This window comes from Periplaneta americana, chromosome 7 (genome assembly GCF_040183065.1).
Source record: "Periplaneta americana isolate PAMFEO1 chromosome 7, P.americana_PAMFEO1_priV1, whole genome shotgun sequence".
Lineage (NCBI taxonomy): Eukaryota > Metazoa > Arthropoda > Insecta > Blattodea > Blattidae > Periplaneta > Periplaneta americana.
Window position 1 is genome coordinate 66,571,997 of NC_091123.1, and position 144,179 is coordinate 66,716,175.

General features: G+C 35.0%; 1 protein-coding gene across 3 annotated transcripts; it reads left to right on the forward strand.

Moving 5' to 3' along the window:
* Window positions 1–1,910: 1,910 nt before the first annotated feature.
* jef (major facilitator superfamily domain-containing protein 6 jef) lies at window positions 1,911–115,775 on the forward strand. Of its 3 annotated transcripts, none has more exons than XM_069830849.1 (12): window positions 1,911–2,419; window positions 78,572–78,959; window positions 86,918–87,409; window positions 92,271–92,426; window positions 94,177–94,290; window positions 97,178–97,274; window positions 97,497–97,658; window positions 100,758–100,888; window positions 101,486–101,657; window positions 106,146–106,255; window positions 110,657–110,794; window positions 115,637–115,769. In XM_069830849.1, exons 1-11 carry the CDS (start codon window positions 2,010–2,012, stop codon window positions 110,768–110,770), a joined length of 2,346 nt encoding a protein of 781 aa, XP_069686950.1. In that variant the 5' UTR covers window positions 1,911–2,009; the 3' UTR covers window positions 110,771–110,794; window positions 115,637–115,769. The 3 variants fall into 3 exon arrangements, with proteins under 3 accessions (XP_069686950.1, XP_069686951.1, XP_069686949.1); XM_069830850.1 differs by having other exon boundaries at window positions 1,912–2,419; window positions 110,657–110,766; window positions 115,637–115,775; XM_069830848.1 differs by having other exon boundaries at window positions 1,912–2,419; window positions 110,657–110,819; window positions 115,637–115,773.
* The last annotated feature ends 28,404 nt before the right edge of the window (window positions 115,776–144,179 follow it).

Sequence of the window (144,179 nt, forward strand, 5' to 3'; positions counted from 1 at the left end):
CACTGTCACTACTGATCGTTCACCTAAACTTCTGTTCATCCATCCAACCACTCACCCAATCTCCTGTCCGACCATTCCTCCGGTCATCCAACCATCGACCCATCAATCGCCTGTCTCTGAGTCTATCTACAGGCACTACACTTTCCATATATCCATCTGTCCACTTGCTTATCGAGTTACCATTAACATCCAATCACCCACTTAGGCTATCTAGTCATCTACCCACATACCCATTTACATATCCATCTTCGAACCATCTATACATCAACCCATCCATATATCGTCTCACCTATCTAATCATATCTATTCCCCTATTTTTGTTTATTTTACGACGCTTTATCGACTGCGATGGTTATCTAGCGTCTGACTGAGATGAAAGTGATAGTGCCAACACTGCCAACGAAATAAGTCCAGGGGCCAGCACCGAAAATTACCTAGATTTTGCTCTTAATAGGTTGTGGGAAAATCCCGGATAAAACCTCAACCAGGTAACTTGTTCCAACCAGGATTTGAACCCGGGCCCGTTCGTTTTACGGTCAGAAAGGCTAAACGTTACTCCACAACGGTGACTCTCCTATCTTTCTGATAAGCAGCCATATGTTTAATCATTTAGTTATTTATACTCACTAAAGTTTCAATTACAGCGCTTATTCAATATTATGAGGAGAATGCGTGGGGATAGGTAGCTGGATAGAAATTTAATTCATTAGGAACAGCTGTTTTCCTGTGAATTTTCAATGACAGGATTGAAAAATAACTCAAGTTGGGAGGGGCATGTTATAGATATAGTTACAGTTTCCTTCCTTGTCAGTTATATCATTCTTCACAACTCCGTACCAATTAAAACGTAACACCACCGCAGCCATCGGCACTTTGGAAACAAACGGGGCAGGTCTATATCTATTTCTTTATTTAATGAACCTAGCTATAAAGCTATTCAGAATCGAAAGAGAATGGAAGAGGATAGACATGGAAGGATAGATAACAATGCATTTAGAACGGAACGATATGAATTAAACGGGAAATACATAATAAATTAACATGTTATTACAAAAAAATGGGGTACAAACAGATGATAAGATTTAAACAAGATGATGGGGAAGAAATAATAATAATAATAATAATAATAATAATAATAATAATAATAATCAATGAACAGGGATGATATGTGGGTAGATATTAAAATGATGGTGGGTCGAAAAGCAAAGATGTAAAGGTCCACCATAATTATGAATTATAAAGTTGGTTGACGAATAAATATGTCATATCATATCATATTCAAAATCGGCGAGATATTTTAAACGAGACGAAGTTAATGAGACCGACTAAGGCGTAGTAATGGCTAAATCACTGTCAATCTGACATCTCATGTTGTTCGGTGTCGTGCAAACCTAGGGGAAAAAGACGTATCTCGAGAAAATCTGTTCCAACACCATTTTGATGCACCACAAACTCCACTTGGTCACGCCTAGTTTTGAACCTATGTTTCCGACGTGGAAAAGAGAAGTGCTAGCCGTCCGAGTAATTAAGGGTCAGCGATAAAACATTCCCAAACACAATATGTATAGCCTACCAACAATTTAATTTTGAACTTGCCAGAATTTTAACTCAGGCCTTCGGCGTTGGAAGTCTGTGCACTAGCCTGTAAGCTAACGGCCTGTCTTAACCGCATCTTAATTTCGTAGCAGTTTTTGTAGAAAATCCCAAGTGCCATATTGTCCGTGATGGAAAAAATATTTGACATAGCTAAGAGTCTTTGCAGGGAGACTCCCGCTCGGGTCATTAGGTCCGAGCACTGCGTAGAGTGTACTGAGCAGCGCGATCCTCGGCGTGGGCGTACAGAGGCATCGGAACCACGACATGGCCGCGGTATTGATCTACAGAAGACCGGTCCCATTCCGAACGGCGGGGAATATACGCTCGTGCCACCATTCTATTGATTCGCATCCTAGTGGACCAGAAGGCAGCGGACGGCCTACAGTTGCTGGTGGCTTCAGCTGCTGGTAACAATGGTTGGGATGGACAGGATGGTTAGTGAAGAAGACGGCTATGCTGGTGGGATGGGACACCAACAGCCACCGCAGATACCTATGACAGGTCCGGGAATCCGTCCCATGGTGGATCCAGAGGCGCTGGGTGAAGTAGATCCCGAGAAATATCCTCAGCCCAAGGAATCTACCCACAAAATACGCGGTCGTTCGGATATCATCGAGTTTCTATGTGGATCCGTAGATCAGGAATTGCTTACCGTCAAGACTTTCTATTTCTTCTTCTATTCGGCCTTCGGATCTTTGTTTCCGTTGATGGGAGTTTACTTCAAGCAGATGGGAATGAACCCAGGACAGTGTGGTTTGCTAATAGGATCCAGGCCGTTTGTTGAATTTCTGTCAGCACCATTCTGGGGAAGTCTTGCTGACAGGTGAGTACAAATGCATTTCCTATTTATAACATCTGTGCAGTGATGTATCTAAATATGATCGTAATAGGGGCATAGTTACTATCGTCTTTATCTTTGTTATGAATCAAATAACTGCTTTTTTTCCGATGTTATCATTACATTCGTCATTCGTTGACTGAAATCCATTGGAAATATATAAAAAGAACTGTAACGCCTTGTGTTTTTTTATTTCAGAATTTTTATACATCTTGATTACACAACTTTTAACACTATATCACTTTGGAAAACGTATTGTGATGATGGCCAATAGCAGGCCGAAACATGTTAACAAGGTAACATAAAATTTAACACGTGAAAGACATATAATACGTTTTTCAGAATTTTTGCTTAAGAGAGGCACATAGTTCCCTTGCTCCCATAAATACGACCCTGGATCTGTGTATTAGAATATGCCATAATTTTTATAAAGTAATGAATTTGCATTAAGATTGAGAAAACTGCCTTTTATTAAAACCAAATAAAAACTATTTCAATGACAGGAATGTGATTAGTAAGAGTAGTAGCACCACCACCATTATGAAAACCAAGGATGTCTTAACGCCTGTTTCTATTGCAAAAGGAATAATTTTTCCTCTTTATCTATGAAATTCCGGTTGTCTTTCTCCTTCTGGTTTCAAGTGTAGCATAATTTTTGGAAAGCCTGGATGGTTTCATGCTAACTATCTGCAAGTTGAAGTTTGCAATATTTAGTTGTTCTCGTGTAAAAGTGTAAAATAATGGATAAGATAGGAAATTAAGTTGTAAGAAAATAATAAACAATAGCAGAATATCTGAAAAATATTCATAATTATGTGAATAACAGCAAAGACCACTTTTCATAAATAAGAGACGCTTGACCGTCAAAAATAGCACGAGAAAAACAAAGAAGATCTGGTCTTATTCCAACAAACTTAGCAACTTCTTACTTCACAATTTATAATGAAAATTCTGTTCCAGCATTATTTTTAATATTTCGTTTTGAAAGAAAAACTTGTATAGGTAGTGAAAGTAGGAAAACTTTTCAAATAAAATATTTCTTTATTTCATCGCTATAATAATTTGCAGAGTGTGAAATCAGTCATTAAAAAGTAAGTATATCTTTTAAAGATGTATTATATATTCTTTTCAGGAGAAATGTGAATGTTTCACGTAGAAATTTGGTCATTAAATTAGTTTGGAAAGATAAGTATGTTACGAAGAAAACATATTTTTGTCACCGAATAAATCAAGTGATGAAAAAATGTATAAGAAAGCTGTATCACTTTCATAATGTCATAGTAGAACGTTATTGTATTATTTAAAATAAAACAATTGAAAAATTAAATAAAATTATGTCATACAAATTAATAATAAGTTACATAAGTAGTAATAATTACTGAATAATTATGATAGGTAAATAAATTCAATAATATTGCTCAGTATTTGTAAGCAATCATTGCAAAACTTTGCAAATTAGATATAAAGTTCAGTTTGCAATTTTCTTTGCACTTTATGGTGAGAAACAAATATTTTCACATTGGACAACTTTAAAAGAACGAAAAGTGAAAAGCTGCTAAGTTTTTAATCGAAGAAGGCCGAGGATGCCCAAAAATGTTGGCATGGTCAATTTCTTTTGGAGAAAAAGGAGAGAAATTTGATCCAATTCCTCATACTACCATTTATACATACAGTAGTTGTAATTACTGTTATTATTACAAATTCTATACAAACAAAACTTTCCACATACACACAATTTACAGTACCTATACTGTTTCTACAAATAAATTAAGACATTTCAATATACTGGATAAAAACCTAAAGCTAACAAGAGACCGAATTTTGTTTAAATCATTCAAGATTAAATTAGACTTAATTTAATATAACTTTAAGTAAAATATCAGATTTAAATTACTAAGTAAACTAAACCATGAGGAAATGTGTACCACTCGCATGACACCGTTTATTATTAACAAGAATTTAGTTATTCAATTTAATTATTACCAAGAAATTTACTACTTGTACGTGTCCACGTTGAACCAAAACTCTTACATGCTTAGGTATTAAATGGGCTAAAATACAAATTATTTTTGTAGGAAGGACAAATCTGTACTTTAGCTGTTGATTTGTCACAATTACGTATGTCTTACACCCTAATGGCCATGTTATGCTCGTATAAAATGAAATCCTACTGTAGTACCACATACTTGTATATCTAACACTAGTCAATAAGAAAACTGTCACTTTAGGCGTACCACTACAAATTATCTTTTATACATGAGAGGAAAACTAAAATGGAGAAACAATAGGCAAAATTCGATTTATTATTATTATCATTATCATTATCATTATCATCATCATCATCATCATCATCATCATCATCATTATTATTATTATTATTATTATTATTATTATTATTATTATTTCTGCCAGAGAATCAGTCCTATTCCGAGACTCACTGTAGGAACATAGGTTAAGGGTGTTTGAGAAAAAGGTGCTTAGGAAAATATTTGGGGCTAAGCGGGATGAAGTTACAGGAGAATGGAGAAAGTTACACAACACAGAACTGCACGCATTGTATTCTTCACCAGACATAATTAGGAACATTAAATACAGACGTTTGAGATGGGCAGGGCATGTAGCACGTATGGGCGAATCCAGAAATGCATATAGAGTGTTAGTTGGGAGACCTGATGGAAAAAGACCTTTAGGGAGGCCGAGACGTAGATGGGAGGATAATATTAAAATGGATTTGAGGGAGGTGGGGTATGATGATAGAGACTGGATTAGTCTTGCACAGGATAGGGACCGCTGGCGGGCTTATGTGAGGGCGGCAATGAACCTTCGGGTTCCTTAAAAGCCATTTGTAAGTAAGTATTATTTCTGCATTTAATTAAATAGGTATATCGTCTTTTTCTACTTCACACAAAATCTTCACGTACCGGTAACACTTCTCCATTTATTTTTTGGCCTTCATACATATTTTGTTCCTATTGATCTATATAGATTTGCTACTTTTAGTAATCTTTTATCCTTTATTTTGCACATGTTCCAAACATTTGCTGCGATATTCTTATACAGTATTTTATTGTTAATGTAATAATATGTAATTCTCTTCTTATACCTCCATTTACAATACGATTCAGTCGTGTTTATTATTTATTTATCCTATTTAAATTTAAATATACAGAATATAATTACAACAATAGAAATAGAAATAAAATAATAAAATCAATAGAAAAAAGAAGATACAGTAATATTAACAAAATTTGAAGACCAAATGAGCAGCGCTTGTATTCGGTCGCAGTTCAGATATATTATCAATAGGCCTATAAGAGAATATACAAAATAAAATAAAATAGGAACTAAAATTAAAATTACAGCTGCAATGAAATTATATACTAACATAATATTAACATAGAGAAGAATAATATCGTACGTGAATAAAGTAGGACAATTTATAGGAAAATATATATTCCAAAATTATAGAATACAAATATAATATAGGTTAATTAATTCATACACATAGGCTATAAATGTATTTAATCAAATTGAAGACATTAACACGTTTCTAATTTTCTTGTTATATGTTAGTGGATTACATGTTAGAAGTTCTGGGTGTAATTTAGCTAAAGAATTATACAACCGAGGGCCAAAATTAATGTTATGTTTTAGACCAGCAGATGTGAAAGAGATGTGTGTGGAGCCTAAATTAATTTTTCCTCTCAAACTTATTTCTGCACTTTGTATTTTAATGTTTTCCTTGTTCATACCTATGTTTTGCAACCATACAGAAGGATGGGTGCAATTATTGACTAGGATAACTTTTAAAAATATTCTACATGTCTAATTCCCTATGCAGGGCGTTTCAGTTACAAACTTTTAAGGATGATAGAGTAATCAACACGAGACATTTTAATATGGTACCCATAACCCGAAACATTCCCTTTGGCAATTATAAGCCTTTTTTTTATTTGATCGAAAGTACAAACCCGTATTTTACCCCGTAGGTACATCGCGAGATTTTTTTAAGTAGGCATTAACATTTAGGCATTTGTCTGACAAAGTTTTAATGCTGATCACTTAGTGTCCCATACATGTGATAATGAATCTGAGTGTCCTTGGATTTGAGATTACTAATTACAAGCCTTGATATGTGTAGTAGGGCTAAGTGTAGTCAGCTAGCATCGAACTCAAGATCATCTTTCTGAAGTTTGGTTGCAGACTCTTTGTTCCTGCAAACTCTTGTGAATTATCGAACATTATATGAGGTAGTTTTCGTTATAAATTATACACCATGTCCTGCTTAGAGGGCTCAAGAAATAGGCCTAAGTGCTAATTTAAAGTATAAATAATGGTTTTATAACATAACTTTTTGTATACCTTGATGTAAAAACTCTCCGAGTTTCGGAGAATGGTCAGTGCAACTCGATGTGTGCGCCTCGAGCTACCCTGAAGACATCTAATAAGTACTCAACCTTCTGCCAAGTGTTCCATAACATTTGTGAAGTTATTAGCGCAGCTGCATTTATAAGGCGTTGTCTCAATTTTTTCAAAGTGTCAACTGTATCACGTTGGTACACAACACTTGTCACAAAGCCCCAGAGGAAGGTCAATGGGCGTCAAGTCGGTTGACCTAGATGGCCAGGCAAAGGTTCTCCTCTTCCCATCAACCTATTGGGAAAGTTTGCATTCAAGAAGCCACGCACTGCTCCATAGTAAAGGGGTGGAGCCCCATGTTGCTGAAAAACCGATCCTGGGGGGAGTTTATCAACAACAAAAGTTCTGCACATGTCCAGATACACATTCCCTTTGATTGTCGCCTCGATGAAGAAGAATGGTCCAATGACGGAATGTTCTACTGAGTGACGCCAGGCTTGTTTCCACGATGAACGTTAGTGCACATGCGCATTAACATGTAACATTTTTTTAAACCATTGGTGCATTGGACAGTTTCTGCATCTTGTCAGATGTAAATCACAACGATATCTTCATCAGATTTTAAATGGTGAGCATTTATTTCTCAATCCCTCTAAGCGGGACACAGTGTATTTTGACTGATAAAGTCTTGCAGCTCTGCTTATAGGCCTATTTCCATTAAATTTACTCTTTCTTAAATGAGAGACATGCCAACAAGATGCTAAAGGAACCAAAATTATTGTACAGATAAGAAATTAAAATTTGGAGAGAGTCTTGATGGGAGTCCACCTGTATGTTGTGCTCGTTGATTAGAAGAGACATTATAGAGTGGCCAAGTTGGCTTGTACAGCGCTCGTAACGGTGCTGGGCGAAATTCGGTAGTAATAAAATAAGCGTACTCGTTTGTATAATTTCGTCTGCTTACAACGTTGTGTATATGGAAATAGGAGCTACGGAAAAAAAAAAAAAAAGAATATGCTTCCTGTGTGTGTTGCATATAACTGCAAATAGCAGAAGAAAAAAAAGGACAAAATATATATATTTCAGATAAATTTTATGAAGTTAAGTCTATAGTTTTGTTAATTAGCAGCATTTTTTTTTTCATGCGTAAATGTGTAACAAAGCCCTGCATACCCTACAGAGTGTACAGTATTTTTCTTTTCTTACAGGTTCCCTTTGAAAAATAAGGAACTGTATTTACGTACTTGGCTTCTAGTCGAGTCATACGTATCGTAAACAAAAGAAAAATTGAGTGTCAACAACAATTTGACACAGAAATAGAGATGTAAATTTCCTGTGAATGTGGGCTCCGGCAGAGAGGTGCGGGAACGCGGGATTGCTCCGTTGAGGTGGAATGAGTAGGCGGCGAGGAAGGGCTGCATATCTCATTTCCATGCGTTTCCATACTGATCACAGAAAAGGCGAGTTTTCATAAGGTCGAATCAATGATAGGTTAGTTTAGACTTTTGGTATGCCTTGCATATAATTACTCACAATTGTATAGGAGTGTCACTAACCCACCCAAACCCCCTCTCTGCCATGCTCTCCCGTTGTGTCTTTGGTGGGAATCCTTGCTATTCGCCTTGCTTTAGTAGCGCTGTTATAAAGATTTACCGAGTATTAGAATATGCAGATAAAGCGATTTTTATATTCAAAGTACCGTAATTTCCCATAACTATGGTCCAGGCACCCAACTATGGTCCAAAACGCATTATGTACTATTTAGTCCCCCAAGAGTTAGGTGTTTGCCATTTAAGGCGCCACTGTGATGGAATTATGTTCCCCATGGATGCTTCTATCTACCATTACACGTGGCAATGATATGGATGCTTAACAAGGTCAGTGTGCATCGTTCTATTGAATGTGTGAAGACACGAAATCATTCAGTTTGTGATTATGTGTTTTATTAAGCTCTCCTCTGTAGAACTGGTACGTTATAGATATATGATTCTTTGTACAATTAAACCTGGCTATATAGTGCTTACTTTCACGTAATAATTAGACTGGCAGAGGTTAAGGACTCTGCGTGAAAAATGTTTAACCTCAAGGCTAGAAGTCAGTCCTCAACTATGTACTACAATTTTTCGTGGACCATAGTTGTATTTCATTTTGAAATATTTGTTTCAATAAAATGTGATCAATGTGATTATTTACTTCTGCAAATACGGTATCTCAGTATATTCTAAAACACCATTTAACATTATAGTTAAGTAAATAAAGAAACAGGCTGTTCCAGCATCAATAGTACGAGCACGAATGATGGTCCGGTAAAACAAAAACTTCGGGGTAGAAGGAAAACAACCGTCCCTGTGAGTGACTATGAGAGCGATGAAATCGAATTGGATACAGATTATGATTCAATTTCAGAATTACAAGAGAAGTGGAGATTCAAAGGATCGAAATAAGCCTAATTAATGTAGTTCTCATTACGATAAATAAACATTATCAGTGAATTTATTTGCATAATATTTTGCTAAGAATGTGTTAGTTTATTCTGATACCGTACTTTTGTTCTTTGATATACACTCACCTGCAAAAAAACCGGGCTAACTACATTTTCCTGAAAATTTTTTAAAATTGTAGGATTTTTTAAATAATTGTAGGTGTGCTGAGGTTCATTTACTTATTAATTTATTTTGTGATACGTAACACTGTAATACTGAATACGTAATAGCCAACAATGATCTGAAAAGAAGATTCGTTCTTCTTGTAATATTGTGTGTAAACTTCTCGGACTCATTTCGAGCTAAGCTGAAGATGTCTACAGACTGGTAAGCTTTGAGGCAGTATTGGAGTACTTCATTGTATACAAATGTCACTAAGTCCTACCGATTCAGTAAAAGTGGTTGCATTCATAGAAGGTGGGAATAGTCAGCGTTATGTGGCTGCAGTTCCTCGATCGACCGTACAACGAGTGTACCATCGCTTTAGAGAGACAGGAGGTTATTCCAAGACCCGGTTCAGGGAGAAAACGAGTAACTTCGGCTCGTGACGACCATTTTATTGTCCTAAACACATTAAGAAATCGCCATTCCACAGCTATTGAGACCAGAAGAGCCTTCCAGAAAATAAGACAAGTTAACGTGAGTGAGAGAACTGTAAGAGGGCGTCTGGATGAATGTGGGCTGATTCCAGAAGATCAGTTAAAGGCCCAGAATTGCTCCAGCAACATCATGTTGAACGATTATGTTTTGCTTACAATCATGCTAATTGGAACCTGGGGGAGTGGCGACGAGTGCTCTTCAAAGATGAATTGAGATTTAGCTTACAGATGGACATGAAAGAGTGTGGAGAAGAGAAGGAGAACGTTTTTCTTCATGTTCCTTCAGTTCACGTGTCAGTTTCCAAGGTGGATCAGTAATGGTATGGGGTGGCATTTCGTATGAAGCTCACAAAGAACTTGTTTTCATTAATGGAGGTGCTTTGACTGCTCCATCGAAGGTCTAATTTAACATATGGTACCATATGCCCCACTTATTGGTGAAACGTTCCTGTTAATGCATCACAATGCACGCCCTCATGCTACAAGAATCGTGGATGAGTTCCTTCACGACGTTGTATTGAATAGGATGGCATGGCCAGCAAGAAGTCCTGATATAAACCCTATCGAACATGTATGGGGAATGCTAGGGAAGCAAGTTAGAAGTCGCCTAACTCCTCACAGCATCTTACAGCAGCTCCGAAATGTTCTAAGTAAAGAATGGAATAGAATCGACCAGACTGACATCCAGAATCTGATCGAAGGGTTGAATCGGCGAATGGTAACAGTCATACAGTCACGGGGAGGCAATACGCGCTAATACCAACATCTGGGTGGCCACAAAATCAGTTGAACATTTGGAAGAGAATTGATATAATTTGTAAGTTTTTACACCTTTTAATTACATCCATTGTTTGGCGTTGAAAATAATAGCGCAAATGATAATGAATAAGTTTTTTTTCTGGGAAGCAATGTTTTCTTCATTTTTCATAAAGGATTTTCTGATTCTCACCTCATAAAAAATTGAGAAACTTTAGGTGGCCCTGTTTTTTTTTTTTTTTTTTTTTTTTGCCGGTGAGTGTAGTTGTTCATTATTGCAGAAAAATGACTTTCAGATTTCACTTGTTTATTGAGTGTTTATGTAATGTGTACTAATAAAAAGAATGCATGTACTTTTAATTTATTTTTAATATTTCTGTGCTGGATTATGTTTCTACCCTTAAATTAGAAACTCAATGTATTGATTTACGAATAATTACAGCTCCAGCTATAGTCCATTCATGCTTTCAAGCATGAATATATGAGTGGACTATAGTTGGGCAACTCAGAATACAACTATGTACCAATGCTTATTATTTTTATTAACACTTGTAATTAAATAATTTCAAACACATATGTAAATATTTATTTAATATAAACTCACAAGAGTCCGAAGCCAAAATTTCACTTAATCTGGATGAATAGTACTGAATATACAAAGAAAAATGTGACAAATGTGGACCATAGTTAGGGGAAACTACGGTATTTGTTGTGCAAACTAAACCACGCGTTAACCACTATATACATACCAAGTCTTTATCACTATATACATCTCACAGAAATCAGTTAAAAAAAAATTGTGCTTTTCTTAGTGTAGCTTTTCTGGAGAAATAGCTAAGATATTTAACAGAATTAATAGTAATCAAAATTATTGGATATAAAGTATACTGGTTTTCACTTAAGGAAAATAAAAGCGTGTTGTGTCATGTTTCACTCAAGTTACAAGCTTAGAGGTAAAGATTGTTTACTACAGTTAGGGCCTACTTTCATTCTACATCTTATGGTATAATAAATCGTTTTGCAACGTGTAGAGACTGGGAAAACAATTTCACAAAATCATCTGAATCATACTCGTTAATTTTATAGGCAGTCTTGTAGGACGCATTAAAAACACTTAAGAAAATTAACATTTCCTTCAGTATAGGCTATTTGCTGGAACTCTTGTACATACAGTAGGCCTACATGACAATTCTGCTCAGTTAGGTTATTCTTTTAAGCTTTCCTTCTAGGAATAGCTCAAGTGTTTTAAATTTAGCGTACATAAGTTCTGTATTTTAGGTTAAGTTACTAGCACGTATTTGACGAAACACTAGGTTTTTCCACTTCAGTTTAACTGATTTATGGAAATCAAGTTTTGACAACTGCTCGACTCCAGCCTTACTTATCGTCACGCCCACTTCCCTCATCGTCCTTGTACTCCCCCTTATTGCACTTGTATTCTCTCTGTTCTCCTTGTACTCCCCGTTCTCTTTGTACTCTCCTGCTCTCCTTGTACTCTCTCGTTCTCCTTGTACTCCCTCATCGTCCTTGTACACACTCCTTTATTGTCTTTGTACTCCCCTCATTGTCCTTGTATTCCCACTCATTGTCTTTGTACTCCCCCCGCTCTTCTTGTACTTCCTCTCTTTGTCCTTGTATTTGCCCTCTTCTCTTTGTACTTGTACTCCTCCATTCTTCTTGTATGCTCCTCGTACTCCTTGTACTCTCCCGTTCTCCTTGTACTCCCTCATTGTCCTTGTACTTCTCCTCATCGTCCTTGTACTCCCTTTTATTGTCTTTGTACTCCCCTCACTGTCCTTGTATTCCCACTCATTGTCTTCATACTCCCGTCATTGTCCTTGTACACCCCTCAATGTCATTGTACTCCCCTCATTGTCCTTGCACTTCTCCCGCTCTTCTTGTACTCCCTCTCTTTATCCTCGTATTTGCCCTCTTCTCTTTGTATTTTTACTCCATTCTCCTTGTATGCTCCCCGTTCTCCCTGTACTCTCCTTCTCCTTGTAATCCTCGTTCTCGTAGTCCCCGTTCTCTCTGAATTTCCTTGTTCTCCTTGTATTCCCTTGTCCTCCTTGTATTCCTCTCCCTTTCCCTGCAGTCCTCTTGTTCTTGTTCCGCGTGCCACTCGTCAACAACTCCTTCTACGTAAATATACAGAGTGAATGGTAACCTCTGAACCAAAATTTAAGAGGTGATCCTACATGTTAAATATCACAAAACTTTTATTACAATGAAGCACCGTTAAGTAGGAAAAAAATAGTCTTTGTCCAATGTTTGCAGCGCTCTACTGAGGTAATGGCCCAAGAGAAATGATTGACTTCTATACAAGCAGATAGGTAAACATAATCTGAAGAGTCAATTTCTTGAACTTTTTTTTTTTTTTTGCAAATAAACCGTTTAGCCTTGAATTTAAACTGAGTGACAATGAAAATCATTTAAATAAATCTTGCAACGCAGCGGACGTCGAGTGTTACCGACTGAGTACAGCACAGGGGGAGGGAAAGGTAAGGAATGCAGACCGCGCTTGCTTAGAGTTATTGCAGCAGCCGTGATGTTGCCAAATGTTTCATAGAAACATAGCGATTTCCTATAAAATGGTGAATGTTAGAGAACAAACATATTTAGATTTTTAAAATCTCTCCTCATGATCTATTACTAGTTTCATCCACACTATAGGCAGCATAGTAAAGCTATGCATTTGATGACAGATAACCGTACCCATACGTTGTTCTGTGTAAAGATATGAAGCGTACTCAAGTTACTGATGAAAAACAAATCCTTTATGTTAAACTTCTCCTGTGGGTACTCATTTATTGGCTGAGTAGTACCTTTATCTCCTGTCTATCTACCGGTCCTTCAGAGTTATTAATATTAAATACTCTATATTCCTGACGTCAGTATAACTTAATATTGGAAACGGATGTACTAATAGAGATATGAAACCGGAGCTTTATCTCTTTCAACTGACGCGTAAGTTACAGTACTAACCAGGAATTGAGCGTGGAGGCGCGGGGGGGGGGGGGGTTGATACCGTGTCGTGACCCATATCGACGAGCGAGAAGCAATCGTTATTCTCTACTGCAGCACCATGGCAACACCCTCAACTGTTATGAACTTACGAACGTCAGGTTTTTCACAGGATTTATTAAAAGACTCTGAGCACTTCATTTAGAATCCCGTGGCATTATATGGGCAGAAACATGGACATTACGACGAAGTGAAGAGAAGCGGCTAGAAGCACTTGAATTGTGGATATGGAGAAGAATGGAACGTGTGAAGTGGACAGACAGAATAAGAAATGAAGCTGTGTTGGAAAGAATAGGTGAAGAAAGAATGATGCTGAAACTGATTAGGAAGAGGAAAAGCAATTGGCTGAGAAGAAACTGCCTACTGAAAGATGCACTGGAAGGAATGGTGAACGGAAGAAGAGTTCGGGGCAGAAGAAGATATGAGACGGTAGATGACAGTAAGCAGTACTGTAGTTGGGCCGGGGGAAAAAAAAAAAAAATGTATGGCATAAAAGTAGCGGCTGGCATCTCATAACCTTGTCCATTCGTTGTTTTATCGAAAAGCATGGTCTGGCTCTTCAGGAGTCGTTGTGATTTGTTAATTTGGCGGCTCAAGAAATCTGCTGCATTGAATCGCTATATTCAAAACTTGCGTAGATGCCTTCGCATAACACTACGTTTATGATGTGCTGCCTCAAGAATTCTGCTGCACTGATTCACTAATTTTAAAACTCGCTCAAACGTAATGCTAGAGATAGAAATATTGTTACTTTTCGTGCGTTCATGAATCGTGAGTTCAGATACATACGAGCCGTTCAGAGTAGAAGTGGTGCAAGTCAAAAATGGGTAATGAGGGTTAAAGTAGACATTCTGTAAAATACAGCGCAAAGTAGCAATTAATATTCAATTTACGAGTATTTACACTATTAATAGTCAGTGGATAGCAAGAAGGCCATATTAATTTCTACCTTGCTCTGTATTTTACAGAATTTTTACTTTAAACTTATTACCCAATTTTGACTTACACCACTTTTGCTCTGAACGGCTGATATTATAGATTATATTCCAATTTCAACTAAAGAATATGAACGAGCATTACTGTAATGAACGATATCTGTAATAAGAAAAGGAGTATTCTTCTATTAAAATAATTCCTAGGTTTTTGTTCCTAAAATGTGTTGGGCCACAGTGTCAGCGTTTAATTTCTTGCCCTATTGTGGCTGAGATCTGGAGTCTGCAGAGGAGACTGCATGACGAAGAAGTGTCCTTGGAAAAGAAGTGCAGTACGAGTCCATACAGAGTCTAGTCTCCAGTGGCGTAGCATGAAATTTTGAGCAGGGTAAGCTAATTCAAGTTGACTTTCATGCAATATGAGAAAACGTATTACAAAAATATAGTCATAAAATAAATAGCAGTCAATGTCAAGTCAGCAGTCGAAGATTGGTTGGAACCTCGTAAGTAACACCAATAAGGCATGACCTCAAATGGTAGGCCTACGTAGTAAAATATGATTTCACGGTTTACACATCAAATAGACACGTATAGTATAACACTAGCTAACTCCCTGTCACAGAGGAATCACAATATTAACGGTCAATAGATACAGTATGTAAGTTGTTGTTTGTTGTTGTTTTCTAATGTCAGGCGTTTGACAATAAAGTCATTTAACCTCTTGCACTCCAATATTTTTTAAAGATATTATCATGGTCAGCCACTGAAGCACAGATTTTGAGGTGTTCCGAATCCATTTCTTGGTTTGAGTTGCACAATGGGCAGTTAGGGGACTGATATATTCCAATTCTATGCAGGTGTTTGGCCAAACAATCATGGCCTGTTGCCAATCTAAATGCAGCTACAGACGATTTTCGTGGTAAATCGGGAATTAACTGTGGATTTTGATGCAGAGAGTTCCATTTTTTCCCTTGGGATTGTATTATCAAATTTTGTTTGATGAAGTCTAAGTATGTAGAATTAATAAATCTTTTCACAGAGTAATATGTAGATTTAGTAACAGGTCTGTAAGTAGCAGTGCTGCCCTTCTTTGCTAAAGCATCCGCATTCTCGTTTCCCAGGATTCCACAATGGGATGGTATCCATTGGAATACAATTCTTTTATTGAGTGATATTAATTGAGAGAGCATTTTAGTTATTTATTATTAGACATCGGATTTTTAGGCACTAAAAATTTTAGTTTTAGGCGCCTAAAATAAGCTCAAAATTTGTAAAATTAGGCTCTATTTTAATGAAAATAGGCATTTTAGGCACATCAAGGTATCATACTTATTTCTTTCACTGAAATTTTTAGTTATACACTAAAATACGCACAAAAAAGTATGTTTAAACATTAAAAAAGAATACTATATTATATTTATAAACAGACCTGCACAAATTTAATATATTGAAACTAATGAAATAATGATTATTGATATCAAGATTACTCATTTTAAGTTATTGAAATTCAGTTCCATGCTCAGACTTTATTATAATTATCTGCACAGTACACCACCAGAATTTTTTCTAAATTCTCCACAGTTAACCTTTGCCTTTTGTCACTGAGAATCATTTTGAAAGCAGAAAAACTTCTTTCAACCGAAACTGATGTGAGAGGCGCAAATTTTAAATTAGGTACAATAGAAACATCAATACTTACTGGAACATTTACACTTTCCCCCGATATCACTCTTGATACTTTTTCCAACAATGAAAATCCTACATTCTTATTTAATACCTTGTCCCACTTATTTTTAATTTTTTCCCAGTTTCGCCCAAAGCAGAATGTATGTTCACTTGAGCTTCCTTTACTATTGCTATTTGGCTACAAAGAGATTGTTTTTCACGATCTAATTGTTCAATGCTTGCAGGTATGAAAGAAAAGTTTGATGTTATGTAGGCAATATCGTTTTTCACTCGTGAGTCATTCAGACAATCTTTCACTGCTTTCACACACGCTGCACTATCAGTTTCAGGTAATTTATCAATAACTGTGACCACTTCTTTAAAATACTTAGAATAATACACCACTGACTGAATCCAGGTTCCCCATCGTGTAACAACCGGCTGAGGTGGGAATGGGATATCTGGAAAGTTCTCTCTGAATATTGAAATCCTGGATGGGGCTTTACAAAAACATTTTTTTTTTTGTGTTAGAAATAAACGAATTGACAAGAGGAAATTCATTCCGGATTGTTTCAGAAACCCTGTGAAGGCCATGTGCTAGACAGGTTACATGCGTGAGGTTAGGATAAAATGTTTTAAGAAGTGGAGCTGCAGCAACCATGTATGAGGCAGCATCAGTACAAAACAACAGAACTTTAGAATCGTCTATATTACCTGAGTATAAAGACTGTAGGCCTTTATTTACAAAATAAGCAATGGCTTGGCTATTCACTTTCGAAAGTTCCTTAACACATACGAGGTGTGGAATCGAAGGTCCATCAGGACTAAGTTTTCCTACTACCATATTTGCTATATACCTATTCATAGGATCTGAGGTTTCATCCACAGAGACCCATATGTATGAATCATCTATATCCTCCCGAATGGAAGCTAAAGTTTCATTGTATATTCTGTCTAAGTAATTTTTTCTTAGGGTCGACTCAGATGGGATATTTTGTTTGCAGTATTTTTGTAAAAACTGTCTTAAAACCGGATTTTCAATTGCATTCCAGGGAATGTTAGCAGCAACAAACGCTCTGGTTAAATCAGCATAGAAATTGCTGCTGAGATTGGATGAAATAGGCTGTGTTAGTAAAGTTTGTTGCAGTTGATTTTTCTGCTGAGCTTTAGCCTTATGAGCTGCTCCTTGCACATGCTGCTTTAGGTGGCACTTCTTTTCTTGCGAAATATAAAAATGTAAAGTAAACTGAATTAAAATAAAATCCTAATTGTTGTATTGCCGTGTTTCTATCACAAAGTTAGTGGGTTCGAACAATCAAAATTTTAATGACCTGCAAATACTTTTAACTATCGGAATTTAAAAGGTTAAAGTGTAGTGGTCTTAAAAAGAATTATACCTCAGGATAGCTCAGTCAATGTATAAATATTATAGGCCTACTCATTAAAATTAATAGAATTTATATATTTCAACTATTGTTACATACCTGTTTGCTACAAATCTTGCAGAATATTATTTTTCCATCATCAGTGAATTCTGAATATTCTGTTAGCCATTGCCGGATCAATGTAGATTTTGCACTTATATTTTTCGGCATTATCGCGTTAAACTTCACAGGAAAACGTCCTACCGCTCAAAACTTCTCAACACAAATAAGGTGAGGGAAAGAGCAACTGTTAACGAGCATTCAAATGAACCGTTGTTATTGAGATTCAATTGGACAAAAATACAAAGTTCCACTTATTGTTGCATTTCCTGGTAGTGTTAACACTAGGAGGGCCATTCTTTTAAATATTTTGTAACGGTTTACCCTACTAATTCGCAGTTTTACGAGTTTTCATAAATATTTCAAAAACACTCTTTCTCCAAAAATTGTGATTTTATGACACTCTGAAGGGCAGTACAGCTAATCGGTTTCAGATCGAAAACAGTCATTTTTATAGTATAGTATATCTCTGAATCGGTAGCAGCACATGTTGTGATTGTTGCCTGCTTCAAAACTAAGGTTGGTTCTTTGTCGGCATTTATGCCTACAAACATGTTAAATTCGGTGAAATCTATTGCGAGTGTCGTGAGATTCAAAACATTTTGTTTCCTTTATCAATGGTTTCATGGCCGGTGTGAAGCAAACTTTCCACTTTTTAAATGCCTTAAATTTCGCAGTGAATGCATGTATAAATTATAAAAAGTAAGAGTAAAATGCGAAACTTTACAGTGAGTTAGGCATTTTTAGGCGAATATTAACAAATTAGGCTCTAATAACCGTTTTAGGGCATTTGAGGGCACTATAAAACTCTTTGAATACCTTTCAATTTCCATGAAACACAAATATCAATAATTATTTTTACTTTTCTCCTAAAGAAACAAAATAGGCATTTGCCCTAGAATCCGATGTCTGTTTATTACAGTACGTCAGTATGCGTCTGTCTTTTGGTTGTGTCCTTCATTGACAGCAAGGGAGTCGGTCATTTCTTTTTTAGATCACACTTTTGTTCGTAAGTCAATCTTGATAATAGAATTGTCTTAAAAAATTCAAGTAAATTGGTATCAGGAACTGTTATTTCACTTATTTATTATATCAGCCACAGTGCACACTAACACTTCAACTGAACACAACTGACGAAAAGGGATAACTCGGAAACTACTTATTTTAAATGTCAAAGCTAGCTTCCTGCGAGCCTTGCTACCAGGGTAGTGTAGTTAGAAAGGGATGGAAAATCTGCGGGGTGGGTTACACAGAAGAAACCAGTCTGCTTGGAAGCTGGTGTGTGCAGGCTTCTTGTTTACTGCTGCATTACAAATCATCCTGAGCTGCCGCATCACAATATTTAACGCGTAAATATAAATTCTATTAAAATTAATAAATAATGTTGTCCATAGATTGCAGGTTTATTATGAAATTATTATTAACTGGGGAAGCTGAGCTTTTTAGCTTACATTGACGCTACGCCACTACTAGTCTCACCAAGGAGATTTCAACAGTACCCCCTAAAATTTGTTTCGAACTACAGCACTGATATTAAGATACATTAATCATATGCGGAGACAAAAATGAAGGCTGAAAATAGGAAAGATTGGAGAATATTGAGTTTGCAGTCAAAGACCTACCTTTGGGTAGAACACATGGAATAATTGATTGATTTGAAAACATGTCTTCCTCACTGTTTGCTTCTAAGAATTTTATGTTTTCCCTATATTGATATAGGCCCTATGTACATTGGATTGGTCCACACCTGTGAAGTAACGGTCAGCGCATCTGGCCGCGAAACCAGGTGGCCCGGGTTCGAATCCTGGTCGGGGCAAGTTACCTGGTTGAGTTTTTTTCCGGGGTTTTCCCTCAACTCAATACGAGCAAATGCTGGGTAACTTTCGATGCTGGACCCCGGACTCATTTCACCGGCATTATCACCTTCATTTCATTCAGACACTAAATAGCCTAGATGTTGATACAGCGTCGTAAAATAACCCAATAAAATAAAAAATAAACATATATTGTCATCTCCTTTCTCGGTTTTACTGACAAGGAAAACTGCGTATTTCAACTTCAGTCCTACTCTGCACGTGAGGGTTAACTCGCCTGTATTTTGTATTCCGGTTTTCAGTGGTGTTCATGCTAGAGTAGTATTTACACAATTAGGACTGATTTGCGATGTGTGCCAACATTTCAGAGGTGTTTCAGCGGCACGGCACTGCTCTTAGGAATGTCTGTGTGTCTGTTGTATTTAACTTACTAGCATAACAGTGCGAGAGGGATGAAACAGTAGCTGTAAACAAAGTTCAAAACGTGATGACATTAATTGAATAAGTTGTACCGTATAATATCTAGTATTACTCTTAATCTATGCATTAAATATCTTACATATAATTGCTTCTCTACTAGAAGAAAAGTTACCATTACTGAATTCTTACATAAAGGTATGTTAATTTTGGTCGTAGATATTTCTCTAACTACGGCATATTATGCCCAAGATAATCACCGGCTTGCATGTTGACTTTTCTTATGTAAGACACGTCTACAAGGCTTCGTGTATGACTGTACTTTAACCAATATATTCACCACTCGCGATAGCTACACTCTTGTAGTCCTACTTAAAAACTGTTGCTTTTTTCAGTCTCAAATTTCACTGTATATATGGCAATTAGAGTTTACTTAACGTACATTTTGAATTAGAGAGACTACTCTAACGGTGAACTGATAAGTTATGTCAATATTGTAATTAAGACGGAATCACAAGTACTAGCAAAGCTTTCTCTAGTAGGTTACACTGTAAATCTTATGTAATCTGTTCGAGATTGAACCACAATCCCCGGCACTGAAAAGCTGTCATTTGTCTGAACTACGGCTAGGTCTGCTAATTTTGAACCTCATATTTTCCTGCTCAGCGAAAACTTTTCGTTTGGAATTAATTAAGCCATGTAAACACGCTTAAGCAAGAAGCTCATGTTTCAGAGCTGTGTTAATTTTAGCTGAACGTCATCTCCATTTCACGGCTGTATGCACAAAGTGATGTGCATGGTATTCACAGGCGTTATTCTCATCGATTACAATGGCTTGTAGTTTGCGAGTCGATAACGTGCGATGTTCAGTAGAAGAACGAGGCAAATTATCCTAGCCAGCATTCGATAATTGCCATTGCCTGTATCCATTATCACCACACTAAATGATGCAATAACTAAAATTATTGACGATATGGACTCAATCTGGACATGGACACGGAAATTCCGACTTAAACTAAATCTAGAAAAATCACAGTCAATCATTGTGGGCCATTCACGTTTGCTAAGCACTATTACCATACCAAATTTGGCCCCGATTAAAATACACGGCACCGAAATTCCGTTCAGTGAATCAGTAAAGAATCTAGGTATTTATATGGATAAAAGTTTAAATTGGAACATTCAAGTTGCAGAAACCTGCAAAAAAGTATTCTCATTAATCCACTCGTTTAGACGATTGAAGAATTTTCTACCCTTTTCCATGAAAAAAATGTTAGTGCAAACACTCGTGATGCCCCACTTCGATTACTGTGATATTCTGTTTACTGACCTAAGCGTTACTTCGGCGCAGAGACTACAACGTGTTCATAATATGTGCGTCCGTTTCGTCTGCAATATTCGCCGGGCTGATCACGTAACACCATCCCTCGAAATGTTGTCCTGGCTCCGTCTAGAAGATCGTAGGAAAATCCACTGTCTTTCCCTTCTCTTTCACATATTGCATTTCTCCTCTCCTGTCTATCTAGCGTCTCGTTTTCAAAATTTATCCACTCATCATAACCTAGACACACGATCACAACACTCCTCAATATTATCCATTCCCTCTCACCGAACATCCTCATATTCATCTTCTTTCACTGTGGCTGTTCCTCGACTTTGGAATTCCCTACCGAGTAATGTCAGGGACTGTCAGACATCAAACCAATTTAAGAATAGGCTAACGAGATATTTTTCTAACAATTCTTGTTAACAATAATAGCTGTTTCAAGTTTCTCAATGTTTAATTGTTATATATATCACAGATAAATATCTAAATTATCTTATTATTATTATTATTATTATTATTATTATTATTATTATTATTATTATTATTATTATTATTATTATAACTATTTCTTACCAATGTTTATTATTGTCACACTAACATTATTTATCCAATTTTCATTATTTCCTTTCATGTTGGTTTATGATCTAGATATTAATGTAATAACTATGTAAGCAAATGTATTTAATTAGAATTAGAGTCTGGCTGGGCGGAAGAGAAGGCCTACTGGCCTTAGCTCTGCCAGATTAAATAAATAAATTATTATTATTAATTTCTATAACTCAATATTGGACGTATCACTTTTACCATCACCCATAATTTTTGTCACCCATTTCGTTTCACGTTCTTAAATTAATTGATACCCATAATATTCCATCCTCTACAATTCACTTCACTAATATGACTTCATAATATTATATACCTTACATACATAGAGTATGTGTATATTTAATTTACAGTTTCATTGTCTCCTGTAATTAATTATCGCCTAAATCTCTTCAAGTTTCCAATAACAGATTATCATTCATACTACTTTACATTCTCAATAGGTTTTTAATGCCTTATCTCTTTATTGACCCCTACAATTTTTGTCATGCATTTTATTTCACGTCCTCCAATTCATTATTATTCATAAAATCTAATGTCTTCTATAATAGCATTCATGAACCACAAAACTTCACGTCTTTTGTTCTTTCATCATCCACAAAAATTCGCGTCTTCTGTAATTCATTACCATCCACAAAACCTCACGTCTTTTACATACGCTCGAATGTTTAATTTAACATCGTTCACGAAACTGCACATCTTTTATACATAGCTCATCATCCACAAAACTTTACTTCTATAATTCATGATCATCCACAAAACTGCATGTCGTTTCTAAATTTATCATAACGCACATGACTTCACGTCTTCTGCAAATTTGTCATCACGTACATTACTTCACATCTTCTATAAATTCTTCATCACCCAGATGACTTCCAACTTCACCTCTTCTATAAATAAAATTCATCATTACGCACATCACTCCACGCCTTCTATAATTCAAAAACTTCACTTCTTCCATAATTAAAGGTCGTCCACAAAACTTCACATCTTCCAATTAAGTATAATCCACAAAACTTCACTTCTTCTTGTATGATTAATCATCATTCACAAAACGTTACGTCTTCTATAATTATTAACCATCACGCATATGACTTTACGTCTTCCATAATTCATCATCAGGCACATGTCTTCATATCTTCCATAATTCATCCCGCACATGACTTCACGGCTTCTGTAATTCATCACGTACATAACGTCAGTGTAATTTATCATCACGTGTACATTACAGTACTTTAAGTTCCTAGAATTCATGATCACCCAAATTACTTCGCTTTCCTGTAACTCATTATTAACCCCGTTAGTTCACGTTATCTACTATCATCGGTTATAATAATTGGTTACAGAAATACACTGAAAACTAATAAATAATAATTATTCTTATCATATCCTCGGTACACTAGTAAAAGTCCTTTGGAGCAAGTAGCGAACAAGAATATCTAAATTATTACCAGCTATTGAAACGTAGTAAAGTACAGGAAGAAAAATAGCAAAATAAAGAGTAAAATGAAAATAAATGTGAGGGAAGTGTTTCCAATATTCTATTTCACTACTCTGAAGAGTAACCGTTCATAATAAAGTTATATGAGTTTATTTATAAATAGTACACTTTCGAAATTACTGAAACTACGTTAAGTGCAATATTTAAATAAAGATAAATATTATTTTATTCAGGAAAAGTACCGCAGTCTTTACATTTATAAATATTAAATGTAAAGCTGAGTGCCATTTTACAGCTACCAGAAAGAAGACAGATTATAGGCCCGCATTTGAAATCTTCATAACTCAACATTTTCTCAGAACATGTAAATGTGATATGATACTGCATTAATAACAATGTGCAATAGGGCATATTCGCAAATGCAGAAACAAAACCAATACTTCGAGGAAATAATTTGTAAAGAAATTATTATAATAACTCAAACATGCATAACTTAAATGTAATTTTTATTTGGTACATTTCAAAATACACATTGACACAGTAATCAAAATAAAACCACTAGAAACATTCATCGTTACGTTAAACGCCGTTCTTTTGTGAATAATTGTCATTTTTACTTCAGCTATTTTAAACAGCTATTTTAAACAGCTATTTTAAACAATGTCCTGGGTTTTGAATAACGATATTTACACTACTGGATATAGAGCTGCGGAATAGGATTAGAACCTGTTTATATTCGGCCGATCACATAACATCCGATAAGGTCAAGGTTCGGACCGAATGTTCCAACTTCCAGCGGTTACCCCTAATGTTTTGCAAGCGCACTTCATCATACACGAACACCGACATTTTCTGAGTTTAACAACTGAAGGAAATTTACTTTGTCTATTTAAAAATAATATGTTTGCTTGAAACAGGTCTACAGTAGATTTGACATATTAATCATTCATTCATTTAGTGTTCTGCTGAAGGGCAGGTCTTTCACTGCAAACCCAGCTTTCTCCAGTCTTTCCTATTTTCCGCCTTCCTCTATGTTTCCTCATATGATTCATATATCTTAATTTCGCCTGTCACCTGATATCTTCTACCCCGAACTCTTCTCCCGTTCACCATTCCTTCCAGTGCATCCTTCAATAGGCAGTTTCTTCTCAGCCAGTGACCCAAACAATCCCTTTTTCTCTTTCTGATCAGTTTCAGCATCATTCTTTCTTCACACACTCTAGCCTATCCAACACAGCTTCATTTCTTATAGCTGTCTGTCCACTTCACACGTTCCAGTCTTCTCCATATCCACATTTCAAATGCTTCTATTCGCTTCTCTTCACGTCGTCTTAATGTCCATCTGTCTCCTTTTATTACTTTTAATTTCAGTAATTTCATAACTATTACATAAATGAACAAATGGATATCGTTAATAGGAAGGAAAATAAGCATAATGTATAAAATGAAATATGAAAACAAATGCAAAACTAGAATTACAATCAATTATAAAACAAAAGAGCAAATAAGAACATATATATTCCATAATAATATTTATACTTTAAACTTAGAACATTACTTTAAAAAATTAGTTGTTCATTATAATGTTTTTAATAGTACTCATAAGCAGATGCATTATTATTCCATTAAGGGGACACTCAACTTAAAAATTGGAGAAAAAGTGTCATAGAAATGAAAAATTAAATTTCTACACTAATTTACGTGACAGAACTAAATCAATACACAGAATTCTTCTCCTATTCATTGAGAAGTCACAGTCAAATGCACAAAGCCAAAAAATAAAAAATGATAATTAAAAGTGATATTTCAATTAATTATTGATTAAAAATTGATTTTTTTTTATTTTGAAAAGTATTGGATCTAATGAGCTGAGATTTTGCATGTTACTTTCCATGTGTATATTAAACTTTTTCTCCAAATTTGAAAAAGATTGGTCAAATAGGAAAAAAGTTCCAAAATATAGTTGAGTGTCCCCTTAAGACATTTTAAGACGATAGAATGTTATTTAAAAAATACTTTCAATGGATTAGTTTTACGCTGCATGCTGTTGCTCTTGGCGGCACCCAACTGTAATACCTGGACGGCTCAATGTAATATGCCCGCCCACCCACAAGAGAGCGAAACAAATCGAAAATTCGTTAAATCAAACACTGAGACAGCCCTCAAGAAAGAAGAACTTTGCTTTCTGTCTACAGCGCTTGGCTCTCAGTAGCAATGTATCATTTCCTTTTTTTTCTAACCGGTTGTGCACGACTCTACTACCGACACATTGCTTTATGTAATACTATTACTTATGCAAACACATTTGGATTTTTATCTCTTTCTGATGCATATGAAACATCGGCAATACAGTACATCCTTAATAAAAATGGAATAAATTAAGATAAAATTCTTAATGGCCATTATATTTGCTGGGCTTCTGTTGCTTTGTTGTCTTTGCTTCATGATGCTGTGATAAATGACGATGTCAAATTTAAAGTGCGTGTTGAGAATGCTTACACAAATATTCAAAGAATGCTTGAAAATTTTCAACGAACAAGAGAATCAATGCAGTACCGTGCTATGTAATTATGTAGCGTGAGCTTGAACGGCTTCTCTGCAGCAATTTGAGTCACGTCAGCTATGTTGAACACGCTATTTCAAGTCACCAAGTTTCATTGAGACATGATTCTGAAACGCCTGTTCACTGTAGAGATAAAATGTGTGTGTGTATGTATATATATATATATATATATATATATATATATATATATATATATATATATATAATATATATATATATGCTACTACGCTGAAAGAGATGGTGTCCGCCACATTTAGGATAACCATTTATATTTAATTTTCATAGTGAAAAAAAAATTAATATTGCTAATCAATCGCCTACTGAAACTTAAAATTTACCCAATTTAGTTCTATATTTTTATAACACGGTGGCTTTAAGGTCTGAAACATATAAAAGCGATGGTAAAATAAATTGAAGAATGTTTACAGCTGCTTCCAGGTTAAAATGTCCAATTCAAAACGTCCACAGGAAAAAGATGTCCACATGCAAAAATGTCCAGTGTAAAATATCCAAGGAAAAATGTCCATGGACAAACATGTTAGTCAGGAAAACGTCCACTGCTGAATGTCCATGAACAAAAATGTTCAACATTTTCCAGTGCACTGTACTGCCGTTGCTGGGTCCACCGCTGTGGTCTCGTGGTAGCGTCTTCGCTTCCGAACCCAAAAGGCCGGGGTTTTTTCGGGGGGTTTCCCTCACTCCTATGGATGAATATTAGGTAACTTTATCAGGCGTATGGAACCCCAGTCATTCTCGCCACTTTCTTTCCAACCATCATCATTCTAGTTCTCTTACTTGGTTTTCAGATCGCGCCTGCGGCGGCCCTACGAAGCCGCTGACTCTCTCGGCCGGCCTCCGTGGATATGTCAAGCTATGGTAGCTAGTGGCCAGCAGCGGAACCCACTCCCCTCCCGACGAGATAGGGGGCTTACACCTCAGTCCGTTTGAGAGGGGGAATGTGGGAGGGCTATTGGCGTGAAATGGTACACAGATTTGGAAGAATGGCGGGACTGGTCTTCAGAGTGTTAAAGGTTAGGTCGGTTCGGAGCAAGCCCCTACAGTCTCGGCTGCGCGAAACGAGGAAACCGGGGCAAATTGAACGCTGCGCTTGCCGCCATATTGTTGGAGAGCAGACAAATAATAGCAGTGCGTAAATCACGCAATTTAACGCTGTGATGATCTAAAATTGACATATTATGGCCATTTTCGACGTTTAACGTAAAATTAGGATGAAATAAACATATTCAAAGTTGCATTGATATGTGTTAGAACATTAAAGAAAAGAAAATACGTATGCAGCAATTTATAGAAAACATACTGATACATCCATAAATAGGCCTACACAATACACATTATAGATTGTATAATTTTACGATAATCAGCAAATTGTTAGGTTTCAGAGAATCTAAAATTATATTAACATATTAACTCTTAGATCACAAGACATAAATATATGCACCTTGATTACACAAGTTCTTGTTATAATCAAATTCCTAAGTGAAATAAATATGCGATAATCAGTATAGACTTGTTAAGTTTTAGAGAATAAAAAATAAATTATATTACCGGTAAAATATAATATGCGAAGGCAGCCAAATTACATTGAATTCATTCTTCAATTAATAAAGGGAATGCTATCAATTATAAAAAGTATCGGTTCCTAATACATTGCAAACAGTAGGTAACGTGAAGACCTAAAAAGTAAACAATCACTTTATGCAAGATAAAAAAAAACCACATACTTTTTATGTGTGGATTTTTTACATATTGTATTTTTATTTTAAATAAATAAAACAGATATATTATCATTGCTTGCGGAGTGATGGTACATAATTTTTATGCACATATGCAATATCAATAAGATGTCATTCCTTGCTTTTGTTAATCAAATATATCCGGCAAAATGTAAAAGAGTTATTTATAGGTGAACTCTGAATCATAAATTCACAAAGCGAGACTTAGCTATTATAGCTATTTATTTATTTATTATCTGTATATTTATTTATCCATATATGGATCTTGAATGAAAGTTTATTATCTTGCAGATAAATTCATTTACATAATAAAAACAAAAAGTTATCTTTCCATTAATGTTTTAACATCTGATGTGTAAGTCTAAATAATTCACTCAGTAGGATTTCTCTACAGTCTGATATACCTGTACTAACAATTAAGTATTCTTTATTGTCGTAAACTACTGATTGATTTTAATGATATTGATATTGTAACAACAGAGATAATATTATATCGTACCTTTTGCAAATAGCTTGGAAAATTAAACAGGGATGGTATTATCGCCGCGCTCTCATGGTTAACATTCGGCAGGTCTTTGAGCGGCCTCATGCGTTCGGCAGGTCTTTGAAATTTAATTGTATTATTGTTTTCAATTTCTTGTGTCGCCGCTCCAATCACTCGCCTCAATTTCAATAATGTAACCAATAAGCTGCTTCAATTATTATTAAATTACACTTACTTGTCTAATCCACGTAGACTAAACCCGAGGTTGCAATGTCTTGTGCTGAGGACGAACATTAAGGTATGTGATTAAAAATTATTATTAAGAGTTAAGAAAGCCAACGTACTCGTATATGAAATAATAATAATAATAATAATAATAATAATAATAATAATAATAATAATAATAATAGCCATTTAACAATATAACAAACTAGTGCTTATTCTTATCGAGAAAGTAGACGTGACAACGTGACGCTTAGAGTGAAACCTACAGAGCAACAATCGGTCGGCAAAATTATTTTTTTAAACCACACCGCACGTTATTGTATGATGCCGACATGTTAAGCATGAGTCCGCGGCGATAATATATCATCTTTCAAAATTATATTGCCATTACTTTCACACTATTCACTAAAAACACCCGAGACAAAACAAAGGACAAGTATGACAATCGTGTTTACCGCTCTATTTCTACCAGTAGCATGGCGGCGTAAACATGCGCAGACTGGTTTCAATTTTGGACAGCACACCAGCGCTCTGTGTGAGTCTAGTATACTATTATAACGTCTTTGGTTCGGAGTAGGTGTGGTCGGTGGGCTTGCCAATCATCCCAGGGGCGCACAATAAACCTCAGGTCGCGGTGCACAGGGATGTTCCCCTCCCGCCCTCATAGAGAAAAAAAATTGCCCTTGCTAAGCAAATTCGTAATACTCAGTTTTCTGTTACAAATTTAAATTAACATAATGGTCCAAATCAATAATTCGCAAAAAAACAAAGCATTTTAATAAAAGATAGATACATATACCACTATCACTCAAGAAGTAGAGACGGTAATAAATTGTATTGGTGGCGTATGGAAAAAAAACTTGTAATGCAAGATGTATAAGCAATTCAGATCTGGATAACATAACGATGTTAAAAGATGGATGAAGACAACATTTATTTTGTATAAGGCAGTTCAAGTTCTGCGGGTCAATGCAACACTTAAGAGAAAGGGCTACAGGAAGGTTACACAAAGGACCATCCAGAATTTTAAGAGTGGTCATCGGACAAATTGATGATGATGATGATGATGATTATGATGAAATTTTAGCATGGCTTCCTGAAAGAAACAGTCTTAAGAGAAATGCAAATGATGAACAAAATAGAACTGGACCACAGAATATCCAGAACGAAATTATGATAACCCAATTGCAAGCAGGCCACATATATATTAGTCCTCCTCTCTGGTCGACGGCATTTAAGTGTGCTTAAGTGCGACAGGCCCAAGTAAATAGATTTACTGGCATTTAAATAACTCCTGCGGGACAAAATTCCGACACACCGGCGACGCTGATATAAACCTCGGCAGTTGCAAGCTTCGTTAAACAAACCATAATTTTTATATTAGCCCTCCTATAGAAAGGATATATTGTATTACAAACCAAACGAAAACAGAAAACATAATCATTAAATTTATTGGGTGAAATTAGATTATTAAATGGACTAATGGTTGGGCATGATTAACTATGTATACTTCATTTTTTTTATCTTTTTTTAGAGCTGCTTATACTTTATATTTATATTCTTATAGTCAGCATGGAATATTTTATTCTGGTCTTTATTCTTGTTCTTTGGGTTATTTACATGAGTATTTGTAGGAGGTACAATGAGTATAATAACGACGACTTTAATACTATATTATATAACGACGTAAAGCAGTGGAGCTTTATTACCGAATGAGTCAAGTTAGATCACGACACAGGGAGTGATCTAATACCCACGAGTTAATGAAGCTACTTTTATATGAGTTGTATACAATACTTCATCTACGTTGTTCGGATTTTGCCAAGAATTAGAAGAAAATAAATCTATAAATTCAGTTATCCCAAGTAATAAGTAACAAACATGGAAATCCTTACAGTAGTTAATAACAGTGATCTGCATTAAAATGGCCCATCCAATGACATCACAGGCTAGAAAAACCTAGAAGAAAAACCCAATATTAAGATAATACACACTGCAGAAAATGGAACTAAAGTAGACAAACATAAATCAGACATACATTTTTAAGAATCATAAAAAGCCAATAGCATAAATGCAACAAGGACAGAAGGAGCGGTCTTCTCCGGAAGAACCTGAGACAGTCGAAATCCAAAAGCTGAGCTGGGATAACCAGCGTAATAGCCGGCGAAACCCGTAAGTCAACTTCACTCGGGAATATAACTCACGCCATCCATGATGTAATGGCGCGGCCCCATCAATTGATGTTTCGTAAGTAAACGAAACCCGCCGGTTGATTCCCAATGTTCCACGCCACAAAAACCAAATGAGATTGGACATATGCTGGAAGACGTGAGGTTACACTACGCTACCAATGCATAGAAACAATTAAATTTAAAATGACTCCACACATTAGTCTGTAATAACATGTTTCATTGCAAATTCCATTATTAATAGCTGTTTTATTATCTTATTTAATATGCTCTATATTAAAATTATTTGCTGTTATTAGCGGAGAGAACCGGTTGTTGAAAAATTAGAACACGACTAGTAAACAAGCAGCGTATTCCGAATCTCACCGGTCCGGTGGCATCAATGACGTCACGTTGCAGCGAAATATGGAACAAAACTGCTGGAAGGATCGATGGCTGTCATGGCGACTGTACAAGTTGTTGTCTGTGCTACGCTAGCAAAATTTTGGGAAATTTTCGTACTGCCATCTCGTTCAAAGAAAAGATAGCATAAACAATTTATTTCTTGAACCGATAGTAATAACGGGTCCGTTGACATGTTCGCTCATAAGCCATTAACATATTGTTTTTACGTTGTGCTCATTACAAACAATACAGCAGAACTGAAGCAGAACACACCGCCATGACACAACAGTGCACGATGTTATTCGTCTGCTAATTCCCGCCCTATACAAGAACCAATCAGATTCACTGATGGCGGCTGATGGAGACTGCCACCACCTCTGCAAGTTGATGGCACCGGTGTGACACCGGTGGAGCATCAATGATGTCATCGGCGGAATTCGGAACACCGTGATGCCATCGGATTGCTCACCGGTGAGATTCGGAATACGCTCAAGGTAAACAAGGTAAATTATTGACACAAAGGAAGACAGGAACAAGGAAGTTCTTTCAAAATAGTTTTGGATATCTACGCTGAAAACTCTGTCGTTTCGGGTCTGTTTCGTGAACAGACATCTGTTTCACACTCTAATGCTCAAGATAAAATGGCGTTGTTTACATTCGTTTTCACATCTGCATATCACTGAAAGAATGGAGCAGTCACTTTACTGCAATTTTGTACATTCCCACCGTTTCCATCAAAGTGGCATATACAATGGCAGTTATAATGTTGACTTCAAAGATCAGTTCTTTGAATGTTCGTCGATTATCACGCTCTAACAACTTCAAAATGGCTTTACATGTTCTTCTGAGCCAGTAATAGGATATTCACCTCCGTGACCTCTCTTGATGTTTTCCCTTTCGCGTTGAAAAGCGTAGACATATCTGGCGACGTACAATAGAACAGCACAGCATCATCACATGCCTCTCGCAGCCCACCGTGGCACTAACAGGCGTTTAATCTCCGTGATAACACATTATTTACTAAAGCTTCTTTTTTCTTACATACTGGTTGGCACATATAATAAAATAAACGAAATGAATAACAATTTAGTTAAGCAAATAAAAAAATTTAAAGGCCCAAAAAGTTTAACACATTTCAGGAAGGTAAATAAACACTTGGATAGCGTATGTACTCCAATTCAAGCAATCCGTAGTTCGATTCCCGGTCTGCATAGTAGTTCCGTCCATTGCACTGCGTGTTTTTCCTTGTCATGTGATCTCCGTTGTTGCCTCAGCGATGGCCCTGTGACGTGCTGACCACTCGATCAGGAAGGATAGCAATGTGTCTGTCAAGTGTTGATCAGTAGATATATACATAGAATTCCAATTATCCGGATTAATAGGGGGCAGTATAATCCGGACATGCAGGAATCCGGATAATTGGGTCGGAAATAGAAAAAGTCTAGAAACAACAGTATTAAGCTACTGCATGTATTAAAAGTGCAAAATGACTATAGGCCTACAGTTTATAATGGATAAAGTTACACATACTCAAACAAAATAGAATTTTAAATGGATTAAAATTGTAAGAATTCTTCATATTTCATACAAAACAGAACTTTACTTATGTATGGTAGTACAGTACACGAAATAAAAACACTTAAACATATGCAACTTTCTTTGAATAAACAATTTAAAAATGTCCTGAAACGTGATACGGATAATTGGCGATCCGTATATTTGGAGTTCGGATAATTGGAGTTCTATTATATATATATATATATATATACACACACACACACACACACACACACACACACATTAAGAATTAAGAATTAGCCACGAAATCCCGTGAAGGACAAGGGCCTTCTGACTGTACAGGGTGTCTTGTCAAGCAGTTCCCCGTTAGCCACTTTTGGAATGATGGTCACTTTTGTAATGTAATAGTTTGGGATGCTGTCTGGGTTAACACTGAAGCATCCACTGTTGTCACTGTTTGGGTTGCAAGTCACTTTGGGTGCTATTCATAGACATTTCGCTAGCGTGCTAAACAGGATTCATATCATATCATATTGCTAACACTGGTTTATGAATACGAAAAACGTTAGTTCGCTGATCATCCACCGAAATTCCGCGCTAAGAATGTCTATGAATACGGCCCTTTGCGATTAGTTTCCATTGTCGTCGGTCTTTCGCTGTTCTTGACCATAGATGGCCGAATCTTGATCTAAGTTCGTCTGTCCACCTTGTCTTCTGTCTTCCAGAGCTGCGTTTGCCAAATCCTTGTGTCCCATGTCGTAAGGATGTATGTCCACCAGTTCTCGTTGAGTCACATCATGTGTCCTGCCTCTTTCTTCTTCAGCTTGTCGGCTGTTTCTGCTGCGTCTTCGAGATGTGTTTGTCTCCTTATGTCTTTGTTACGTAGTCTGTGTCTGAGTGTTATGTTCAGCATCTTCCTCTCCATTTTTCGTTGGCACTTTCTGAGCACACACATACATACTCTCCTTTATATTGCATCTTAATGTTATTTGGTTATGAAAGAAGGTTAAATATGACGGAAAATAATGAAGAAAATAAACATTGGAATGTGTGACCATCCAAAACTCAAATTCTTAGAGTCAGAACCAAAAAAAAAATCACCAGAGAAAAGAAATTGTTGAGAAAACAGACTGATGCCCATTTGACATGCATCCTAATCCTTAAATAGGCCTAAAGTTGGTAAGAATCATCGTGATCACTACAAAAATAAAAAAGACGGCCCTTGTATTTTGTATTTTATATTCCCCAATTTCTTAAACACTGTGTATATTTAATCTCTACGTTCCTAATTCCGTATGCTTTTTCTATACATTTCGATTTCCCTTAAAAACACTCATGTATCAAACATTTTATTATCTCCCTTCATTTTTTATTGAAATATCGAACCTCTTAATGGACGAAAGTGCAATGCCCAGAAGAATCATGAAATGCAAGCTGGAAGGAAGCAAAAAGTTTGGACGGCCCAGACTACATTTCGTTGGCTGGATGGTGGGGAGGAAAATTTAAAGAAGCTGGGAGTTAGGAGATTGTGGGTGGTTGCCAGGGTGAGACAGTCATGGAGGAGAATTCTGAAGAAAATAGAGGCTTCCATCGGGCTGTGGCGCTCGCTAATGATGGTGGTGATTATGATCATTATGATAATGATCGAATCTATTATCCAAAACTTCACTGTGTTGAGTCATTAATATTAGATTTTTGGTTTTCAAAACTGAGAATTCTCGAATTTATTATCAAATTCGAATACTAGATTGACATGAACTATTGCCATAGAAGAATTCTGATCCGATTCTTCATTGCTGTAAGACTTATCTAGAAGCAGTTATATGACATGTAGCCTGATAATTAGTTGTACAAATCAATACTGAAATCACGTTCATTCAAACCACATTGAAGATAATTTGATATGCACAAAGTGAAAACAATTGCCACAACAGTTTGTAATTTATTTACATCTGTAAGTTAGTTGAAATTGGCTTTGAAGTTTGGTTTTGTTGGTTTGGTTGGGTTTAGGTGGGTTTGGGTGGTTCTTGGCTAATTGAGTTAGGTTTTCAGAATTTGGAATTAGATCTGTGCTGTATGATTTTGGTTCTGGGTCGGTTGGGGGAGGGATGAGATGAGTTGGATTGGGTTGAGTTAGGTTTTCGGTTGTTGGAGCAAAATAACATTTACCGTATCTTTAAATTTTAGCTTTTAAATTGAAACAAACTACAGTCCTCCAGCTTTAAAGTAAATTGCTGCCTTATTAAGACAACGTTCCACCAAGTATAGTTCTATCAGAGAGTCCTCAGCACCGTGCTGCTGGGAATTAATGAGGAGAAGCAGACGACATCATGCGAGGCACAAAACCTCGTGGATGTAGACTGACGCATAGCTACAGTCAGTTTGAATATTGCCGTCCATGCTACTGCACATTCTGTCTACGGTGCTCTCTACCAAATGCATGAACTATAAACTTAGGTTTATTTCGACCGTGCTTAGATAAAGCGCCTGCTGACGCGGCATTCAGCGATACGAACTTGTCAGTGAGGTAGCCGGCATAATAAGGCGTAATGCATTTTGGAGAAAAGCGTATCTTTCATTCATACTACGTAACAGTGCACATACAGTAAAACCTGGGTTATACCACAGTCTAGCATATACAGTCACGAAGCTTGAGTTTATGAGGGTGCTAGGAATAATAGACTGTGCAGGTCTGTAACGAGGCGATAGTAGGGATCCTAGTGGTTAGCAACTATCTAAGGACGCAAATTTACTACGTATTGACCTTCGTGACTGTATATATTAGATTGTGGTTATATGTAGTTGAAGGAAAATGATTTAAATTAGGAACTATTCGGAACTACGTATAAATACGATTTGAGTATAAGATCATTTTGGAATGACTAGGAATTAGTTTAACAGAACATAGAGATCTTAGCATGCAGGCTTTCACGGCCGGTGTCTAGTTGAAACAGAGCTTCCGGGCTAAGATGCCGTGGTCTACTGGTGCTGACGTTACCAGACGTTTCGTCTACTTCTACGGCAGACATCTTCAGTGGTTAGGCATCCTCGGTCGAAGTCTTCTGCTCGGGATACCTGTAGCAACAGTTGCTACAGGTATCCCGAGCAGAAGACTTCGACCGAGGATGCCTAACCACTGAAGATGTCTGCCGTAGAAGTAGACGAAACGTCTGGTAACGTCAGCACCAGTAGACCACGGCATCTTAGCCCGGAAGCTCTGTTTCAACCAGAACATAGAGAGCTGGAAGCACTTACGAATTCTATCAAATATGCTCTGTATAATAGTTTTTGTGCATTGACCTTGAGATAATTGGCTTACAGTTCATGGTATCCCCCAGCTGACCTTGAGCGTTGTGGGAAACGATTAAAATGAATTCATAATCATAAGACAAATCATGTGAAGTAAGAATGAAACTTTATTACGTATCAAAGCGAACAAAAATGCGTAGAATTCAGAATTAATGTATAGGTAATTGAATGTAATTTTTCCAGGATCTGTGCATAATAACTGTAGTTACGTACAAACCAGAACTACGTATAACTGGGTTACTTATAACCCAGGTTCTTCTCTACATAGGACTGTGAACTTGTTACTCCAATGTAACGACAGACTAAGGCCCAATTGTATAAAACTCCCTGACTAAAGATCAACTTTGATCGAAGATCGAAAAGCGAACCGAGTTCAGACACTTCTATTGTATAAAACTTTTCTGCGATCAAATTACCTTGGTTCAAATACAATCTAAGTTCACGTGAAAAGGATTTGGCAACATCGCATAAACAGGTGAAATATGTGATGCGCGGACCATGTTGTACAAGTTTGTTCAGTGTTGCCAATCCAGCGACTTTTTCAAAAACAATTTCTTTTAACTTTTATATTGCTTAAATAGAGATTTAGCGACCTTTTTAGCACCCCATAGTGACGAAATTTAATCTTTCTTTGTTGATAATGAGAAATCTAGCGACTTTACAACCACTTCTTGGCGACTTTCCGTACACTCTGTTGGAGACACTGGTTTGTTTTGTGCAATGTAAATAATGGCGGACAATAAGAAGAACGTTGACTGTTCTCCAAATTGTTATCATGTTATGGTGTTTGATATTGCTAAACATAATAAAGCTTTATAAAACGACAATTTTCGTTTAGTAATACAGTTAATTGAAAATTTATGAATGTACCTATCATATCCATTAACATTTAATGGTTGTTATAAACATAATATAATTATAGGTTATGTTATTTGATACTGCTGAACACGATAGAGCCTTATAAAATATAAGATTGTTTGTGTATTAAAGCAAGTAATTGAATATATATATATATATACCTACCATACCTAATAATAATAATAATAATAATAATAATAATAATAATAATAATAATAATGAATAGTTGATTTGCACAATCTGTCACTCGTATATTTCAAACAGAAAAGAAATAACTGAACTTGTGTCATCTAACTCAATCGGAGAAATTTCTTCAGTCAAAGTTGACTTTAGTTTGAGACAAATTAATCTCAGATTAGACTTTATACAACACAAAATTCCAAGTTCAGCTAGAACGAGGATCAATTTAACCTCTGATCTAAGATTAAATGGTTTATACAATCGGGCCTAAGAAGTCTATTTTCAATGACTGAAACCAGAGTCTCGATCCTGGTGAGTCGAAAGTGGACAAAGTCGAAATGGGCTGGCTTCCTCTGGTTATTATACTTAGGGTTACCATCCGTCCGGCAAAAGGAGGACATGTCCTCTTTTTAATCATTTTATCCTGCCCGGCAAACATTTAGAAAAAACTGAAATGTCCGGTATTTCGCATTTCAACTAGCATTAATATGAATATTGAATAATGTACGATATTATGCATAGAATATATAAACAAATGGTGAAAACCTATGAAAGAATTAACTGCTTTCAATGGTTGAAGCTGGATCACATAAAAAACAAACTATGATGACCTACTGACATACATTGAATTCTTACACTCTAAAAACGTCACTATTCATGATTATAAGCTATTTTATCAATTTTATTTTGCAATGTATAAAGATATCCCAATAAAGTTAATTTGGATAAACAATGTGCAAATTCTTCAATTACAATAGTTCTGCAAGCACTGAAACTTTCTCAGAACCCTTAAAAATATGTCAGTTTTATTTATTTATCCCAAGTCACAATGGAAGTGCTGAGAGAGTATTTTCCTAATATCTGTTCAATAGACAAAAGAACGAAATCGCATGTTAACGGAGACAGTCAGAGGTATCATCATGGTGAAATATAATTTCCAGGACATGTCCTGTGAACAGTTCCATAGCTATTTGTTACAAGATATAAGTTTGTCTGTTCAGGCTCTTGTGCACCGATCTAATAAGTTTATAAATGGTCACTTTTTTAGATATTGCGTATGCACTTGTTTTTAGAAGGGGATATAGTTTTACCATTCTTGCTATTATTTTTGCTCGTATATTTACAATGTTGGTATGCCATAACAGACGACTATCCAAATGAATTGCAAGATATTAACAGAATCCTGAAATTCAAGATCAGTACGATACAGTGTCAGTTGTCTTTTAAAAGCCATTCTGAAAAGCAATTAGTTCTCAAAAGTGATAACAGATGGTTTTTTGACAATTAGGAAAATTATGTAGAAAAATTAACGTTTTATTGAAAATTATTATTTTTCCACGAATTCTGGTATTAAATTCTTTTTAATGATATGTATAACACATACCTAATGATTTTACGGTTTCGTCATAATTTCCATCACCAGTTCAAATTATACAGGATGGATGATAACCTCTGCACCAAAATTTAAGAGGTGATTCTACATGTTAAATATAACAAAACATTTATTACACTTTTCCTTCGATGAAGCACCGTTAAGCAGAAAAAAATAGTCTTTGCCCAATGTTTGCAGCGCTCTATTGCGGTAATGGTTCGAGAGAAATGACTGATTTCTATACAAGCAGATAGGTAAAAATAATCTGAACGGTTAATGTCTTGAATTCTTTTTTTTAAATTAAGCCGTTTAGCCATGAATTTAAATTGAATAATAGCGAAAATCCACGCATGTCGCGTGTTTCCGACCGAGTACAGCAGGGGAAGAGGGGAAGGTAAGGAGTGCAGGGCGCGATTGTAGAGTTATTGCAGCAGCCGTGATGTTGCCAAATGCTTCATATAAACATAACAATTTCCTCGAAAACGTGAATGTTAGAGAAAAAACGTATTTAGGTTTTTCAAATCTCTCCTCATGATCTATTACCAGTTTCATTTTGGTGCAGAGGTTACCATCCTCCCTGTATATGTAATCAGATGGACTGGTTCTCAATTTTGAGGAGATTTTCAAATACCGGTACTGGAAATCTTCAGGAACTAAAAATAATCAAAACAATAGCATACATCGCAGGTGATAGCGTATAAAGAATGGTAATAGGAATAGGAATAATAATAATAATAATAATAATAATAATAATAATAATAATAATAATAATAATAATAATAATAATAATAATCGAATGAAACAACAGGTCACATCGCAGGTGATTATATATATATATATATATATATATATATATATATATATATATGAAATGATATGTTTTATTTAACGATGCTCGCAACTGCAGAGGTTATATCAGCGTCGCCGGGTGTGCCGGAATTTTGTCCCGCAGGAGTTCTTTTACATGCCAGTAAATCTACTGACATGATCCTGTCGCATTTAAGCACACTTAAATGCCATCCACCTGGCCCGGGATCGAACCCGCAACCTTGGCCATAGAAGGCCAGCGCTATACCAACTCGCCAACCAGGTCGACTATATATATATATATATATATATATATATATATATATATGATAGTACAGTAATAATAAGAAGAAGAAAAGAGAAAACTATCAGCGAAGATACACTGGTACAGGAATGCAGATTAAATAGATGGCAATGACATTTGTTTTAAAAATAGTTAACAAATGTTATCTCTTACTGATGTAATTAATCATAAATGCAGAAAATGTATGGTCTGCGCTTTCGATCTTTATTGACCGTTTTAGCTGTCAAGACGTGAAAAAGTCTTTAGTGTCTCTACAAGTTTCCCGGAAAAAAGGACGACCGAACGCTTACACTTACACGGAACAACCGTCATGTGATCGACAGCCTTGCGCTATACATAGCACATTAATATTGATGCCCATCACGCGACGGGGCCCCAGTCATTCCCCTTAAACACCCTGCTCAATTGCTAGTAACACTTCCACGTAACGCAATTGGCTACTAAGAAATGAATGTACATATTATATTGAACATTTCTTCTTCTTCTTCTTCTTTGAAGACTACGGCATTTGTATGTACTACTGTACAACCAGCTCTCAAGAAACATCATCTATTAATATTGGTTTATGCCTTCCATTATCTTTGGATCCTTTGAACTGATAGTTTGACAGCATTTTGGGAAAATTTCTTTTCACAGGTTCGTAAAATGTGTTAGTTGTCTCTCTCTCCCTCTCTCTCTCTCTTTTTGTCTTATAACAATTTCTTTAACACAGTATATACAAAGTATTTCACTGCCAGTGATCACACTTACAGGTCTATTACGGAGATTCAAAAAAGAAAACAGTTTTAGAATAGGAACCTAGCTCCAAAATAATTTCCCTGCGAGTTATAACTCAAAATAAAGTGATCTAAAAATAACAGAAAGCCGGGAAATCCCTCCCATGTGCATGCAAATTCGATGCCTTATTTACAGGTTACTTTTAGTAGGAGAAGGTGGAAATATGAGCTACCATTTTGTTTTCTTCATAATAATGGAAAATGGTGTGGAATATTGCTTGGAAATCTTTATTGATATACAGAGTAATTATTCATATACAATTTTTCCAGTCTTAAAGGTCAATAGTTGCAATAGATATTTTCATATAATTACTTTTTGAAAGAAAGACGAACTGGTCCTTTACAGGTAGTAGGATCTAAATATGGGCTACCACAAAAATTTGAAAATAAAATAGGAAAAAACAAAGAAACATAAGTAGGAAACTTGTGTCACATGAATGGCAGTATTCTGTAACAAATAACGCAAATCACGATAGTGAAAATACGGGACGTGTTAACGTGCTGGTAATATGGGCTATCTATCCCATATGACACATAGCGGTAACCCATATTAGCAACATCGACTCATGGAGGTTTCTAAGATTATGTATGGCAAATATTGTCCTAAATAAATATTACTCTTATGCCATGTGATTGAGCTATTCTTGATTAGTGCAACATATCAAGCGTGATTTCTAAACACGAATTATATTTCTTTCAATGAAATTGAAACTACATACCTGCAAAAACTTTGAAATTGATGAGAAACACAAAGGACACACCACATCCACACCACAAAGACAGCTGGTTTGACTCTTTGTGCACGCAGACTGATGGACACGACATGTACTTTTAGAGCTTTTCCGCTAGGTAACAACACCATATATAGTAAAAAACGAGGTAGCCCATATTACCCCTGCTAGCCCATATTTCCACCTTCTCCTCTAGTAGACAAGCAACAACTCTTAAAATATTGGTGACACAGTCATATGCCTAGGTGTTATATTAGAGCCTTTACATTCTGTAGTCAGCAGTCAAGATTGTATAGGCTACTAATCCAGGGAATAACAAGGATAGAGAAATTCTACAACAGAAATTAGCCAATTTAATTCAGGGTTCACTGCCATATTACTATTAGCAGAATCATAGCATGTGAAATGGGATTCATGAAGAGGACTGAGGGATAAACTAAAGCCAAACACAGGCGGAATAGGATATCATGGAGAAACTCAAGGCTGAACCAATGATGGAATACATTTGGCGACATCAAGAAAACTGGAAAAACCACACCAATAGAATGAGAAACAACAGATTTCGAAAAGAAATTTTAAATTAACGACCGGAAGGAAAAAGATCCACTGGCAGATCTCAAAAGAGCTGGACAGAAAACAAGGCCGTAACAGACCAGTCAGCCAATCATCAGGATGATGTTGATGTTGATGATGATGATGATGATGATGACGATGACGACGACGACTACGACTACTATATTACTAATACTGTGTCCTAGAAAACAACTAGCACAAAATGTACTGGGACTGAACTGTAATGACAGGACAATAAATATACCGAATATCGTTACTGAAGAGAGAAAGATGAAATTGGTTTAATTAACCCTTTCTGATCTGAATTTTTTCATATAAAGCCACCATGGAGAAACAAAAAAAAAAAACAATCCTCTTCCTAATAACAGCTGGCCAAGGAACTGGAGGGTGCTGCACTCTATCGGTAAAGAAAGAAACAACTACTGAGGATACTAAATAGAATCATCAGGCAAATTATATGAGTAAGAGATTACAGAAATGTTAGTGATTCCAAATGGATCATTCGAGTAGAAAGGGTTAATCCTGGAATTTTAGAAGAGTCGTTGCCGATCCTCCGAGCGATCTCAATTTCCATGCACGAAGATTATTCCTGGTTTTCTGGTGCTTTAGTAACAAGTACTTTGGATCACAACCAAGACATTTCCAGGAACGAATTTCTATTTTGAAATTCCTTATACCCTCCTCCAAGAAGCGTAAGTTCGTAATATGATCGATCGAAAGACACTATATTACAATAAAAAAATCCGAAAAAGACCATTTCAGGAATTAGCTGAGTTTTTTACAAACTGACCAATAGCATTAGCAATAACGCGAAGTATAGTGAGGATCACATAAGAGTAGTTCCTAAAAGACTAATATGGCCGTCTCGTCATTGTTGCCAACTAATACTAGATATCACCAAAAGAGGATAAAATCACACAATTCCATGTACTATAATAATAATAATAATAATAATAATAATAATAATAATAATAATAACAACAACAACGTTGTCTTGCTTATTTACCACATCTTATCTTTATGTTGGGGAGGTGTTTTCTAAAAGGTTCAATAATTTGTGACAGTATATTTTTCTTCTGGGCCTCTCGCACATTATGTCAGTAGTTAGTAGATTAGTGTATGATCTAATATTAAAATGTATATTGTCTGACAACATGAAATTGATTGCTTTGATTAAACAGTTTACGAATCACGAGACCTAACCTAAAAATGTATTTTGTTTGATCACGTGAAATGATTAGTGTGAATTCCGAAAACGAATGCCACTTTGAAATGTATGCTTTAGAATATTTACTCCATTATTGTAATAAAACTCTAAACACGAAAGAAATTAATTAAAATGTGAAATGGTATTCCTATCGATTTTCAAGGGCATGTATCACACGAAATGTTATATTTATTTACACTTAGCCTACCTGACTCTAATATTCAAATTGTAACCACAACACAAAGCAACACATACAATAACTATTATGCATCAATATTAATACTGCTATTAATTAATTATTAGTATATTAAAATTTCACTAGCTTCTAGTAATGGGCTTAGAAATCTAGAACAATTTGGATTTTCAGAATTTAAACTACTGACTTGTGTCACTGCTACCAACGTAACAGTTATAAAATCACTACCAATTGTAGTATTTCTCAGTACCGAAATTCGAAACGAAGTTGGCAGAAGAAAATTCAACCTGAAAATTAGAAAATCACCATAATCCACTAGCTTATGCAGTAAATGGGGGAAAATGGTTAGGTTTCACCCTTAGGGTATGAAGTAAGCTGACCAGGACTATACATGGTGCTGACAATGAGTGCTACTGAATTGAAGATTCAAATTCTATCAGTGAAAGAGACTGATTGCTGATTGTTCAGTTTCATTTCGCTAACGAGGGTGCATTGAGGCGAAAATCAATTTGTAAGGTCGCGTCTAACCTAAACAACCTACCATACTTTTTATGCTAGATGGTATTTTCCAAACGAACTATTTAAAGGACAAAACTGAATTTATTTCAATAATTAATTATAATACACTGCTCTCTTAACTTGGCTGAACATATTGGGAATTCAATCAATGGCTTTCCCAAAACACGCAATGAAATGTTTCATATAAAACAATTTTTATCGGTTCCAGGAAATTGGGTAAAATCTTCTCCCCTCCCCTTCTAAGACCAATACGGAACGAACTTGCCAGACCGGTGTTTGTAAGACAATTTTGTTATATACAGTAGAGCAGCGGTCGTCAGCGCAGAGCACCCTGGGGCTAGCGTCTCTTACCCGCAGAAAACACAGTGCACCATGGTACACTCGTAGCTGCTAGCGGGTATGCTCTCTATCTCTTCCTGCTGCACGAGGTGCACACGGGACGGCACCGCTTACCCTTTGCACATTTCAGTGAGTGCTGACGACTACTGCAGTAGAGCATCGATTATTCGAAACAATTGGGGATAACTGTTCGGATAAATGATTTTTCGAATAACCGATCATTTACGAAAACAAATCGTACCAGTGTCATAGGAGCAGTATGAAACAAATAAAAATGATATTAAACACATTTTGTATCACACGTCTTACAAATAACACAGAGAACTGACTAGCCTAATTTGACAAGTTCAAAATGGTCATTAAAGTAGCAAACAGTTAAGTAAAAGAAGTCTTTTTTTTTTTTTTGCTTCAGAGTTGAGACTTTTTTTTTTTTGCCGCTGAATCTCGCAAATAGCGCTAGCAAAACTTCTACATGGCGCGCGCAAATTTGAATTTGCCGACTGGAACGCTTTCGGTTAACCGATGTTTCGGTTGATCGGTATTCGGATAATCGATGCTCTACTGTATTGTAAATACCATATTTGTAACTTTTGGCATTATGCATTTTTATTACGGGTTTATTTTAATATACGAAAAGAACTGAAAAGGCTCTTTTCAGACACGAACATAGTTTTTAAGCATTTATATGAGTTTATGGCTCATCTAGGCATTTTAAGTCATATAGAATCTTAATAGGGGGATCCTGTGTACCGTAGTGGCAAAAAAAAAAAAAAACCGGACCGACCCTTGTAGCTGATTTCAGAGCCTTGTTCACTCCAGAGCACGACAGACTGGTAACTAAGACTTTCGTGGTTCGATGCTGACTGGGAAGGAAACTTTTTTGTTCCTTATTCGAATTTATTCCCAATACTTTTCGATTGCCGCGATATTTTATTACTTAATTAACTTATTATTCCCAGAACATTAATTTTACCAGCACTCGAAAAGTACTGGGAATAAATCTGAATAAGGTACAAAAAAAAAGTTTCCTTCCCAGGCAGGATTCGAACCACGAGAGTCTTAGTTACCAGTCTATCGTGCTCTGGAGTGAACAAGGCTCTGAAATCAGCTACAAGGGTCGGTCCGGTTTTTTTTTGCGACTACTGTACATGAAACCTAGACGTACCTGAAAACATAGGCCTAGGACGTAGCAAACAAAATAGATACAAAACTAGAAATCCGTTCTCTAGTCGTGACACTCATGACATGTTCGCTAGTTTGTCATATTGTGCTCGGAATTGCGTACACTATGATCTCTTTTCACAATTTAAAAATATTTCATTTAACGTATATACAGTAATTCTATGTTTCCTTAATATCATTTCAGCTTGTCTATTTCTTTCCATCGACTTTGTACTATGATCCAATTCTCTGAACAATAACTTGCGATGGAATCATCATTTTATAGAATTTTACACAATTTTTAATCGAGATTTTATAGTTGGGAAAGTGAGTATACGACTCCAGAACTGGGACGTATAGTATCAGGAACTGTGTGCTGTGAAACGTTGAGGCGATAGAAGCGGATATTGCCGAAGTATCGATTTTAGATTTGTAGCGCTTCGAAGGATAAAAGGGTTACGAGACCAGTTGCTTTAAATGAATGTCAGTGTAGTTCCCTCCCCAAACATCAGTCTGGTCAGAGTATTCAAAATAAAGAGAGATGGCACAACTTCGCCACGTAAACAAAGGACTTCTTTACAGACTGTATTTGGTATTCTATTATCACAAATCTGCTCGAATGTCAAGCGATGTGGTCCATTTCGGCAACAAATGAATTTCTTCTTATAAATTTTCCAGATTCTTCTTTCTTTCGTCATCTCTTTCTTGCTGGTAGTTAAAAATTTCTGAGGGTAAACTGCATTCATTCAATGTCGTAGGTAATATTATTTTGTAAGATGTAACAAATGTTTTGCACGATCGTGTTTTTTGTTGTATTTATAGCTATTGTTGTTAGGCCTTGAAAGTCAGAATTCCCACATAGAAACTTGTTGCTAGGGAAACCATTCTTCTTATCGCACTGCTCGTTTTTCAAACTTTCCTTTGATTTTATAAAAAGCACTTCCCAAACCTTGTATCGTAATACTGTCTTCGCGCTACGAGTTGGCGCGGGGAGTAGATAGGCGGGACGGGGGAACTTTACGCTACACTCTGACCTGAAAACTTCAGTCCACTTACTTGGCTACAAGCGAACTGAGTCAGACATAAAAGATTCCGCATCTTCGGTGCTGTCGCTATCATTATCACATTTTTCAAAATTTCTGGAGTATGATCTGTCCATGATAATCGTCTGTTTATGTTCCAGCCGTATATATTAATTCGAATCTCTCAACAAAGCCATTAGCCCCACCGCCCCCATCCTGATGAACAACAATGAGTGTTCTGGACACATTTACGGCAGTCAAAACTCCCGTAACATTTTTATCGTGCCAGAACTTGGAAAACGTTAAATTGGTAGGCCTATCTATCCGCATTTCGTCCTGATACAAAATCGGTTTTTCCACTTTCCTAAGCTTTCTTATTTGCTGTGGATATTTTCACGTATTCTAATTTACAGTGTTTTCCTCAATTTTTTTTTTTTTTTTTTTTTTTTTTGCTGCACACTTCTTCCACCTGAAATCCTTTTTCTTCAGTATTCGTCTTAATGTTGTCTTTCATTTCAAATCAATTTTCTCTTGTAAAAGGGTGGAAGTTTGTTGCAGCTTGGTACAATTTTTTTACTTGTTATTTAACGACACTGTAATAAATACTAGCTTCTTCAGTGTTGATTGAATTGATGATGGCGAGATGGTATTTGGCGAAATGAAACCAAGGATACGCCATAGATTACCTGACATTCGCCTTCCGCTTGGGAAAACCTCGGAAAAAACCCAACCAGGTAGTCAGCTCAAACGGAAATCAAACTCACTCCCGAGCACAACTGCAGATCAGCAGGCAAACGCGCTACCTCCTGAGCTACGCCGGTGGCCCTCTTTCTTTTTCAAATAAAAATTCTCAATTATATCTTTTTTCTCAATCTCCCGCCGAAGTCATCTACATTTGCATTTCGGTAGTCCGGACGTTTACATTTTTTTTTCTCCCTCGGGTGTTGACAACGCACTTTCTTCTGTGCAGTCTTTCATTTCATTCCTTATACGCTGTATTGTTCTTGTGGATATATTAGAGTACTTTTCTACCTTTGCTGTAAGTTTCGTAAGAGGAATGCAAAGGCACTGTTGTTCTTTTTCTTCATCACAGAAATTATTTTGCACTTCTAATAATATTCCTTTCTTCGCTATAGATTGTCAATCCTTGTTTCCTCTTTGTCGACATACTTACTTACTTACTTACAAATGGCTTTTAAGGAACCCGAACGTTCATTGCCGCCCTCACATAAGCCCGCCAGCGGTCCCTATCCTGTGCAAGATTAATCCAGTCTCTATCATCATACCCCACCTCCCTCAGATCCATTTTAATATTATCCTCCCATCTACGTCTCGGCCTCCCTAAAGGTCTTTTTCCCTCCGGTCTCCCAACTAACACTCTATATGCATTTCTGGATTCGCCCATACGTGCTACATGTCCTGCCCATCTCAAACGTCTGGATTTAATGTTCCTAATTATGTCAGGTGAAGAATACAATGCGTGCAGTTCTGTGTTGTGTAACTTTCTCCATTCTCCTGTAACTTCATCCCGCTTAGCCCCAAATATTTTCCTTAGCACCTTATTCTCAAACACCCTGAACCTATGTTCCTCTCTCAGAGTGAGAGTCCAAGTTTCACAACCATACAGAAGAACCGGTAATATAACTGTTTTATAAATTCTAACTTTCAGATTTTTCGACAGCAGACTGGATGATAAGAGCTTCTCAACCGAATAATAACACGCATTTCCCATATTTATTCTGCGTTTAATTTCCTCCCGAGTGTCATTTATATTTGTTACTGTTGCTCCAAGATATTTGAATTTTTCCACCTCTTCGAAGGATAAATCTCCAATTTTTATATTTCCATTTCGTACAATATTCTGGTCACGAGACATAATCATATACTTTGTCTTTTCGGGATTTACTTCCAAACCGATCGCTCTACTTGCTTCAAGTAAAATTTCCGTGTTTTCCCTAATCGTTTGTGTATTTTCTCCTAACATATTCACGTCATCCGCATAGACAAGAAGCTGATGTAACCCGTTCAATTCCAAACCCTGCCTGTTATCCTGAACTTTCCTAATGGCATATTCTAGAGCGAAGTTAAAAAGTAAAGGTGATAGTGCATCTCCTTGCTTTAGCCCGCAGTGAATTGGAAAAGCATCAGATAGAAACTGACCTATACGGACTCTGCTGTACGTTTCACTGAGACACATTTTAATTAATCGAACTAGTTTCTTGGGAATACCAAATTCAATAAGAATATCATATAATACTTCCCTCTTAACCGAGTCATAAGCCTTTTTGAAATCTATGAATAACTGATGTACTGTACCCTTATACTCCCATTTTTTCTCCATTATCTGTCGAATACAAAAAATCTGATCAATAGTCGATCTATTACGCCGAAACCCGCACTGATGATCCCCAATAATTTCATCTACGTACGGAGTTAATCTTCTCAAAAGAATATTGGACAAAATTTTGTACGACTTCAACAAAAGTGACATTCCTCGAAAGTTACCACAGTTGGTTTTGTCCCCCTTTTTAAAAATAGGTACAATTATGGACTCCTTCCATTGTTCTGGTACAATTTCCTTTTCCCAAATAGCAAGTACAAGTTTATAAATTTCGCTATATAATGCACTCCCACCCTCTTGTATTAATTCTGCTGGAATTTGATCGATACCTGGAGACTTGTACTTTTTCAGATTTTCTATCGCAATTTCGACTTCTGTAAGCGTGGGTTCGGGTATAAATGGCTCAGCAGTTTGTATTTCAATTTCGTCCCGATCATTTCTATTTGGCCTATGTACATTTAGTAGTTGCGCAAAATAGTTTTTCCATCTGTTTAGGATTGATGGAGAGTCTGCAAGCAAGTCACCATTCTCATCCTTGATAACGTTTACCCTTGGCTGATATCCGTTCTTAAATTCCTTTATACCCTTATATAAATCTCGAATGTTTTTATTCTTACTATTTGTTTCTACCTCATTCAGTTTTTCCTTCAAGTAACCTCTCTTTTTATTCCTAAGTGTACGACTTGCTTCCCGTCTTTCATTGAAATAATTATCTCTCTTCTCCTCAACTGGATCCTGTAAGAATTTCAATTTTGCCTGTTTCCTTCTTTCTACTACCATGCAACAATCTTCATCAAACCACGGTTTCTTTTTCTTAGTTTCATAATAACCTATGCTCTGCTCAGCTGCAATTTTGATACTATCTCTGATATTTTCCCACACGCTATTAACATCTAATTCTTTCTCAACTTCGTCGGAACTTTCTAAAGTGGCAAACCTATTCGAAATTTCGACCTGATAATTTTGCTTAGCTTCCTCGTCCTTTAATTTCAAAATATTGAATTTAGTAATATTAACTTGTTGCTCTACTCGCTTGGCTACTGATAATCTTTCTCTTAATTCTCCAATCACCAAATAATGGTCAGAATTACAGTCTGCACCCCTGAAAGTTCGAATATCTACTATACTAGTATGTCTCCGTTTATCTATCAAGATGTGATCTATTTGGTTGTGTGTCAATCCATCTGGAGAAGTCCAAGTATATTTATGTATATCCTTATGGGGGAATGTTGTACTTTTGACAATTAAATTTTTCGATGTGGCAAAGTTGACTAATCTAACTCCATTGTCACTACTAATTGCGTGTAGGCTCTCTTTTCCAATAGTTGGTCTAAAAATATCCTCCCGTCCTACTTTAGCATTGAAATCCCCCAATAAAATTTTCATGTGATATCTAGGGAACTGATCAAAAGTATGTTCCAATTCCTCATAGAAGCTATTCTTTATATGGTCGTCTTTCTCTTCTGTAGGGGCGTGAGCATTCTGAAAGTTCGAATATCTACTATACTAGTATGTCTCCGTTTATCTATCAAGATGTGATCTATTTGGTTGTGTGTTAATCCATCTGGAGAAGTCCAAGTATATTTATGTATATCCTTATGGGGGAATGTTGTACTTTTGACAATTAAATTTTTCGATGTGGCAAAGTTGACTAATCTAACTCCATTGTCACTACTAATTGCGTGTAGGCTCTCTTTTCCAATAGTTGGTCTAAAAATATCCTCCCGTCCTACTTTAGCATTGAAATCCCCCAATAAAATATTTACAATAAACAAAAAAACTGCTATAAATCTAAATAACAGTATATAATAACATAAATTCTATTAACTATATTATTATCGACACTATTAACACGAAAAGCAAAGGCTAACTAAAGCAATACAAGATTTGTGGTATACTGAAAACAATTGTCTTGTTGAAACTAATAAAGCACTACAGTAAAAACCTACTAATATTTTCACAAAGTCGCAAAGATTCATAGACACATGCAGTAGATGTTTGTGAAACAGGAATATTGCAGTGAACAGCGCGGTGCGCATGCGCGACTGTTTCCCCTCCGCCCCGTCTAAGTACTTCAGCCGCCTTCTCCTGGCGTGACAACAATATATTATTTAGTACTTACGCATATTGTTGACATTCCCACATATAGGCCTAATCCAATTGCTATGGAAACAAAGGTAATCTCAATACTGAAAATACCGTTGAAAATACTGACCAAAAGCACTAATGCCGATGTAAGTAAATTCATCACAATACAAACATTTATTTTGAAATATTTATCGTGACACTATAATCATAGTTTTAAGCATCGAGAATGCAGACTACAAACTTCCTGGAGACTGAATTATTTACTGCTTCTTAGAACGAAATGCGTCAGTACATTTTTCTCATTAATATTCATATATTTTCCTTAAGCATTTACAGAATACAGTATATACTAACTCATATTTCTGTTTAGATTTCTTCGGTAATAACTCAGCACGTCCTGTCATCCAAACCTCTTCGATATGTACATCATTGCACACGTCATCCATAATTGTTTCCATAATTTAAAAATAAATAAATAACGAATCGAGATATGGCGACACGGACAACAGTTCTTATTTACAAACATATTGCCATAACAACAATAAACGCAATTTATCTTTTAATCTCTATCATTACAATTTTATTTGATTTTAGTTGGTTGGTTATTTAACGACGCGGTATCAACTACTAGGTTATTTAGCGTCCATGAGAGTGGTGATAGCGAGATGGTATTTGGCGAGATGACGCCGAGGATTCGCCATAGATTACCTGGCATTCACCTTACGGTTGGGGAAAACCTCGGAAAAAACCCAACCAGGTAATCAGCCCAAGTGGGGATCGAACCCGCGCCCGAGCGCAACTTGAGACCGGTAGGCAAGTGCCTTAACCGACTGAGCCACGCCGGTGGCTATCATTATAATATAATCCAATTCATATAAATACCCATAAAAACATACGCCTATAATACAAGGTGATTCCAAAAGGACAACTTTGTAAGCTTATAGAAATTTATTTAGAAAACATACGAAGCTGGTTGCAATGCCATCTGATCGCAAAACTCATCAAGTTATCACTGACATAGCTTTGTATACTCTATTTTTTTTCATGGAGTGCAGTTTCATAGGAAGGACTTTGCCGACAGACCTTCTACTGCCCCCTACTAATTGATTGTCATAAATAAATGTCTTCCTTACTATGACGGAAATATTGTCTTCTCCTGTCGGTAACCAATCACAACCCTTGTTCAGAAGAATTGACAGGCTCCCGTCAAATCCACGTGGAGGCAGAGTTGCTGCATCTTTTCCGAATTCCAAGAATCCCGTCAGTCTCATTTCAAGGGTCACCAGGATTGTGGCAACTGTGCAATGTTGGGACGAGGGGACAGGATGGAATTGTCAGAGGTGTTTGTGTAGGAATTCATAAATATGTAAGTGGGTGTTCAAAGGAGCCACCGAACTGCACTCCTTGAAATAAAATAGAGTATAGTACCTAGTTCTGTCACCTCGTGCGCTAACGTATTTCATTTCAAAATGGCTGTTTTCACAAGTGCAGAGCGAGCTCGCTGAGTGTTTTTGTTAGAAGAAACGAAATCTGCGACTGTGGTTCAGCGTAGATTTCGTACCCAGTATGGCAGGGATCCTCCTACCAGGGCAACAATTTATTCTTTTATTCGTTGTTGAGACAGGCTATTCTATTACCAATGCCAAATCTACCGGACGTCCACGTGTGGCTGATGCTGTGGTCGAACAAGTGAGGGAAAGCTTTGTTCGAAATCCTAGAAAACTCTGCTTCTCGTGAGACTGGGATTCCACAACCAACCGTTTGGCGCATTTTAAGGAGACGTTTGCACTTAAAACCATACCGATTTACGATGGTGCAACACATTACTGATAAAGATAAGATGGGTCGACGGGATTTCTGTGTAGAAATGCTTGGTAGGATTGAAGAAGATGAGACGTTATTGAACCACGTGATCTTTAGCGACGAGTCGACATTCCACGTCACTGGTAAAGTAAATACCCATAACTGCAGGGGCTCTGAACCTCCACATCTCCATCTGTAACATGTTCGTAACAGCCCAAAAGTGAATGTGTTTTGTGCCTTAAGTAAAACTAAAGTGTTCGGCCCCTTCTTCTTCCAGGAAAAAACTATCAATCGTTTTGTCTATCTAGATATGCTACAAAAATTTCTCATCCCGCAGAAAGATGAAGATGATCAAGAAGGGGAAATCCAATTTCAGCAGGATGATGCACCTCCACACTACCTCCAAAACGTCCGTGATTTTCTCGACTTGAGGTTTCCTGGTCGGTGGATTGGTCGTGGGGGACCGACATCATGGCCACCTCGGTCCCCTGACTTAACACCGCTTGATTTCTTCTTATGGAGGTTCCTTAAAGATCAAGTGTACGTTCCACTCTTACCTGCCAATCTCGCTGAGCTCAGAAACCGAATCACCGCCGCAGTTGAGTTAGTGATGCCGGATATGCTGCAGCGAGTTTGGCAAGAAATTGAGTTCAGTTAGGATGTCTGCCGCATGACAACGGAAGTCACACTGATCCACATTGAGTGAAAACTTGGTCAGTTTTGCTATTACATGGCATTAAAACCAAATCTGTATGTTTTCTAAATAAATTTCTACACGCTTACAAAGTTGTAGTCCTTTTGGAATAATCATGTATTTTAGTTAAAATAAAATATAACCCAATTCATACAAATATCTATCGTGCAAAAAAAATTATATGCAATACATGTTAAGTATATTACAGAAACTCGGAAATTGACTCGACTTAGTCTCGTCTTTTCAAACTTTTCCTCGTTCTCGTAAATCTCACTTACCACACTTGTATCGCAATATACTATACTGTCCAATTCTGTATATACTATACAGTATTTGTTAGTTTTTATATAACGGATTGGTTTTCTGTTCCGTTAAATTTCATCATTATCCATAATTGGATAACAGAATTGCACAGGCTCGGTCAGCTATCAGATAGGTAAATGGAATATTATGGAGCCAAGATATCCGACTGGAAATAATTATCCAACTAAATTAATTTATTTTGAATTTAATGTATTTAAAATTTAACAAATTTATAAATATAGGTTGTTAAAATTTTATCATAAAAATCCAAATAAGTAAATATTTTAGGCATATGATCATGGTAGAAGACGAAACAATAATTTAACATTTGTAAACCCTAAATATTTCACAGCGCCTGATTTAAAGCATGACTCTAATGTTGATCCTTGGTTGTATAATGTATAACTAAATTACACCCAGAACTTTTAACATGTAAACCACTGAAGTATAATAGACTACAATTAAAAATGTGTTAATATATTCAATTTGATTAAGTAAATTTATCTATGTATAAATGAATTATATTTGTATTTTCTAATTTCGCAATAATTTTTATAAACCTTATATATACCTTATTTATCTAGTTTTCTTTTCATAACGTACAAAATTATGTAAATTTTTCTTATAATATTATTTTATTTGTGGTATTTAATAATTGTAGGGTTTATGTTATATTAGTTTCTAGTTTATTTTTATATTCGTCTTATAATTAATGATAGTTTTGGTTATGCGACCCAAAACGAGCACTGTTCATTGTCTTCAAGTTTACTATACAAAAATTATTATATCTGTTTTTTTATATATATTTTTTATTCTATTTATATTTCATATTGTATTCATTTGTAATTCATTTTATTTCCTTTATAAATTCAAGCGCTGGGTGCTAACTTTACTCAAGTGGTTATTCCGGCGACGGCATTTTCATAATCTTCCATCTCCTCTATCGACCGTGAAAGTTGTATTATATTTTGTTGAACCTAAATGGCAGGAGAGTTCATTATGTGAAGTGCTGTGCTATGTCGAAAGGTTCAATATTCGCAATAAAAAAAATAATATGTTATACTCGTGTTTTATACAGAGCTTTCCAGCCATTCAGTTTTTCAGTAGGACATAATATACCACCAAAGAAAGAACTTAATCGAAAAAAATCCCCCTCGTCCTGGCTTAAAATTATCAAAGAAAAATGATGTTATTTCATCGCTTTAATTCTTAAAACCAGAAAATGCATATTCTCTTCAAAATATTTTGGTTTCTGAACTAGTGCTGGATGAAAATTATCGTGAAAGTGAAATTAGAGATCATGAATAAAAATATTCGACACTATGATAGAGGAATGTTCATCTGTAGCATTGTTTCAGAATTGATTTTCTTAATACATCTTCTGTTTTTCTTATTATAAATTTAAAAGGAACGTTATTTTGTTTCTACAGTATATTTCCATATAAATGTAAGGGCTTATCGGCTAAAAATTCCTATTATGTATTATTTTGATAAGCTGAAGCTTTAATGTACTATTATTTCTTATTATTTATTATAAGGTTTGTGTAAATTAGTTAAATAACACTTTTTTATGGTTTTATTGCCTAGGTACGACTTTCTATGCAATAACGATTCCAGTTTTCCATAATTTATTCACAAATATTTTAAAATGGGTTGTGTTTTAATTATAACTGATATTGGATGTGAATAATTTATACAGTCTAAAATATTAAATAAAATAAATGATGCGAGTATATGTACTATTAAAATGTCTACGTTGTTCCAAACCTTTGACATTGTTTTTCTCAAAACATGGGTTTTTAACTTAAGTTGTTATTGCACCCAACGCCTCAATTGTTATTTATCTACATGATGTTTACATAAGTGAATAAATAATAATAATAATAACTATCATTATTACTATAATAATAATAATAATAACAACAACTATTATTATTACTATAATAATAATAATAATAATAATAATAATAATAATAATAATAATAATAATAATAATAACTATTAACTATTATTATTACTATAATAATAATAATAATAATAATAATAATAACTATTATTATTATTATTCCCGTTAATATAGGGAAAATACATTTGTTCCTAAAACAACAAATGAAGTATCATCCGAAATGGAATATAGTTTCCCACTGAACACTTCATTCAGCAATTAAAAAAGTGTATAATGTATTTTAGTACGGTACACTTATTATTAGAGCCCGGAATTTTAGGTGCTAAAAGTTAATATTGTTACTCTGTATAGTTTATAAAATAGAAGCCATGCCCCCACTTCTTTGACACGTCATTCTTGTTATTCAGTATTTTCCTTTTGGTACCTTTAAAGGTCTCTAATGCTCTTAACTACCACTTACAAATTAAAATTAGCGCATGGTTTACAAGATTCATTATCCAGTCCTTGTGGGTCTATTATGACATATCGGACTCCTGTGAACAAGGCTTAAAACCCTCCTCACGGGCACCACATCTATTCATCTACATTCAGTGTCATTCTTAACTTTTAGCACCTAAAATTCCGAGATCTACTGATTATTGAAGTAAATAAGACAAAGCCGTTTAATATTGTCAAATCGAAAAGTTCCAAATTTCTACTATAAGATGAAATCAAAATGTCAGAAGGAGGAATGCCCTACATATTACAAAACACGTTCTTCAGAAAACCATTGACTTTCAGTTATAAACTTCAATTTCAATATATTTAATCAAGTCTCGAATATAAACCCTTCTCTTAAAAAAAGACAATTTGGATATGAAAATGGCCGCAGGTAATTCATTTTATTTCAGAAACTTCCAATTTATTAGACAAAGAAACAAGATGATAATCGACAGGAAATACACACAATACGTAATCTAAGAGAGCATATTTTTATTCATAAATCACAAAAGTGACAGGGGATTTAAGAAATCTCTTGGATTGCGTGAAACGTCTTTATTCCCGGTATGTAACTTTTAAATTAAATACGGATGGATTTAAAGTTTACATAAATACTACTACATGCAGGATAGGTACACCCTAATTACATAATAGAGCGACACGGACTGTGCCCAATAACGCAATGACAGAAAGGGAACTGGGAGGAAAAATAATTAAAAGGCAATGCAAACGCGCAAAGGGATTTTGGGCTGTGAGGAATACATATACGAGCTCTTAGCCTGTTGGCTACTTGCCCTCACTTCGTTTTTCACCATTCTGTTGAAGGAAAATAAGAGAATTTCGAAAGGGAAAAGTCGAAAATGGACGTCACCTAATAGCTACCACATCAGGAAGAGGATCGTGTAGAATAAATGAATGGAAGGGGTATGAGAAAACGCGACCTTGCAAGAGAAATTAGAGCCGAGAGAAAGAGAATAGAGAGAGAAGGAACGCGTGAAAAATCACGAGGCAAGAAGTTCGTCTTACACATCTGTTTCCATTGTACAAGTGACGTCAGAGTGAACCTTTCATGGCAAAACTTAAAATTTATCTCTCCTCGTTGGTCGAATATAGACGTTTTACGTCAGTATGCCGTTATTTCGTAAATAATAGGCGGAGATGCTCTTTACGGTCATGAGGAATAAGCAGTTTAGTGCCAAAGTTTTAACAGCTAAGAGGCGACGATAAATAGAACTTTATTACACCAGGGCAAAATTAATGTTAGTGTGTAGCACTAACTGTAAACATGTATGGAAGAAGATTGTTTAATACGAAGATGAAATGAAGTTTCATAAGTTACATTCAGCCCAGTCAGGTGCAATCCCTATCTTCACAAAAGAAATATATTAGAAAAATATTGCATGAAAGTTAAAGCTAATAATAATAATAATAATAATAATAATAATAATAATAATAATAATAATAATAATAATAATATAGGCTACAAAATAATGTGTGTAGTTGTTTAAGAGCAGACAATGAAGTTCGCAGATTTATGTAAAGAAACCAAAATTCGACTATAAAAATCCTGCGAGATGACTAATAGTCACTACTCAACAAATTTTAACTTTTTTCATAACATTAATGAAATAGGCTGATCTTAACTAATTTGCATGCGCTGAACACGAACTTGACAATGGAAAGTTCGTAACACGTCACGTTTTTGTGTTGTAGATACTTACTTGATACATTGAAAAATCAGGAATTTTGACATATTAAAAATTACTTTGTTCTCAATTTTTTTGTGTGAGGATTTCCAAGAGCAGCTTAGATATGATAAAACTGATACTTTAATAACTGACCAACTATTAAGACTTACAAAAACCACTCTTCGTTCAATAAAAGAGAAAGATAAAAAAAATGCATTCATTTTTTCTCTTATGAGAACTGGAACCTTCCCTTTTTTAAAACTACCAATAATCGCTCATCATCGCTGGATCCCATTTTCCTTGATATCGTTGCTCCAGTGTACCAATATCTTGGTGAAATCGCTCTCCCTGCTCATCACTTACCGTCCCCAAGTTCTCAGGAAAGAAGTCCAAATGAGAATGTAAGAAGTGGATCTTCAGTGACATACTGCAGGCCATTTTTTTTTTTTTTGTAGTTTCTTAGTAACGTCGCTATTAATTGGCGATAATTTTCTACCTTGTGATTCTGTAAAAACCCTTTGATGCAAAAGAGTTCCATGCTGGTAATTCCTTGGGGTTAAGTCTTTTCTCAAAAAAGCTGTTCTTCAGAAATTTTCTAATTTGTGGACCGACAAATATGCCTTCTTTTAATTTAGCATCACTCATTTTAGGGAACAGAGTCTTTAAGTATTGAAAGGCTTCTCCACTCTTATCTTTCACAGAATTTTTCATTAGTAGTTTTATATTCAGTGGAGGAAGAAGTACTTTTTCACGTTGCACTAGCGCAGCATATTTAATATTATGCTCACCAGGAATATAACCTTGTCTGCTAGGCCAGTTCTTCATCACATAATGCTGTGCTGTTGCTCGACTGTCCCAGAAACATAAAATACAACATAACTTAGTAAACTCTCCTTGTAATCCAAGCAACGAAGCTATTATTTTCAAATGCCCACAAATTACCCAGCGATGTTCATTACAATTTACTGCGTTCAATATTAGTGACATGTTTTCATAAGTTTCTTTCATAGTGAAGATTTTGTATTGCCATTGTGCAATAAAACTGCTTTTAAGCTTAGTTTTGATGAATCGATGAACAGTCTCTTCCTCTGGATTATATTAAATATCTAATTTATCCATCATTTTTGCAGGCGCAAACAGAATTTTCCATTACAAAATAACTAGTCAGTTTATCGTTTCGTTTTCTGAACACGGAAATCTTGGTATCTTTTGCTAATAAGTCCCATTCTTGTAATAATAGTTCAGCGTGTTGCTTGGACAGGTCTGAATCCCTAACTAGGTCATTAAGTTCTGCCTGTCGTATCAGGTGTGGTGTTCTATGATGTTCGGGTATGTGGGTGGGATCAGCGGAAGTTGAAGGGTATTCTGAGGATTCTGATAGTTCGTGTTCCTCTGGAATGACATAATCTTCCACACTGGGCGGAGGGATACGACAGGAAGTTCAGGAGAATGTGGAACGGATCTTATGGCTGGTGGGAGATTAAGATACACAATTTTATCTTTAGTTTTCCTTGAAAATCCTTCTGTTTTGATAATGCAGAAGTAACAATCATCCATATGACTGGTAGGCTGTCGCCAAATCACTGGAATAGCAAAAGACATTTTGTTATTTTTTCTCCGCAACCACTCTGTTAACTTCACATAATATGTTACACAACACACATGTGGTGCCCAATTTTTGTCTTGTTCACCCACTTTACAGCCAAAATACAAGTAATATGCCTTTTTGCATTGTCTGTAATTGATCGAAGTTGTGATTTCACAGTTAATTTCCCGAAAAACATAGCAGAAACTATTTGGAAAATTTTTACATGAACGAAGATTGCGATCCATTTAGCACTACTACAGAACAACTAGTACCGCTCACAACACTTCCACAATCAGAATTAATCGCTAAAATCGTTCATTTCTTGTCTAACGACACAGCAGCGACAGTATTTCCTCCTTTCCCTTAGTCAGTTACAGCCAGATGTGACCTACCCTCCGTGCAGCTGCATAATAAGGATAATAAAAAATAAGCCATGGCTAAGGGTAACACTCATTTAACCCACAAACGTGAAAGTATAATTCAAATGGTGCCTTAAAAGAACGGAAATGATATAAAATTGTGTAAAAGATCTACGTTAAAGATAAGAACCTCTTTCAAAGTGGCTAGGTTTTAACACATTTTTATACGATTCACTAACTAAAAATATAGGCCTAAGTTTCTGAAAGAATGTGACGTATAGGCACTTTTTCAATGCCATATTCGTAATCAGGACATACAAATTACATAAAAATAGTTATTCTTGCCAATGTTATGAAAACCTTGTTGAGTAATAATTAATGAGGACGTATGAAATAGAATTTCTCCAAACATTTTTTATTATCTCATCGTTTTCATTTCACCATAAAGTGACCAAAAATTTAATTTGTAAAGATTTGATTTCCTTTGTAAAATTCAACATTACAAACAAAGATTGTGAAACAGAAGTTTACAATTTACAAGCAAAGTTTACAATTTACAAAGATTGTAAACATTGTGAAACAGGCCCCAGAGCGTTGAAGTTGCAGTAAGTGTGGACGTGCATGGAAGCCGGACGTGTAACACCCATTCGTGCCACATGTGTGGCTACAGTGCTAGTGCACTGGCCTTCCATGAAGACGGTCCGGGTTCGGTCTGCGTGGAATGTATGATGGTAAAATAGACGTTGCATAAGGGTTTTCTCGGGGTACTCTGTTTCCCTCTTTCATTCCAACACTTCACTTCTCCTTAATTTCATCTCTCGGAACAACTGGATAAGGCGGACCGCACAGCAGCGCCGACTATGCTCGCCACTAGTGACCTGGCCGCACCGAAATAAGACAATCGAAATTTCGTTAGTAAATTCGCGACTATATTCTTTAAGCATTATTTCAAATGCAAGGTTTACGGAGTATAACGGCGGTCTTTTGAATGAACTAGAAGAAAATACAAATTTAGTAAGATATTATATCAGATTATTACAGCGAAATGAAGGGAAAATATGATGTGATTTAGGAAATATCACTGAAATCGACGAAATCAAATTTCGTGGCAATCGTCGTCAAGAGCTAGCTAGGGTACGTAATTATAACCGCATTGGCGTTGTATTTTTGGTTCAGAGAAAAGAGCTCGTCTTTACGAAAGAAACGTTCAGCTGCCATGAAATTAATTATTGCTTTCATAACATTGCTTATCAATTTTACGAAAAAATTATCATCAGAACAATGGGCGACTAGAAACATCACTAGTGTCCACCGCTGTGGAGTAACGGTTAGCTTGCCTGACCGTGAAACGAGTGGGCACGGATTCAAATCCTGGTTGAGGTTTTTTTTCCGGGAGTTTACGTCAACCCATTAAGAGCAATTGCTTGGTAACTTTCGGAACCGGACCCTGGATTCATTTCGCTGTCGTTATCACCTTCATAGCATTCAGACGCTAGATAACCATAGATGTTGATCGTCTGACCGCGAAACCAGATGGCCCGGGTTCGAATCCCGGTCGGGGCAAGTTACCTGGTTGAGGTTTTTTCCGGGGTTTTCCCTCAACCCAATACAAGGAAATTCTGGGCAACTTTCGGTGCTGGACCCGGACTCATTTCACCGGCATTATCACCTTCATTTCATTCAGACGCTAAATAACCTAGATGTTGATACAGCGCCGCAAAAAAAAAAAAAAAAAAAAAATAATAATAATAATAATAATAATAATAATAATAATAATGGCTTTATTTAACCTAGCAGAGTTAAAGCCGTTAGGCCTTCTCTTACACTCAACCAGGATTAAAACTTGCTTACATAGTTGAACATACAACTGGATCGGAATTAAGTAATTACATACTAATACAATTTAGGTACATAATGAGATCAAAAGAGGTAGTTACATAAAATAAAAATAAACGTAGTGGAATACATATTAATATTGTTAGAATCAAATGCGAATCACATAAAAACAGAAGCCGATAATTCAATAACAAATGTACACAGTAAAAATAAAAATAAACACATTAGTATACATATTAGTATTAGATTACAAGTAAGTAGGATTCACATAATTAAACCAGAAACCGACAATTGAATAAAATGTACACAAAAAATAGATTAAGTTAATAATAAAAAACAACACAGTGGGATACATATTGGCGTTAAGTGATAAATAAACACGATTTACGTGATTACACAATAAAAATAAGAAAAAATAAATAAAAATAAATACAGTGGAACACATTCCATTAAATATTTGCAACGAGTTAGATCTGGCAACTCATCATAAGATATTTTTCTCATTTTCATTTAAGGAAATTAAAGTTCGGCAGCCCTTGACTTCAGAAAATAACCCACTACAAAAATACTCGTACATCACTAGCGAAGCGAAAAGCACATTCGACCATATTGAAACAAAAGAAAATGCGAGCGGGGTTTTAGTACCTACGTAGTATGTCTCCTCTCACATTATTTATCCCTCATCTAATCCACTCCAAACTTGTCTCATTCCTCGGCCTTATGTCGCTTAGCTATCCCCTTATTTAACCCATGAAACCTTTTAACTCGCAATATGTATAATCAAAATTTGTTTGAAAATGCGCCTGGATTATCCAACAAATTTGATCCATTCCGAATTGAATGTTTTTAGAATTGACCAAATTTATAAATACTCTTTAATGAAATTCTATCATAAAAATAGAATGAATATTGTAGCTCAGCCACATGCTCATAATACAAGACGAAATGAAATTCTTAAATTAGTTGAACCTAAATATTTCACATCTGCTGCTTTACTACTCCGTACAAATTATGGTCCACGTCTATATAATTCGATAATAAAATTTCATCCAGAATTGACTACTTTAGCAATGAAATTTTCAGATCCAGAATTAAAAAAATTATATGACAGACTTCCCTGTATATATATATTATGTACCATGTATTGTAAAACAAGTTTATTTCTATCCTAAGTGTATTTTTCTATTTTATCTTGGTTACTATATCAACATGACCTGCACTAATTATACTAATAATAATAATAATAATAATAATTTAATATTAATTCAACAATCTCAACATCGTCTCTTTTTTCACTCAGTTATTACTAGTATTATTATTTACTAATTTTATTATCATCTTTATGTGAGTTTTTTCTTAAGTATTTTGTCTACAAAGTATGTATATCTATGTAACGGAACTGTCCCCGAACACGAGCTTTGCTCTTTCGGGGTATTTTAATGTAACGTTTTTATGTATATGTTATTATTAAATAAAATCTAAAATCTAAATCTAAATGTACGCAAATAAGTTGCGTTGCAAAATGATTCAACCCCTATACTTATGGCAAGTACGGGTTTCCGACGTTAATCTAGGTTCTAAGGGCTTGAGGCTCCAGGTTGTATTCGGGCTCTTTAGTAGATGATGAAACCTTACCTGCAGGGTCAAGGAAAGACAGCCCACTTGTTAGCGTATGATTAATGTCAATCAATTAGTCAATCAATCAACCATCAATCAACCAATCAATCATCACCCATTCGTCTATCTGTGTGGGCAGTGAAAATGGAATGGACCGAGCAAAACACGTTGCACTTTATGAAATTATACTGAGGTAAAGAAATTTTGTGAAATACCAAACACCACAAGGAATTTTAACAAAAGTTTAAGGAACGATGCTTGGGAGCAGTTGGCGACCTCGATGTTACGACCCAGCGTTGCGGACCGATGATGCGGAGCGATCCAGCAGTTGTCGGTATCCCTGCGTAACAGTCAAAGGATTCAGCTCTCCAGTTGCAGTATGTGTGGACCTGACACAAATACGTTGGACTGCACATGCTGACGTCACACTGGGATGTTAATGATTGCAATTTGAATTTTATTGTTTCCGAATTATTATTAAATTCAGCAAACCATGCTGCACCAGTACCATGTTCATGTTTTATACTTATTTATGTTTATTTTATGTCCAACGTCATTATTATTATTATTATTATTATTATTATTATTATTAGCATCATCATTATCATCATTTATATTCATACGACCATTTTATTGACTCTGATTATTTCCTGATTTATTGTAGTATTCAATGAGATCCAAAATTGTAACATCTATGTTAATTCACATTCGGAAACCAAAATCACTGTCCATATACAAATTATTACTGTCAATAATACGATAATTAGCATGTATGAAGTTATTGGCATGTAAAAATATCTTAATAATATATTATTATACTAGCAAGTATAAATAATAAATAATTATTTGTATACATACTGCTGATGTCTACACTTCGCTCAAACACACGCCATAATGAATTACTTATTAAAACTTAAATACACGCAAACACTAAAAAGTAATTAACACTTCTTAGGAACACAAAATTGAAGTTACTCTCAATTTCTCAATTGTTAATTGAACATAATTCAATACACCGATACGAAATAAGTTTAAATCACCGCCAATTACGGTGGTCAACTCCCTAGATTTTAACTTATTAAACAATAAAGTACTACAATAATTAGGCATATCATATTTCTTCTGTCTGTGACTTTCTATTCTTACAGTTCTGCATTACGTGTATTAAAATCATAATAATTTACTCGTAATATTTTATTATATTCAGTTTCGTCATGCGTAAACAGCATTAAACATTTATAAATAGAAGTATAAGCTCTACAAAGAAATACCAAGGTGCTGTATTCCTAAAAAAGAAAAAAAATACAAGGTTTTGTACTTTAAATAACAAAATCGTTCTAATAACTCGTTTCTGAGCAATAAAGACTCTGCTAATATTTACAGCATTTCTCCTTAAAAGGTACCATGGTTAAAATGAGAATAAGATATAGATAAGAAAGAATGTACATTCAACGTAGACCTATGCTGTAAAAATAGCAAAATTTACGGTATTTAGCTTTTTTTAAAATAAAATCAATATAGGCCTACCATTGTAAAGTGTTATCGACAAAAAATTCAAGAAACCTAATATTATCCACAGATGTACTATAACAATTATTAAAATTGATAGATGGATGGACGGACGGACAGGCAGACAGACAGACATATTTATTCATTTCATAATATCTTACAGTTACTTTAGAGTATAGAATAAAGAACATGTCAAATTCTTTCGTTTAAAATATAAAAATGCAAATATGAAATATATACAGAATTAATACCTTAATGACAATAACATATTATACAATAGAATATATTTACTATTTCATAGTATTAAAATATTTACACTACCAATATTTGAACTGTCAAGAATTCATCTACAGAATAGAAAGTGTGAGATATTAAGTAGGTAATTTTTAGTTCTACTTTAAATAATGCAGTATTTTGATTATGACTCAATGTCTTGAAGACTACTGAAAAAATGTTTATTTTCATGCAAGGTATTCCCTTTGATAGCATGATAAGTTTGATGATGGCGTTTGAAAATCATTCTTTCTGCAGGTATTTTTACATGTATGGCTAAATTATTTGGAAAATTTCTTTATTACATTAGAGTAAATTTATTGAAGAGTTTAATGTACTGATTTGTTAAAGTCAGAATCTCTAATTAAAAAAAAAATTGGTCTACACGATTCTATAGCCTTTGCTGCAACTATTATTCTAATTTCTCTTTTTGTAATAATATATTTTTACTATCCCCAAAATATTATTTCGTAGAACATAATGAAATAAATATAGGCAAATATATTGTCTTTAAGATACTCCTATTTACGAATTGTTGTAACGACCTAATTGCGAAGCATGCTGAGCTACGTTTGGGGGTTATTTAATTAATATGATGGTTGCAGTTTAATGTAGACCTATTATTAGGTAATATGCAAACCAATAAATTTGGTTATTGATGTTTCTAGTAGAGGTATATTGTTGATAGTTGTGTCTCATGTTTCAGAGATTAAATTTGAAGGGGTTTTAAATTGAATTATGTTAGTTTTATTAATGTTTAAAGCTAGTTTATCGATTGTAAACCAGTCATAAATTTTAAGGAAAAGTGTTTCTGTTTTATATTTGAATGTGGCAAAGTTGCTGTCTGTAATTATGATACTTGTGTCACCTGTAAATAGTATAGGATAATCTGTTCTTTTTTACTAAGGAGCCAAGATCATTTATAAAAATTAGGAAAAGAAGAGGTCCTAATAGAGATCTTTGCGTGACCCCTGTATGAACATTTCCCCATGTTGAAGTAGGTTTAAAGGTGTCACTGAATGCGTTGATTTCAACTTTTGTTTTCTGAAATGGAGACATGATTCAAACCACTGTTATGCTATGCCTTTAATAACATAGTAGTCTAACTTTTTAAAGTAGAATTTTATGATCAATACAATCGAAAGCTTTGGAGAGATCAAAAAATATCCCTCCTACTTGTAATTTTCTATTAATTGCTTCCAGAATTTTATCAGTTAAATTAAACGAAGCTTGCTCACTTGATGTATTCTTTCTGAATCCACATTATTGTTTTGAAATGAGAATGTTGCAGCAATTAAGATGTTGATACTCTTTTATAAACAGAGTGAACAATAAGTATGGAATATTGCTAATAACTTCTTGAATTTTACAAAAAAAAGTTTTATACAAAAAGCTGTTGGAGATAAACCATACAATATGATACCAGTGTTCGAAAAAAGTTAGATATTCAGACATAAAGGGTGTGACAGTAAAGTTAATTTTTTTAATGATACTCTAGATTAAAATTTACATATTCCGATTCTTCATTAAATGTTATGTTTGAATGCATACAAATTTTACCCACCGAGTTAGTTCTGTGGTAGCAAGTTCTACATCCAGACTAGCCGGTCCGGGTTCGATCAGAAATTTTTATGTAAATAGTGATAGTGAATCGTCCGTCGGGTGGGAACGTTAAGCCTGGCGGCCCTCTTGGTGCTACTCGGCAGAGTAGGCTACGTGCCGGCACCGGGTTTCCCCTTCTTCCTTCCTCACCATCATCATCCTCACCCATTCCCTACACTACACTTACACATACACTCACTCTAGTAGCCTAGACGACATAATTCTTCATAGATACAAATCATGCATAACGTGGTCCGCCGAAGTGGTGTGCAATTTAAAACTGGGCCATAGTCCTACCATCTATGTGCAGTATGCGGAACCCGAATCACGCAAGTGAAGTGAGTAAGCAATAGATACACATATAATATTAAAATGGATTTGAGGGAGGTGGGATATGATGGTAGAGTCTGGATTAATCTTGCTCAGGATAGGGACCAATGGTGGGCTTATGTGAGAGCGGCAATGAACCTCCGGGTTCCTTAAAAGCCAGTAAGTAAGTAATGTTCCTAGTTGTTTTGATTTTATTAGTCAAGTTTAGAATAAATTGTTAAAGTAAAGTTATTTGGCTTTTAAGATTACTTTGTGTTTCATTTAACTGATAAAATTCTGGAAGCAATTACTAAAAAATTACAAGTAGGAGGGGTATTCTGTGATCTCTCCAAAGCCTTCGTTTGTATTAATCATAAAATTGTACTACAGAAATTATACCTATTAATTTGCGGTCATTACTATTTCTACTTTAAATATATTGAGTTCTCTTTGTTTTGTATGAGATTCTTATGTCTTGTGTAATCCAATTATTTTTAGATGTTTGAGAATTTTTGTGCTTTACAAGAAACGTATTGAATTTACTATTCATATCTTCATTGACATATAATGATTTCCAGATCTCATTTTTTTTTAATTTAGCTTCAAAGTCCTTTAAAGATTCTTAAACTAATTTTAGTCTTGTGTGTTGATTCAGCAACGTTATTGCATGTTATTGTACGGTTGCCAGAAATCGCATCGTCACTGCCAATCTTTCTTGAACTGAATGTGGTATCCTTCTTTGCAACATTAGGCGCCAGCGATTATTTAAAGTCTGTAGGTGACATTCTGGTAAAATTTTCATAACGTCCACCAACTGTTTTGAACTTCAAGTCAGCCAGAAAACTTGAATCAGCACATTTATTTCTACTTGTATATGATATGTAACTATGTTTGCCACCATTGCCTCTGTTTCCGTTTCTTTTTGCATGCAAAATGCAAATAAATATAGGCTGCTGCAACTACGTCCATGATTAAAAGTAGGAGTACCTGAACTGGCGGACGCTGGTAGTTTAGGGCCCAGTTTTACCAAACTTCGTTACAATAACGCTAACAGCATGTTAACTAACGTGTTGTTAAAAATTAAACATCCTGTTAGTGTAATAGTGTTTCACCAACCATTTGAGGTACTTTGGTTAGGTAACATGATGTTAAGAGTAATGTAACAGGAATCAAAGTAGCAGTGATTGTATGAAAGTTTACTGAATGTGCCTTTAGTTGGTGTAGTCATTTGTTTTAGCGGGGAATTGTATTTTTTACATTATGGAAGTATTGGAGACTAACATAATTACAAGGGAAATCGAGAAAAGGAAAGTGTAAGGAGCGGTAATTTTACCTCATATGAGAAATATAATTATTTTAGTATATCTAGCAATTATATGAATGTAATTGAACTTAAACGTAGTGATGGAGCTTTTATTAAGAAAAAGGAACAAACATGGGTCTCTTTAACCCAATATTTTCAATCGCCATTTGGATGTGAAAACGCAAACTACGAAACAAATCAATGTTATGAAAATATTAAAAGAAATGCTAAGACGGGTCATGCACAAGATACAGTGGAACATTTGAAAACTGACGGTGGTACTTTCACTCTCAAACTTTGTATTTGTACGAAATTCTTTCAATTATCCAGGATCAAATAGAACCAATAAAAAATGAAAATAATTGAGATGCTGAATAAGCGTTAACATTATTTTCATATCTTATATATCTAACATATCTTCACACGTTATCAGTCATTACATGTGTACTCTTAAATCAGTGAAATAGAGAAATACCGTTTTGAAAATCTGCAATTATATCTGAGTATTAATACGAAATAATAATCACAGAAATCCTTACGTTAATAAACGCATATTTTCTCTTTACTGTGGATGCAGTGCTAATATTAATATGAATAATTTTAGTATTTATGAACATATCTATTCTGAATAATTAAAAATGCTGAAGTAGTGATTGCAGCTAACTGTTTTCACTGCAAATACATCTCGATATAATAATGCGGCGTGTAACATACGTTCTCTGGCAGCCATTATTCACGCTGTAACAGGACGTTAAGGATTTAACTGAGGGAGTATTAGTATTAGTATTTATTTATTTAACCTGGTAGAGATAAGGCCGTCAGGCCTTCTCTGCCCCTCTACCTACGCTATGTTAATTTAACAGTGGGTTTAACATGATGATAGCAGTAACAACAGTTGATGAAACATCACTTCCGTTAAGTTTGCTGTTAAACTGCCTTAATGTAATGTTAAATATTTAACAAGGGTTGGTGCAACCGGGCCGTCGTGTTGCAGACTTCGGCGCGGGTTTAAAAAGTTCATCCCGCAACGTAATAGCGTAACCACCGTGCGTAGCATTGCCCTGGCGCGGGTCGTGGTTGAGCTACGGATTTCGGCGCGCATATCTGTACGAGGCTTAAGGAATAGAAAGATTTATATGAAGGAAAACCATATCATTCACATTACTAGGGTGCAAACTTTAACATCTCTCATTGGGTACAAACCCTGCTATACTGAAAACGCAGGCACACACAGAATTTTCTTAGCCACACGTGCTAGGTTGGGAAATGCCGTTTCGTGACTCTTCAACGACGTATCCAAATTTGCGGCTACCGAACGGTAAACATTCATGTCTCTGTCGATTACGGAGGAAGTTTGTTTACTCTTTTTAGAAGAATCTAGATGTCAGTAAACATGAACAGCAATTGAGAGCCATGCAATGCAGGTAGAGCTGCGAGCCTGCGAGTTACAGAGAAGCTCGTGATCGTAGTTCCACCTGGTGGAGAAATGAAGAACTGACTTTTGTATTGCCGGTTGTCTAGTAAACGAGAAAAGACCAAGCAAAGCTCGAGCCGTTCTCATCTCTACCATCATCATTATTACTAGTCCACGTAATTTGGTAGACCTAATGGTTGACTTCAGGTAGAGGCCTATTTATTTTTAAAACGTCAATGTTTTTTTAATAAACTAGTTCATCTTTTAATGCAAAACAAAGCAAGGAAGATGAACCATTATTTTTGTTTAATGTTTTCATTTTATCGTGTAGTGTGTTATAGAAATAGACTTATTAAATTAAATCTATAGCTTGATTACTAATAGCCTACACCGCAACTCACATAACATAAATACATTGTGTTTACATTTCCTAATTGTGGAATAAAATGTGTACATATCATTAATCATTTTCATGTTGAAATCGTTTATAAAAGTTTTCAGTTACTACGAAACCATTAAAAACGAAATTTTAAACATATTTCGTAAATGTGTCATCTGCCATGTTTTCTGCAATCGAACCACTATATGCTGGAGTAGCAACGTTGCCAAGTGTATGAACATGGCTTGTTAATTTAAGATGGCTATGATAAATTATACATCTATCGGCAATGGACGAGGTTCTCGTTCAAGAAAACGTACAATCATTACTAGACACAAATATAATGCATATATTATGTGAGAGAGGACGAAGGAATACAGAATTACAGGATCTATTGGAGTGAAGTAGCCTACATATCGCACTCTTAGTAACTGTATCGTAACTGGAAAATTGTGATTTGTAAAGATACGCTATTTCCTAGTAAAATACATATTTGACAGCAGATTAATCAATAAGAAACATATTCTTCGACAAAGTCCATTATTTTAAATAACTCATCTTTCTGCTAGTAGTTCAATTTAGCGGCGATAGCATTCTCTGGATTTAAAGGCACAAGTCTTTGTAATGCCGTATAGACCTCACAGGCCTTATCAGAATTATTGAAGTCCTGTCAGTATATAAAATGAGCCTTCGACAGGAATAAACTCCAATCGGAAAACTGGAATGTCTTGGCTTTAAGCTGAAGACTGTAGAATGATATCCTTTCAGTTATCGAATATTGGTTTGTGTCAAACATGATGAATGGGCTGCAACGTTGTCGTTTTCGGTTGACTGAAGATATATCGATTATGTAAAACGTCATGTAGGCCTATACGATCCAGCTCTTGAAAATACAGTCCGACATCGATAATTCAACCCTCCGGAATGAGTTGGAAATGAAATATTCCTTAAAAATTCCATCACACATAATGCAGTCGTTTATCAAGAGCGGTTTTATTGACCCACGGGTTATGCTATTTGGTTATGAAATATCCACTTTCGCTTTTTATCTAGATTTCGTAAAAATCCACTCTTCAACGCATGAGATAATCACCTTCAAAAATCAGTCTCCGAAAGGATTTCTAATTAGTTTACTGCAGATTTCAGAACATTGTTCGGTTTGTGTGTCAATTCGCATGAATCATATTGAGGTCGATTACTCTTAAACTAAAATTAAGATTCCCCAAAGGCCAATTTTATTGTTGACAGTTCTCGGGTGCTTAATGGTGATTTTTCTCCAAAACTGTTAGTGGAGTCCCATCAACGCCAGATAGCCACCTCAACCGAACCTTTACTGTCAGACATAATTATGTTACTTTAGATGAAGCGCTTTAACCAATTCGGTGCAGTATTTCAAACGTTAACAAATTGTAAGTTTACGTCTAATAATTATTTCCGTGGTGTTCTTCAGCCTCTCTACTTATGGCGTGACAGTTCGAAGCCGAGCATTAGCCTCTAAAATCGTCTACCTCCACTTTTCTGTGTCTTTGGCCAACTGACATCCTGCGTCTGATTTGAAATAGAGTAGTAGCATCTCTCTTCAATCTCCCCACCAAGATATTATTATTATTATTATTATTATTATTATTATTATTATTATTATTGAAGTGTGAAGTGTGTTGTGTAAGTGAAGTGTGTTTGTGTCAGTGAAGTTTTATAGTTTTTAGTGGTAATGCAAAGTATTTGAACAGCGAAATGTTTTTGAAGTGTTAGTGAAATCAGGATAGTATCAGTGAAATATGTCGCAGTTCCACTGCAGTGAGTGACTTGACAGCGGAATAAGTGTAGTGCTGAAAGGTACTTGTGCATAGTCGTGGGTTTTTATTTCGAACTTACAGTTAAGATACAAATTAGATTTACTTTAAATGTTATTTTAAGTGATCGTGCTTCATTTAATTTGGGATGCTCATTATTATTATTATTATTATTATTATTATTATTATTATTATTATTATTATTATTGCTATTAATTATTATTAGTATTATTAATTGTATTTTTTATTAATTGTGTTTATTATTAATTGTCATTATTGAGTGTAATTAGTTACCACTGCCACCGGATATTTACCCATTTGCAGTGTGAATAAATACATACATACATCATCATCGTCATTTCATTTTATGGAACTGGAAAAATAAGTTACTCTTGTGCTCCTAAGATAAATCGCTACAGTTATATCTACATTTTTGTTACGTATTCAAAACACAAGCTAGTTGACACATAAGGATTCTCATACTCCAGACCGTCATTTTATCCTATACAGTATAAGGATTATTAAAGAAAGTTAAAATCTCCGAGACAAAACAAACTAAGCATAAAACAAAAAAGCTGCTTTCCATATTCATCACTATAGCCTATGGATCCTTAAACCACAGTACAAATTAAAAAAAAATAAAAATTACAGTAGAAGTGCAGTGGCGTATACTGGTTAAAGCGTTTGGGCTACCACTGACCCTATTATTACACAAAATATATTTTAAAATCCCTATAATAAAATTCCTTACATATTTATGTGAATTCCAGACGTCTTGATTGAGACGAAAATACGTTGATGACTTCGTCCTTGAAATTACAGTTGGGCCACTTGCAAAGTTTCTGTAGAAATGACTTTTCAATGGATATTAGTGCCAAGCCGGATAAACGTTCTTGTGTATGAGTTGATCTACAGTAGGATTTTATTCTCTTCAACAAAGAAAATGTTCTTTCTACTGATGCTGACGTAGCTGGTATTGTCACAATTAATGTTGCCAATTTAAGGACTTCAGGAATAACTTGGTTCAGCTGGTTTTCATATATGGCAGATAATATTTCATGGATAGGTTTGTTCGAAAAATCAAAGACTTCTGCTGAATATATTACACTTAATTCATTTTTCAAACGTACTTGATCAAAGTGACTGTTATAGGACTGAAATAATTTGTTTAGTGCCTCATTCGGGAAGTTTTCTCTATAAGCAGAAAATTTTTGAGAATCTAGATGTGTGAACTGAAGCTTTCCATAATCAGAAAATCTGTCAGTAATTTCCATGTGCATACGATCTAGTATGCTGTAGTACAGCTGCCTGTATTTCAATTCATCATCTCCTTTTCTTCGCTTTAATGGTGGTTCCATTGTATGGGCTGAAGAATTTTCATTTTCCATATTACTCCATATGGACGGAAACCCACTACGTCTGAACTCGGATATAGTATTTTTATTTAACTTTGATACCTCTTGCAAGTAGTATACTATGTCTAGACTTTTTGTCTGAAGAATATTGTAGAGCACATCTGTATGTGCGAACACTCTAGCATAGACTTCAAGAAGAAATATATTCTGAAACTGTGTGAAAAAATTCAAATATCCTTGAGCCTGCACATTTACAGCATCATCCCAGTTTTCTTCAGAGTCATTACAAATGATATTTTTAAAGAAAGCAGCCCGTTTTTCTCTGTATTCCTTTACTGTATTTATAAGCCGAGATGTAAAATTCAATCTAGTTGGTGCTACTTTTGGGAGTTTCTTTTTCATAAATTCCTTGAGTTTTCTGATCTTTTAGGAGATGATGAGAAAAATGCAGCTAAACCCGACAGTGTTTTGAAAAAAAATGCGGAATTCTGGAATGGATGAAGTAGCTTGTTGCAAAATTAAATTGAGAACATGGCTGTAACAATGGACAAATAGTGCTTGAGTATATTTTTCTTGAACTTTTGTTTTCAAGCCATTAATATTTCCCGCCATAACTGAAGCACCATCGTATGTCTGTGCAATTAACTTATTGCCGACATTGTATTCTGCTGTAACACCTTCCACATGCTGAAACAAAGCAGCAGCAGTTTTGTCCGAACTGACATTTGTGAATCCTATAAACCGTTCTTGAACATTGGCAGTACTGTCGACGTATCTTAAAACAGTGGACAATTGACTCTGATTAGAGCAGTAACTTGTTTCATCAACAACAATGGCCACAAAAGGTTTTATTTTCTTTATCATAATCCCACTTATAGCAAATATTAAGTCATTCTGAATTGCGGGAGAAGTACCACGAAATACTGTTGAACTCTCAAGATGATTGGCCAGTAAATGGTCAAATTCACTTAAGGAACTTAAATATTCAATATAATTTCCTATATTGTCTGATTTCACACTCTCGTTATGACCCCGAAAAGCCAATTCTTGTTTTCCTAGAAAGCAGACTGCGTTAATAAGACGCAGTAAAATCTCCCGATTTTTTTTTCACAAGAGCAATATGTTGGTTGATGTGAGAGCTTTTTGCTTATCTAGCTGTAAATCAATTCTTGTCTTTCCAAAGTTTGCAAAGTTCATGCTACTACAAATATGACCTTTTGATTTGTCGTATTCTAGGACTGCCGTTCGAAGGGAGCTCATATTAGAAAACCCCTCTTTTGACCACACATTAGTTTCGCGGCTAAATAACAAACATGGCCAGCAAAATAGTTTAGACAGTTTAGAAGTACCACACAACCAATTCCACTTACCATATGATGTTGAAGTGAAATGGCGTGTGTACTCACTCTGTTTTTCTTTTACGTCCATGGACAAATTTAACTCAGGAGTTGGTCTTTCCATTTTCACAATTTCAACTTTCTCGTTGTTATGTACGACGGTTAAAAGGCACTTTTAATAAACCTTTTATTACACAGTCATTTTCAACACAAACCTCTCCAGAAACTTGTTCTGCCATATTTTTCACAATATCACTTAATTGGGAAATTAAAAACTTAATAATTCACAATTAATATAACTCTTAGACACTCGAACAAATCACAGATTTAAAATAATGCACTGCAAGAACACAATCACATTCAGAGCTAGCGTACTAAGCGTATTGTTGCTTCGCGCCTGCGAAGAAACCGATCACGAGAGCGGCAACTCACGGCCTACACTGCACAATAGAAACAGAAGGGAGCGGGGGGGGGACGAGCAGTTGTGCGAAGGACAGCGTGCGCGAAACGGTCACAGGCTACCTCACGTAGCAAGCGGTTTCTCCAGCGATGCCGCCTTGACAACTTGTTTCTTTTCGAGAGCAGAGAGCACATATAAATCTAACAATTACTTTAATTTTAATTACTATGGTAAAACTAATAATACAAAATTATTACATTATGTTATATTATAAACTTTTTCTTTTGTAGCCCCGGTAGTCCGCAAAATACGCCCCTGCAGAAGTAGCCTAATGTAACATTTATAAAATAATTGTCCTCTAGTTGTCTAGTACACAAAGAAATTATTATGTTAATCTCTGGCGGTAAAAATTATATTTATAAATATGAGCTGAAGTCTAGATAATTCCTTTACTCTGGCGTAAACGACAGTACTGTATATGATTTCTAATTCAGTGGACACGAATTCCATTCCCGACAGTTTCTTCCCGTAAAGCTAGGGTTGCCTCGGGTTGCAGCCGTATAATGACGATGAATGATGTCACTAAAACGTTGTCATGGAAGTAAAGGAACGTGGTTTAGTAGAAAACGTTGACTGCACTTGTCAGGTAAGAAAGCGGTGCCGCTCTTTGTACGACGGCCGCCAATTCAGATAGCGTTTTTGTACGGTTCGTTGGCAGGAGCGGTGAACTTTTTGTTTATAGTGATTCGAAAAATGACGTACTGAAGTAGAGAGGACGAACTAACAGTACCGTATTTACGTATGGGCCAACATGGGCTATAGCCGAGGGCAGCAAGTCTTGGGGCTGCAAATTTTGTGGACCAGCATTTTTTTTTATATTGTGCTCGAGCTGTGGAAATTTGAGAAATTTAATACACGCACACATATGGCACAAGCGTTTTACATTAATTTGTACATATCCAAACAATAGGTAATTAAGTAATACGTAACAGAAAGTACGGTTGTCTGATTATACGCGTAATATACCTGTGAAGAAAATTGAAGGGTTCCCTGCAAAAAGGAGGTACCTCCACTTTTACGTAATTGCAGAAAACAACAAAAACATTCTAAAAAAATTCAAATTTTAACTGAGCTTCTTTCCTTTTTCAGAGAATGTCTTGGTACCTAGGAGTTTCATTTTATCACTCACTCTTATTACAATCAGCAATCAGGGTGGTAAAATATAAACAAATAATGGAACTATTGTACTCCCTTTTTGCAATAAAAGTGAGTATAATTGGCCACAATTGCACTGAACACTTAGGCCTATATTGTGCGAATATCATAAACTACAACACAAGATATAGCAGATATATATATATATATATATATATATATATATATATATATATATGTATATATATATATATATATACAGGGTGAACCGTAAGTAATGTCATTAATTGAGTAAAGATAAAGAGCGACAAAAAAAAAGTAAAAATACCATTTTTCTATATTTTGAATAGTTTTCCAGAAAAACCTGCATTTTAAAATACATGAATCATGGCATCTTGCAACGCTGCGCGCTGTAACCAACTGAGAGAATACATTCAGTTGTTTTGCTAGAGCATTCCCTTCACCTGGCTTGTTGAAGGTCAAAGCCATTAAAGGTAATAGTTTTTAAACTCGTAAGGAAAAATAAAGACGATCTACCATTTTAATGTTTGTGTTTCAACTGTGTTAGAGAATGGAAAATGAACAATGCTCATTTCATGTTATACAAAATCTTGGAAAATTTAAAATAAAGTCTAAAACTTAAATTTAATTAAAGGGTCAGAGAACACAAACAATAAGGCACGCTTATTTCAAACTCAAGTGAAAAGATTAAGAAATATTTCTATACTCTCATTTCAATGGAATATTCTAAAGATCGTATACAATAATGATACACATTTCACGTTGTACGAGTAAAAACAAAATTGTAGAACATTTGAAACTCTAAAGGAAGGAAATAAATATACGATATGCTTATTTTACGTTAACTAACAAAATTAAAATAGTAATATTATGAAGCAAGTTTATAATGTTATAGTTTATTACGTGAGCAAATGTTATGAAACGTAGTGAGTTTTATTCTTTTACGAATGTAATAATTTTATAACATTATAAATGAATTGCATACGCTATTTTTTACGATAGAATTATAAAACATTATTAATAAAGAAACAACCTCTGATTTATAGGTCTAATTATGTATAGTTTGATATCATGTTCTATGAAGATAGAGCTTGCTATGACAAATTTGATATACTGTATTATAAAACTTCTCTTCTAACCGAGTCGTACTTGAAATCACAGCAGCAACACTAACAATAATTTATAGAAACAACTGTCATTATCAGTATAAATGTAACAACAGTTTCATTTTACGGATATCAGTGGAGTGGTGATTTGACAATGCTACATTGCCACATTTTTGCATGGCTGCAGATAATGATCACAAACTGTATTTACAGTATAATATTCTTCTTGAATTTGGTATTCCCAAGAAACTAGTTCGATTAATTAAAATGCGTCTCAGTAAAACGTACAACAGAGTCCGTATAGGCCAGTTTTTGTCTGATGTCTTTCCAATTCACTGTGGGCTAAAACAAGGAGATGCACTATCATCTTTACTTTTTAACTTTGCTCTAGATTATGCCCCTAGAAAAATCCAGGATAACAGAGAGGGTTTTTAATTGAACGGGTTACATCAGCTGCTTGTTTATGCGGATAATTTGTTTATTTTAGGAGAAAATTCACAAACGATAAGGGAGAACATGGGAATTTTACCTGAAGCAAGTAAAGATATAAGTTTGGAAGTAAATCCCGAAAAGACAAAGTATATGACTATTCTCGTGACCAGAACATAGTACGAAATTAAATTATAAAAATTGGAAATTTATAGTTTGAATGGGTGGAAAAAAATTCAAATATCTTGGAGCAACAGTAACATAAATGCCACTCAGTAGGAAATTAATCGCAGAATAAATATGGGAAATGTCTGTTATTATTCGGTTCAGAAGCTTTTGTCATCCAGTCTGCTCTCAAAAAATTTTAAAATTGAAATTTATAAAACAGTTATATTACCGGTTGTTCTGTATACTCGTAGTTGTGAAACTTGGACTCTGACTTTGAGAGAGGGACAGAGGCTAACGGTATTTGAGAATAAGGTGCTTAGAAAAATTTTTGGGTCTAAGAGGGATGAAATTACAAAAGAATGGAGAAAGTTACACAACACAGAACTGCGCGCATTGTATTATTCACCTGACATAATTAGTGACATTAAATCTAAACGTTTGAGATGGCAGGGCATGCATATAGAGTGTTAGTTGGACGGCCGGAGGGAAAAAGACCTTTGAGAAGGCCCAGACGTAGATGGGAGGAAAATGTTAAAATGGATTTGAGGGAGGTGGGATATGATGGTAGGGACTGGATTAATCTTGCTCAGGATAGGGATCTATGGCGGGCTTATGTGAGGTCGGAAATGAACTTCCGGATTCTCTAAAAGCTTTTTGTAAGTAAGTTACTTCTAACTGTATAATAAAGAAACACTGAACAGCTGAAATGATGTTCGACAGGCACAATTCTGAGTGACGAACTATAAAATCACACTTCTAGTAACTTCACCCAGAAAAGTATCTGTTTTCACATCTAACTTCCTTCAACAGCCAAGGACGCAAATGCTGATTAAGGTTAAAGGCTGGTTCACAATAAACCGGGAACGGAAACGGTAAGGAGAACGAGAACGGAAATGTTGTTAAAATAAAGAAGATGACCGAAAATAGGTCGAAACATGTTAAGAAGGTACGTTAAAATTTAACACAAAGTTCTTATCATACATATTCCGAAGTGATACAGTGTTAAAAGTTATGTAATCAAGATGTATAAATATATTTAAATGTGAGCATTCACAATTAATTTTCATGTTCCCGTTCCCGGCCTCCGGTAAGCTTCTCGTTAATTGTGAGTGTCCACATTTAAATACATTTATTTTAACAATATTTCCGTTCTCGTTCCCGTTGTTGTTTCTGTTCCTGGTTTATTGTGGACCAGCCTTGATACCTAGACACCGACGTTTACCTACTGATCCGGAGCTGTGCTCGGGTGTGTGTTCGATTCCGCTTTGGCTGATTACCTACTTGATTTTTTCCGAAGTTTTGTCTAACTGTAAGGCGAATGTCAGATAATCCTCTGGATATCCTCGGCTTAATCTCACTAAATACCATCTCGCTATCACCAATTCCATCGACGCTAGGTAACCTAGTAGTTGATACCGTGTCTTAAATAACAATAAAAAAAACACACTACCTGTCTGCTAACCATGTTTTTATCTGCCTGCCATTAATCTGTGTCGTTTATTACAGGTGGCAGAAAGGAAAAGTGCTTCTGTTAGCGTCCTTGTCTGCGTGGATCATATTCACTCTTCCACTGGGTTTCATCCAGCCCCCGCCCACATCGTGTATCCTGAAGGAGAATCAGACCTACTATGTATTGAAGACACCCGTGGAACAGGAGAGGATTTACAAGCGCGAGGTGGACAAGAGTGCCCTGTTCATGCTCGTGGACAGCGACCTGCACGGTGGAGGAACGGGCACCGGGCACTTTCTCCAGTCCCGACACACACGATCCTTCCACCAGGGAGTGACAGCAGGACAATCTCCCCTCAATGTACAGTTTGCGGCAAATTATAACAAAGAAGCTCACAGCAATTGGGTGTCTCCACTCTTCAGCTCCATCGTGTACCGCACACAGGTGGGTTTGTTCTAGTTTACAATAAGCAAGAAAATGTTTGTTTCGTGTTTGACTAAGAAGTTTCAGCATTTATGAAGCTATTTTCTTTATAATTTCCATTCTAATAGTAATGAGATGATAATAATAATAATAATAATAATAATAATAATAATAATAATAATAATAATAATAATAATAAGAATAATCTAAAAAATTCCAAAATATGGTTTACTTAACGATGCTCGCAACTGCAGAGGTTATATCAGCGTCGCTGATGTGCCGGAAATTTTGTCCCGCAGGAGTTCTTTTACATGCTAATAAATCTACTGACATGAGCCTGACGCATTTAAACACACTTAAATGCCATCGACCTCGGCCGGGATCGTTTATTTAACAACGCTCGCAACTGCGTCGTTGATGTGCCGGAAATTTTGTCCCGCAGCAGTTCTTTTACATGCTAATAAATCTACTGACATGAGCCTGTCGCATTTAAACACACTTAAATGCCATCGACCTCGGCCGGGATCGAACTCGCAACCTTGAGCATAGATGGCCAGCTCTATACCAATTACGCTACCGAGGACGATTAATAATAATAATAATAATAATATTTTCAGTACTTTCATTTGGCTCACACTATGCATTTGAAAGCAGAAACTGACAGCTTAATTATAACTGCTCAAGATCAGGTAATGAACACCACGCCTACTCAACAGAAGTTATTTAAAATGTTTAACTACTCTTCAACAAAAGATTGATCGATCTGAATGAAGGGGGGAAACAGCAACGTTGAATAGATCAATGGTTGAGCTGTTTGGACTTTTTCCATTACTAATTTTCAAAAATTGTAGCACAACGTTCCGAAGAGTGGATCTCTCTTTGCCGTCAGGTGAAAACCTACTGTGGGGATCGTCAGGTCGGTGTGAAATATCACGGAATTATCCTTTTTAATTCTTCTTTTCATTATCTATATTTAATGTTACAATAGCTTATGGCATGGGTGTTCCGTCGTCGATCAGTCAGACAGGCTAGCTGTTTGTAACGATCCCCATAGTAGGTTTTTCACCTGAAGACGAAGAGAGGGACACTCTTCGAAATGTCGTGCTACAATTTTCGAAATTTAGCAATGGAAAAAGTCCAAACAACTCAACCATTGAAAAGATTGATCGCTGACGCGACATGTTCATCTGCAATGCTAAATTTCATAGAGATTTTCAAGTTCCTGAAGTTACCCACGATCTTTATCGCACTCTATAGCAAACTTTTCGTTCTTTTATTGATCATTCTAATCATCTTATTAAATTCCTGCAAAAAATATATTATCTCCAAGACATGAACGAAGATTACAGCGGGAGAGACATCTTGATCTTAGAAATCTGCCATAAATAGTCAATAGAATCTCTATTGGGAGACATATTCAACATATGTTTTATGTCTGTATTTTATCCGTGTTTTGTTCAACTAAAATGTAACTTATTACAATAAAGTTCCTCTTTAAACAAATATTTAAAAAGAGGGCAACATAATGGCTAAAAAATCTATGTAAGCACAGAACAACTTAATAACAGGATGTTCCATTTTAGCTTATTACTCACGGAGATAAAGTTGAATTAGCCAGCAACCAGATGATGTAAGAGGTATGTTCTATCAAAAGGAAGATGAATATTAAAGTTTAAGTGGAAGAAACGAATCGCGTGAAGTGATTTCAGAAATCAATTTACCGTTGTGCTGTTTAAAAATATTCAGCAATAGACAAAAGACCGATAAACTCAAGAAATAAATTATTATATTTAATTAAAACCTACAAGTAAATAAAATTGAAAAAATTATACTTAGGCCTACAATGAATAATATAATGCTTACAAATGGCTTTTGAGGAACCCGGAGGTTCATTCCCGCCCTCACATAAGCCCGCCATCAGTCCCTATCCTAATCCAGTCCCTACCAACATATTCCATCTCCCTCAAATACATTTTAACATTACCTCCCATTCACGTCTTAGTCTTCCCAAAGGTCTTTTCTCCTCAGGTCTTCCAACTAACACTCTATGTGTATTTCTGGATTCACCCATACGTGCTACATGTCCTGACAATCTCAAAATGTCTGAATTGAATGTTCCTAAATGTTAGATGAAGAATGTAATACGTGTAGTTATGGGTTGTGTAACTTTCTCCATTCTCCTGTTAACTTCATCCCTCTTAGCCCCGAATATTTTGCTAAGCACCTTATTCTCGAACACCCTTAACCTCTGTTCCTCTCTCAAGTGAGGGTCCAAGTTTCACAACTATACAGAACAATCGAGAATAATAACTGTTTTATAAAATCTAACATTCAGCATTTTTGAGAGCAGACTGGATAATAAAAGCTTCTCAGCCTAATAACAAGAATTTCCCATATTTATCCTGCGTTTAATTTCTTCTCGAGTGTCATTTATATTTGTTACTATTGCTCAAGGTACTTGAATTATTCCACAAAATCTATAGTGACACTTATGACGCACAAGGTCGCAATTGGAGTTTTACTCAGGATTCTCATGTTTCCCCAGTACAGGCATTTACATCATTCCATCAACAGCTCATTCAATCATTATATCACCAAACAGTTCTGCGTCATGATTGACAAGGAAAAACACGTCATACGAAGTACAGTAGAGTTCGTATCAACCAGAACGACGTCGCGTCACGATAGGTGAAACGTTCTTGTGACAGCGTTGACCTCCTCGAGAAGGCTTTGCAACACGTACAACAGGTCTCCTCAAATATTTCATGGTACTCGATGCATCTTCTGTGTACTTAATAAGACTGGTAAAGTTCGGATGGCATTCATTTGTATCATCTCGGGGGGATGCGACTTGTGGTGGGGATGGATTTTTTTGCTTTTTCCCCCTCCGGAAATCTCATCCGAGCTTTGCCAGTCTTATTAAGTACACATAAGATTCATTTCTTGGAAATAACGAAACCACGTTTTTTGCAGGCTCCTATGATTTTCACGTAACTGTACGTGGCATCGAAAAGAGTCGTAATGTACCCCTCCCAAAAAGGCTCGATTTTCTTGGGCATTACTGCTGTGAGACACCGTGAACTCTGAAATCACTCACTACTGGTGTGTCACCTCTCACCATACTTTAGCTGTTGTGTGACTCCTGACGCACATGACGTCATTCAAAGTCGTTTCCAGAGATCGGAAACAACCCTCTGTATTAGCAGTAACTCTGTTCACTTTCTAGTCTCTTGTTTTCTTCTGCAATAAGTTAATATGAGCTGCAATAGGTTCTTCTTTCTTCTGGTTCCCTAATCTAATAATTTTTCTTTTTTCCTTCAATATCTTTATTTCCTGTTGCACTTCTCGTTTTTCAGCTCTTCTTTAGTCTGATTTTGTCTAGTTCTTTGAAGATACTCTTCATAGCGTCTTTCAGAATTTCTTACTTAGATCAACATCTTCTGTGTTGTGGGGACCTTCTGTATAGATCCATAGTACCTAATTGCATCATATACTTTCCTCTATGAAATAATACTTCCTTCATATAAGTTTTCAACAAGAAGATATTTATTAATTAAAAACCATTTTCAACTATTACATTACCATGCAGACATTTTAGACACAATTTCACAATATGCCACAGCTCTTGATATTTTTGACTGCAAAAAATAGAAGAAACAAAGTCAACAAGACGTTGAGATGTATGTGTTTGTAAACTTTTCCAAGAACTCTTTGAACTTTTCTTCCAAAACACAATGTGCTTCGGTGCACATGGAACAATATTGAGCCTTTTCTTTCTGCCCAACATCTTCTGTAACTCTGTTTTTAATCATAGAAAATACCTAATAAAAGATTAATGGCCAGTTTTTCCAAGTAATGTTTAATTTGGCTTAACAAATGTTAAATTAACAGCTGATTTATTTTTAACGTTTTGTTAAAATGTTTTCCATTTTTCCAACATAATTTTGTTTAAAATAACCAACACTTAACTTTAACTGTCGTTAATACTATTCTAATTACTCAACAGCAGTTGGTAATGATTTTGCATATATAAGACAACTTCTTATTGGCTGATATTATTATTTAAATTCTGTACTACGGAGTAAGTCATGAAACATGTATAAAATCGTAACCTATTACAGTAGCTATGATTCATACAGTACAGAGAATTGATAAATGAAAGTTGCATTGACTGCTATTGAATAATAATAATTATTATGTATGGTTACATTTTATAATGCTAAATATGAATTTCCGTTTAGAAAAATCTCAGCATTATGACCACCAGTGACAATAATTACACGAATATGTGTGTAGTCAACTGTACAGAAAACCCGAGGAGAATTCCGTATCATATAAAATTCTCTAATTTTGGTTCATGTATAAATTATATGTAATTTCGTCCTAAAGAAGCAATTGCTGCTGAAACATTTTATTATTTACTCACTGCGTATTTTGAAGCACTATTGACATCGGCTATAGTTGAAGAGCTAGTAACATAGAATCTAGAGTTAATAGTAGCTAGTGAATTGGAACAAGTGGCCTATTTCAACTAGGTAACATACAACTGAGTTTTATTTTAAGACATGAAAGTGATTATTATAACTACATACCGGTACCTAAGAAATATTAGTAAATTAATACATAATGTGCATTCAAACATAACAAAACTTAATTGGTATATTAACTTTCATTTATTAGAATTATATTATAGCTAGTGATAAGATATGTTTGCACTGGCTTAAAACAGAAGCGAAAGAGCTGGATTCTTGGAATTTATAATCGTTTTCTTTCCGATGGAAATTTAATTTTCCAGCAGGATAATCACCCCGCGCACACCGCCATAAACGTTCAAAGACGGTTCACGAAAAACCATGAAAAAGAGGATTGACAAATATCGAGACATCCCACCTCAAAATCCAGATCAGTTCTGGGATCAAGTTCTGGTTACCTGGGAAGATTTCGCTAAGGACCAGAACTATTTCCGCGATCTGGTGGACTCAATGCCCCGAAAATGCCAGGCAGTGATAGACGCCGATGGCATGTGGACAATGTATTAGAGCCACATGTGTATTTCTTTTATTTTTCTTTAATTTGTTTGTTTATCTTTGTTTTATTTCGGGAAGAAAATTGATCTCCCAAGAGTTTTTTAAATTCTCCTAGTGGAGCCAGAGTTGCGAAATAATAAGTTCCACTGCACAAAATTATAAAAATGAAGAAAGGTAACATGTATAAAAATTAGTTACGTTAAAAAAAAAGTTACCGCCGAGAACCGAACACGGGCACCTGGGATGGCAAGCCAACACGCTACTGACTACTCCATCGGGTTGTCATTACGTAACCAGCGCGACGAGGCACATATAGCTGCTAGGCTTGAAGTCTACGGACAGCTCACATACAAACGTAATCGTGTAAATATTTCAATGTTCAGTACTAGTTAATGTTTCATTTGGACTGATTTACTGAAGCTTGGTGAAACCGTCCCTTACTCTAAACACTCCTCAAAGAGAAACATAACATGTTACTTTCACAACTTTTGTCTGAACAGCTGTGTTGTTATCCGCCATGTTTAACTGTTTGTTAAATGAGTTAACGGCCTGAAATCCTACATTTAAAGTTAACAAACGGTTAAGAAACTGTTAAGCCAAACTGGTGTTGAACAAATGGAAAAACTGTATTTAACAAACTGTTAACAGTCGTTAAGTCTTCTAACAATACTTGGACAAACCGGTGCACATGGAACAATATTGAGCCTTTTCTTTCTGCCCAACATCTTCTGTAACTCTCTTTTTAAACATAGAAAATACCTAATAAAAGATTAAGTCTTACTTTTCCCTGATCCGACTGTTTGAGAATAATAATTGGGCCCAAGGAGGACAACGCTTGGACAGGTTTATATTTTAAGGAGTATCGCTCAAGTATCTTTCCTATCATTTTTCTTAATATCTACTGGCATTCCATTCTGAATTGAAGAATTCTAGCTTACAGATACAACACCTCTCTAAGAAGTTTCTCAGTTTGAAATCCAATATCAACATTTCTTAACCCACGCAGATTTGTTTCATAATTTAAATCAAGACAAAGGGTGTTCTCAATTGTGGTAGGCATTGCATTTCGTTTTACAAATCGTTTCATTACATTCTTGATCAGATTCTGTAAGTCTGAGAATACGTAAGGAGTAAGTGGACTTGAGATTTGATATTTCTTCAAGAAAGACTCACATTCAGATGATAGTGTTTTAAAGAAGAAAAATATTGTCCCTCAGTTAACCTTCATTGGAACGATCATTCAATATTCATATTTTTGACAGACTCTTAGTGAAATTCACAAAAATTCACTGACTCACGATATTATAAAAACAAATTATCTGACCAATTTTAATGTCTCTGACATTCCCTGACCTTCACTGACTTTCAAGGTCTGTGGGAACCTTGTTGTCTTGTATATTCACTGTCTTAATCGGTTGTTTAACGATACTATTATCAACTGCGAGATTATTTGGCGTCGTTATAATTGGTAATAGTGAGATGTTACTTGGCCAAATAAGTCTGAGGATTTACCACAGGATAGCCTTAAAATTAAGAAAAACCTTAAAAATTCAGGTAATCATTACAAGCATGATTGGAACACAAACCCGAGTGCAACACCGGAAAATTAGTCAAGCTAAATAACCGCTCACAGTTTCATACAATTTATTCACCAGTTTATGAACAGCTGTGAGATTTGTAACTTCTGTTAGCTGGAAATATTCCCTGAAATCATCTTGGAACTTTCACATGCTGTTCACTCCCTTTTTCACACAATTTATTCATCAGTGAGATTTTTAACTTCTGTCAGCTGGGAATATTTCCTAAAATCATCTCTGAAATTGCATGTGCTGTTCACTCTGATTTACGCAGTTTATTCATCATATCATGAAAATCTGTGAGACTTTTAACTTATGTCATCTGAAAATCTTTCATGAAATAATCTCAGAACTTTTACGTGTTGTTCATCTCCCAGTTTCATGCAAGTAATTCACAAGTTTGTGAGCAGTTTTTGTAATAATCTTTCACGAAAACATCTGTGAAATTTCACATATTGTTCACTCCCTGTTTCACGAAAATTGTTCACATCATGAAAATCTGTGAGACTTTTAACTTATGTCATCTGAAAATCTTTCATGAAATATTTTCAGAACTTTTACGTGTTGTTCATCTCCCAGTTTCATGCAATTAATTCACAAGTTTGTGAGCAGTTTTGTCATAATCTTTCACGAAAACATCTGTGAAATTTCACATATTGTTCACTCCCTGTTTCACGCAATTTGTTCACAAGTTTACGAACAGCTGTGCGACTTACAACTTCTGTCATCTGAGAATATTTCGCGAAATTATCTCTGAACTTTCACCCTACTAATTCACTTTCTGTTTCATGCAATTAATGCACCAGTTTCTAAACAGCAGTGCGATTTGTAAAAGTAACTTTTATCTGAGAATATTTCATGACGTCTCTGAAAGTTCATGCGCTGTTCACTCACTGTTTCAAGCAATTTATTCACCACCTTATGAACAGCTGTGCTATTTGTAACTTTTGTCATCTTAGAATATGTCATATTTCTGAACTTCCACATGCTGTGTTACCTTAGTTGTAAAAATATTTTTTATGGACTCTGAGTACTTTCAGCTGGGATTGTGAAGGAAAACAGCACGTAAGAAGTACAAACGCAACTGAACTGACCACGTAACTTTGACCCTAACACATCTCTCTGTGCTAACGCTCTCGTGGACGAGACAAATGCCACGTTTTGGTAACCCGTTCAACTGTTTACCTGTACAGTACATGAACCTTCTGTATTAACACAATTATTAAAGAAAATAGCAGATCATCTAGGTGCACGGCTAACCGTGCTATAGTAATAATAATAATAATAATAATAATAATAATAATAATAATAATAATAATAATAATAATTCGACAAGCAAGATCTGATAAATAACTTAATCTTCATCTATGTACAGGACATCCAAAAAGCCTTCTTCCTGCTCCTTCTACTGGTGATAATAGGCGAATTCTTCAGTGCCCCAGCCATCACTCTAGCGGACTCAGCTGTCATCACTCTCCTTGCCGAGGACGCTGACCGCTACGGCCACCAGCGCATGTTTGGTTCTCTTGGCTGGGGACTTGCTATGTTCTTCGTGGGCATCGCTCTGGATCACTCTACTTCGTTCCCAGATCACCCGTGTGGGCCAGACGCTAAGGAGAAGAACTACACAATCTGCTTCGCGACATTCTCCGTGTTGATGGGCGCTGCTCTCATCACGGCCACGCAGATCACGTTCAAGTATGACTTCCCTCCAGAGCCGGACCCCAGCACGCAGGAGAAGCAGCCCCCGGTGCTCACGCATGAGGACGCGATGCAGCAGCAGCTGGCACAGCAGCTCAACCTGCCTCAGCTGGCAGACACCAACAGCATACCCATCCCCACCAAGCCACCTCCACCCCAACTAGAGGTGAGCGCATATCTAAAAAATGTCAGGTTGTAGTACAACATTCTACATACTTCTCAATCATGTCACGTAATTGACTGCTTCCATTCTTTTCACCATTCCTTACTAGATGCATTGTAGGCCTACTCGTAATACATGTAAACCACTGTTACACATATAGCTTCTGTTCTACACCAGTGCAACCTGATTTAGCGTCCCCGAATTCAAATGATGGAACAAATATTTAAGTTGTATTCATTTTTTAAATAAACATAATAAATGTGTTGTCGTGATATACCGAAATACATAAGATATTTTCGTGCAGGAATTCTGCATTATCATATAATGAATGGGTGGAGCGGAGAAAAATTCTCTCCGGCACCGGGACTCGAACCCGGGTTTTCAGCTATACATGCTGACGCTTTATCCACTAAGCCAAACCGGATTCCAGTTCCGATGCCGGATTGAATCCTCTCAGTTTAAGTTCCACCTCTTATTTTCTCTTTAAGTGTCCAACCCTCATGCACCATCACAGATGTATGACAGTGGCACAATGTCCAACACATTCATTGTATTCATTTTTTTAATAAAGATAATAAATGTGTTATTGTGATGTACCGAAGTACATATGATATTTTCATGCAGTAATTCTGCATTATCATATAATGGATGGGTGGAGCGGAGAAAAATTCTCTCCGGCACCGGGACTCGAACCCGGGTTTTCAGCTCTAAGTGCTGAATCTTTATCCACTAAGCCACGCCGGATTCCAGTTCCGATGCCGGATTGAATTCTCTCAGTTTAAGTTTCACCTCTTAGTTTCCCTTTAGTGGTCAACCCTCATGCACTGTCACAGATGTGTGACAGTGGCACAATGTCCAACACATTAAGAACCCGAGTTCGAATCCCAGTGCCGGAGAGAATTTTTCTCCGCTCCACCGAGCCTTTATCATATAATAAATGTATGTTTTTCCATCAGTGACTGAAGGTTTAATCGACCCACAGCTCGTGTTTTTTTCAGGCGAGGCATGGTTCCACCTGACTGGTCGTGTAAACGTAAACAATCAAAACACTCGCTATTGGCCTTCTGAAAATTCACATCGTGTACAAGAAATCCCTCTTCATGATAGGAAAGTTGGAGTCTGTTGTGCTGTTAGCGCAAGACGAATAATCGATCCGATTTTTTACGAGTAGAACACATTTTGTCTACTTTTCATTGTTCTTAAATTGAGCATTTTAATTACTGTGAGGTTAAATATCGTATATACCGGTAGAACAAATTAAATCAGAAACATTACAGTGGTCGAACTTAATAGTATCAATCAGAATGTGTTTTCCCAACACAACGCTTGTTTAGCCGAGGGAGGAAGACATTTCCAACATCTTCTATAAGGTGTGATTTTATACACGTTTTAAGTACGAGTGCAGCCGGCTGCGACATGCCCAGCCGCCGAGAAGCACAACACCGCAGCAGCGGAGCGGTCAGTACAGTCATTTCCCATAACTATGGTCCTGGAATACAACTATGGTCCACGAGACAACCATTCAAATTGTGTACTCCATAACGTAGTACCTCGTTTATCTATATTTTTGCTGTACTATAGTTTGAAGTCAAGCCACTGCAGCTATCCACGAACAGTCTATGTTACTTTTACATTGTTCTTTGAATTGTTGTATCGTGGACCATAGTTGTGTTCCAGGACTATAGTTGTGGGAAATGACGGTACGTATAATAGAAGTCCTGTATTTTATTTCTCATATAAAGCAGGTAGTCCTTCGATCTCTTCAACTGTCATGTTGCAACATTACATTCTTCAGTAACCGCCGGGCGTTGAGACTCAGGTGGAGTCACGAACTCGGTCAAACGTGAATGCACTAAACTGTTCTATCGTTGATCGGTTGCAAGACTGCAGCCAAAAAGTATACCAGTGACGGCAACAGTGTTGCCAACGCGATTCTTAAAAATCCGCTAAGGTACAGAGCAGAAACCGCTAAATTGCTATATTGTCAATGTAAAATAAGATTATTTTACCGCTGTGCGTGTTAAAAAAGACCGCTAAATCCCTATATGAGCAATAGAAATTTCATAAATTTTACCCGCTAAACTAACACTGAAAAAGGCTAGATCTAGCGGGAAAACCGCTGAATTGGCAATACTGGCGGCAAATGTTACCCGTAAGAGCTTTTCATCAGGGAGATGTACAGTTTCAAAAATAATAATCCCCCTGAATTTTCTAAGTTCCAGATTCAACGCATTGTGCATGCTTAGTTCTCCAAAGCAGTAATACAAACGAGATCGCTTTGGCAGTTATTGAGATTCATTTTATATCGTAATAGTAGATGGATATTTATAAATAGAGCAGTGAAATAGAATGATGGTAAACAAAATTAACCTGCATATTTAACTAAAAAAATTCTTTGCTCAACAGTATCCGAATCCTGAACTTTGTACTCTGAGAGCAACTACGTTAGCACAGAGCTACAGGAATGTTTCCGATGAATTGTCATAATTAGAGCCCCGATGTTTAAGCATTTATAACAGTTAAAATAGACAGGCAAAAAAAGGCAATAAAACGTAAAAAAGGCACAATAAATTTTGAAAAAGGCATTATAAATTTTAAAAAGGCATAATATATTTTATGCAATAAATTTAAAATAACTCACATTTTTAATTCGTAGTTGACACATGTTCATTTATATAATACTTTTTTTCGTGATTAACTGTCTTTCCACAAACCTTACATAACAAAACTGTTCCATCGGTTGAAAACACATGGGCACCAAATTCACTAACTAAACATGAAGTTTACTTTTAAATGGTTTACTGAATTTAGGCATTCTAGCTAACCAATCTCATATCTTCTGTCACCCGACAATAATTGACTGTTGCTCACTCAAATTTCTTTCTCCTACAATAATAAACACGTGTAGCACAAAATTGTACAGTAAGATTTGAAAATATGAAAGCGAATAATTAAAAATGCTACGTGATAACTTCTATGAGAACGAGCTTAATATTTAAAATTATAAAGCTGATTGTTGATATCGTGAAGATGTGACATTATATTTGTACCTGTGGATTGTCGATCATCATTCATATTACACCAATAGTATTAAAGCACGGTTATTAGCAGACTAAGCACCGAAATAAATTAATTTTTATTTACTATTGTTAGTAAAGGGACGCGGCACTTTTGAACGTGCATGGGTAGCATAATCATTAGTCCTTTAATTGTAGACTGAAATGAATGGTTGGACGAGTTGCTGTTTCATATATTTAAATTTCATACACATTAAATTACAATTAATTAGAAAATTGCAAGTAAACAAGAAATATTGCTTTAAAATTAACAAAAAAAAATTGACCCTATCACTTTGATTTACCCCAAATCACATTTATATATATGAAAATAATGATTTACTTCCACGCAGTAAAAAAGGTATTTCGCCAAACATCCGGGCTCTAGTCATAATAGAGGTTTTATTGTATCGTGTTTGTTTAATAATGACTATTAGCATGAATTTTATCTTATTTTCAGATTAATTTCTCGCTTTTTTGCCTTAATTAGTTGTGAAATACCTTCCTGTAATACTATTCATTACCTCTGATTCAGGATATGGCTGATAAATATATGTTACCAGGCAGTACATCTCACTTGACGATGTGTGTCGGAGGAAGGACAATAATGGTTTATATAGCCTAATCTGAAGTCTAATTAGTGTAGTATGTTATTAATCGGCTATGTATGCAATGGAGGGGGAAAGGAACTGGTTACCTACCCCTTTATCTCCTGGCTTAATTGCCTCATGAGTGATGTTTTATTGGTGTCATTTATGAGGTTCAAACCTGTCTTCGGACAGTTGACTAAACAACAATCTTCTTCTTCTTCTTCTTTTGGCATACAGCTCTTATAGTTTAGCTAAAGCCTCTTTAAAACAATAGCCCAATCACTTCTGTCCTCTGCCCTCTTCCTCCATCTCCTTCTTACCACTTTCCTCAAACCTTCCTCAATGCAGTCTAACCATCTCAATCTAGGACGACTCCTATCTCTCTTTCCCTCCAGCGTTCCAGTGAAGATCATCTTCGCCAATCTTTCTTTCGTCCTCCATTCTAATTAAGTGACCTACCCATTCAAGTCTTTTAATTTGTATCGAAGTTACTATATTAGGTTCTTTCTATAGTTGTTCTAATTCCAAGTTACTATGAATTCTCCAATTATTTTGTTCTTTGACAGGACCATAAATCTTTCCCATCTTCTAAGTTGTTGTTGTTCAGTCATGGTCCATGATTCACACAAACAACAACAAACAACTATTCAAATAATATTGGGTTGAAAACCGTTAAACCGTTGTAGTGTGAATCGTGTTCTGTTTAAGAAGCTTCAAGAGTCGGGTCATTTTTTGTTTCTGGGATTGTACGGTCCGCGTTGGTTTCATAGTCCTTGGACGAGCTCCAAAACATATTGTAAAGCGTTAAAAAAATACACAATGTGTTACATGTAAAAAAATATCATCTGCAGAAAACATAATTTAAATGACTAGTTCCACGCCGATTAATACAAAGATATCGTCGGAAATAAAATATGGAAATTATTAATTGAATAAAGTGATGTTTCAAGCAGCCATCGGCAAATATGTACTCACGATGATTTTCGTTGGTGAAATGTAACGAGTTCAATTTTCGAAATTTTGTTTCAAGCAAACAATATAGTTTTGACGCCAATACCTTTCATAACTTTATTATTATTATTATTATTATTATTATTATTATTATTATTATTATTACTTTTGTCATTATTATTAGCATTAGAAAACATTTCTCATTAGTCTTTAAACTACACAAGATCAATTTACACAGAACTAAAAATATCGTTTCTTCTTTTCTAGACAAAGATGTTCGCACAGACAACCCGAGAGATTCCAGAATGGGTTACAGTATTGAAGCAATTTGCCAACCTTAAGTGCGGCTCATTTCTGTTTGTTTCCTGGTTCATGGGCTTTGGGATTGGTCTCATCTTCACCTTCCTCTTCTGGCATCTTCAGGTTAGTACAATAAGAAATTGCGAAGATTGGAGTCTTATTTTTGTAAGAATCCATTCATACGAGTACATTACAAGTAGGTCTAACGTAGCGTGTTTCAACCTTTGTTAACATGCGGCATACTAAAGTAAAATCCCGCGACACAGTCATAGCATATAATCTAAACCAGTGATTCCTAAGTAGGGGGGAATTTTTTCATAAAAACAAGTAAAACGAGATACTTTTTAAGGTTGGTTCATAGTGGCACTGTCTTGTGGCAAAAAAGGTAGCAGTTGAGGTTTTTTCGGGTCCCCTCGTCTCCTCATATTAGGCATGTACAATAGTGGCAAAAAAACCGGACCGACCCTTGTAGCTGATTTCAGAGCCTTCCCAAGCTTTTTTCCGGTTTATTTCATCCCAGTTGTATCCCCGTTCTTGTAAGTTCTTCTGAATTTGATTTATCCATCTTTCGCGTGGTTCCCATTGGTAGTCTTCCTTTCACTTTTAAATTTAATATTCTCTTTGGCACCCTTTCTTTTTCCATTTTGTTAAGGTGCCCAAATCATCGTAATCTCTTATTTTGTATCATATTTATATCATATCATATTGGTGGAGAGTTCATAGTTTTTTCATAAAACATATTTTTCCCAAATGTTTAACACCCTCTTATTCGGTAACTTGCGAGTAGAATCGTAATTTTTGTCCATATCAATAGGAAAACTAATAAAGAATAATTTATCCTTCTGGCGTATTTCAATAGTGTGGACGGTTTTTGTGTAAATTTAATTTTAAAAACCTCTAAATTCATGCCACTGCACAGTGCGAGTTGGTTGCAACACAGCGCCAGAGAACAGCTCATCTAGCGAGAGACACGAGTTCGTTGACCTCTTACAACTATATCACGAGAAATGTGTATTAAGGCAGGTTCACAATAAACCGGGAACGGAAACGAGAACGAGAACAGAAATATTGTTAAAATAAATGTATTTAAATATGAGCATTCACAATTAATTATTATGAATGCTCACATTTAAATACATTTGTTTTAACATTTCCGTTCTCGTCGTTTCCGTTCCCGGTTTATTGTGAACCAGTCTTTAGCGGCGATGTTGCTGGACTGCTGAAACTTAAACTTAATTTTCTAATTAACCGTTCATTTAATCACAAAACGTAATATAGGTTTTGTATTCATTTCAGAGTACCCTATCATCCCTTTCAATCTGCAAGGTTATTTTACTTCCACCCTGTATACACACATTTTTTCACCGAATAAAAACACGGGAACAGAAAACATATTAGAGCTCTGCGGCCTCGACCTTGAGTGAAATGAGTTTCGCTGCCTCAGAAGCTTGAGAAAAGCTGAGAGATTTCAAGTTATTTTTTGTGTGTTGGAAGTATAAAAGTGGAAATAATTTCGGACAAGAATGTTTTGGAAACATGCTAGCTTTGCCATTTAATTTATCACTTTAAGAAAAAAAAAAAAAAAGATCCAATCATTTCTTAATATAATTATCACATTTCAAGTGCATCTTTCTCATTTGAATTTATTCGTAGATACTGAATATGAACAAACCCGTCCATCTTAGGAGAAATCGCTATGCACAGACGGCATGCCGAAACAAATTTCTCGATATCAAGAACGCTGAAAACTTGCATTTCATTGAAAATACCGGTACTGAAATTCACTTTTACTGCATCGCAATCTTTTGTTTATAGGCTATCGGGTACTTCATATAGTGAGAATGTGTATATGTTTCATTCACTGTGTTTGCAGGATTATGGAGGATCTCCTACATTGTTTGGTGTGGCTTCAGTTATCAACCATATATCTGAAATATTTGCTTACTTCTTCAGCTTTCGACTGATTAGACAAATTGGACATGTCAAGGTAAGCATACGTATGCATCTACGCAAGATGCAGTAGCTCATCCCAATTCAGGAAAAAGAAATCATATACACGTCACTACACAAGTTCATATTTCACTATACCATACACACAATACGTCTTTCTATACGAAATGGACATTATGACTTGTCAAATTCATTAATTTTGCTAAGAATTGTTCGCCCCCCCCCCAAAAAAAAAACTGTGTGTTCCGAGTAGAACTAGAAGTTTCCTTTCTCCCTTTAATTCTCCCCTTCAGTAACGGCAGCTTTGGTCAACTTCGTAGCGTTGCTAAACAGATAGTAAAAACCAGCAGAAAGAGAAAAAAAAATGTGTTGCGAAAGATCGTATTTTAAAAACGACAGTGATGCCACAGAGCGCAAGAACAGCTGGGCGGTCTATAAGCAGTCTTTATTTCATAGTAACGTGTAATGTTCGGCCTACTAGATATATTAATACCGGTACCGGATTTAATTCTTATTCTTACAATATTCTGTTTAATTCCATAGCAAAACCATAATGTATAAAAAATAATGGTATATGTAGTACGGTAAGCATCGGCCAGTTCGCCAACTGCCCGCAATAAGTAAAGGTTCAGGGCACATACTTTCCCGTTAGAGTATAAAGAGGTTGACAATATATCAATCATAACAAAATTTTGAAAACTGAATATTTAAAATATACTGTATGTATAGGCTATATTTGGCAATGTATGTTCAAAGGACCTCCATTGGGGGAAGATATCCTCGTCATTGCTTACTACCGTACATATCGGTAATTAGAAATGTTCTCCGGTATAAGTAAATGTGTAGCTTACCCACCCACAAACTGTCAGTCCGATATCACTGAATGAAATTGATAATTATCTCCTATTCATACAGTTAGGATGTTTATACATCTTGAGTTTATTCCGTGTATTGTACTATTCCCACAATTTCAGACTAGTACCAGGGAGTCCCGCTGTTTGTGGATGTATGTAGGCTATAGTATTCAGAAACGATCAGCGGCATGCAGGCCAACTTCAAAATAACTTCTAACAGGGGTTAATATTAAATTACATGGGATATTGTAGTCGTAATAAATTATTATGCCAATGTAAAATAAGAGAACAGCTTCCGAACAGTGACATGAACTCAGCGACGACTAATGACAGGTCATGCCAAGTTATTAACATATAAAATTATAAATTACACTGTTGACAGAGAAATGATAAGAGAATGTGAGTTTGCATTAAGCAATAGTACGTAACTGGAGAAATTTTGTGCGAGAAGTCCTAGTTTGCACATAGAAAATATTTCGCAACACAAAGGAGGTCTAGGAAAAATTATCGAAATTGACGAAAGAAGTTCAGGAGACGAAAATACTGCAAGGAGCACTGAGTTGTTTTTTTACAGACTTTCAGCTGTTATTCCCACCGTGTTTGGAACGGAATGGTCATTGGTCATGTCACTGTATTCTTAAGTACAACGAAAATGAGCGACATTACATAAGGTTAAAAAAGTTCTTAACTGAAGTTTAGTCATTAAAAAAAGAAAAATCACTCACCTATAGATGAAACCGTAACAATAGTAATATCACTGCCGTATTGTGCAACTAAGATGAACAATAAATAAAGAGTGCACTGCGTTCCTTGGTATGTTTAAATGTGTGCAGGCCAAGTTGTTCACTTGAGTTCCGGGTCTCCCCCTTCATAACAGAATGTCCAGAACTTACTTTCTTCATAGTAGTCCTGAGAGTTTTCCTCTGTGACTAAGTCGAGAAATGATAGCATACTTCAAATTCAGGTTTCACATGGAAAACAGGATAACACCCCCCCCTCCCTTCCGCACCCTTTACACCTACGCAACGATTTGTTGTTCCAGTATAAAATACAATTGAACGCTTTCTGCTTCTCAACTTCGGTGGCACTTTTTATGCACATTAAATCAAAGCCATCAGTCTACTGAATAAAGCATAAGATAAGGTTAAATAAATAAAATAAATAAGATACAATTTCTATTATTTCTTAATGCGAGAACATTTATGCACCAAATTACTTATTACTTTCGTTATTAAAAAATAAAAATCACAGAATTGTTCATTAACTTTCTTGTGTTTCAATCACATAGACTCGCGAACTAAACGAAATTAAGACGTCAATATATTTCGGCACCGGAAGATGTGGCTACATCGAGAAACCGGAAACAAATATGACATCTATAACTTTCCTGAAAACTGCCTGGGAATTTCCTGCAGGAGAATAATTTTCAGATTTCTCTGAGTATACATGTTTAATTTAAAATAAAAGTGCGACTAAAGTATTGATCCTGTTTAATCGTGTCAAGAATTCTATAAGCAGACACATTTAAAAGCAAATGTATCTAGTTCAAACTTATACCAACTCGTATATATTCACATGTCAGTGAGATGTAAAAAATCGTGCTGGATGTTCGTGATCCCAGTCACGAAGCTTGAGTTGTGAGGGTGCTAGGAACAATAGACTGTGCCGGTATTATTTTGCATTGTCTGTAATGAGACGATATTAGCGATCCTAGTGATTAGCAACTATCTATGGATGCATATTTACTACGTATTGAGCTTCGTGACTGTATATACGTGATCCCGTAAGTCAAAGAGATCGCCGCCGGAGACAAATAGGCCTATACAATAGTAATAACAAGACGCGCGATATTTGAAAGGTCGAAATTGTAGGAGTGAAAAATTATTAATAAAATGTTCTTACATTCACTACTTTAAATCATTATAACCAAATCACTATTTCCCTATGAAAAGAATATGAACAGAACATATAAAATAAACTGTGCTATGTAAATGACTCATGCTTATTTTATAATATAAGAGCAGTAATGTTACTGAATACAGTTTATATTTAACATGTTACTGTTTACAGGTTTTATGTTTGGGACTTGCTGGCAACGTTTTACGTTTCCTCTATATCTCGTGGTTAAAAAACCCATGGTGGGTGCTGCCTTTTGAATTTATGCAAGGTAATAATTTAAGAACTCATCTGTAAGAAACTTTTATTTGTCTTGTAGAGAAGTTTAAAAATATTATGAAATATACAAGATATATCGTTAATATTTACTTCGAAGTAAGTAAGATTACACGCAACAGAGTTATTCCTACTTGAAGAAAGTACATTTCAGTTAGTTTCAATCTCAAATATAATTAAACGTTGCTGCCTACTAAAACGTTTTCATATTACTCAGGGATTACGCATGCAGCAGTGTGGGCTGCATGTTGCTCTTATATCGCCCACAACACACCTCAGCAATTACGGAGCTCAGCACAAGGTGTTCTGCAAGGAATCCATCATGGTCTGGGTCGAGGTTGTGGGGCTGTCATTGGTGGAATATTTGTCAATTATTTTGGTAATTATACTCAAACTCTTGAATAATATATATTTTTATATGATTACTTTTCTAAGTATTTTACCTATATATTTATATGAAAAATAATTAATATGAAGAACATATTTGTGACTCTTTACTGCAAACAAACATATTCAATTATTAGTGTCATTTTTAATAAAATTCTAAACTGTTGCGTAGGCTATAATATAGTTTCCTATGAGAAAATGAGATTAGTGGAAATGATAGGTACCGGTATAAATATTTTGTTTTTGTTTTATTAATTTATGTAGTGACTTAATTTATTCTTTTGAGTTGAAAAGGATTAATAAATCAATGTCTGCAAATAGATAAAGTGAAACCTTGCTGAACTCTGCTAGTCTGGAAATGTGAATAATTCCATTTCTGAGATGGGAGTACCATACACCCGAAATCAGTGGCGGTTTCTCGGGGGAGGGAAGGGAGGAACGTCCTCCTCACATTTTCTTCTTTTGAAAGTAAATACCAAATGAAATAGCCTATATGCCTTGAAATTCGAGGAAGATTCGATAATTTTTAAGTTCACAGCTATAAGAAAACCTCGGTTGATCGAGTTTTAAACGACGCACGCTCATGTGCCGCTAGAAAACTGTGAGAAAGATGCAAGATTGTTTGTGTGGAGGAAAGCAAATCCTTTCCTCATTTCCTGCAGTTAACACACATACACAACAGCGCACTAGCGGCCAGAGAAAGAACCAGAGTTTTAAAGCAACCGAATGAACAGTTAGGGAGGAGATCCTCCTCTGAATCAGTGCATGGGCGGGAAATAGAAACCAACTGGTCTTGCAGCAAACTCGCTACCGCTGCCATCTAACGATGCTGCATTCAACCAGACTATAACACATCTAGGAGGAGGCAAAATAAAACAGTTTTAACGCAAAGCTATGAAAGACATCATATAAACTTTTTTTAAATCATAAATCAAAATATATTATTTATTGCATTTTATATAAGCTACTACTCATGGTTTGAAATTTTCGAGAATATCTGAAAGTTGAAGTTAGATTTATATAAAATAAAGAGGGAGTAGATCTACGTTAGTATCGCAGATCTTTTTGGCCCCTGAAATTCACTTCCATTCATTGTCTACTAGATAGGACAACAGCCAAGTTGTCAGTTTTGTACAAATATATTTGAAATTGAAAGTACTCCAAACTACATTATTTTTAACGCAAAAAAATTAATCGGCCGCCTGTAGCTTTGAGTAATAATGGTAGTATGACTTTACAAGAACTGACATTCTTCAAACTTGTAAAATGTACATGTAGCAACACAGACCATGTGAGTGAGTGCAGTGTTCTCGCTTTCATAACAGATTATTTCTCAATCCCACTTCCGTAAAATGGTTCTGGTTATATGTTAGTAGCTAGTCTCTTCCAACATGTGTGATACTGTAGTGTGCGCTAAAAATGCTGCGAGTTTGTGAATTTCCTTGTAATTGTTAATTTGTGCAATTATCCACCAATGAATGGAAGTGAAAACATATTTGGACAATTTAGGAAACTCAGTTTACAAGAACAGATTATTGCTATACGAAAGCGAAGGTCAACCCTAACACTACCTGGTATTACATATATGCATGTAGGCTAATTTGTAGCATGTTTCTCTCAAGAAGGTGTCATTTTACGCTGTTAACTTCTTTCCTCCTCTTAAGAAATATGCAGGAGCCGCCACTGCCCGAAATTCATTACTCTGTACAACTGGCAAAGTGAAATTTTGGCATGGGCGAGAAACAGCTGGTAAATTATTATGCCTGGAACATTTCCGTTCAGAAACATGGTCCTTTTACATTCTGTAAATCTATGACATGGAAACCAATGTTGCTACTCTTATAAAAGGATATTATAATAAAAACTGTTATCGTGATTAAAATCCATCACCCTTATAAAGACTGTAATTTGAAAATTTCTAATATATTGGCAAGCATATTAACCATAATGTGGACAAGAATTGATTCAAACCTCATTATACATTAAAATTTAATGACAAAAAAATATGCTACCAATTTGGCATCTTCAAGAAGAATGTCTGTATAAATTTTAAAGCATATTGAAAATAATCACTATCAAATCATCAAGAATTATTAAGTCTTGCCTGCTGTGGCTTGTGCATCTCTTCTTGAACGTCCTATGTTCTTTTTGCCTTTCATATTGTACTGAAAGAGTACCGTTAGTTAAGATTTCCAAAACTCATCCATTCTTGAAAGATGTTCTCTTCGTCTTCAACTGTACCGTAGTTTTTTTTATATAGTTTCAATTATATAAGTAATATTTAGTTCTTGTCTTAGATCTATAATATATCTTCATTACATTATCAGTCGTGCTTATTGTATTCTTTTAGAGGTAAGTTATCTCTTCAGTTGTTTCGTATAACTGTAATCTTTCCTCTTGAGATCTACATTGCACTATCAAAGTGAAGTAGGAACGGTTGTGATATAACATTTTGGTTGTTACTTTCTTGCTTTACGACCTAAAGATCGTTTTAAAGTGATGCGTACAGTCTTAGAAAAAACTTTTGTCGCACAGATACTTTATGTCCCAGAAAGGAGGCAGTGCGCATGATCAGAGATGTGCGACCTGTGTCACAAGAGAAGAACTAGTTGAGGTAATAAAATTAGTTTTGTTTCGTTGTATGTCTGATCATGCGCACTGTCTCCTTTCTGGGACTTATAAAGTATATGTGCGACAAACATTTTTCTAAGACTCTACATATTCCATTTTGTTAAGTTTCAATTCGATGTCTTTAATTCTGACATGGACATTTTATTTGAAATTCACAGTATTTACAAGTTTTGAAATTATATTCCTTCGCAGTTTTATTCCTGCAAGGTTGGTAAAAAAAAATATTGACATATGCTGCAAATAAAAATTATTCAAGCAATTATATGTGAACGGAAATTGATTGATGTTAAAAAAATGATGAAACATAACATTACTTACAGATTATAAAAATTACAACTTTTATTAAATCAAAAATTTAAACTATGAAACATTTGATTTTAATAAAATTATCTTAAATACATTCATACAAAATTTGAAAATTTGCTATAAAAATGTAGAATTATACAATTTATGTTCACAGGGACAACAGCAACATTTCGCGGTTATGGATTCATATGCGTTTTTGTACTGGCTGGTTTTATCTTTATCAATTTCTACCGCAAGGAGACAGGGTTTGTGTCAGAGTTACCACCTACAGAAGACCCACACCAGGTGAATATTTTAGTAAATTTCAGCATGAAATCAATTTTCTTTTCTATTTTGTTTGAGAGCTATACATTTTTGGTACACATAATAACTTCCAATGATCAAAATAGCTGTTTTATGAACTAAATCCAGTTTTACTCTCTGTTGTTCTGTGCCTGGTTGAATAGTTCGTCCGAACGCGATTTGTCCTTTTTTTGTGGACAAAATATTATATTTAGATAATCTTTCCGTTATGCAAGATATTTTAAAACTTTTTAAAGTTATTCTTTCTTTTAAAATGACAAATTCTAAATGTAAATGTGATTATTCTCTCTGTTTACTTCTCTTTTCTCTTCAGTCAGATTCGGATTCAACAGACAGCTTACAAGCATTTTCAATTTATTGATTTAATTTGTTATTTACTTTTCAAGGCCTGATTGTAGTTGTAGTTGTACTGTAGTAGTGGTAGTGGTAGTGGTAGTGGTAGTAATAACTTACTACAATAACAGTAATATCTGTGGTTGTGGTGGTGGTAACAGCAGCAACAATATTAATATCTATTGGTAATAAATACCGATAACAAATATGTCACAAAACACTAATTGCCTCTTCCTATGTATTCAGGTGGCTGAAGAAACTGCACATTTAGCCCCACACGGGGTCCCTAGTAACCCAATACCACGGGCACTATCAAGCAGTCGCCTTCATGAGCTAGCAGGTCCTGATCAGTCAGGTTATGGAGCCACCTATCAGACGACTGGTGGTAACCTAGACATTCCTGGACAACATGGAGGAGGTCAGTGACTAAGGAATGCAGAATAAGATACTTCAGCCAGATCACTCAGCCTAATTCTCAAGTGTCTATCGTGTATTATGATCAGTGGACAGTGTAAATATTTCCAAAGATGATCGATTAAGAACTTCCTGAACTCTATTAGTCTGTTAATTCCATTGAAATGGGAAGACATATAAGGTGGGATTTATTACCCTCTATGGTAGGATGACAGACTAGGTTGATGAGTAGTGGGGTCAGTTTTGATATGAGCAAGAAACGGCCAGTAAATTTAATCTGAAGCACTCTCACTCAGGACTAGAGTTCTTTATCATGTCATAAGTCTTCGACACAGGAAACGTTATTTCCTTTCCGAAATTAGCCATGCCACAGATATTTATTGGCCTTACGCATCCATTGCTGTAGTCAGGTTTGAATCTGCAAACCGTTGTTATAACTTGATTATAGACAGTTTAATAAATCTCTCAAACATCTGCAAAAGCATTTATAGAAATATTAATTTCATGTGGATTAAAGAGAATATATTCTGTAGCCTACCGTATATATCTTTTTTACTTACCAGTATACTATAAGATTGTGACTATACTTATCTACATCTCACATAATTATCTCAACATTTCTCAGAAAGAAAAAAATTGTAAATCATTGTAATATCAGTAAATGTAATGTTTCAGGACACTGACTAAGCTTTATTTTTCGATCACCCCTGTTCTACCTTCTTCTTTATTAAGATTTATTTTTCATTCCACATTATCCATTATTCATTAATCTAAATTAAATAAAACTCAGGAACATTAAATCTCACGAGAATAAATTAAATCAGTATAATACAAACTACTCTTTTATTGTACTCAAAATAAATCTGGTGACCACTATATCAACTAGATACTCATATGTACCAGTTTCATCCGTAAGGATAGTTATATTTTTTATCTAGCATTGGTGATGGTGAAATGGTATTTGGCGAGATGAGCTGAAGAGTTGCGTCTGTCCGTTCATCCATCTCTCCATCCATCCATCCATCTTCACCCCCCAAAAGCGATACAGCCAATCTTCTAAATGCCATAGTGATTTTTTTTTGATACTAGTTTCTTAGACGCAGAAGCTTTCAATGTTCTGAAACAAAGTATTGACCCTAGAACACTGCACGACATGAGATTTGCCCAAACTCAAAACAATGAAATTCTTATGTTTTCATGTACTCTAAATGCGAAAACGAATTTATTTTTCCGTATCAACTGAGGTTTTTTGCCATACAGCACACTTCCTTCTTTCGGTAACTACTCTGTCAGAAAGCATATGGTGCACATGTTGAATTGTAAATTTAGATGAAAGCTAATGTACTTTTCCAATTTCACAACATGTTTCCAGCCTACATTGAGAAATATCAATATTGTCCTATTACTGCAAATACTTTGACAACTAAGTCTTGTTTTTATCTCGGTACAGTTCAGAACTTTATGATGTATTGTGTGGTTGGTGATCACATAGGTAATATGTGCACTTTAAAAGTTACGTAACGTTAATTAAATTAAACGTATTGACTTATTTATTTGTGATTTAATATTTGAACAGTGAAATAGTGCATTCAATTTATTGGCATTATTTAATAGGTTTAAGATTCATATCGTCACACTTGGTGATAATTCACAGCTGCAATATTGAGTCAGAGTGTAAAATTCTACGAACCCTGATTTGTTCCATGTGTGGTGAATTTACTATTAGTCTCAAAGAAAAATATACTGGTACTTCTCCTTTGATTATTGCATTTATCATGGTCAGTATAATTTAATTTTATGAGGTTAAATTAAATTGTACCATAAATGGGGTGTCTTGATATGCTGAGAAGCATATAAAACGTATCAGTCCCCTCAGCATATCAAGACACTCGTTCACAAAGTGCAGTCGTAGAGAACGGTTGTGTAGTAAGCAGCATATACAAGTAGGTTAGCGTGTGAAGAAGGTATGGGCGACGACCTAAATTCTTACAGGGCGCGAATCGGGTGCTTCAATGCAGGGCAGTGTTGCAGATGTTCAAAAGGTGAAAATGCAATAGTGTCTGATAGCATCAACATATTTGTGGCCGCAGCTGTTTTATCAGTTCTACTGATTATTGGAAATGTGGAGTTAAACCCTGGTCCTGGAGATACAGAAGGAAGAGTCTACAGTGATGAAGTGTTTCAAAGAGAATGGATAAACTATATGAAAGAAACGAGAGAAGACAGACTAAAGGCAAGTTTTCTACTAAACAAAGTAGCAAGTGATATAGATACATTAGTAAACAGATGCACTGAAGTGGAAAAGAAGTTAAAGGAGGTTATCCAAGAACAGGTGGTGTTAAAATCGATAGTTAAAAAATGGGAAGATGATGGTAGAATTAATAACATTGTAATTTATGGTGTTGAAGAGCGCAATCATGAAAAAGGAATTGATACTGGTTTCGTAGTGTTAGAATTATTAACTAAGTATTTCAGTCTAAACTTGGACATAAGTGCGATTAATAACGCGTATAGAGTCGGTAACGGAAAAAAAAAGACCAATTATTGTGAAATTGAACAGTTACTTTATCAAAGAGCACATCATTGCCAATACGCGTCAACTCAAAGGCACAAATTTATTCATAGAAAATGACTTTGCAAAAGAAATTAGAGAGAAAAGAAAGATACTAATTCCAATATTAAAAGAAGCTCGAGGTAAAGGATTGAGGGCAACTTTAGTAAAAGATAAAATGAAGATAAACGGAAACATAGTTAACGTAGAGGCCTTAAATAATCAATTCACTGAGGATTTATTAAGTTGCTGCAACAACAGAAATAACGAAATAGAGACTTGTGGAAATAGAGCATCATCGTCACCACACATAAACAGAAGTGCATCACGAAACAGGAAGTCTAGAAGCGTAGAGAGGACTGATAAGAAAAGTAACTCGTCAAGCGGGCAGAAGGATTCAGAATTAACAAATAGAAGAATTGATGAGCTTACGGCAGTGAATGATATTAGAGCATACCTAAATAAACTAGACAGCACTGTTTTCACAGATCCCTTTAGAAGAAAGAAGAGTGAAGAAGGAAAACCTTGTATGGAAGAAGAAGCTGGAACCAGTGAAGATGCTGTTTGGGGAGCTGGGGCACAGACTGAGAGAACGACCAGTGAGGGTAGTCTGAGGCGCGCAAGTGAAAATACATCAAGGAGAAGCGATTGTGGATCAACCGGCAAAGTCAGCGCAAGTGAAGACCAATTAATAAGAATGCCACATGCCGTTGGTAGTCCGGGGTGCGCGAGAGGAAGTGCTACAATTTGGAGGAGCTGTGCGATACCGACCGATGAAGTAGAAGCAGGTGACGAACAGTTAATAAGAGGTAAAATGACAAATAGAAACTCTAACAGAAATAAAGTAGATTCAATCAAAACTATAGATACTGAACGAAACTACCTACTAAGAGATAGGCATCAGCAAAGATTAAATTTTCCTAAAATCAGAAAAACTTATTATTAATTAAATAAGGTAAGAAGACAGGTTTTGAAAATAAGATAGAATTACGTCAAGGTTTTTTTTTAATAATAAAAAAAATTGAAAATAGAGAACTAAGGTAGTTATTAAGGTATTCTGATAGTTATATTAATTAGTAAACGTTCAGAAGAAAATTTGACTTTATAAATTGGTTAACTAATATATTTTAATTTCAATAAGAATGCAATTATAATAAATTTATTAGATCATAATAGAAATCATAATAGAAATGAATCGATAATGAGTACATGAGACATAATGATGAAACTAAATTGAGGTTGATTATGTAAGCAATTTGTCAAGCTTGTTTTTAAGCAGGCATGCGGTAGTCTTCATAGAAGTTACGCAAACGTTTCTGCTGACATGAAAATATTGTAAGAAAGAAAGATTAACCTACATATGGAATGTACCGATTCAGCTATTTCAGGTTCATAACTTACAGTATGTCGACATCTGATCATCTAATTGGAATAATAAATTATTATGTAAAATAAGACCTAAATATTACAATTAGATTTTTGAAAAAGGAGCAAATAATTAAGGTTTAAAGTCTTAAGGATTATCAAGATTGATTTAAACGTGCACTAAAACAAGACGTAAGTGCAAGTTTGAACCAATAAAAGTATTGAGATTTGCGATAGATTAATTAGTTTAGGAAATTGTATATTTATTATGTAGAACTACATTTGTATATAGATCTTTTGTTAAATTATTAAGTTTTGTACTTTTGTGAACAATATCAATAAAGCTATCTATCTATCTATCTATCATATCAAGACACCCCATTTTACGGTACTCTTTGTTCCAATGCACACAAAATGTTAACCAAGCCAGCAACATAAAGAGTTCAACCACTGCTCCATATTTAAAAATATGAAACTGGCAATTGCATAAACAATTTCACTTAAACAACAGAAAAGTGGAGTAAGTTAGTTCTATTACCTACACTTGACTAGATATTCTCTTTTCATATTTTGCAGGAACCACAAATCCATTCCTTCAGAATGGTGGAGGTGGAGGAGGAGGTGGCTATAACTATAGTTATAGACATGGGGAGACTGAAGAAGAATACATTCGACGAAACTTCCAGGTACCGGCAAATCTGTTACTTTCGTCACTTAAATAACAGCAGGTATTTTTGTGTGTGTACAAATATGACATAAGCATTTAATGTTGTCATTTAAAAATCTATGAAGGTATGAAGATACGAAAAATTTGAGTGTCTGGCCGCAGCTTTCATTAGTTTTAGATTATGTACTTCTCAAACAGAATGTTACAACCAATTTTATTTTCAGTTTTTTTTTTTAAGTGGAACGTTTATGCTCGAGAATAAATGGCTGAAATTTTATGGAAGTCTCAACATATGACATCACTTACATAGCAATGGTAATGAGTTATATATCACCTATTCTGAAGTCACTTGGTTTGCAACAGACAAGACTCTTGCATTGATGTAGTGTTTGCAAGAGGGAGAGACTTGCTTTCTTGCGTGGATTATACAGGATGATTCAGTGACTATGTTACAAACTTTTAGGGATGATAGAAGAGACAATTATGAACTTTCATATAGAAACATATGTCCAGAAACGTTTCATTTGGTAGTAAAAAGTCAAGATGTGTTAGTCAATGTAACCAGGTAGATTCGAACTAAAGGCCATCCTTTTGAAGTTTGGTTGCAGACAACTTGTTCCTGTGAACTTTGGTGATTTCTCATAAACATGGTATAAGCTAGTTGGCATCATAAATGATATTTTGATTGATTAAACCTTGAAATTTGCTAATATGCATTTCATCAATCTTCAGGAACATCTTACAGGATGCACATCAGAGAGAGGACAGCAGCAACCGTACAGGAAATTTACGGGACTACCTCACACTAGAAAAAGTAAAAGCTAGATTCCTGAAAAGGATATTGGGTGTATCAAAAACGACACCATCTCGACTGGCTTATACACTAGCACAGGAGGACTTTTTTTATAGAGGAACTGAGGTACAGATTACTATTGCCATCTACACCACAAGCTTCGGAATTAGTGAGGAGGAGAATGGAGAAAAGAGAAGAAATATGGACGGAGTTCTATATGACAGATGCCATGACGAATCGAGATTGGGCAGGCCCAAACCAAGAAATGCGCAGTGCAATCACGAGGCTTGCCATACATGGCTTTCATCCTAAACTGCATGGAAGCATTTTATCACGAAGCAAACGAAAAGTGTGTATGGAAACTGTGTAACAGGAAATGCGAAAGATACCACTTCTCTGTATGTGCAAAGAGGACGAAGACTCTAAATGAATACAGCAAGGAGTGATAGACCGAAACTTTATGCACGTTTGTGTGCATTTATCCTATTATTATTTATGGAAGAGCAAAAGGATATGGAAGGAAATTTGCAAAGTTTCATCAGTCAAAATAGGTATCATTTACTATACCGACTAACTTATATCAAGTTTATAAGAAATCACCAATGTTTGCAGGAACAGGTCGTCTGCAACCAAACTTCAAAAGGATGGCCCTGAGTTCGATTCTAGCTGGCTACACTGACTAACATATCTATGCTTGTAACTACAAAACAGAATGTTTCCGGACATAGGTTCCTATATGAAAGTTCTTCATATTGATGACCTCTATCGTCTCTAAAATTTTGTAACATAGTCACTGACTCACCCTGTATTTAATATTTCTTTTATCATAAATCCATACTAACGGCTCTCCAACAAACCAATTGAGAAGAAACACAGTAATTCCATTCTACTTGTGCAAATATATCAATATGGTATATTTTCAATAAAGAAAAAAATAATCATTATTAATGCAGAACATAAATGAATAGATGGATTCCAAAGTGTCCTAAGTCCTTTTTTTTTTTTTTTAAGATTTTAACTTGCTTTATTCAAGTTTTAATTTATTCTTTTCAAGCCTATATATAACTGTGTAAGTTTATTAAACAGACTCTCCCAAGTCTTGACTTAGTGTTTGCATATGTTTTTGAAAACGGATCTAAGGACACCAAATTTATTTTATCAGTTTTTGTCATTTTTCTCATAACTTGTCATTTGGACTTAGGCCAGTTTGGAATCCACCTTTTAAAATTATTGCATTAAAGTTATTTCATTCTCAAACATAATCACAGTCCTTATAAAAAACAACAAATTTCTAAAATTCTAAATATCACAATAACACCCAACCGAGAGCATAAACATTTGAAGCAATTACAGGGATCCTGTCACTTTTTTTTTATTATTGAAATCAATGGGTACCTAACAAATAATATACCATAGATGAAATTTATTTCTAAGCTTCAGAAGTATTTCACACAACAAATTGAAGAACAAAACTCAAATTATTTCAAAAGATGTTCAAACAAGACACTTTCTACAGTGAATAAGTCTCTCACCTATTTGAATGATTTTTCTTAGTAGGCCTACAATTTCACGAACAAAATATAGCTCTTTATGGTCCTTACTGCCCTTCTTTAAAATTATAAATGTGATAAATACCGTAAAGTGGGGTGACTTTGAATGCTGAGGTGACTTTGAACGCTGAGGTGACTTTGAACAGTAATTTAGCTCCTTTCTAAATTAAATGCTGTACCCAATTGCGAAAAAACTGTTTAAGTTGTCAATAAATTAGTTCAGTTTTTTCGAAATAGGGTACAGCACTTAATTTAGAAGGGCGCTAAATTACTGTTCAAAGTCACCTCGGCGTTCAAAGTCACCCCACTTTACGGTACTTTAAGTTTTACTACATTTGGAGGATGACTATAATGAGATGTTCTATTGCTTTGCTTTGTCTACTAAATTAATAAACACGAACCACCATATAAGCCATACCTTAAAATTTAAAATTTTTATACATGTACTTTGGTAATGTTAAATCCATAATGCCATACATCCAGAGAAACACCTGTTGTATCACAAACACACTTCAGTTTTTTGTCATATTTGATGGTCTAGTGGTTACTGAGCTTGCTTGTATAGTTGGTTCAGTTCATGCTGTAAATGCCTAATATGGGGTAACGGTAGAACCCCAGAAAAAATCCAACTGCGACCTTGTCCAGCACAAGTGTCACTATAAATTTTTAATGAAAAATCCCAGGCCTGACTGGGATTCGAACCTGGACTACCTGTGTGGCAGGCTGAAGGCCTGGCCACTCACTGTCAGCCACTGCAGGGATCTAACACCCATTACCAGCATTTGAGTCCACAGTAATAACTTGTTAATAACAGTTGTCGTTGGTAAGCAATCCAGGGTTCACAGTCTAATGCGCTGGATTTTTAAGTACAACTTACATTCCTTATCATAACTTTCTTAACAAGGGAAGTAAAACCAAAAGTAGTTCAGTTTAAATTTCCTCTCGAAGTAAGTGGCTCCTTAAAAGTACATTGCTGTCAATTCGATTTTAACCTGAAAATGTCTGACCAATGGCAGGCAAAATAATCACTACTCCATCGAGGTTGACTACATTTAGGCTTACGTACTCTTCACACAAAATCGAAACTAATCAAACTCTTGAACATAACCTGCAAGGTGGAAGTGAATTAAATAGGTTCTTTTGAGAGATGAATCAGGGCAGTGCGTTATACATAAAGTCTAATATCATTGTGGTCTTTTGTGAACAGGTCTTGAGAAAAGTACTAGTAACTTAGCATTTTTGGTTTAATTTTAGACTGTGTCTACCAGGAAAACCGAAGATGTTGGAAAGATGATGTTGGGTCTTGTAGAGCAGATACCAACAAATGGCGGGCTCAGAATGACAAGATTCTATTTGACAATTTTAGCAAAATTGACATTTTTTGTTGCATTAAATTCTGCTACTTCACAGCTATCTACAATATAAATTATATTTTGATATCTCAATTATTGTTAGTGATAAAGTTAGTTTGAAAAAGTTCTTATCTGTGTTGATTTTATTAACAACCAAACTTTTAAAATGCTCTCCTGTAAAATTTACTAAACACTAGATAGAACCTTGTCATTCTGAACCCTCGAAATGTGTTCTTATTGGTATGTCGCGTAACATTGACGATTCGGCATTTGGCAGTAATTTCACTGAAGATCAGCAATGAAGTATGTGACAGGAAGACGTGGAAAGTGCATCCTGAGACAGTAGAAGCAAGTCGAAAGCAAGGCTAGAGCATGAAGGAGGAAATGCATAGCACCAATGTCCCTCTATGCCTTGTGAGGTTAATGAATCTTTCCTGCAGTTATATACATAATTTTTAGACTCAACCGCTACTGTTACGTGAACACGTGTGGAAATGTTGCCATCTGTTCGCTTTATTTCTATGAATATCTCAAAAGTTGTTCACAAACGACCATAACGATATTAGACTTCTATGTTTAACTTCCCTCCCTAATTCATCTCTCATTTGGTCTTCTTTAACCTGGTATATTGTAACCATAAAAATAAAGAACACAACAACACTACCAGAAGAGAAATAAAATTTCTCTGCTTAGTTTTACAATGTGTTTGTTTGTATGTGTGACAGATGTACACTGAAGTATTGGCGCAGTATGAAGGGATAAAGGCGCCTCCAGCTCTGACACGACTACATACCCAGCAGCCAGGCCCTCATCCGGAACACAACTCATATGACTGGTGAAGCTGCAGCTTTTCTCGAAGCGCTGTACAGCATTTCAATGTTTTATAAAGTATATGCCTACTGAAGTTGATTCTTTACATAAGTTTTCCATTATCCGTCACTGAAAATTGTTTTCAAAGAAGAAAAATTTGTTGAGTGGACTCCAAAATGACGTTTTTTTTTTTTTTTGTTTTAGGCTATATATGTATAGTAATGAATATTTATTTCTTTAAAGCAGCATCTTCTTAGACTGACAGTTGAACGTTCAAAGACCTTGAAATTTTCATTAGTAATAATTTCTTATTATCATCAATGACATTATAGGCAAGTATCACAGCATTAAAAAGTAGGAATATTTCTTTTTTAACACTATTAATTATCACAATGTCATCCCTCAAAGATGTAGGCAGAGCAAATTGCCGTCGAAATTCTTCGAAAAAAGCTGGTATAGTCCCTTGAGCATCTATGACCAAGCCAAATACAGTAAAACCCCGATAAGACGCTGTTCAAGGGACTGGGTGTAATATTAACCGGGATTGCATATTAGGCGAGTATACTAATTTTGACTACCTATTAGCATTTTTCTTTATTTAAATACATGATCTATGAAAGGTAATATAATATTACTCCATTATGTAATTACTGTACTATACGTCAAAGACATTTACAATATGTTCTGTACTTAATTCTTTCCGAAAAAAAGTCATTTATAGTTGTTTGCCATGTGCGTGTTCTCCAAGTCTTCATGTTTACCACACTTCAGTTTCCTGCGATTATATCCTCCTGTCGACGTCGCAACTGTAGTGATTGAGTCGCGATTTTTTATTATCATTCTTAATATCGATAATGGGATTCCTAATGAATCAGAGAGTTGTTTCTGAGTAAGATACTGTTCTCATCGTACTTTCGTAAGATTTCCAATTTTTCCAACACAGAAGTGCTTTTCATTTAACACTCATTGTAATGACATTCACAGACACTTCAGTACACTAAAGGACAACAAACTGCCCAGCAAAAATTTCCAGAATTTTATTACGGCCGAGTGAGGAATGCTGTTTGAGAGAGAAGGTTAGCATGAGGGTGAGGTATTGTAACTGTATGTAGGCTTTAAGCACGCAGGTAAAGAGTCGAATAAGAGAGTGTAACAAGAGGGTGGGGTATACTAAGGTATGAAGTATGAAGGTTTAAATGTGCAAGTAAAGGGTCGAATACCAATACTTTTCAGGTTAATGGCACCAGTGAATTCAGTGACCAAGATGTTTCATTGCTGTTACAGTACATTGCTGAAAATTACATCGAAAATATTCCACAAAAACAGTGTATTATGTGGGACTTGAGCGCAATAAACTGGGTATTTTATAAAGGCGTTATACATGAAATGTGCAGGAACCGGACAAAAAAAGCGTATTATACGGGATGTCGTAATAAGTGGGCGCGTCTTATCGAGGTTTTACTGTACCTCAATGTGAATTAAGGAATATTTCAGCTTGAAATAGTTAACTGTAGGCTCACAGATCGACTTATTTTCATGGTGGACCTCGGCTGACTGAATAAATAATACATTATTATAATATCCACAAGTAAAAGTAAATTAATAGTGTCCTATGGCAAATATAATATAAAACCTCAAATAGTAATAAGAAAAAGTATTACTGAAGAAATACCTAGAATACGGTACCCTATGTTAATACAGATGAGATTGAGAAAATGGGAAATTTTTTATTTTAACTGCACATAAATGGTTTCATAATGCGATCTGTGCAGAATATGAAGATGCTGCTTTAAAAATTATGAACAATATATTTATCATAAATAAATAAATATTATTTTGTAGTGAAATATGAAGAATAAATTAGAGAGACAAAGCAAGACAAAAAAAGTTTCAAGAAGTTCGGCAGGGTTCAGGAAAATATACTAAAAACATATTGTAGAATACTTTCAGACATTCCACTCCAATGATAAAAATCATTGGCTATCTCACGTTCAACGAATGATAACTTGCAGGCTACCACAAAATAATCTTCAATCAGTTAGCAAAAAGTGTATGACGTCCAAATAAGTGTTGGATTTAACAAATTTAACTAACATGAAATGTTACAGGAAACAAATACGATACATAATACATAAAGAATGGTCATCATCATCATCATCATCATCATCCAAAGTCTGGGCCCTTTCTGTCCTCACTGAACACTGTGAACAAACAATAGACATCCCCAAACAGCGAGACTATCTCGTCATGTGGCACAAGACTGCTACTTAAAATAACTCAGAGCAAACACAAGATATGGAATGTATATCAATCCCTGTGTGAGAGAGATAAGTTCCACTTTCTTGTCGAAAATGGAACCCAAGTCTGCTAGATTTGTAGTCAGCAGCGCTTCCACTTGAGATTATGATGAAGATGATGGTGATGAATGTTAAAATAATACAGTGTGCTAGATTTAGAAACTTTCTGTTAAGCACCACTTTTACTGATCAGTGATTATACATCTTGATTACACAACTTTTAACACTATTATATCACTTGAATATAATATATAACTTTCACGTGTTAATTAGAAATTAACACGTAAGGGTGTTTGACAATAAGGTGCTTAGGAAAATATTTGGAGCTAAGAGGGATGAAGTTAGAGGAGAATGTAGAAGTTACACAACGCAAAACTGTATGCATTTTATTCTTCACCTGACATAATTAAGAACATTAAATCCAGACGTTTCAGATGGGCAGGGAATGTAGCACATATGGGTGAATCCAGAAATGCATATAGAGTGTTAGTTGGGAGGCCAGAGGAAGAAAGACCTTTGGGGAGGTCAAAACGTAGATGGGAGAATAATATTAAAATGGATATGATGGAGATGGGATATGACTGGATTAATCTTGCTCAGGATAGGGACTGATAGCAGGCTTATGTGAGGGCAGCAATGAACCTTCGGGTTCCTTAAAAGCAATAAGTAAGTAAGAAAGAAAATTATGTATTGTATTCAAGTGATCAATGAGGTACTTACAAAGAACTGTTACTATCATTACCGTTAATTGTTATTACAATGAAAATAGCTTTATTTTAAAAGTGTTTGACACCAAGTGTTATATCGTCTTTTGTTTCCTGGATCAAATACAACGCATCCCCTATACTTAATATTTTTTACACTTCCAGTATCTCTTAATTTTTAACATCATAACAAGGAAATTTGACGCCTGAAAAATTATCTGCAAACCTTCTTTGCATTTATTGGGCAGAGTTAATAAAACCATAAGTAAACACTCACCATTGTGTAGTAAACTGAGAACCATTCATTCCAATCACTCGATAATCACAAAAGAAATTTTTGCTCATACTGACTGTCAGAACCAGCAGGAAACTTAAATGCCTTATACAGAGTGATTCAGACCACCAGTAACAGTCATTTATTTCGGAAACTAGTGCATGAAAATTTTCGAGACAAAAATATTTATAACTGAACCACGTGTGAACTTTCACTTGAGCTTGATTTCATCATTCAGCTCTAAGAGGAAGTAGGGTCAGTGGCGTATCACTTGAGAATTTCAAATGGGTGTCGGGGTCAAATAGGGTACCATTTGATAGATCTCTTCAAAACAAACAACTTTCATAGGAAACGTTTTTATTAATTCCTACTCTTTCAATGAGAAAACGTACGAAAAGCAATGGGTAATTCGACCACCTGTAAGTCATTTATTTCGGAAACTAGTGCATAAAATTTTCGAGACAAACATATTTATGACTAAACCACATGTGAACTTTCACTTGAGCTTGATTTCATCAACCAACTCTAACAGGAAGTAGGGTCAGTGGCGTATCACTTTAAAATTTCAAATGGGAGTCAGGTCAAATAGGGTACCATTTGATAGAGCTCTTCAAAACAAACAACTTTCATAGGAAACGTTTTTATCAATTCCTACTCTTTCAATGAGAAAACGTACAAAAATACAATGTCATCAATATTGAGAAATGTTACAAGACGAAAATGTAAACAAGACAATTTATAATGACATGTTACCGCAAGGCTGGACAATTCCATTAATTTTTTATAAATTTTCAAACTATCTGCCGTTCTCAGCAGCACACACTTGTACTCTTCTTCTAACACTGTCAATGACTCCTAATACTTCGGCGTGGTCAAGTGACTGGCAGAGTAGGAATTAATAAAAACGTTTGTTTTTAAGAGCTCTATCAAATGGTACCCTATTTGATCCGACTCTCATTTGAAATTTTAAATGCTACGCCACTGACCCTACTTTCTGTTAGAGCTGATTGATGAAACAAAGTTCTAGTAAAAGTTCACATGTGGTTTAGTTATAAACATTTTTTCTCGAAAATTTTCATGCACTAGTTTCCGAAATAAATGACTTACGGGTGGTCCGAATCACCCATTGCTTTTCGTACGTTTTCTCATTGAAAGAGTAGGAATTAATAAAAACGTTTCCTATGAAAGTTGTTTGTTTTGAAGAGCTCTATCAAATGATACCCTATTTGACCCAGACTCCCATTTGAAATTTTAAAGTGATACGCCACTGACCCTACTTTCTGTTAGTTTAAGTGAAAGTTCACATGTGGTTTAGTTATAAATATTTGTGTCTCGAAAATTTTCATGCACTAGTTTCCAAAATAAATGACTGTTACGGGTGGTCTGAATTACCCTGTATAGGAACTAGATGAACCCAATTGCCCTGTGTTTCTTCTGTAATATCTTATTATCATCTCAGGCTTTGATCTCAGTTATGTACAAGCGAGATGTATAAGGGAGTAACATAACACAGATGTGAGCAAAAATTTTGTTAGTGGTTAGAGGTTATAAAATTGTTATAATTACTGTAAATAGTTTTAGTATTCATAATATTTTCTCTTTTTCCGTCCTTTTTTCCAGAACCCGAATCCAATATCTGAAGATTGATCAGAAAGTAACAAGACAAGAAGTCCAAGTATGATCCAAGGTGATTACTTAATGGTGCATGGATAAGATGAAACTACTTTGAAGACCAAACAAGAAATTTCTTTGCATCATTATACAAATACGTTAAGAATTGATATCAAGTAAAACATTCAGTATTAAATAAACACTCATGTTCTGATGGCTTAATTATCCACAATGATATGGTGACTACACAAGAATATAGTGCAATATATAAAAAGCATGTCAGGTCTTAGAATAAATTTATTTCATATCTTCAGGCTATGTTTAGTTACTTCCTGGTCACTCATTATAAATCTGCCTAATTTATATATTTCATAGAGCTAAATCCATGTATCATTGAATATGGTTCTTTATTACTCATAATTCTCAGTGCATTGGGTGTAAAAATTGTCCATTTCAGTGTTAAAGGAGTTCTCTTGGTTTACTTCAATATTTGAAGTGAAGATTTTCTTTAAACATGTTCTGTCATGATTCAACATGTCATTGTTTTATAGCTTTTTAAAATTACAATTAGTGTACATAAACAATATCATTATTGTTAACGTTAAAATACTAGGGAACAAACCGTTTGTATGTTGTGTGTGCTATTTGCATTGTCCTCATTGTTGCAATTCTCTCAGTCTCCCTTTTTTGTTAACCTCCGATATTTACTTTTAAGTATATCTCATAAAACCTGTGTTTGTTATGTATAAAAAGTAGTTAATGAACTGAAGTTGAAAATTGAAGAATGAGTGATAATATACAGTACCAGAAAAAAGTAATGGGTCGACTCTAGGAGGTCGTTTCATAGCTCAATTCACACAATCAGAAAATGTGGCATTTCGTCTCAACTCAGTAGCTCAGACATCTCAACCATCTGCCTGCCATGTGGAAGGGAGTGGGGCTTTTTTATTTCCTGAATAACGTTAAAATGGTGTTTTACAATGTTGGGACCGATGTTTCAGTTTGTTTAACAAAAAGTGGAATAATTACTGCCCAACTCCTATGGATTATTATTAGACGGCTTGACCTTGAACTAATATTACATGGATTAGCAGTAGAAAATTCATCTGCATTTTTCCTTCACATTTGGATACGCTGTACATTTATTTTCAGATTTAGGGGCGTAGATTACGCAGAGGTGGCTATTATATGTCTGGTGAGGACAAAGTGATTTTTCAGAAAGGGAAAACAAGTTTTTGACTACATGCTAAATAAACTAGATTTACTGAACTGTACTGATAACAATATGTCGTTGTAAGGACTATTAATTTATACAGGGTGGATGTTAACCTCTCCACAAAAATGAAACTGGTAATAGATCATGAGAAAAGATTTGAAAAAATCTAATAAGTTTTTTCTCTAACATTCACTGTTTCAGAGGAAACTGTTACGTTTCTATGAAGCATTTGGCAACATCACGGCTGCTGCAATAACTCTAAGCAAGTGCAGCCTGCACTCTTTACCTTCCCCTCCCCCTCTCTGTACTCAGTAAAACGTGACATGTGCTGCATTACAAGATTTATTGCAACAATTTTCGCTATTATTCAATTTAAATTCATGATTAACAGTTTAATTTGCAAGAAAAGATTCAAGACATTAACAACTGTTCAGATTATTTTTACTTATCTGCTTGTATAGCAATCAGCCATTTCTCTTGAGCCATTACCGCAATAGAGCGCTGCAAACATTGGGCAAAGACCAGGGTTTAAGCCACAGTCGCATTTGTCGCATTTTGCTACTCTACTTCTAAAAATGCAACAAACTTTGAATGTAAATGTGCATAAATGCGACAACCACATTGGACTTCAGAAACGAAGATGGTAATGGGAAAAATAAAATCAGAGATATGTTTTAACTAATCAGAATTTAAATGAAATGCTAATGGCATGTTCAAAAAGATATTGAGCAAAAGATGCTCGGGAATTGATTTCAAAGAGTTGGTGCAATTCATGTAAGTTAAGTGAACAATTTCTTCTAACTGATTTATATAATTCCATCGCATACTGTAAATTGTGAGCGAGAATTTAGTTGTATGAATCTTGTAAAAACTGGAATTGGAAACTGCCTTTCAATAAAAAGAGTTAGCACTCTGTTAACAATAAATCTTGAAGAACTAGTAAAGAATTTCAATGTTTAGAGTACCCATAAAGTAACGTATTTTAATGTGATGTAAATTCAGCAATAATTGATTCTAAACATACCTACGTCTAATGATTTACTTACATAAGTATATCTGGAGTGTGATAAGATGGACTGAAAGTAATAAAACTCCAAGAAACAAATTACGTAACTTTTTGTTTCTGCATAGGCCTACTTTATTAATTTTATCTTTCTGCACAATTATTTATAATATTGCACAGCTTTTCGCAATTTGCACAAATATAATTTTTCATTTGTGCATTTTTGCGACAATTATTTATTTTCTAGCTTAACTCTAGCAAAGACTATTTATTTTCCTGCTTTATCGAAGGAATAAAAGTTTTGTTATATTGAACATGTAGAATCACCTCTTGAATTTTGGTGCAGAGGTTACCATTCACTCTGTATAGTGTGTTTAAAAAAATGGACTGAAAGTAATAGGACTCTTAAGAAAGTTTAGCTAAGAACAATCAGTAGTTAAATTTACTGTAATTTTCTCGGAAAATGTGCTAAAAGCAATTAAACCTTGTGAAGCACTAGTATCTTGTCCTGAATTGACACCTGGTCCCAGCAGAGGAACGTCCTAGAAACTGTTCGAGGACAGCAACAAGAAATCTAAGAAGCAAAAAGTAGAGACATTATTAGCAAGTACAAATAGACACAAATTAACTTACGCTGCGCTAGTTAGATTAGTTTACGATCGTAATAACGTTGAAATGGAGTTTAGAATAAATTTTTGTTTTCATAATTGTGTCTGTCTTCCTCAAATAAAAAAGATAAACTATCTTCCAATTAATAGTTTGTTTTTTTGGGCTCCATTTTCTCTTAAACTGAAACATTGGTAACAAGACACTATAAAACTTCACTTTAACGTTATTTAGAAAATAAAAAAAAATCACTGGGATGAAATTCGAACCTCTGTTTCCCTCCCCATGAAAAGCAGATCTGAGCTACTGAGATGAGACGGAAGAGTTCACTTCCATGTGGCATGTCAATATTCTCACAAAGGTCCAAATTTCCATTTTACTGCACGATATAATTATATATTACAGCAAATCCATTTTCTTCTCATTTTTTCAAGTGCGTTTCAGACAACACTCGAAATAGAATGAATTTCAATAGCTTCATTAGCAATAGCTTGTGTATCTGTGTTCTAGGTCTTTGAGCATGCGCAATATCTTGTATCTGGGTCTTAGAATATTTAAGCGACCTATTACTTTTTTTTCTGGCACTGTACACAAAAGTGTTCATATACAATTCCTGTTCTGCGAAAGTAAACGGTTTTGTTTGTAAGTGCGTTTGAACTGAATAAAAGATGATATATGATTCCATATGCATCAACAACAGTAGAGTAATTATTGTTAGTATGATCAGAGCAGAAGAATGAAGCTGAGAAAAACTGTGTACCTCTTGAAGTTAATCGAATTTGCGTTTATCTCCTTTTCCATGTTCAAAGTTACAAAAATTTAGCTCTATATCTAACGTTGTATGTGTTTGTTTGGATTGTTGGTTTGTTTGAGTGTGTCTTGTGTGCGTGCGTGAATGTATCCTCAAAACCTTTTAATAAATTGGACAAAACTCATAATATTTGAAGGACTATTTTGATGCTATCGTATTTAGATATTTGCAATTACATTATACAAATATGAGTATGAGTCTAAAATAAGAACCTAGTACCAATAAACAGATGGTTGCTTAGAATTATTACATTATATACTGGTGAATATTTGAAAACACATTTAATATAAAGTTTACTGATTTGATGATAAAGAAGCATTAATTAGAAATCATTGCTTTGTGAATGGCTTCTGAGTTGACTGAATGCACTACTAATCAACTATCAACCAGTAACTGCTCCAATCTGATACCGGTAATGTGCTAGGCAGTGTTTCTCAGTCTGGTGGTACCACTCTCAGCGAGTGTTTTTGGTTTTCAATGGATATTACAGGAATCGTTTTAGGTTAATAATAAGCAACTATTTAACAAAAGAGTCTTAAAAAACTATTTTAATATTTATGCTCTATAATTTTGAAAGTATGTTTATTTATATTCATGTTCATATACATTTAACTTAAGTTATGATTTAATATGTTTTTATTCATTAGGATTATAACTTAAGCTAAGGAAAAAAATGCAGTTTTTTGTGATCATTATTTTCAAACGAGATTGTATTTTCCGTTTAAAAACATAGCATTTGCGCGAAGATGTGTGAGCAGGTAGCCAGCCACTAATCAGAAGTGTATACAAATTTGGAACTTCTGACAGGTGAAAAAATGTTATTTGTTCTTGTACTATATCTTTTAATTAAATTATATGTATTTCTTTTTAATTTCTATGTAACATATTTTTAAGATGATTATCGCTGGTCTTAGCATTGCCTAATAACTTACATCCAATTTTGGGAAGGAGATGGTATCGAGTTCCAAAAGTGGATGCTGGGGGCGGAGGGAGGGGCAAAAGAAAAGCAGTTTGGGAACCACTGTGCTAGAGTATAATGATCAACCTTCAACAAATAATTTTCTCTTTCTACAATTCTTTTGAAGTTCTATTATTGATCTACCTTCTCTGGAATAATATTTTACGACTTTCTCTCGACAAATTTTCTTTTATTCTTTCTGTGATTACATGATATTAGAACTAACACATTCGAGGAAATAACATTTTACATAATTTTATACTCTGCCTCTCGCCCTTGTCTTTCCCTTTACACTCTTCCCCTCTCCTTTCTCTCGATATTCATTTATTAATAATACCAAGCAGTGCTATTTTGTGGTGGAATGCGCCAGAACACGGTTCCAGTAATCCTTTTGTTATTTTTTCATCATGGAACCGAGAAGTGTGTTAATAATCATGTTTTTAACAGGACATAATTTTTTCTTGAACTCTACTTATGCCTTGAAAGTCTTAAAGTTAGACGAAAAGGAGTTTAAAAACAACAAACTCCCCGTGCACTGGATAATAATCTAATCATCTCCTTGTTTGTTCTATACAGAGTTCCAACACCTTCTTCTCCAGAAGAAAAGCACTGATACCAAGTATTTATTTTTATTATTGCTGAAGTGTATTAATTTGAGCCAATTTTTGTTTTAAGATCAATAATGCACTTATCTCTCTTACCTTATTCTTCTTTTCTGTTAATGACTTGAGTATATTAGTATTTGAAAAGCAGTCCGCAATATGAGTCATAATAGACGACGTATGCAGTCAAACATTATAAAGCAAAAATGTTAGTAAAAAATAATTAAATCTACAAGAAGACAAGCGCAATTAGTCATGAAAAATCGCCATCTTTTTTAATAACTGCAACTAAAAAAGGCATGCTGAATCTTAATATTTTCAGCTAAAGACCTGCAGAGTACCAGAGCTTCGGCTTCTTGTGCATGCAATCTACTGCATCAACTCTTGTCTTTATTTTTATGTCTATTTACCATGTTCCTAAAACAATAACATTTTTCGTATATTTCCGAGTAATGTACGTATGTATCTTCCTCTTCTTGTTATATATCTTCACTCCCCCTTAGTACTGTACTTATTTTATTCATATAAGTATGTTAAAACAATACCTAGTTAAAATATTTCAGTACTAACTGTAGTGTTCTAGAAACCTGCATTTTCAATGCTAGTATTCTTATAAAATTTTTTTAACAGACTCCAAGTGTCATACTTTACATAAAATAGTGTACTTCAGAATTTTAAATAATACACTGGTAAATAGTATAAGCTTTTAATTTTTATGCTTAATATTTTAATAAATTTAAAAATCTGAGTATACACTCCTGAAAATGATATAGCTATACTTTTTATAGATATACAGGTTTTCACCAAAAAAACAACTACAGAGTGTAACATTATTTGTCAACGTGCCATGAAATTCTTTATCTGTTATATTCAGTAAAAGAAAAGAAATTATTATAAATATATGTTGAAATTGTTTGATTTATTCTTATTTTCATATAGGGTGACGCTTCTACATATATTATAAATAATTCTTAACTTAAATAACATTAATATAATCACTATTAATAATGTTAAAACTTGTTAAATTAATAATTTTTGACACTGCACTGTGTTAACTAATAGAAATTTAATAATATACCGGTACTACTTTGTGACTAGGTCCGGGATGGTTTTTTACCATTATCAAACATTCTACAAACCAGTCTCAAAGGTAAAGTACCTTATTATGTTTCTATTAGTTAGCACAGTGCAGTAAATTGTTATCGGTAATTTAACGAGTTTTAACATTACCATTAGTGATATACAATATAAGCGTTAAAAGTATATGATCAAGAATGACAATTAATACAATTTTATAGAAGCCACCATGGTGGTCTCGCGGCTAGAGCGCTGGACTTATAATCCTGTGGACCCGGGTTTGATCCCCGGTGTACCCCTGATTTATAACTTGTGTTGAGCAAGGTAACACAGGGGTTTTCTCCGTGAAGCTCCAGTTCCCCTGTAGCATCCCAACAAATTTCCATAATCATCTCATCATGGGTGTAGTGTAGACCAGCCTCCTAGCGCACCCTAGAGAATGACTTTGTCGGTAAACTGATCTACATAACTGGCTTCATATGGGTGAATGATGTAAGTTAAGCAGCCTACCTGCCATTGATTAAAAAAAAAAAAAAAAAACAACAATTTTATAGAATAATTTTGCCTTACAAAAGGCATACAAAAATTTTTTCGAAAGTTTCATTTTCATTAAATTAGGCCTAGAGAGAAAAATGCAAATGTCTATTGCTATTTAATCACTGGTATTATGTGAAAAAAATGATAATCATGAATTTCTCAAAGCTTTTACATTTACATTATTTAGACATAAATGCAGTATGTAAGAATGAAAGTCATAATGTCAGAGACGGTAGAAAAAAAAACTAAAAAAATTTTATGATGCAATATCAGATAAAGAAGGAATGACACATGAATTTGATGTTTATCAGGAAGTTAAAAAAATTATTAAGTTAAAGACATTCAATTGTAATTTTATTCACAATTTCATTATATTTATGCCAAAATTTAAGGACTGATTATTCACAATGAATTAACACTTTAAAGCTTAAAGTACTGTTGAAGCAAAGAAGTTTCACTCCTTTTTAATATTAGTTTAGTAATTACTTAGAATCCGTATAAAATTTAAATGTATTGAAAAATAATATACAGTAGAACCCCAATTATCCATATTCCTGTTATCTGATTAGCGAATTATCCGACTGTCTTTCTCTCGCGTTTTTTTTTTTTTTTTTTTTTTTTGCGACAGAACTATATGAAGTAAGTACTGTACATTATATTAGCACGTTATTTTTCCTAGAGAGGGTTATCACAAGACATTACCCTTAAACAGTATGGTCTACTGTTTGAGTTGTAGTACCAGTATTGTATAACTCTATATAAAACGTCATCCACGGGTATCAAAAGAAACCGTGTTATTCCAAGTATAAAAAAGTGCAAATAACTGAGTGGTTTGGGGAACGAGAAACTATAGCTCATTTCATAATACGAGTTTGGAGTCACAACTGTGTGTAATTTAATGAAAATCAAGGATAAAGTGTATAAACTATGTACATCTACAACACAAGACCTCCACTATTTCTATCTTTCCACTGACAGCCATTACAAGCAGTTTCCTTGCCCCTTAAAACCCCGTTGTTAACAACCAGACTTGAATCAGTGAATTTCGGATCCACTACTTAGCGTGTTGAATGCAAGACCATAGAGGAAATTACGAAAGTGTAAGCATTATTCACTAAATTTACGAAAATCTCTTATGGAGATATCCGATTTTTTTTTCATTTTGAATCTTGCGTACACTACTTTTAACACTTGAGTATAATTAATTGATTAACTAGTGGACTTACATAATTAACACGAGTAAGTCCACTAGTTAATCAATTAATTACGATTTTTTTTTATTAACCGTTTAGCCTACCCCCTTCATTACCACGGATAATAGAGGTTTTACTGTATAATGATCTCAAGAAACAGATAAGGAACTCATCACTTTAAATAAAATATAAACCATATTAAGTTAATGTAATAAGGTCATTTTATTTACGGTACTTAGCTACCAGTGTAGCTCAGGCTGTAGCATATTTGCCTGCTGATCCAGAGCTGTGCTAGGACCTGGGTTCTAATCCCACGTCGAAACCTCGGTCTCATCTCGCCAAATCCATCTCGTTATCACTAATAACCTAGTAGTTTACACTACGTCGTTAAATATCTGACTTTACATTATTGATTAGTAGGGTACGGATTTTTAGGTCATTAAAATGTAATTTTAGGTGCCTAAAACAGGCTTAAAAGTGTAGGAAATAGTCTGTAAAGAATTGAAAATAGGCTCTAACGAAAAATAATGTTTTCTTTAAAAACATGTTCCAAATCATTAGGAATTCACTTCTAGAATTTAATAATTTTAAATACTTATCCACCTTTACCATCACTACTACTAAAAGTACAAGAACAACAAATATCTAACTAGTTATATATAAACTAAACAATTAAATGTGAAAAATAAGTTTTAGACATAAATTCAGTACACAAACATTTCTGATATAACCAATTTTTACCAAGCCTTGTTCGTTAATGTCCACAGTAAATTACTAATACTTTTTTATAAATTTGCAACTAAAAAGCAATGCCGTCCAACACTCAACACAAATTTGTATGCTGAAAATGAACGCTCCACATCCACTGAAGTAACAGGAGCGTATTTCAATTTTGACACTAGTTGGACGGAATGTTGCATGTAAATCAGTGTTCTTCCCTGCTAGGATATCTGAAGCAGTACGCAGGTCCTTCAGCCCTAACATTTCTCTGCAGAACTTGCTCCAGTTTATCCTGCACATTATTTCCAACAGAACCAAGAACACATTTGGAATTTAAAATCCAAGTTTTCGAAATAAGAATGGGTGTTTTGATCTATTAGAGATAAAACATACTTAATAGATCAAAATAGGCTTTGTCGTCAAAATAGACATTATTAGGTGCTATTAAAAACCAATTTTAGGCATAGTTTTATTGTTGTTTTCTAATGCCAGGCGTTTGACAATAAAGCCATTTGACCTCTTGTACTCCAATATTTTACAAAGATATTATCATGGTCAGCCACTGAAGCACAGATTTTGAGGTGTTCCGAATCCATTTCTTGGTTTGAGTTGCAGAATGGGCAGAGGCATAGTTTTGTATGAACCATGTACTTTCAAGTTTTTATAAACTTATCTTTTAAGGATTAAAATAGGTTTTTACTTAAAATCCGAAGTCTACTGATCAGTGATAAAAGAATGCAAGCCATGCACAAGGATAAGTATGACATTGGGTTTATCATGTAAACAATAAATGTAATAAATAATGGAATGAGCATTTAAAGAGATACTCATATTTTCTCGTAACCATAATAATTAAATAAATGTGTAATTAAATTTATTAGTATCTGATGTTCCGGTTCTTTAATGTATTCTTTAATTTTCTTTGACTTAATTTAATATCAGTAACTGAATTGTACAAGGGGAGAGGAGAAATATAAAGTAATAAATAGTCTTCAAATTGCATAACTGAACGTTCATGTATGTCTGTGTGAATGTATATTACCTGCATAATTGTTACGTTTGTTAAATAGCACGTGAGAAATGAAGGTCAAATAATGCACTTATAAAATCTTGTAGTTCCTGGCAAGTAGAACAAGATATTATACAAAATAATTATAATTGATAAAAAGAGTTAGATATATACAGGTGTGATAATAATATTGATATGACTAAATGTGAGAGTGATCTGTTGAATTAATTTTAATTTATCATTGTTATATCCTGAAAAAAAAAATGCATATACTATTTATGCTCGATGCTAACTGTGATCAGGTAGCACCTGTAAAATTGTGTTACTTTTTAATTGAAACGAAAACAAGATATCGAAGACAATTGATTAAAGACTTTGTTTGAGTTCCAGATTAAACTTATGAACTCAGCACATACCATAATCTAGACAAGTAATGAAAAGGTAAAATGTATATCGCAAGTATTGTAAAAGTGGTAATGGTCAGTGAAGCACGTATGAATAACATAGATGAAGCACCTTTATACATGTAATTACAATATTAATGCATTCGACATACAATGATTATTTTGTTAAATTTGTCTGATACTACCGAAACCAATAATAGTAATTGTGAATATGTGACGTAAATAGGCCCTACATTTCATAACCACATACATTTACATTAGTGAAATCAATTGTGCATAAAAATGATGTTCAAGCACAATCTTACAAGTAATTTGATCGTTGGTGAACTATTAAGCTATTTAAATTAAATAAATAACGACTTCATTGTGTTAACATTTTAAATCATTGTATTAATATACTGGTACCTGGTTGACTAGTTTTGATGATATTTGCATTACCTTCTGAATCCTAGTGAGTTCCAGTGCTATCTTCTGATTTCCTGTTATGATGGGGTATGTTCATGATTGTATCGAAAGGGTGTGTATGTGAAATGAGTGTTGAGGATATGTTGTGGGTGTGTTTTTTTTGTGTGTGCAAATTTCGTATTGTTCTAGCATACGAATTTCTTTTTTTTTTTCTTTTTTTTTTTTTTTTTGGTTGAATGTGTAGTATTTTCATGTCAGTGTCTATGTTGCTGTAGTTGTGGTTGGAGTTTTTGATGTGATGTGTTCAACACTCAATTGAATTTCAGAACACACACCCTTTTCGATACAATCATGAACACACCCCATCGTAACAGGAGATCAGAAGATAGCACTGGACTTGCTATGATTCAGAAGATGATGCAAACAACATCGAAACTAGTCAATCAGGTATAATAACACCAAGGTTTAAAATGTTATCACAGTGAAGCCATTATTTATTTAATTTAAACAACTTAATAGTTCATCAATGATTATATAAGTGTTAAAAGAGTGTATTCAAGAATGAAAAAATAATTTGGTCATTGTGTTATGATAATGAAATAGTGCTTTCACTAATACAATTATTTTCTTTACAACAAATTAAATGACGTATATTCTCGAAGCATATATCAGTATTTTGGTTTTAATGAAAGTGTTTGAAGAGACAAGTTCAGAGTTTTAATTTACAGAAAATGTGTTTCAAATAAAAATATTTTTAACGAAAATACTATTTGAATTTATTTCGAAGTTGGTACTATAAATCTACACGACCTTGTCTTATGCATAGTGATTTAAAAATGGACCAATAACCAATGATCTCCATTCCGAATTTTAATGATTAGGTTTATTACTAGTCTGTGAGTTTTGGAGTGAAAAGAGAATCTGACACTACATAAATTCATTGATGTATGAGGTTTTTATTACAATATGTATTCGGAATTGTTTCATCCAGGGGTGGAGTGGACAACAAAAAATAAATACATGATACTTCTTTCTGGATTCCTAAAGAGAGTTTACTATACACCAATAATCTGTATTTTGAGAGTCCAGAGTTTACTCAGGTATTATTTCTTTCTAGGGACCTGCAATTAGCTGATATAATGAAGGCAAGGTTCCTTCTAATAAATCAAATGAGATTTACGGTTATCATTTGAGTTGAACATAATTTCAAGCTGTGCTTCCTCTTCATTAAATTAATGCTTGATATTATAATGATGATAAATTATTATTATTATTATTATTATTATTATTATTATTATTATTATTATTATTATTATTATTATTATTATTATTATTATTATTATTATTATTATCATTATCATTATAACAAATTTATATACCAGTAAATTATCTTCATTTAAGCCCATTGTGGATATATGAATATTGCGTTTGCTTTCCAACCATATGATCTACGGTTCGATTCCCTTGGTCAATGGAAGAAATTATCTTCCATCCACAGAACTGTGGTATCTCAGCAGTGGCCCTGCATCATGCCGATCTTGTGATCAGGGAGGCCTTATGAGAAACTTAGTGTGCCATCCAATGAATGCTCTCACCTACCCGCAGTGGTGTGTAAGTTGGATAAGAGGGAAGATAAAGCAGAATAAGAAAGAAAAATGTTCATTTAAAACAATTTTTTTCACCTAAATCTAATTAATAAAAATGTATGAATATTTATTATTTTACACATTTTTATTCAAATATCATTAAAGAGTGATAAGGAATAAAAATATAGACAACCCCATTATAGGTCAAATAAGCTCAAAGCTCAATCGGCATTAATGGCAGTAGAATATCAATCGTACAGCCTGCCATCTTTTCTCCCAAGGTATGTCACTGGTATTCATTTCTGTTAGAAACTGAGTAAACTCCAGGGCCAAAGTGCGGCCAGAAGGTTTAGATCAATGGAGAAAATTCATGACCTCAACGGGAATCGAACCCGCGACCTTCCAGCTTTGCAGCATTACTGGTAAGAAATACATCTATACAATTATCTATATTTAGAAAAGTGTAAGTTCAAAAACATCTCATTATAATTTCAAAGATAACTTTGAAAATTATAACAGTAGGCCTATTTTATATTGCAAAGTTGTTTTCTCTTTCGTCATATGTATCGTGGAAAAATATAATTCACGTAAATAAGGTATACAACAACCTCTGTGTAGCTAATTACATTCCTGGTCTTAACGACCAATTTCTAGTTACAAACATTGTAAATTAGTGACTGAATGAACATTTACGTACAATAGTTAAATCAATGAGATTATGTCACATAAAATTTAGTGTATATACTGACAATTTAAAGTACTGTTTGATGCGATATTTTTAGGCTTTTATACCATGTTACAGATGCAGAAATATCCAACGTTTCGAAACTATACAGAGTGTGCCGTAAGTAATGTTATTAATTTCAGGGGGTTGTTCTTTGAGATATTTCAAACAAAAAAGTTTAATACAATTTTACTCGTTTTTGCTTCCCTTTCGAGATGTTGTTTTATAAGAAACATTTCTTAGTGTGTTTGATTCAATTCCCGATATCCTAAGTCTAATTTAAGAGAGCAGTATATTATGATAATGAATGATTGTCCTTTAAAGTTTGTCCTTTAAATGTGCAGAAATTTGATCTGAACAAATGTAACTTTTTATTCTGAAAAGGAATTTTAAAATATTTCATTTGTTCGGATTAAATTTCTGCACACCTAAAGAACAAAACTAAATTTATTTGAATCATTTATTAACATAACACACTGCTCTCTTAAACTGACAGAGCATATTGGAGATTAAACCAATGGCTCTCCCAAAACATGCTATGAAATGTTTCATATAAAAAAATTTTTTATCTCGAAAAGGAAGCAAAAAGAGCAAAATTGTCTGTTTTTTTTAAATATATATCAAAGAATAACCTCTTGAAATTAATGTAATGTAATGTAGTGCCAGGTAATCTGTTGGCGAATCTTCTGCCTCATCTCATCTCACTACATCTCGCCAAAAAATTGTAAAAAATTTTTATTGTAATCTTGTAAAATTTTGACTTGTTCCACATCTTAAAGCTTCATTGCTAGTGTAAGATCTATGAAATACAATAAATGAAATGAAATGAAATTACTTATGGTACAACCTGTATATTGGTCCCAACATTAAGATGGCAAGAAAAGGAGAACCTACCTGTTGGATTCCTTACCAGAATTGAAGAATATCTCTTGGTAATGGTTCCAACAAATAGGTTCCCCTATTCTTTCCTTTCCTTATAATGGAACCGACACGAAGCTTCGAAGCATTAGCTGTTTCTACAGTGTGACATGGCACACACTTAACACTGTGAAAGCTTAATATCTTATGTACTTAATTGTACTTAAATTGTACCAATACATTATTAAATTACTTATGGCGGACAGAAAGTGATTGCGTTAGCATCAGTTAATTTAATTGCTATGGTTCTAACATGCAGTAGTTATTATCTTCATTCAACCTATCTTTATTCCGTACGTAAGCTTGTCGGACTCCACCTAAAATTTTTAACGAATCTTAGAAATTAATGTCCTGCCTGGAATATTATCTAAACAGAGACAAATATAAAATAAACTTCCAGTTCACCCCTGTATGAGATAAAATCTTCCATATTTTTCAATGTAAGTTATGGAGAAAACTATTCTAAAGAAAGGTGCAAATATTTCCAAGTTAGTGTAGTATGTATGGGGAGGATGTTAATAAAGGTTACGAAATAAGTTATATTGCAAATAAAGCAATCATAACACCAACTACCAATTCCAGAATCACTGACTGTCTCAAATGTAACAAAGATTTAAAGTCTAATGGAGTAACAACAGAGTGTAGTCAAATTGTGATGGTGATTGAAATGAAATACGTAGTTATGATCAATATATGGAATTTAAACTGTTACTCAAGCACTGTGCAATACGGTGTATGTTAATGTGGACTGTTTACATATCACTCTTATTGTGATCAATTAAAATGCCTATATTTGTAGCTGTGTGTGATATTACTGTGTATTGTAAGATGAATGAAGTCATTGCTCCACTAACTGTTTGCAATTAAACCAATATTTTGCCTATTAAACATACAGAGTTTAGTTGATACAATTAGTGCTATTTACAATGTATATATTGTATATAGACAATAGTAGTGTCAACCTAAGTCTGGATGTGATATACAGGGCATCTCATTTACTGTGTCCCTAGGCATCATGCTGTCACAATATATCTCCTATAGAGCATTCAGCAATTCATATTCAGTGTTCGTCTTATGAAGCCTGGTTTCTAATTGATTTTATGGGTACCCGTACAACCTATATCAGAAATGGAATCATTTAAATGTAGACTCTTAAAAATTCAACAAGAAAGATACATTTTACACTTTAATATGTGCAATTGGGAAGACAAACTTGTCGAAAATAATGAAACGTTACCTGTATACAGTAAAATTTATTCAAAGTAGATTTCCAAGCAACAGAATTAAGTTTCCAAATTGGACAAGTTTCCGTATTCATCATCATCAGTAGCTCTACAACTCATTGCTGAGTCTTGGCTTCCTCAAGGACTCGTCTCCAGCCATCGTGATCCAAAGCTACCATCCTCCAATTTCTCACCCCAAGAGCTCTGGCATCACCATCCACTCCATCAATCCATCTCGATCTCGGCCTTCCTTTCCTTCTTGTCCCATCCGGTTGTGTTAGCTTCCGTATTACATATGTCTTAAGAAATTTGGTTTAAGAATATAGGTAGCCTATTCTTATAAGATTGCAGTATTACACAGGTATCTGTTTTTGAGTGAAGCTCGACCATGCTGGCTAACATAGGCCTACATGATAACTTATCACAGTATTATTATTATTATTATTATTATTATTATTATTATTATTATTACTATTATTATTAAGTTATTATTATTATTATTATTATTACTATTATTATTATTATTACTATTATTATTATTATTATTATTATTATTATTATTATTATTATTATTATTATTTAGTCTACAGTCTGAAGACAGGTTTGAACCTCTTAAGTGACATCAATAAGACATCATTCATGAGCCAACTAAGCCAGGAGGTAATGGAGTAGGGTAGCCAGTTCCTTCCCCCCCCCCCCCCCCCCCATTGCATACATCACTGACTAGTTAACATATTACACTAATCAGATTTCAGATGTACGCAAACAATTGTTCTTCCTCTAACACAAACTGTCAAGTGAGATTTGCTGTTGCTGCTGATATTGCTGTTGCTGCTGCTGCCGCTAGTGCTATTATTGTTACGGTACTATTACCTACTATCATTATTACAATTATTATTATTATTATTATTATTATTATTATTATTATTATTACATTCAGGAGGAAATTAAACGCAGAATAAACAAGGGAAATACCTGTTATTCGGTTGTGAAGCTTTTGTTATCAGTCTGCTCTCAAAAAAACTGAAAGTTAGAATTTATAAAACAGTTATATTACTGGTTGTTCTATAGGGTTGTGAAACTTGGACTCTGACTTTGAGAGAGGAACAGAGGCTAAGGGTGTTCGAGAGTAAGGTGCTTAGGAAAATATTTGGGGCTAAGAGGGATGAAGTTACAGTAGAATGGAGAAAGTTACACAATGTAGAACTGCACGCATTGTATTCTTCACTTGACATAATTAGGAATATAAAATCCAGACATTTGAGATGGGCAGGCATGTAGCACGAATGGGTGAATCCAGAAATGCATATAGTTTGTTAGTTGGGAGGTCAGAGGGAAAAAGACCTTTGGGGAGGCCGAGACATAGATGGGAGGATAGTATAAAAATGGATTTGAGGGAGGTGGGATATGATGATATAGACTGGATTAATCTTGCACAGGATAGGGACCAATGGCGGACTTATGTGAGAGTAACAATGAACCTCCGGTTCCTTAAAAACTAGTAAGTGGGTATTATTATTATTATTATTATTATTATTATTATTATTATTATTATTATTATTATTATTATTATTATTATTATTATTATTATACATTTCACTGAACTACAGAGTAGTCCAAAAATCTTGATAATCCCTTACCGTTAAGTCTTTTGTGCATATGTGCATTTATTTTCCACATTTCATTTCAGATGGCTGATATGAGTTCCTATAGTGTAGAAGAACGTCTTCTTGCAAGTGTATGAGCCCATGAAGTCCACGCACTTATAGATTAATAACGTTATAGTTTAAATATTGAAAAATGGTTTATTGAATGACAGTAATTATGCGGATTGTAAATTCAGCATAGGCCTATGGATTTTAGGAGAAGATATTAAACAAATTAAATTTGATTTTTTTTAAAAGAAGGCAAATGCTTACTTTTAGCTGCAGAGACAGGTAAGAGTAAGCATAAAGAATTTGCAGCTATGAAGTTATGAAACAAACATTTGAATTCATGCCAAAACAATTTGTTTTATATGAGAAGACTTTTGAGACAAAGAAATTTTCAGGGCTTTTAATACACTTATACTGAGTTTTTGTACACTATTCTAGAGAACAATGCCCACAACAGAAACATGAGATTTAGTAACAAATCTAACTACAACTGTAGAAACGAAAATTAATGTAAAAAAATGAGAAATAATAGACAATGATTACAAAAAAAAAGGTTCAATAACAATAGTCGCATACAAATGCTCCAAATGCTTCGTAACTTGAACATAACTCATACAACCAAGACGAATATATTCCACACTACTAAACCCACTCTCCATCACTGCTCTCCTGACACCCAGGGCATTAATTAGTTCCTGTGATCCAGCCTGCTTCGAAGGTGACAGAGGACATGTGGAAGTTGACAATTTTGAGGACTGCAGCACAAGTCATCGAGAAGTAACATTTCCCTTTTTGCGGTTTGTTTCCTCAGCTTTTGCGTTTTCTTCTTTTTTCCTTTTATTATCTCTTTCTTCCAACGGGTTTTTTTTTTTTTTAAGAAGACGATGAATGGATTTCTGATATTTGAGCTTGTCTCTTCCTCTTCTTTTTCACGCTGCATTTTGGAAGTGGAGATGTTTCAGTTACCTTCACTTTTATTCCCACTGTGGGGTTCATTACTTGGTTAAATCTTCATTACCAGTACCATTTCCAACTTTTGCTGTTGAACCTGAGCTTACATTTTCACCACTGTTCCCATTCCCGCCATTTAACGACGTTTGTGGCTGCTGAAGGTCTTCTCAACTTCTGACAGTGACAAGAGATGGAGCAAACTGATCTTCGGTAGTAACATCAGGATTAAATGGACTGATTACACTGAACAACAAGAATTTTGCTTCGACTTAAAACAATGTGCCCTTATGGTTTGGTGTGCGCTCAATCCGAAAATGCATATCTTTTCTTCGTATCACGTAAGGCTTTTAAGATACACACTTTTCAATAAGCGCTCTCCCAGGAAACATCAGGCGTGGGTTGAGGGTTGTAAACCAAAACAAAAGCTAATATATTTTATGAGTTTATGACCTATTTCCAGTGTCTTATGGTTGTTGGCATGTTCTTTTGTACTTCTAATAAATAAACAGATATTGGTCCCTTCTATTCAGTAAATTTCAGAACAGTTCAAGGTGAGGTCTAAGCAAGGAACAAACAAGGGTGTGGTTTTCAGTATTTAAAAGGAGATTTTACCAATCTGAGTGAAGGCAAGTTAAAAGAGAGCATTTTCATCGGTCCACAAATTCGCAAAGTTATGTTTGACTCTTTGTTTGAGGAAAACTTTCTGTTACAGAAAAAATGAATATGCGCTCTTTCAAAGACGTTTGCTCAAATTTCCTTGGAAATTCTAGGGCAGACAATACATCATACTTGTGGAAACCACGTTTAGTGCATATGAGAAAATGAGGTGTAATATGTCTCACAAAATACACTTTATACCAGGGGCGTATTTTGCGGGCTACCGGGGCTACCAGCGGTAGCCCAAGGAAATTACAAAAGAAAAAGTTTATAATATAACATAATGTAATAATTTTGTATTATTAGTTTTACCATAGTAATTAAAATTAAAGTAATTGTTAGATATATTTTGTGTAATAATAGGGTCAGCGGTAGCTCAAACCCTTTAACCAGTATACGCCACTGCTTTATACATTCTTATTTGGATTTCCTTCCTCCTAACCTTGGACAGGTAAGCAACGAGCATGGGGAAAGATTTCATCCAGAAATATCTGAAATGGCGAGGCGATATAAAGGAAGATCATCATCCAGCATGCTTGCAGACTATTGTTGGGTCCTTGTAAAAGACAACCCCGGGTCTAGTTATAAACTGAAGTCATCCAGAAAATCTTTTTAAATGGTAAGTTCAAATTCCGAGATTTTTCTCATTATACACATGAAATATTTTTATTGTTGTGGAGTTTTTCGGGTTTTAAACTATGTAAAATCATTTTTATATCTAGTAGGCCTACACATTTTTCAAGTATTATGAGGCATTTTGAATTCCTAGTCTGTTGTAATTTTATCAGTAGCAGTGAAAAACAAAAACAAAGAAGTTTTTTCATAAAAAATTCAATTGATCTTCCCCGGAAAATGGTACGTGATGGGGCAATTTGGATTTTAAATTCAGATTTAGGGCAAACATATTAGTAATATTCACCTATTTTTATTTCGAAGCAAGAAAAAAAGTAAAAATTTGTTTTTCATTGTTGTTATATCTATATCACAATCATTATAGTAATTAAAAACAATGTTAAAGTGTGAAAGTTGTCCTTGAAAAAGCAGATTGTGAATCAAATAGGCTAAATTATAATTATGAGAGGGTAAGTGTGTGGGCACACTCTTACCCGCTCACTCTGTGCACAGTCTTATCCGACATCGAGTCATTTTAAGAATGTGTTACTAAGGAGCAGCACAATACGGTCATAGGACATTAGTACATGCCACTTCATTGTTATAAATACGACTTCATTTTAATGTCCACATGTTCCCCTTCTGACTGACTTACAACTCTGTAGAAAGCTAAGTTCTCTTTTTAAAAAAATTACAAGTGATTTCAAACAAAACATTTACATTTCTTTCTAAATAGAGATTCTTCTACAGCTCGGCCAACATGTCTCACCCTTATCAATAATCCATACTCAATGGAGTAATGCAAGCCAATTTCGCAGCAGGCACACCAACTTTGAAAAATTCACGAGCACTCTTATCCGACCATGCACACTTACCCTCCGTTACCTTTATAGAATGAACTCATATATCCAACATTTCCATAACTAATGTGCCACAATGACAATGAAATAATGGGAAATAGGAAGAGAAACACTTAAAAGGTACGCGATCGCGCGTTCCTGCAGGGGAATTCGGGGTTTTGAGGCAGGATAACCACAGTCTAGTATATACAGTCACGAAGCTCAATATGTAGTAAATATGCATCCATAGATAGTTGCAAACCACTAGGATCGCTACTATCGTCTGATTATAGACAATGCAAAATAGTACCTGCACAGTCTATTGTTCCTAGTACCCTCACATAAACTCAAGCTTCGTGACTGTGGTGTAACTATGTGCGCTCTGAACCCGTTGACCATTTGTTTCACTCCGATTTTCATCAATCCGCTTGAAGAAGCTTAAGAGAATTTTGAAATGAAAAAGCTAAAAATGGATGTAGCCTAATAGCTACCACAAGAGACTGAGGAATGTTGCAGCAAGTCTGAAGAGAAGCAGAGCATCACTGAAGATTTAACCCTGGACAGAACAAGTGGTGAGAGGCGTTGTCACTGTCCTCACTAGACAAGGGATTCGAGCCCTTGCACTGGACAAATTCCGATCGAGTAAGCTCGTCCTGAAGAAAGCCTACCCAAGGCATCACTTGAAAATCAAAATTCCGATATTTGTCTTAGTGCCTTAGGAAAACCACGGAAACCAGTCAGGGTGAGTTATTTCAATTTAAGAGGCTCGCCAATAGATCATGGAGCGAGACGAGTGCATGGAAAACCATAAGTCACGAAATGGATCTTAAACTTCTGCTTTTATGATAGTACAAGTGAAGTCATAGTAAACCTTGCATATCAAAACGTTACAATTTTTCCTTCTTATACCACTAACATCGAACTAGGATTGATAATTAACAAGCAATGAATGTATCTTTACATTTAACAGTTATTGATGGCAGCAAAAAGAAAGAATATGTAAAACTTGTAAAAGTGTGTCCTAATACTTCATTCATTCAGTGTTCTGCCCAAGGACAGGTCTTTCACTGCAAACCCAGTTGCTACATGAGTAAAATGTTTCAGAAAAAATTATTACCATTTTCTTCAATGCTACAATCAGGTATGAATATACTATGCAAATCATGAAGAAATTTTACTTAATCAGATTTTGAAGTAATTATATACTATGTAGACATATCCAACAATACGTTAACATGTTTTTACGAAGTACATAGGAGTAATTTCACAATCACATGTAGGCTTACTGCAGTTCTATTGCAGTAATGGACTTATTTTTGGTGGGTGCCACAATTTCGGTGGGTTTTTCGTGAAATTTGTTGTCAGTTAATTGTATTATGTTAGGTTTAATATAAAACGTTACTGTACTTTTTTCTTCTTTTTCTTACACGTCAGCATTAGCATCATCAAAATATAGGTAAATTAAGCATGGTTTCTACATTTTCCATATGAAGGCATTTAGTGCAACAGTCAGGATTTTCGTCTACATAGAAAAGCCCCTCTATGTACTCTAATGATCACACATGTATTAGCGGATTTAAAGGATAGGCCTATAGCAATAGAAAATTAAAGTTACAAGCATATGAAAAATTGGTGACCTATTGCAAGGCCATATACAACGAAGCCACTTGTATATTTTCTCTGAATATAAGGTTTGATCATTTGCAATAATTTTTCCAAACATCCTCAAAAGTTCATAAGCGGTAATATTTTTTATTTTTCACTTTGGGGGGGGGGGGGGTTCAAAGCAAATATTTTGGTCAAGGAGATTCTTTTTTCCTCCCCCTTCATTCAGAAGGATTCAGAAGTAAACTCTTGTTTTGTTTTGCTGTTTTTTTTAATGTCAACTTTGCTGTAACATATTAATGAAGACCATCAGCCTTTTTCAGAATAGTATTATATTATTTACGTTTTGTTTAATTCGAATATAAGCTGCAGGGCGCTGGCCTTCTGTGCTCGAGGTTGTGGGTTCGATCCCGGCTCATGTCGATGGCATTTAAGTGTGCTTAAATGCGACAGGCTCATGTCACTAGATTTAGTGGCATGTAAAAGAACTCCTGCGGGACAAAATTCCGGCACACCAGTGACACTGATATAACCTCAGCAGTTGGGAGCGTCGTTAAATAAACAATAATTTAATATAAGCTGCAGGGTAGTATCCAAGATGGAGTCGCTATTTTCCCAATCAGTAAGTTGGATGACGTAAGAGGGTTAAAGTATATCTACACACAATATTGCAAGTACGAAAAATTGTTTTCATAAAATTTTGATAATTTAACTTACCTCAGTGTTGTTGTTCTGTGTTGGTGTAAATTCTGGGTGTTAATGGTGTTTGTCCATAGCCCGGGTGTGCTTTTTTTAATGTTTATGGTTTATGAAGTCGAACATTTGATCAGCTTGTTTTGTACACCCATTAATCAAAAGTAAACTAATGCTTAACTTCGAAAGTTGCTGATTTTACAGTTTTCGAACGACGTGTTTGTTGTTAATGTACACTCTGTTTTACACTGCTTACATTTAAGGCAGTACGGAAAATTTTTATATTTCGATTTTACTTGCCATACTATTTTGTCTGCAGCACCACAATTAGTAGAAGTTTCTTATGTTTTATCTGGTAGGCCTATTAATCTTTGTTTGATGCACCAATTTACACCACTTTCGTTATCTGTGTCGATTGCTTTGCATAATTCGCGGAAGTTTATGGTCTTCTATGATGCATCAGGTACGGTCACAGTCTATTATATAGTAGACTGTGGTACGGTATTATATGATGCACTAGCCATCGTATAAAATACTAACGGGAGTAGTCAAAAGTAAATCTTTTCAATATACGTATAATAAGACAATTTGATAGTGAATAAGTGAAGTAACGCCATCTTTCGGATATTTATGATATTTTTTTTTTTGTATACTAATACACGTTAAATAGTTCGTGATCTACTTGTTATATTTTAAAGTAAGAAAGTTAGTAGCAAACTAATGAATTCAGTTTCATTATATAATAATGGAGTTGTATATTTTAATGCGTTTGGAAGTATTTTATGTTAATTGTATCTAAGTATAATTTTTAAGGGGTTCTTCATCAACGAATTCGTACCATAGTGGCTATGATGTGGTTTACTATACGAAAGGTCCTGGAATCGAATCCCGGCGTATTCGAAAGTAAGTTGTGTATTTTAATTTAATATGAAGTGGTTTATAAAAAAAAGTAGGTAAATGGTGAAAAATAAAAACGGAAGAAAATATGTGAGGAAGAAGAGGGTAGTGAAGTGGTGTAGGGTGGGAGAATAAAAAGAGGCAATAGCGAGGGTGTCGATTTAATTCATATTTTCAAGTATTAGCATCCTGCGTGACGTCATATTACGTCATCGTTCTCCAATTATTGATCCAGGAAAATAGCGACTGGATCTTGCATTTTACCGCCTGCCGTTAATGTTAATTCAATTTTGGAAAATATCACAGAGATATCATTGCTCATATTCACTTTAACCCTAAAATCGAACCTGCTCTTCATTCCATTGACGACTTTGAACGGGTTCAACTTCTGTTGAGTAGGCGTGGTGTTCATTACCTGATCTTGAGCAGTTATAATTAAGCTGTCTGTTTCTGCTTTCAAATGCATAGTGTGAGCCAAATGAAAGTACTGAAAATATTATTATTATTATTATTATTATTATTATTATTATTATTATTATTATTATTATTAATCGTCCTCGGTAGCGTAATTGGTATAGAGCTGGCCATCTATGCTCAAGGTTGCGAGTTCGATCCCGGCCGAGGTCGATAGCATTTAAGTGTGTTTAAATGCGACAGGCTCATGTCAGTAGATTTATTAGCATGTAAAAGAACTGCTGCGGGACAAAATTTCCGGCACATCAACGACGCAGTTGCGAGCGTCGTTAAATAAACGATCCCGGCCGAGGTCGATGGCATTTAAGTGTGTTTAAATGCGTCAGGCTCATGTCAGTAGATTTATTAGCATGTAAAAGAACTCCTGCGGGACAAAATTTCCGGCACATCAGCGACGCTGATATAACCTCTGCAGTTGCGAGCATCGTTAAGTAAACCATAATTTGGAATTTTTTAGATTATTATTATTACTCATTATTATTATTATTATTATTATTATTATTATTATTATTATTATTATTATTATTATTATTATCATCTCATTACTATTAGAATGGAAATTATAAAGAAAATAGCTTCATAAATGCTGAAATTTCTTAGTCAAACACGAAACAAACATTTTCTTGCTTATTGTAAACTAGAACAAACCCACCTGTGTGCGGTACACGATGGAGCTGAAGAGTGGAGACACCCAATTGCTGTGAGCTTCTTTGTTATAATTTGCCGCAAACTGTACATTGAGGGGAGATTGTCCTGCTGTCACTCCCTGGTGGAAGGATCGTGTGTGTCGGGACTGGAGAAAGTGCCCGGTGCCCGTTCCTCCACCGTGCAGGTCGCTGTCCACGAGCATGAACAGGGCACTCTTGTCCACCTCGCGCTTGTAAATCCTCTCCTGTTCCACGGGTGTCTTCAATACATAGTAGGTCTGATTCTCCTTCAGGATACACGATGTGGGCGGGGGCTGGATGAAACCCAGTGGAAGAGTGAATATGATCCACGCAGACAAGGACGCTAACAGAAGCACTTTTCCTTTCTGCCACCTGTAATAAACGACACAGATTAATGGCAGGCAGATAAAAACATGGTTAGCAGACAGGTAGTGTGTTTTTTTATTGTTATTTAAGACACGGTATCAACTACTAGGTTACCTAGCGTCGATGGAATTGGTGATAGCGAGATGGTATTTAGTGAGATTAAGCCGAGGATATCCAGAGGATTATCTGACTTCGCCTTACAGTTAGACAAAACTTCGGAAAAAATCAAGTAGGTAATCAGCCAAAGCGGAATCAAACACACACCCGAGCACAGCTCCGGATCAGTAGGTAAACGTCGGTGTCTAGGTATCAAGGCTGGTCCACAATAAACCAGGAACAGAAACAACAACGGGAACGAGAACGGAAATATTGTTAAAATAAATGTATTTAAATGTGGACACTCACAATTAACGAGAAGCTTACCGGAGGCCGGGAACGGGAACATGAAAATTAATTGTGAATGCTCACATTTAAATATATTTATACATCTTGATTACATAACTTTTAACACTGTATCACTTCGGAATATGTATGATAAGAACTTTGTGTTAAATTTTAACGTACCTTCTTAACATGTTTCGACCTATTTTCGGTCATCTTCTTTATTTTAACAACATTTCCGTTCTCGTTCTCCTTACCGTTTCCGTTCCCGGTTTATTGTGAACCAGCCTTTAACCTTAATCAGCATTTGCGTCCTTGGCTGTTGAAAGAAGTTAGATGTGAAAACAGATACTTTTCTGGGTGAAGTTACTAGAAGTGTGATTTTATAGTTCGTCACTCAGAATTGTGCCTGTCGAACATCATTTCAGCTGTTCAGTGTTTCTTTATTATACAGTTAGAAGTAACTTACTTACAAAAAGCTTTTAGAGAATCCGGAAGTTCATTTCCGACCTCACATAAGCCCGCCATAGATCCCTATCCTGAGCAAGATTAATCCAGTCCCTACCATCATATCCCACCTCCCTCAAATCCATTTTAACATTTTCCTCCCATCTACGTCTGGGCCTTCTCAAAGGTCTTTTTCCCTCCGGCCGTCCAACTAACACTCTATATGCATGCCCTGCCATCTCAAACGTTTAGATTTAATGTCACTAATTATGTCAGGTGAATAATACAATGCGCGCAGTTCTGTGTTGTGTAACTTTCTCCATTCTTTTGTAATTTCATCCCTCTTAGACCCAAAAATTTTTCTAAGCACCTTATTCTCAAATACCGTTAGCCTCTGTCCCTCTCTCAAAGTCAGAGTCCAAGTTTCACAACTACGAGTATACAGAACAACCGGTAATATAACTGTTTTATAAATTTCAATTTTAAAATTTTTTGAGAGCAGACTGGATGACAAAAGCTTCTGAACCGAATAATAACAGACATTTCCCATATTTATTCTGCGATTAATTTCCTACTGAGTGGCATTTATGTTACTGTTGCTCCAAGATATTTGAATTTTTTTCCACCCATTCAAACTATAAATTTCCAATTTTTATAATTTAATTTCGTACTATGTTCTGGTCACGAGAATAGTCATATACTTTGTCTTTTCGGGATTTACTTCCAAACTTATATCTTTACTTGCTTCAGGTAAAATTCCCATGTTCTCCCTTATCGTTTGTGAATTTTCTCCTAAAATAAACAAATTATCCGCATAAACAAGCAGCTGATGTAACCCGTTCAATTAAAAACCCTCTCTGTTATCCTGGATTTTTCTAGGGGCATAATCTAGAGCAAAGTTAAAAAGTAAAGATGATAGTGCATCTCCTTGTTTTAGCCCACAGTGAATTGGAAAGACATCAGACAAAAACTGGCCTATACGGACTCTGTTGTACGTTTTACTGAGACGCATTTTAATTAATCGAACTAGTTTCTTGGGAATACCAAATTCAAGAAGAATATTATACTGTAAATACAGTTTGTGATCATTATCTGCAGCCATGCAAAAATGTGGCAATGTAGCATTGTCAAATCACCACTCCACTGATATCCGTAAAATGAAACTGTTGTTACATTTATACTGATAATGACAGTTGTTTCTATAAATTATTGTTAGTGTTGCTGCTGTGATTTCAAGTACGACTCGGTTAGAAGAGAAGTTTTATAATACAGTATATCAAATTTGTCATAGCAAGCTCTATCTTCATAGAACATGATATCAAACTATACATAATTAGACCTATAAATCAGAGGTTGTTTCTTTATTAATAATGTTTTATAATTCTATCGTAAAAAATAGCGTATGCAATTCATTTATAATGTTATAAAATTATTACATTCGTAAAAGAATAAAACTCACTACGTTTCATAACATTTGCTCACGTAATAAACTATAACATTATAAACTTGCTTCATAATATTACTATTTTAATTTTGTTAGTTAACGTAAAATAAGCATATCGTATATTTATTTCCTTCCTTTAGAGTTTCAAATGTTCTACAATTTTGTTTTTACTCGTACAACGTGAAATGTGTATCATTATTGTATACGATCTTTAGAATATTCCATTGAAATGAGAGTATAGAAATATTTCTTAATCTTTTCACTTGAGTTTGAAATAAGCGTGCCTTATTGTTTGTGTTCTCTGACCCTTTAATTAAATTTAAGTTTTAGACTTTATTTTAAATTTTCCAAGATTTTGTATAACATGAAATGAGCATTGTTCATTTTCCATTCTCTAACACAGTTGAAACACAAACATTAAAATGGTAGATCGTCTTTATTTTTCCTTACGAGTTTAAAAACTATTACCTTTAATGGCTTTGACCTTCAACAAGCCAGGTGAAGGGATTGCTATAGCAAAACAACTGAATGTATTCTCTCAGTTGGTTACAGCGCGCAGCGTTGCAAGATGTCATGATTCATGTATTTTAAAATGCAGGTTTTTCTGGAAAACTATTCAAAATATAGAAAAATGGTAGTTTACTTTTTTTTTTGTCGCTCTTTATCTTTACTCAATTAATGACATTACTTACGGTTCACCCTGTATATATATATCTGCTATATCTTGTGTTGTAGTTTATGATATTCGCACAATATAGGCCTAAGTGTTCAGTGCAATTGTGGCCAATTATACTCACTTTTATTGCAAAAAGGGAGTACAATAGTTCCATTATTTGTTTATATTTTACCACCCTGATTGCTGATTGTAATAAGAGTGAGTGATAAAATGAAACTCCTAGGTACCAAGACATTCTCTGAAAAAGGAAAGAAGCTCAGTTAAAATTTGAATTTTTTTAGAATGTTTTTGTTGTTTTCTGCAATTACGTAAAAGTGGAGCTACCTCCTTTTTGCAGGGAACCCTTCAATTTTCTTCACAGGTATATTACACGTATAATCAGACAACCGTACTTTCTGTTACGTATTACTTAATTACCTATTGTTTGGATATGTACAAATTAATGTAAAACGCTTGTGCCATATGTGTGCGTGTATTAAATTTCTCAAATTTCCACAGCTCGAGCACAATATAAAAAAAAAATGCTGGTCCACAAAATTTGCAGCCCCAAGACTTGCTGCCCTCGGCTATAGCCCATGTTGGCCCATACGTAAATACGGTACTGTTAGTTCGTCCTCTCTACTTCAGTACGTCATTTTTCGAATCACTATAAACAAAAAGTTCACCGCTCCTGCCAACGAACCGTACAAAAACGCTATCTGAATTGGCGGCCGTCGTACAAAGAGCGGCACCGCTTTCTTACCTGACAACGTTTTCTACTAAACCACGTTCCTTTACTTCCATGACAACGTTTTAGTGACATCATTCATCGTCATTATACGGCTGCAACCCGAGGCAACCCTAGCTTTACGGGAAGAAACTGTCGGGAATGGAATTCGTGTCCACTGAATTAGAAATCATATACAGTACTGTCGTTTACGCCAGAGTAAAGGAATTATCTAGACTTCAGCTCATATTTATAAATATAATTTTTACCGCCAGAGATTAACATAATAATTTCTTTATGTACTAGACAACTAGAGGACAATTATTTTATAAATGTTACATTAGGCTACTTCTGCAGGGGCGTATTTTGCGGACTACCGGGGCTACAAAAGAAAAAGTTTATAATATAACATAATGTAATAATTTTGTATTATTAGTTTTACCATAGTAATTAAAATTAAAGTAATTGTTAGATTTATATGCGCTCTCT

Coding starts and splice junctions, on each gene's coding strand:
- jef (XM_069830849.1), top strand. CDS start 2,010: ATGGTTGGGATGGACAGGATGGTTAGTGAAGAAGACGGCTATGCTGGT. Junction 87,410..92,270: donor CACCTCCACCCCAACTAGAG/GTGAGCGCATAT, acceptor CTTCTTTTCTAG/ACAAAGATGTTCGCACAGAC. Junction 100,889..101,485: donor CTACAGAAGACCCACACCAG/GTGAATATTTTA, acceptor CTATGTATTCAG/GTGGCTGAAGAAACTGCACA.